General features: G+C 39.9%; 3 protein-coding genes and 1 non-coding gene across 4 annotated transcripts; 1 reads left to right on the top strand and 3 right to left on the bottom strand.

Moving 5' to 3' along the window:
* Nucleotides 1–37,936: 37,936 nt before the first annotated feature.
* LOC122724861 (40S ribosomal protein S29) lies at nt 37,937–39,326 on the bottom strand. The gene is made up of 3 exons (XM_043960770.1): nt 39,169–39,326; nt 38,236–38,335; nt 37,937–38,143 (listed from the first exon to the last, which is right to left on the bottom strand). Exons 1-3 carry the CDS (start codon nt 39,228–39,230, stop codon nt 38,135–38,137), a joined length of 171 nt encoding a protein of 56 aa, XP_043816705.1. The 5' UTR covers nt 39,231–39,326; the 3' UTR covers nt 37,937–38,134.
* A 21,707-nt stretch (nt 39,327–61,033) lies between these two features.
* Nucleotides 61,034–62,392, top strand: LOC110624481 (histone deacetylase 6). The gene is made up of 4 exons (XM_021769658.2): nt 61,034–61,173; nt 61,267–61,415; nt 61,746–61,871; nt 61,972–62,392. Exons 1-4 carry the CDS (start codon nt 61,132–61,134, stop codon nt 62,132–62,134), a joined length of 480 nt encoding a protein of 159 aa, XP_021625350.1. The 5' UTR covers nt 61,034–61,131; the 3' UTR covers nt 62,135–62,392.
* A 3,169-nt stretch (nt 62,393–65,561) lies between these two features.
* On the bottom strand, nt 65,562–134,488 carry LOC110624209 (transcription factor bHLH95). Its single transcript, XM_043960687.1, has 7 exons — nt 134,108–134,488; nt 132,736–133,203; nt 132,330–132,404; nt 66,908–67,040; nt 66,249–66,320; nt 65,784–65,933; nt 65,562–65,734 (listed from the first exon to the last, which is right to left on the bottom strand). The coding sequence occupies exons 1-7, from the start codon at nt 134,486–134,488 to the stop codon at nt 65,562–65,564; spliced, it is 1,452 nt and encodes a 483-aa protein (XP_043816622.1).
* On the bottom strand, nt 66,326–66,432 carry LOC122724966. Its single transcript, XR_006352416.1, has one exon. It is a non-coding gene; the product is annotated as a small nucleolar RNA R71 (small nucleolar RNA).
* Nucleotides 134,489–144,179: the final 9,691 nt, after the last annotated feature.

The following is a 144,179-nucleotide window of genomic DNA, read 5'->3' as shown; positions in this document are numbered from 1 at the left end:
TAATGAAGTCTTATGTATGTAATAGATAGAATGTGGACATGACGAATTGTAGAATGATAAATTGTAAAGTGATGAATAGTTATGTTATGTAATGATGATATTGAGGTTTAGAAGTGTGCTTGACCATAGTATATTGTAATCCCTTTTTAATACATGATCTCAAATGTTTTATGATGTATATGTTTAACCAACTCAACACATGTTATGCCACCCATTGGGGGCATTGATGAGATCCCACAGAGGGGTCAATGTTATGGTTATGTTTATGTTCAGTGCATGCACAGGTTGAGGTTGGTACTTGAGAAATGCATGAAAGAAAAGTTTTAATTTTTATGTATGTTGTTGATCATGTATGGGATTAAACAGGTTCACAGGATGTATGTTAGGCTTGCTACGGGTCCCGGCGGCCTTAAGCCGACCTGGATCCTAGCGCCGGTAGCGGTCCGATTTTCGGGTCGTTACATTGAATGTCTCACGAGCTTCCACTTCTACAAGAATACCTCAAAGAACTCTTAATTGCAATAATGACTGTGATGATTCGGATGTGTTTGTTGATAATGTGTTGCTTGCTGAACATAGTGAGATGCTTGTTGCTAGGCGTGCTCTGAATATGCAGGTTGAGGAAGAAAGCCTAGAACAACAGGAAAACATATTTCACACTAGGTGTTTGGTTAATGGAAAAGTGTGTACTCTCATTATTGATGGAGGTAGTTGCACAAATGTTGCTAGTGTGTATATGGTGGAGAAATTGGGCTTGACTTCTATTAAACACCCTACGCCATACAAATTGCAATGGTTGAACGATTGTGGTGAGGTTAGGGTTACACGCCAGGTGGTTATACCATTTTCTATTGGTAGGTATAAGGATGAAATCTTGTGTGATGTGGTACCTATGCAGGCCAGCCATATGTTGTTGGGTAAGTCGTGACAATATGATAGAAAGTTACAACATGATGGGTTCAATAACAAGTACTCCTTCACTCATGAAGGACAAAAGGTTATACTCGCTCCTTTATCACCTTAAGAGGTATATGCTGATCAAATAAAGATGTTGGAGAGGGAGAGGGAGGCTTCGGCCTTGGCTACAAAGGAGAGTGAGAGCTTGAGTTCTGCGAGAAAAATGAGAGAAAAGAGTGAGTCTGAGGGTAAAGAGGCTGGAAAAGAATCAAGACTAGTTCAAGGAGGGAAGATGGAGAAAGAAAAGGAGAAAGAAGAGGCTAAATTTCCAATCTCAACTTTCATAAAGATTGAAATTGAAGCGGAAGTTGTAATGCATGAATCTAATATAGTTGTTGTTGAAAATTCCATCAATGAGCTTATAGAAGAGGTTGTGAATGATGGTGGACATGGGAAGCACTTGATTGATGAGGTGGAGGAGGCAAATGAGACTGTTTTGGAAGTTGTAGAGGAGAATGGGTCACATCCACAGGATCTTTCCATGACTAACATTTTTATGCCTAATTCATTTGTTCTTGATGTGCAGGTTGTTGATAAAGACATCCATGACGAAAGTTTTATGCTATTTCCACCTATTCAAGATGAGGTTTTTGAAGATGCATGGGTTCCTAAAGCTTCCATTCTTGACATAAATATCAGCAAGATTCGAGGACAAATCTTTTCTAAAGAAGGAGGGAATGATACGAATCCAATAAGGCAAATTTCTAACAATGGTGTGGAGCAAACTTATATCATTCAAATGGATCTAAAAGGAGTTCAAAATCATATTCATATGATCCATATATATTTGGGGCGTGCTTCAACTCATATGGGGCAGATTTGGTGCAACACTTGCAATCATAGGCTTAGGAAGCCTAATCTAACCTATGGGCTAAAACTACACAAAGAGAAGTCTAAAGTGAAGATCAAGAAAAATTTTTGCGAAGATTCAGCTTTGTTATGATGGGCTTGCTATGTTTTATTATTTAAACACTTGTTCTCTTTTAACTTTGTTTGGGCTTGTATTTTGGCCATATTTTATCTTTTAAGTTTTAGAGTGTTGGGCCATGTTTTGGGCTTATGTTTTAAAACTTAAGTGTTTGATGTGTTATTTTAGTGTGTAATTGGGCTTGGATCTTGTGTGTGGCTCGGCCAGCCCGAAAAAGAGTGTCTTAGGGATTTTTTTTCCTATCCTTACTATATAAGGATAAGAACACTTGTAAAAGACAGTTTTGAATCTAAATTTTCAGAATTCTTCTCATGCCTTTGGTGTGTATTGCTTTGAGTGAGAGTGAGGATTTGCTTTCATCAATTGCACTAGGAATCTTGGCTAACTTATCAACTATTTGTTGTGGCGTTTGTCAGATTCTCATCTAAATCCTTCAATCATTGGTATTTCAGTTTCTCTAAGTGTGGGGTGTCATAGGAGGTGGGTTTATCAAATCTTTGGATTCCGTATCTACTTGTGCGTGTGGGTTTGAGGCTTGTGCCATAGGGTTCCGCGTCATTACCGGCCTCGAAAAATGACTCCCGGACCTATAAAACCGAGCTAAGATGATGAAGCGACAGTAAGGCCACAAAGCCTGAATCCCACACAAGGCCAAAAGGCCTAGAAATGACAGGCAGACCCGAGGAGGCTGAGTCTCAAGCCAAGTGGCATCAGACCAAGCTAGAGAGAAAAACAAATTTAGAGAACACTAAGCTAAAAGGAAAGCAGAGGTCGGCTAACAGAAACAATGAAGGCCAAACTTGCCTCAGCGCGAAAATAAAAAAGGCCAGTTCGATCTCACAGGACGAGACGCTTCGAAAAGCAAAAATCACCAACTCCCTGGCCCAATGACTCGCGGTTGTCGAAGCCGGTCAAAAATAACCTTTTCGGTTATCAACAATATTACTACTGCAGATAGTGGTAAAGGATTGAATCCACAGAGAATTGAAAACTTATCTATTTTTCTTAGCAAGACCGAGAAACTTAACCGGATGAGAAACTGAAAGCATGCAACTGAAAGCAGAATAAAATAAATTGCAGTAAAAGTAAAATGGGGGGTTTGAGCTTGATTTGATTAGCAAACTACTGAAAGCAATTAAATGAACAAATAATTAAAATAAAAGAGATATCAATATGAGAAAAGTCTAGTTGAAGAGATGGATCCACTTTGGTTGTTTGGATTGATCATTGAAACTTATGTTCCTTAGATTGATTCAATAGATTAGTTATGGAGATGAAAAACGCTTCTCACCACCATGTCTCTCTTTATGATTAAACCAATTAGGGAACGTCCTCTAATTAATTACTAATTAACAAATTGCCAAGGAATGTCCTTGGGCCTTAGGCATCAGAACAATTGTTAATTGCATGAAAAAAAAGAGAGACCCAATCCTAGCTACTCAAACGCATGAGATGTTGCTAGATCATACAATTTCTTAGTTGTTACACCAAGTGTTCTTATGTTTGAATAATTCAAGCAATTACGGACTTAAAATTATCCAAACTAACGATTAATTACCTTGCAATCAAGAATCAAGTGGCCACTTTGATCAAAACAACAAAGTAATAATAGATTTAAGCACCAAATTGTATGAATATTGAACAAACTAAAGAAAAACAGTTTATGTTCATATCTCACAATCCATTAAATAACCTTAGTTTTAACCAATCTTCAACTAGATAAAAAAGTTTCAGCCATTCATGGCTGAACCAAAACCAAAAATTAAAAGAAAAGAAGAAAGGTAGAAGAAGAAGATGAAGGTGGCGTCGGCCTTGGCTTGATCCGAAGAGGTGAGGCGTTCCAAAGGTGTTTAGAAGATGTATTCGGCTGGTCAAGTGCTTCTTAAATAGAATTAGAGGCTGACCTTGCTGCCCTAAAGGTACTTGCTGCCCAAGTTGTGTCTGAAAAGGAAAGATTCGCGTTGCAAAATTATTCAGAAGGAAAGAGGCGTGCACATGTTCTTCAAAGGGAAAGTGGCGCGCGGATTGGATTGCAGGAGGCAGGTGGGCGCGCGGTCATTGAATACAGAAGGAAAAGTGAATCTGTCTAGTATTTCCTTTTTAGGTGGAGCCTTCGTTTGAATTTTGAATGCTGAACGCAGAAGAGGCAAGTGCGTCTTCATGAAATCTTACTGCCTAAATAGGAAGATATGATTGCTGCAGTGTGTGCACATCATTGAACAAGGAAAGAAAGATCTGCAATTTGAATTTCAAATAATCTTCTGACTGAGCTTTCCTTATTTGCTTTTGCTTCTGCACTTTCCTTATTTGAAAACTTTCCTTTTCTGAAAACTTTTCTTATTTGAAAACTTTCCTTTTTTGGCACTTTCCATATTTGACGCTTTTTAGCAGTTTTAAGAGCATTTTCTCCAGAATGTCTCTTTACACCTAATATCTGCAAAACATGATTAAAACCATAAAATTAAGCAGAAAAGATGCAAATAAACATCAAGAACATTAGGATAAAATGGGCTAAATTATGCTCTATTAAATACCCTCACACCTAGCATTTTGCTTGTCCTCAAGCAAATAAACACAGTCAAACAAGCTTTCTTTGCTACTTAATCCTTATTTCCACTTAAGCTCTTACTCAATACACCTATTTTGAATCATTGCAGTGAAGAATATATGCATGAAGATTACTCACCTTCTTTCCTTGTTTCCCTTTACTTACCATGGCTAGGATTTGTTTTACTCAAGAGAGAGATTATACATGCACATGTTCTGTTCTGTTAAGACTTTTTCTAGCTTTCAGAGTGATTTGCCCTTACCTTGAAGTACTTTATTCAGCTTTTTGCACTTTAATATTGCTTGAAAAAAGTCACCAACCTTTTGACGTGAAGGTACATATTGGTGATACCCACCCCCAGTTACTCAGTTGGTCACCTGTCCAAGTGCCTACTAGCTCTGTTCATAGTCTTTCAACCATTGGAACAGTTTTCAATTGTGCTTATGAAGTCTAAGCCTTTGCTGAATTTCTTTAATCAATGCATTGGACAAATCAACACCAATTGCTAAATCAAGTCATGTTAAGTTCATTCACACAAATTTCAATTCATTCTCTCTAATGAGTGTCATCAATACATTTTTCACCATGGCAACCTCAAAGATTCAATTCAAAGGGTAATTCTCAAACATGAATATAACTCACTGCAATTGATTCAACGTAAGTTTAAAGAGTCATCACATCAATGGGGTCATAGAAAGAAAAGCTCATCAACATAGTCTATCAGTTTGAGTAGAGCAAATCAAAAAGAAGAAGACTGTGGTTGTGTGTGTTATTGAAAGTATAAACTAAAAAACAAACTGAATGAAAAATCACATGAACTGAAAGGAAAAAGAAAAACTTGCGAATCTGAAAGGAAAATCGCAGTTCTGAAAGGAAAAGAAAAAAAAAATTTCGTAGAAACTAAATGGGAGATCTTGCGCAAAAATTGAAAGGGAAAAGAAGAAGAAGAAGAAGAAGGAGAGAAGAGAGATATGCACCCCCACACCTAAATCATGCATTGTCCTCAATGTATAAGAAAATAAAAGGACAAAGAAAACTGAGTACACCCCTGGGGTGTGGTGTGCATGGTGTGATCCTTAGGCTGACTGAGATGGATGGTGCAGTGGTATTTCTTCCACTACTTGCACTGCGAATCCTTCATAGAAGGGTTTCAGGCGATGGCCATTCACCTTGAAGATTTTTCCTGTCTCTATGCTGCGTATGTCTACAGCTCCATGGGGATGAGCATGCTCTACAATGTATGGTCCAATCCACCTAGACCGTAACTTACCTGGAAACAATTTTAAACGAGAGTCAAAGAGTAAAACTTTATCACCAACCTCAAATTGTTTTCTTGAAATTTGATTGTCATGGGAGGCTTTGGTTTTTTGCTTTGTAGTTCCAAGAAGTCTCATATGCATCTCGTCTTATGTAACGACCCGGAAACCGGACCGCTACCGGCGCTAGAATCCAGATCAACTTAAGGTCGCTGGGATCCGTAGCAAGCCTACTATGCCTCCTGTACAGCTGGTATAATCCCATACATGATTAACAATTTCCATAAAACTTTAACTTTTCTCATACCAAGCTTGACCTGTGCATGTACTATCACTGAAAACATAAAAAAAAAATCCCTTACTGGAGCCCTCATCAAATGCTCCAGTTGGGTTAACATGACATATATCAAGCTTGGTTCTCATCAGAAAACATCATTAACATATTACATCATGTACAAAAGGGATTATCCAACTCAAGGGCCAAGCACAAGACTATCTCAATATACATAACATTACATTACTTTTACAATACATGTCCACTACTCACTATTATATAACCTTTACCCATGCTGATACTCTGACTTCTCTCTGGCCCTGCAAACCTGGGGGTTAGGGAGAGGGGTGAGCTATAAAGCCCAATGAGCAGAACAGATAAACAAAATCATATGCTTTCATGGAATGCGTCACAGCACAAACATTTCACATCATGGATGGACATGACCTCCAAAACTCCCTCTATCTGTGCCTGGCCCTCGAAGGAGCTCCTCAGGACTTCTGTAACATATCATGGTGCCCGGCCCTCGATGGGGCTCCTCAGAACTTCTGTAATATAACATAGTGCCCAGCCCTTGAAGGGGCTCCTGAAGACTTCATTAGTGCCCGGCCCTCAGTGGGGCTCCTCAGGACTTCATTAACATATCATATCTAGGGCTATTGGGGTCGCCTTGGTCCATCCACATCAACAGCAAGCTATGCAATGCAACATCTTCGTGAAATCTAATGCAACAGCCTAATACATATACATGGTATTCATGATGCGTGAACATGCTTAAAACATTTCATTTCTTTAAAATAAAATAGTTGTGTTCTACTCACCTCTAGCAGACGCTGGACTAACTCTGAACCAGCTAACTCTGAGGGCCTCCTTGGTTCCTCGGGTCCAATCCTACAATGGATAACTCAAATGAGGTACCAAACAACTCTAACAAGACTCTAAACAACTCATAAACAACTCCCTAAAAACCCCCTAAAACATCTTAAACATGCATGAAAAAACATGCAAAGGAAGGCTGGACAGGTGACTTTCGGCGACAGGTTCGGCGGCCGAAGGTCCCTCCAGAGCCGAAAGTCAAGCACTTTCGGAGGCAGGTTTGGCAGTCGAAAGTCCTTTCAGAGACGAAAGTCACAACTTTCGGCGGCATGTTCGGCGGCCGAAACTCCACTCCAGAGCTGAAAGTTCAAACTTTCTGGGGCGGGTTTAGGCGGCCAAAACAACCTCCTCAAGGGGTTCGGCGGCCGAACCTAAGTTCTCCAAAAAGGCAGAACCCGATTCAACCTCAAGTCTCCAGCCTCCAAAACCTCTCCAAAACATGCACAACTCACAAACAAGCTCTCAAACACATGCATATACTCTTCTTCATACATATAGGGGCTTAGAACTAGCTCAAACCCCCCAAAAACAACACATATACACACATATGGCTTATGATCAACATAAGCCAAAACCATGCAAACCATGCAAAAACCCTTCAAAACTCACTTAAAACAACAAGGTGAGGATCCATGCTTACCTCTTGAAGATCGAGAGGATTGATGGTCAAAACTCGGAGATACAAGAAAAACCGATCGAAGTCTCCAAGCCTCAAAACCTTGCTCCTTTGCTCAAAAACTTCAAACCAACATGAAAACTATTTAAAACTTACTCAACTTGCAAAAGAACCAAGAAATCAACCAAGGAAGATCAAGAACTCACCTATACCAGCAAAGAGAGAGAAAACTCACCTCAAATCCGGATAAGGGTCCCTTTTATAGGTGGCCGGTCAACCCTCTTCGGCGGCCAAAGCTGTCTTCATAGCTTCACCACGTTCAGAAGCCGAACGTGCCCCCTAAACAACCCCATGTTCGGCGGCCGAACCTGGATTCTTCCCTCCTTGGTCTTTTCTTTTCAAAACTCCTATTTTCTTAATCAAAACCATAAAAAGATTTAAAAACATTTGGGAAAACCTTTCTTTTACCCTTCGAGGACACTCCGACATCCTAAAATTCTAAATTCCAGTGGAGATTCCGCCGGAAAGTAAGAATTCTGATGCCGGCGTCTAGCCGGGTATTACATCTTATTTCCTCTAGCTCTTGCAATTGCAACTTGTGATGGTGTTCAGCTTCTTTAAGGTCCATGTTGCAATTCTTTACAGCCCAATATGCCTTGTGTTCAAGCTCAACTAGAAGGTGACAAGCTTTTCCATAGACCAATATGTAAGGAGACATACCTATGGGAGTCTTGTAGGTTGTTCTGTAGACCCATAAAGCATCTTCCAAACGTGCACTCCAGTCCTTTCGGTTGGGGGACACTATCTTTTCTAGGATGGCCTTGATTTCTCTGTTGGACACTTCAGCTTGCCCATTTTTCTAAGGATGATAGGCTGTGGATGTCCTGTGTATGACATTGTGCTTTCTGAGAAGGCTTTCCACCACCTTATTGCAAAAATGGGTCCCCCTGTCACTGATGATTGCCTTTGATACTCTATGTCTGGCAAAGATGTTTGTCTTCACAAAGTCCACTACTGCCTTTGCATCATCAGTCTTGGTTGCTCTAGCTTCCACCCACTTAGATACATAGTCCACTGCAAGGATGATGTAGGTGTATCCAAAGGATGGTGGGAATGGGTCCATGAAGTCTATGCCCCACACATCAAATACCTCACAGACCATGATGGGGTTCTGTGGCATTTGATTTCTGTTGCTCAGATTTTCGATCTGTTGATACCTAGCACATGATCTGCAAAATAGAAAAGCATCTCGAAAAATAGTGGGCCAAAACAAGCCACTTTCAAGTATTTTATGAGCAGTCTTTCTTGGACCAAAGTGTCCACCACAACTATATGAATGACAAAAAGTAAGCACTGAAGCTATTTCTTGGTCTGGAATACATCTCCTTATCATTTGGTCAGCACAATATTTCTACATATATGGCTCATCCCAAACATAGTACTTGGCATCTTTCTTTATCTTGTCTCTGGTGTGCTTGGGCATGTCAGAAGGCAAGTTACCTGTGGGTAGGTAGTTCACCATGTCTGTGTACCATGGTTCATCAGATTCGGCCTGGAAGATCTGTTCAAAGAGGCCATTCTCACATTCTTCAGACTCTGAAAGGTGTTGCAAGGGTGTATGTGATGACTGTTTCGCAGAACTGGATTCAGGAACATCCTTCTGCGCAGGACCTGACTGAAAGGAAGGGCTGTTCTGTGTTGGAAGCTGAAAGGACGCGCCTGAAAGGCTTTTAGGTGCCTCTTCCTACGCAGGAATGGTCTGCGCACCATTTTGAAGTGGTGCAACTGGTTTTTGTACTTCCTGTGGTTGTCTGCAGTTTACCTGTTGGATACTGCAGACTGTTTCCTTCAGTTTTGGCTCTTTCTGACTCTCTGTCTCTACTTGGTCAGTATCCCTGCAAAAATCATTATTCAAAATATCATCTTGATTTTTATCAAAAATCTCCTGGCTCAAGCAGTCAACAATATCAAGACCATAAACAGGGGACATATCATGTGGATATTTCATAGCATCATAGACATTAAGTTTAATGACTTCCCCTTCAAATTCCATAGTCAAGGTGCCATCATGCACATCAATCTTAGTCTTAGCAGTACTCAAGAAAGGACGTCTAAGAAGGATGTCAGAACTAGTGTTGCAATTGTCTTCCTTAGTATCAATGACATAAAAATATGCAGGAAAGACAAGTTCATCTACTTGAACTAAAACATCTTCTAGAACTCCTATGGGATATACCACAGATCTATCAGCTAATTGAATCACAACTCTTGTGTCTTTTAGTGCACTTGCATTCAAAGAATTATATATGGAAAGAGGCATAACATTTATGGATGCACCAAGATCACACATAGATTTTTTGATTTCAACATTCCCAATCTTACAAGAAATAGCAAACATGTCTTTAACTTTACATTTAGTTGGGAGTTCTCTTTTAATAACAGCAGTAACTGTAACGACTCGGAAACCGGACCGCTACCGGCGCTAGGATCCAGATCGGCTTAAGGCCGCCGGGACCCGTAGCAAGCCTAACCTGAACTCTGTGTACTTGATAAATCCCATACATGATCAAACATAAACATAAAAACTGAAAAAACTTTCCTTCCCCTTACCAAGCTTGACCTACATGCACTATGTCTGAAAACATAGAACCCACTCTCATAGGGTCAGCATATCATAAGTCAGCCTTGGTTCAGCACATTTCTCATCAAGAAACGTAAAACAGGATTCATGCATAACAAGGGATCAATCATACACTAGGGCAAAGCACAACTCTATCCAGTACATGACATTACATATCTAAACATTTCATTACACACTTCCTTTACTTTACATCATGTCCACTACTTTATTACATAATAAAACCAAAGCCAACTCATACTCATAACTCTGCTGACTCTGACTTCCCATAGCTAACTCTGGCCCTGCAAAACTATGGTTAGGGGTGAGCTAAAAAGCCCAGTGAGTAGAAACAATGAAAACAGTTCATTAGTAACATGCTTTCATGAAATGCGTCACAGCACAAACATTTCACATCTCGGATTGGACATGACCTCAAAACTCCCTCTGTCAGCGCCCAGCCCCCCCAGGGAGCTCACACAGGTCTTTCCTTACTTAACAGATCGTGGGCTATTGAGATCGCCTTGGTCCATCCACATCAGCAATAAATAATGCAATGCATCATAGTCATGACTACTAATGCAATCAACCTATTGCATACTCATGGTGCATGAAACATGCTAAAAGCATTTACTTTCTCAATTTAAAACATTAAGTTTAGGTCTACTCACCTCGTCAGACGCTTGACTGACTCTGCAACAGCTAACACTGATGGCCTCCTCGGTCCCTCGGGTCCGATCCTACACAGGTGGACTCGAATGAGGTGCCAAACACACTCTAAACAACTCATAAACAACTCTCCAAAAACCCCCTAAAACATCCTTACGCATGCATGGAAAACAAGCAAAGAAAAGCTGGACAGGGCATCTTCGGCGGCACCTTCTGTAACGACCTGGGAATTGGACCGCTACCGGCACTAGGATCCAGATCAGCTTAAGGCCGCCGGGACCCGTAGCAAGCCTAACATACATCCTGTGAACCTGTTTAATCCCATACATGATCAACAACATACATAAAAATTTAAAACTTTTCTTTCATACACCAAACTCAACCTGTGCATGCACTATACATAGTCATAAACATAAGCATTGACCCCTCTGTGGGATCTCATCAGTGCCCCAATGGGTGGCATAACATGCGTTGAGTTGGTTTACATACACATCATAAAACATCTGAGATCATGCATTAAAAGGGATACAACATACTATGGTCAAGCACATCTCTAACATCCATAAACATCATTACATATCTATACTGTACTTATACATGACTGTACTAAACATAACATCTCAACATTTCTCATGTCCATACTATCTATTACATAACCAAGACTTCATTACTCTTGCTGACCTCCTGGTCTACCCTGTACCTGCAAACCTGGGGGGTAAGGGAGAGGGGTGAGCTACAAAGCCCAGTGAGCAGAATAATAAAACATTTAAAACATATGATAACGTGGAATGCATCACATCACAATCATATCACATCAAGGATGAAGTTGTCACCAATAGTCCTCTACATGGTCCAACTGTGCCAGGGGCGTAGAATGGGCCTCACTGGTCTTTCCCTTACATAACATAGCATAACATAACAGTCCAACTGTGTCAGGGGCGTAGAATGGGCCTCACTGGTCTTTCTCTTACATGGTGCCAGGGGGGTAGAATGGGCCACACTGGTCTTCCGTACCGTATCATCATCATCATAACATACGAGGACTAAAGGATCATTCAACATTCATCCGCATCATCAACATATTATGCAATGCAACATATTCGTGAGTTCTAATGCAAACACCCTATTATATCTCATGGCATTCATGATGCGTGAATCATATTAAAAACTGATTTATTTATTTTAAAGCATAAGAGTTATTTCACTCACCTCTGGCTAGCTCTGACAGACATAGAAGCAGCTGAACTAACTGCTGGGATCCTCGGTTCCTCGGGTCCGAACCTACACAGGTGGACTCAAATGAGGGACCAAACATATATGAACATAACTCTAAACTACTCCCCAAAAACCCCCTAGAACATCATGAAACATTCATGGAAAACATGCAAAGGAAGGCTAAACAGGGCACTTTCGGCGGCAGGTTCGGCGGCCGAAAGTCCCTCCAGAGCCGAAAGTCAGGCAGGTTCGGTTGCACCTTCGGCGGCCGAAACTCCCAGACAGAGACGAAACTCATGCATGTTCGGCGGCACTTTCGGCAGCACTTTTGGCGGCCGAAACTGCCCTCCAGAGACGAAAGTGCTCTTTCGAGGGCAGGCTTCGGCAGCCGAAGGCTGCCTCCACAAGCGGATTCGGAGGCCGAAAGTTCCTTCGGCGGCCGAACCTGAGTTTCTCCAAAGTGGCAGAAACTCAACTCCAACATGCACAAACGCCTCCCAAACCTTTCAACATGCATAAACCTATTCTACAACACTCCCAATCATACAACATCAAGCATACAAGCTCCTAGGGGCTTCAAACCATCAAAAACCCCAACTACAACACATCAAACAACTCACATTGTTCATAAACATACATAAACCCATAAACCTAACAATAACCTAAACATGCATTTCTACCCCATAGATCTACTTAAAACTTACTTAAAACATGCAATGAGCTCAAGATTGGCTCTTACCTCTTGAAGATCGAGAGGAAAACGACCCTAGCTCGGAGATGGGAGAGATTTGAGTTTTTTGAACCTCAAAGCTCCAAAACTTGCTTTATACTAGAAAAGCTTCAAAACAAAGTGAAAACTCATGAAAATCTTGAAAGATCTGAAGGAAGAACTCAAAGATTGGTGAGGGACGGCGGAGAACTCACCTTGGCCGAAAATGGGGAGAAAAGCTCGCCCATTTTGGCTAAGGGACCCCTTTATAGGTGGCTGGCCAGGCCACATTTGGGAGCCGAACGTGCCTCCGCATGCATGCCATGTTCGGCGGCCGAACATAAGGTTCGGTGGCCGAACCTGGACTTCCCTCACTTATGCTTTCGGGGGCCTAAAGCACTCCCGAAGTGCATGCATGTTCGGCGGCCCAACTTGAGGTTCCGCGGCCGAACCTGGGTCTTCCTCCAAGATTATTTTCATGCAAAAAAACTCATTTCTTACTTGATTAAAACCATGAAATACATTGAAACATTTTATGAAAACATGTTTCTACCCTACTAGAGGCTTCCGACACCCGAGATTCCACCGGACGGTAGGAATTCCGATACCGGAGTCTAGCCGGGTATTACACCTTCGGCGGCCGAAACCCCTCTCCAAAGACGAAACTCGGGCACTTTCGGCGGCACCTTCGGTGGCCGAAAGTCCCTTCTAGATTCGAAAGTCTAAACTTTCGGGGGCAAGGTTCGGGGGCTGAAAGACCTTCCAAAGCCGAAAGTCACCAACCTTCGGCGGCATGTTCGGCGGCCGAACCTTCCCTCCAAAGATGAAAGTCCCAACGTTTGGGGGCAAGGTTAGGCGGCCAAAACAGCCTTCCTAAGGGGTTCGGCGGCCGAACCTTGCTTCGACGGCCGAACCTGAGTTCATCCAGAACTCAGCTTCATGCACAAACAAGCCTCCCAAACCTTTCAAACACCCAAAACATGCAAACCACACTTCCACAACCTGCATATACTCAAGTATAGGCACAAAGGGGTCCAAAACTAACTTACAACCCCAACAAACAACACATCTAAACACATAAGCATGCTTTGACCACAAATCAACCAAAAACCCACTTTACCCTAAACATGCATCTCTACCCCATAAACCTCCATAAAACTCACTTAAAACTTCATACAAACTAAGGATCTACACTTACCTCTTGAAGAACAAGAGTTGGTGTGACCCTAAACGTGAAGATATGGAGATCCAAGCTCCACAAGTCTCCAAAATTTAAAATCTTGTTCAAAGCTCACAACTCTTCAAAACAAGGAGAAAACTCATGGAAAACCTTAAAAGATTTGAAGAAAAACCATGAAAACAATCCAAGGAGAGCATGAACCTACCCTTGCACGAAAAGAGAGTGAAACACACTCCATTTCCGGTCAACGGGGCTTTTATAGGTGGCCAACCTCCTCTCCTTCGGCGGCCTAAGCTGCATGCAAAACCATGCAACGTTCGGCAGCCGAACTTCACCTTCGGCGGGCGAAACCATGCAATGTTCAACGGCCGAACTTATCCTTCGGCGGCCGAACCTAAAATTTTCCTCCTTGGTCTTTTCCCTTTCAAAACCCAATTCCTTTGCATTCAAAACCATAAAACACTTAAAAACAGTTTGAAAACCTCTTTTAAACCCTTCTAGAAGGCTCCGACATCCTCAAATTCCAGATTCCAACAGAAATCCCGTCGAAAAGTCAGAATTCCGATGTCGGCATCTAGCCGGGTATTACAGTAACTACTTCACCTACACTTACTTTCTCTCTCTCAGCAAGTTTTCTTCTATTGGTACAAAGTTCTTTCAGAAATTTTGCGTACTTGGGAATCTGCTTAACAACATCTAGCAGAGGTATGTTGATTTTTACTTTCCTGAAAATCTCAAAGATCTCCTTTTCTTCTTTTTCTTTTTGTGTTCTTTCAAATCTCTTTGGAAAAGGAGGTGAAATCTGAAAACGTACCTGGTGATCAGTCTTCTGCGCAGGAGGTGTTTCAGATGGAGCTCGGTTGGTCGGCTCATGGAGGTGGTGCGCAGGTGTTTCACTTTGCGCAGGCTCTTGTGCAACTTGCTTTTCTTCCTCAAATCTGGCATCTTGAAGCTCTTTCCCACTTTTCAATGTAATGGCACTCACATTTTGTCTAGGATTGGTTTCAGTTTGAGAAGGGAGCTTACCTTGGGATTCCAGTTTGCTTATGGAGGTGGCCATTTGTCCCACTTATTGTTGGAGGCTTTGCAAAGTCTTCACTACCTCATCAAGAGTATTATTGGAACTTGGAGGTGCTAGTTGCGCTTGATTTCTTTGGTAGCTCTGATAGTTGTTAGCTCTCCCATAGCTGAAATTGGGGTAGTCTCTCCAACCTGAGTTGTAAGTATTAGAAAATGGATCATGTCTGACCTGGTGGTTGTATCCTCCAATGGCATTCACTTGCTGGTTGTCTTCTTGAAGAGTAGGACACTGATAAGTTGGATGTCCTACATATGCACAGATCCCACATGGCCTAGGTGGCTGGGATGCTTGAACCTGTTGAACTAGTCCTATACCAAAATCTTTCATAAAAGATGTCAGTTCAGAAATAGAAGGTGAACTTACCTCATTGACTCCTCTCTGCAGTTGTTTTTCTTCTCCATATTGCCTAGATGAGGCTGCAAGGGTGGAGATCAACTCTCTCATCTCCCTAGGTGTCTTGTCTGCAATTGATCCTCCACAGGCTACATCAATGAATCTCCTTTCTGATGAAAGCAATCCTCCATAGAAGAATTCTATGAGTGCCTTATCAGAAATATCATGTTGAGGACAACCTGTACACAATCTTTTAAACCTTTCCCAATAATCATATAAATCCTCAGATGACTTTTGTCTTATGCTACTGATCTCTCTTCTTATGCCAATGGCTTTAGAAGTTGGGAAGTATTTATTCAAAAAAGCTACTACCATGTCATCCCAAGAAGTAATAGATCTAGGTGGCAAATAAAACAACCAATCCTTAGCATAATCATCAAGTGAAAAGGGAAAAGCTCTTAACTTAACATAGTCTTCAGTTATGCCTTGCGGCCTCATGGTTGAACAAACAATGTTAAATTCCATTAAGTGCTTGTGTGGATTTCATTCTCAAGACCTCTAAATTTAGACAGAAGATGAATCAAACCTGTTTTCAGTTCAAAGGGAACTGTCAAAGGTGGATAGGTGATGCAAAGAGGTGCTTGATCACCTATAGGTGTTACCAACTCTCTCATGGTTCTTTCTCTTGGCATTGGTGGTCTCATGGCTGGATTTTGATGTATAATTTCTTCATGGACAGCATGTTCATTGTGAACAGCAGGTTGTGCCACGTTTTCTGCCATTTCAGGAACTTGGTGGTGCGATTGAGTGGTTTCAGGTGAAGGCTCTGCACAAGGTTGTGTTTCAGGCGTAAGTTCGGCTTCAGATGGGCTCTTCAGGCTGAATTGCTTGCTTTCCTAGTCTCCTGATGGTGCGTTCAATTTTCGGATCGTAAGGCAAAGTGTCCCTACGTTCAGATCTGGTCATGAAAGAAAAAACAGATTAGTTAAATCAACTCCCCGGCAATGGCGCCAATTTTTAACTCGCGGTTGTCGAAGCCGGTCAAAAATAACTTTTCTAGTTATCAACAATATTACTACTGTAGATAGTGGTAAAGGATCGAATCCACAGAGAATTGAAAACTTATCTATTTTTCTCAGCAAGACCGAGAAACTTAACCGGATGAGAAACTGAAAGCATGCAACTGAAAGAAGAATAAAATAAATTGCAGTAAAAGTAAAATGGTGGGTTTGAGATTGATTTGATTAGCAAACTACTGAAAGCAATTAAATGAGCAAATAATTAAAATAAAAGAGATATCAATATGAGAAAAGTCTAGTTGAAGAGATGGATCTACTTTGATTGTTTGGATTGATCATTGAAACTTATGTTCCTTAGATTGATTTAATAGATTAGTTATGGAGATGGAAAACGCTTCTCACCACCATGTCTCTCTTTATGATTAAACCAATTAGGGAATGTCCTCTAATTAATTACTAATTAACAAATTGCCAAGGAACGTCTTTGGGCCTTAGGCATCAGAACAATTGTTAATTGCATGAAGAAAAAGAGAGATCCAATCCTAGCTACTCAAACGCATGAGATGTTGCTAGATCATACAATTTCTTAGTTGTTACACCAAGTGTTCTTATGTTTGAACAATTCAAGCAATTACGGACTTAAAATTATCCAAACTAACGATTAATTACCTTGCAATCAAGAATCAAGTGGCCAATTTGATCAAAACAATAAAGTAATAATATATTCAAGCACCAAATTGTATGAATATTGAACAAACTAAAGACAAACAATTTATGTTCAGATCTCACAGTCCATTAAACAACCTTAGTTTCAACCAATCTTCAACTAGATAAAAAAAGTTTCAGCCACTCATGGCTGAACCAAAACCAAAAATTAAAAGAAAAGAAGAAAGGTAGAAGAAGAAGATGAAGGTGGCGTCGGCCTTGGTTTGATCCGAAGAGATGAGGCGTTCCAAAGGTGTTCAGAAGATGTATTTGGCTGGTCAAGTGCTTATTAAATAGAATTAGAGGCTGACCTTGCTGCCCTAGAGGTACTTGCTGCCCAAGTTCTGTCTGAAAAGGAAAGATTCACGTTGCAAAATTATTTAGAAGGAAAGAGGCGTGCACATGTTCTTCAGAGAGAAAGTGGCGCGCGGATTGGATTGCAGGAGGCAGGTGGGCGCACGGTCATTGAATGCAGAAGGGAAAGTGAATCTGTCTAGTATTTCCTTTTTAGGTGGAGCCTTCGTTTAAATTTTGAATGCTAAACGCAGAAGAGGCAAGTGCGTCTTCATGAAATCTTGCTGCCTAAATAGGAAGATATGACTGCTGCAGTGTGTGCACATCATTGAACAAGGAAAGAAAGATCTGCAATTTGAATTTCAAATAATCTTCTGACTGAGCTTTCCTTATTTGCTTTTGCTTCTGCACTTTCTTTATTTGAAAACTTTCCTTTTCTGAAAACTTTCCTTTTCTGAAAACTTTCCTTTTTTGGCACTTTCCATATTTGACGCTTTTTGGTAGTTTTAAGAGCATTTTCTCCAGAATGTCTCTTTACACCTAATATCTGCAAAACATGATTAAAATCACAAAATTAAGCAGAAAAGATGCAAATAAACATCAAGAACATTAGGATAAAATGGGCTAAATTATGCTCTATCACCCAATTAAGTAGACGAACTCGCCACTCAGCTCGGACTACCCCATGATGAACGAGTGCTCAATCAAAATAAAAAAGGCAACAGCTGAGTACATGACCCAGACATGGACGATTGCCAAAAAAGGGGCAAGGAAAGAAGGTAAGGTAGAGCTCACAGCAAGGACGAAATGAAACCGTCTAAGGAATGGCATTTATTTTAAAGATTACTTCTCTGAATGTTTTATATAACCAAGCTCATCAAAGACCTCGTAAGCCAAAAGATAGGCCGACCTCATCAAATAAGAAACACCCGCGGATTGAAAAACTCAATCACCTGATGCTGAGTCCTCAGCTTAGCCCAGTTCAATTGGCAAAGTCATAAAAGAAGAAGTTTAGTCTGTTACCCAGAGTTAAGTAAATTGAGGATTTGTTAGGAGCACATGTTGTCAAAAGTTTCCTTTATTATGATAGGCTAGAAAGGCTCCATAGATCCATCAAAAGAAAAGAGTTCCAACTTTAGAAAGATATAGGCAGCTCGGCGAGACCACAAAATGATATGAATAAAAAATAATCTAAGTACAGATAAAGTATAAGCCAAAATCACTCAAGCATCAAAACGAAAAAGCAAGAAGTAAAAAAGGTAACACAAATGGGAGAAAAAGAAATCACTATCTTTATTTAGTAATATATAATTACAGGGGTTAAAATCATGCTCAGAGGCTCAACCTTAGTAATTACAGTGTTATCTATGTTATCTACATTATGAGCCTCCTAGAGTCTAGCTCTCTCCACTGCCAATCCAACATCATCTGCCGATGATCCAGCTTCTTCTCCCTAAGGCCTAATACCCTCTACCTAAGGTCCAGTTGGCAAAGAAGGAACACCTTTAGGCAATGGGTTATCGTCCTCTCCTAGCGCACCTCCTAGCCATCAGAATTGGCTTCAAGAGGTCGGAGCTAAGCTAATGGGGTGGAGGGGGCATCCCTGGCTACCTTCAGGCCTTGGTTAAACCTAGAGGCGAACATAGGGAAGGCTTTGTTCCAAATTTCCTCCTTCATAGCATCAAAGGCCTTGAACTCTGCAAGTCGCGCCTCACAGGCCTCCTCGATCTTCGTCTTCAGTTTGTAGGAGTCTTTATAGCAATGCAAATGACCCTCACAGGCTTGCTCTATCTCAGCTTTTAACTCTGAAGAGTCCTTATACTCCTATAACTGCCTCTCGCAAGCCTGATCGACCTCATCCTTCAGCTCAGCAGAGCCCTTGTACTCCGGCAAGCGCTCCTCACATGCCAACCAGACCTTGTCCTCAATAAGCTTGGCATCCTCGAGTAGGGTTGAGCACCTCCCTTCTAGAGCCTTGACCTCTTTACAGAGTTGTTGTTCTTGAAACTTTGATTCCTCTACTGCTAAGGTCAGACCTTTCAGGTCCTCAGTGCATTTGCCCAGCTCCTACTCAAGGATAGCAATCTGAGCTAGGGCTTCCTCCTTCTGGGCTGCCACCGTATCATACTAGGCTTGGATGTCATCACGTTCTGCCTTGGCCATTTCACACTGATGCCAGGCCTCCTCACGATGGGCCACATCTTCGTCCCTCTCACGCCGGACCTCTTCCAGAGAGGACAGCTGTGCCAAGACTTCATTACGGTGAGACTCTACTGTAGCTGCCCTCTCACCAGCCTTCCTGGCATCTTCTTGAGCTTGGGCCAATTCACCCCTAAGGGTCTCCAGATGACCTTGGACGGCAGCGAGCTGACCCCTGGCATCACTTATAGCCGCATGGTTCTCCTCATGGCGGGCCTCCTCAATCCTACGATCCATCGAGCTCTAAAGTGACTGATCACGAGTATCGATCTCCATAAAAACACCTAGCACCTAGTAGAAGGAATGAATAGTAAAAGCAATTAGAAAAATAGCAAAAACAAAAAAAGACAGTAAAGTAACTCACCATGAGGAGCATCTCCCGAAGACTGTCCCCTAACTCCTCCCGAGTCCGGGAGCAAAAAGCCACCTTCTCTCGAGTAGAGCAAGCCAAAGGCTAGTGAGAGCGAGTAAATGAGGGTCTGAGGTATCGATAACCCCACCAAACATCCTCTCTCGCAGCAGCTCGGCAATAATGGTCACAGTGGACTGGAGAGTGATCTCATCAGCATTCAAGACCTCATTGTTTGGGGCAGAAGACAGTAACTCCACAGAGGCCTTCTTCTTCTCGGCAGGAGGGAGAGTTGGGGCAGGCTGCTTGGAAACGCGAGCCTTAATGGAAGCAGGGGTTGCGGGAGGAACCTCCATGGGAGGAGCCCATTTACCAGTGGCCTCCTTAAGAATAATGCCACCACTGGCAGCGGTCTTCTTAGAGCGAGGGGCAACAGAGATGGCCCTGGTCTTGGCCCCATCCTTAGAGGCCCCTTTGTCAGTTGGGACGACCTTAGTTCTAACCTCAGGGGCGCCCTCACCAGTTGGAGCAACATCACCTCCACTTTTAGAGGCGCCTTTATCAACAGGGAGGACCTCGGTGCTTGACTGTGCTGTTGTCGAAACCGATAAAAAATAACCTTTTTGGTTATCAACAGTTTTACAACTGTAGATAGTGGCAAAAGGATCGAATCCATAGGGAATTGATACTTACCTATTTTTCTTATCAAGACCAAGTAAACAAACTGAAAGTAAAATAAAAGGGGGGGGGGGGTTTGAGATTGATTAAATTAAACTAATACTGAAAGCAATAAAGTAAAGCAAACAATTAAAGTAAAGAAATTCAAATATGAGAAAAGCTCTAGTTGAAGAATTGGATCCACTTCAGTTGTTGGGATTGATCATTGATACTTAGGTTTCTTTGTTTGATTCAATAAATTAGTTATGGAGGTGGAAGACGCTTCTCACCACCATATCCCTCCTTAAGCATAAATCAATTAGGGAACGTTCTCTAATTAATTACTAATCAACAAGTTGTCAATGAACGTCCTTGGGCCTTTGGCATCTAATAACTGTCAATTGCATTAAGAAATAGAGAGATCTAATTCTAGCTATCCACCCAAACACATGGTGATATTGCTAGATCATGCAATTTTCTTAGTTTTTACACCAAGAGTTACTTGTGTTTGAATAATTCAAGCAATTACGGACTTAAAACTATCCAAACTAACAAATTATTACCTTGCAATCAAGAATCAATTGGCCCTATTGATCTAAACCACAAAGCAACAATGGAATTAAGCATGAAATTGCATAAATATTGAAAAACAAAAGATAAACAATACATGTTCAGATCTCCCAATCCATAAAACAACCAAAGTTTCACCTAATCTTCAACTAGAAAAAAGGTTTGAGCCACTCATGGCTGAAATAAAACAAAAGAAATAAAAGAAAGAGAAGAGGAAGAGATGGCCGGCGGCCTTGGAGAAGAAGAGAGTTTCGGCTGAATTGTGTGATGAAGGACTTGGGGCGTGCGGCTTAGAAGAGAAGCTTTTATAGGGGAGAGTGTTGCCCTAAGTTTCCTTGTGAGGTGGATCCTTCTTTTGAATTTCAAATTTTGAATGTCCTCTTTTGAATTTTGAATTTTAAATGCTTGGGAGGCAAGTGCATCTTCTTGAGATTTGGCTTCTTGAATAAACTGAATTTTGAATTTTGAATGCTCTTGAACATTTGAAATTTGAATTTCAAATTACTTGATTGAATGTACTTTCCTTATTTATCTCCTCTTCAGTTGCAACTTGGCATACTTGTTCTCCTTTATTCCATTTTAGGCAGTTTTAAGAGCATTTTCACCAAATTACCTCTTTACACCATTTTCTGCAAAATAAGATCAAAATCACAAAATTAGGCAGAAAAAGTATAAATTAACATTAATAACATCATAATAAATTGGTCTAAATTTGGAATGATCAGTGTTGCCAAAGAAAACAACCTCAGAAGTAGGGATGACCTCGGTCCTTTCCTACAAAGCGCCCTCAGCTGATTCCTTGATGACTATGAGCTCTTGAGAGGTCAGAGCTGAGGCCAGCTTGGACCTTGGAGCCGCAGAAGACTTGGAAGAAGAATGGGACCTGCTGCGACTGGAGGTCTTGGAAACCCTCGAGTGAGAATCCTGGGAGCTCGGCACTAGAGTGCGGGAAGAACCCGAGGCAGGAGGAATAACTCAGCCGGCCGATGGGGGGAAATAACCTGGGCGACCTCCCGAGTCGCATCAGCCACGGATAGGCTAGCTCGGAAGGTGTCCACAGCAGCCCTCATACTCTCCTGAGACAAGACGAAATTCTTCGGTGGCTTGATCTTATCCCTGGGGAGGTCAGAAGCTGCAAAAAGTAAAAATAAGAAAAATGAATTAAAAATATATTCAATAAAAAATGAAAATAAAGGAAGACGAGACATCAACAAAGCACATACCCGCTTTCTTGCAGTCTTGAAGATTGGACACAAACATGCACTTCTCGACATCATACTTTCGCTTACCAAAAGTCAGTCTGAGAAGGCCGATCTGCTCAGAGAGGGTTAACTGAGGAAGGTCATTGCAGACCGGGAGCACATCCCTTCAGGGGAGATCTACTTGCCAGGACGACTCAGGACCTCCCTTCAGCTCTACCACGGCAAACCCCTCGGCCCAGCCTTTGATAGAGTCTTTATGCCCCGAGAAGATAGACAACCCTCCTCGGGGAGCAAAATAGTAAAAATCCTGACTGGCCTGGACTAGACGAAAAAAGGTGGAAAACAGACGAGTTGTAGGAGTGAAACCCCAGCTCAGGCTGACAGATTCAAAAGAGCACATGAAGAGAATCGAGTTGGGGGCAAGCATGCGAGGAGTTATACTGAAATACCAGAAGACCTCAACAAAGAACGGGGAGAAAGGAAAGGTTAAGCCAAACTCGCGTTGTTTAACAAAAAAGACTAGACTATGGTCCCTCTGGAGATCAATAAGACCAGAGGGAGGAGGATTGGGAAGAACAATCCTCTCGTTGTGATGGAAAGCCCTAATTCGAAACAGAGGGGTATCCAGATACTCCCGAGAGAAGAAGTTTGCGAGAGAAAAACAGGTGACATTGGACTCTAGATCCCTGACATCAGGTAGCCTGGGACTGTCTATTGCAGAGTGAGAGACGTACCTTGAAGACGATTTGGCTGGGAAACGAGAGAGATGGAGCACACAGAGAGTAGAAGTGTAACAGCCCGGAAACCGGTACCCTCTTTGTAACGGCCCAAACTGCTCGGCACTAGGATCCAGATCGACTTAAGGCCGCCTAGACCCGTAGTAAGCCTATCCTGAACTCTGTGTATCTGTTAAAATCCCATACATGATCCGACTGGACTATAACTGTTACAACTTGTCTGTAACACAACCAGACTTAACCTGTAAAACACTCTCTGGAGGTCCAATCATATGAACCAAAAGCTCAGACATACTAGTCTGAACTACCCCTCAGGGGCTAACCAGCGACGCTCTACCAAGTAACCTCCATGCACTATGCGCACTGCAGCATAGAACCCACTCTGTAAGGGTCAGCATATCATAAGTTAACTTGGTTACCATAGAGTCACAGGAATCAAACCTGGTCTTCTCTAGTGGTCTACTCTGTGGATCACAGGAATCAAACCTGGTCTTTCCTCTGTATCTACTATATGTCACTGGGTTTTCGAAACACAACATATAGTAAGTCTGGTCTGACTCATTTCTCATCAAGAAACTTTAAAAACAGGATACATGTATATACCAAGGATTAAACATACACTATAGGCAAAAGCACATTCTATCTCATATACAACTCAACTGACTATCTATTACATCTCTTTACATACATCATTTGACATACATCATGTGACATACATCATGTGACATACATCATGTCCACACTATGCTATTACATATGCAATCCTTTAGCAACTCTGATGCTTCTACCCTTCCCAGCTACTCTGAACCTGCAAAACTGGGATTAAGGGAAAGGGATGAGCTTCTAAAGCCCAGTGAGTAGAAACACTGAAAATAGTTCATTCATACGCACTATATATGAAAATGCATCACAACACAAGCATCTCAATATATCTTGGATTAGACATGACCCCAAAACTCCCTCGACGGGCTATTGAAGTCGCCTTGGTCCAATCCCCACTAAGGTAGACATGACCCCAAAAATACCCTCTGTCAACACTGGCCCCCCAAAGGAGCTACACAGGGCATTCCAACAAGTAATTGCCCAACTGACCTGACACAATGACAGGAGCCGAAGCTTAGGCTATTGAGGTCGCCTGGGTCCACCTAATCTCTGATCACATAATATGCAATGCAACAACTTCGTGATTCTAATGCAAATCACCCTAATATAAATCATAGCATCCATGATGCATGAACTATGCTCATACAGTCTGTATCTTTTACTAAAATTAAGTTTAGTTCTACTCACCTCTGCTCCTCTGGCAGATACTGAACTGACTCTGCAACCTCTAACTCTGCTGACCTCCTCGATCTCTCGGGTCCAATCCTACACAAATGGACTCGAATGAGGTGTCAACTATACTCTGAACAACGCTTAAACAATCCCCCCTGAACCTCTGAAAACAATCACATAAAGCATGCAAAAGAAGGCTGGACAGGACACTTTCGGCGGCAGGTTCGGCGGCCGAATGTCCTCTCCAGAGACGAAACTCACATACTTTCGGCGGCCGAATCTCCTCTTTCGGCGGCCGAACCCTTTCGGGGGCATGGTTCGGGGGCCAAACCACACTCCAGAGACGAAAGTCTCTAACCTTCGGCGGCACCTTCGGCGGCCGAACCGCCCCTCCAGAGACGAAAGTCCAATCCTTCGGGGGCAGGATTAGGCAGCCGAAACCACCTCCTCAACACGTTCGGCGGCCGAATCCTCTTTCGGCGGCCGAAGCTGGGTTCTCCAGTTAGGCAGAACCTTGCTCACCTCATACTCAACTTCCCCCAAACCTCACTCAACATGCATAAACACTTCTACTAACACATAGGGGCTTAGAACAAGCTCAAAACCCCAAAAACAACTCAAACAACATACAAAGGCACAAAGGGTCCCTAGACCCTCACATGCACAACTCATGCAAAAACTCATGCATAACTCCCTTCTCCCTCCATAAAACTTGCTTAATACATCAGAAAACATAAGGATCAACACATACCTCTTGAAGAACAAAGGCTGGTGTGATCCCAAACTTGAAGATATGGAGATCCGAGCTCCAAAAGTCTCCAAGCTCCACCTCCTTGCTCCAAGCTCACAACTCTTGAATTCAAGGAGAAACCTCATGAAAACCTTGAAAGATTTGAAGAGAAACCATGAAATCAACCCAAGGAAAGCATGAACTCACCTGAGCCCAAAAAGAGAGAGAAACCTCCTCTTTTTCCAGAGCAAGGAGCCCTTTATAGGTGGTCAACCGCCCCTCCTTCGGCAGCCTAACCTGCATGCGAAACCATGCAACGTTCGGCGGCCTAACTTGGAGTTCGGAAGCCAAACCTAAGGCACTTTCGGCGGCCGAACATTACCTTCGGCGGCCGAACCTGCATTTTGCCTCCTTAGTCTTTTCTCTTCAAAACTCATATCCTTTCTAACATAAAACCTTTAAACCACTTAAAACCATCTTAAAACCTTTGTTTTACCCTTAGGGAAGGCTCCGACAACCTCGAATTCCACCGGACGGTAAGAATTCCGATGTCTGAACGAGCCGGGTATTACAATCTACCCCCCTTACAAAAACATTCGTCCCCGAATGTTCTTGCTCTAAAACATGCATACAGAAAAGAGACTCGGTATTACTGGAGTGAAAACTCTCGGTCTTCCTAGCACAGTAAACACAACTGAGCTAAGCAGGTGAGATCTCCGGAGATCTCCCCCTCTCTAGGAGACACCTCCAGTACTACCACAACGTCTCTTACACAGCAACAGCTTTCGCTGCACACTCTGATCCTTGCCCTTCTCTCTTCATCTGTACTAAACTAGCTGCTCCTCTTCTGACTTCTCACGACTAACTCATACTAACTTGAACTCAACTCATACTAACTTGAACTCACTACAGGTAGTACCCGGATCTCAGATCTATCTAGGAAACACGACCAGCTCCTGCTAGCTGATCCAATCGATCATCAATCCTGAATGGGAATACCTGTCCCTGGTAGTGACCTTGTCCAACTGCTTACAGTCGCTACAAGCCTCAAGGCTTCATCCTTCGTTTCCCGCAACTATTCTGGATCATTCCAGAGTGAGGTACTAGGTCGGATAAAACCCTTATCTACCAAGTCTCACAACTGCTCTCTACTACTCGCTCAACTCTGCAGGTGCCATCATGTAGGGAAAGAAAGAAATGGTTCTGGGTCCAGACACCATTCCTATCCCAACTCTATCTCCCTGACAGATGATAAACCTGACAGCTCGTCTGGGCAGACGTCTAAGAACTCTCTCAACCACAGACACAGAGGCTGGTTCCCTAACCCAACTACTAAACTCTCTCACAGGAGCTAGAACCCTCTAACGACCTCTCCTGAGCAAACTCTGAGCCTGTAGGGCTGACATCAAACCTCTAGGCAATCTACTCTGTCCCTCCTAGGGACTACCTCTAGTCTATCCTAAACTGTGAGCCTAACTACCTTGGCTCTACTGACTCGGTAGCACTACGAGTAGCTAGCCACTCCATCACTAGAATGACATCGACCAGTCCAATCTAGACCCAAAAGGTCAGCTGGAAGGCATCCACTCGCTACATGCCCCGCCTCTGATGGATCATACTCGGGTCGGCTAACCCAAAGAGGTAACTCTCACTCTAAGCCTAGAAGTCATCAAACCCATCCTATCTGGCTCTCACAGCAACAGGAGTAGAAAAACAATAGGGTTCACAAAAACATGCCCATCAAAACACTCTAGAGTGAGCATACCTGGCACCACTGTGTTTGATGCGACTGCCTCCTGTTGAGCCTGGGTGAAGATCCTAGCCGAAGCTGACGGACCTTCTCTATGGAAACCTGAGGGATAAGAGGCTGACCCCCTTCCTCTGCCTCGACTACTGGTCTAATCCCAGACCGGACTCTAACCTCTCCTGAACTTACTCTTCTTTTTCTTCTCTTCCTTTCCTGCTCTTACTTTGCTCTTACTCTTACTCTTCTCTTCTCTTAGGGGTTGCACTTAGAGATGAGAGATCACTCTCACTATACCTGGGGTTATAAAACCCGAGACCATAGCATCTCCTAGCACCTCTCTCAGTACCCTCTCTGGCACACTAACCTCTAGCTACTATCTCTTCTCTGAACATCTCTCTCTCTAACCTCGCTCATCAACTGACATCCTCTAGGGTCCAGTCCTCCTCTGACTGCATCAAAGACCTCCTAGGTCCTTTGATGTACCCTCTCGGCTGATGCTACACTATTGCACTCTTGGCAGAACAAGGGGAAAGTATCTATACCTTTCCTCTCAAGAGAAACTCCTGTCAATCTCATGGATCAACGAGTACCTCTCATTCTGCCTGCGGAAAAAGAGCACACACACAGAAACCATAGCAGCATCTGGCCCATGCAGTTACACACGAGTCCACCTCAACCATGGCACCACATAAACATAACATCATATGGGCATATCATCATGATATGATCCATGTGATAACACATGAACCCCATACACATGCAAAGCATCTCATCTCATGGATGAACTGGTCACCAATAGCCCTCTACATATCCATCTCATCGTTATGTCTAACTATGCCAGGGGCACTACAGTCTCGCCTGAACTGCTCTTACTCTGTGCCAGTGGCGACTAAGCCACACCTGGTCTGTTCTATCTCATACATCTCATCTCATGCATACTGAGGGCTAGAGGATCTTCCCAACAGGCATCCATAACATCAGATATCTCATATCCTCAATGCACATGTATCTCACATGGCATTACACATCATCATATAGACAGGACTCAACATCCTATCCTAGTGGACATGATCTTATCTTATTGTGCTTGCCCTCTAAGACAACCTCTTTCCGATGTGAGATCTCTCTAATCCCTGAGCATCTTAGCTCAGCACACCGTACTCTAGAGGCCCTATGCTCTGATACCATCTGTAACAGCCCGGAAACCGGTACCCTCTTTGTAACGGCCCAAACTGCTCGGCACTAGGATCCAGATCGACTTAAGGCCGCCTAGACCCGTAGTAAGCCTATCCTGAACTCTGTGTATCTGTTAAAATCCCATACATGATCCGACTGGACTATAACTGTTACAACTTGTCTGTAACACAACCAGACTTAACCTGTAAAACACTCTCTGGAGGTCCAATCATATGAACCAAAAGCTCAGACATACTAGTCTGAACTACCCCTCAGGGGCTAACCAGCGACGCTCTACCAAGTAACCTCCATGCACTATGCGCACTGCAGCATAGAACCCACTCTGTAAGGGTCAGCATATCATAAGTTAACTTGGTTACCATAGAGTCACAGGAATCAAACCTGGTCTTCTCTAGTGGTCTACTCTGTGGATCACAGGAATCAAACCTGGTCTTTCCTCTGTATCTACTATATGTCACTGGGTTTTCGAAACACAACATATAGTAAGTCTGGTCTGACTCATTTCTCATCAAGAAACTTTAAAAACAGGATACATGTATATACCAAGGATTAAACATACACTATAGGCAAAAGCACATTCTATCTCATATACAACTCAACTGACTATCTATTACATCTCTTTACATACATCATTTGACATACATCATGTGACATACATCATGTGACATACATCATGTCCACACTATGCTATTACATATGCAATCCTTTAGCAACTCTGATGCTTCTACCCTTCCCAGCTACTCTGAACCTGCAAAACTGGGATTAAGGGAAAGGGATGAGCTTCTAAAGCCCAGTGAGTAGAAACACTGAAAATAGTTCATTCATACGCACTATATATGAAAATGCATCACAACACAAGCATCTCAATATATCTTGGATTAGACATGACCCCAAAACTCCCTCGACGGGCTATTGAAGTCGCCTTGGTCCAATCCCCACTAAGGTAGACATGACCCCAAAAATACCCTCTGTCAACACTGGCCCCCCAAAGGAGCTACACAGGGCATTCCAACAAGTAATTGCCCAACTGACCTGACACAATGACAGGAGCCGAAGCTTAGGCTATTGAGGTCGCCTGGGTCCACCTAATCTCTGATCACATAATATGCAATGCAACAACTTCGTGATTCTAATGCAAATCACCCTAATATAAATCATAGCATCCATGATGCATGAACTATGCTCATACAGTCTGTATCTTTTACTAAAATTAAGTTTAGTTCTACTCACCTCTGCTCCTCTGGCAGATACTGAACTGACTCTGCAACCTCTAACTCTGCTGACCTCCTCGATCTCTCGGGTCCAATCCTACACAAATGGACTCGAATGAGGTGTCAACTATACTCTGAACAACGCTTAAACAATCCCCCCTGAACCTCTGAAAACAATCACATAAAGCATGCAAAAGAAGGCTGGACAGGACACTTTCGGCGGCAGGTTCGGCGGCCGAATGTCCTCTCCAGAGACGAAACTCACATACTTTCGGCGGCCGAATCTCCTCTTTCGGCGGCCGAACCCTTTCGGGGGCATGGTTCGGGGGCCAAACCACACTCCAGAGACGAAAGTCTCTAACCTTCGGCGGCACCTTCGGCGGCCGAACCGCCCCTCCAGAGACGAAAGTCCAATCCTTCGGGGGCAGGATTAGGCAGCCGAAACCACCTCCTCAACACGTTCGGCGGCCGAATCCTCTTTCGGCGGCCGAAGCTGGGTTCTCCAGTTAGGCAGAACCTTGCTCACCTCATACTCAACTTCCCCCAAACCTCACTCAACATGCATAAACACTTCTACTAACACATAGGGGCTTAGAACAAGCTCAAAACCCCAAAAACAACTCAAACAACATACAAAGGCACAAAGGGTCCCTAGACCCTCACATGCACAACTCATGCAAAAACTCATGCATAACTCCCTTCTCCCTCCATAAAACTTGCTTAATACATCAGAAAACATAAGGATCAACACATACCTCTTGAAGAACAAAGGCTGGTGTGATCCCAAACTTGAAGATATGGAGATCCGAGCTCCAAAAGTCTCCAAGCTCCACCTCCTTGCTCCAAGCTCACAACTCTTGAATTCAAGGAGAAACCTCATGAAAACCTTGAAAGATTTGAAGAGAAACCATGAAATCAACCCAAGGAAAGCATGAACTCACCTGAGCCCAAAAAGAGAGAGAAACCTCCTCTTTTTCCAGAGCAAGGAGCCCTTTATAGGTGGTCAACCGCCCCTCCTTCGGCAGCCTAACCTGCATGCGAAACCATGCAACGTTCGGCGGCCTAACTTGGAGTTCGGAAGCCAAACCTAAGGCACTTTCGGCGGCCGAACATTACCTTCGGCGGCCGAACCTGCATTTTGCCTCCTTAGTCTTTTCTCTTCAAAACTCATATCCTTTCTAACATAAAACCTTTAAACCACTTAAAACCATCTTAAAACCTTTGTTTTACCCTTAGGGAAGGCTCCGACAACCTCGAATTCCACCGGACGGTAAGAATTCCGATGTCTGAACGAGCCGGGTATTACAAGAAGGATGGGAAGAGTCCTGTGAAAGATTTGGGATTTGAATTTTGAAAACAGTAAAGCAAAGAAGAGACGTTTTGATGGGAGCCGTTCTCAGGCCACGCGGTCATAATGGGTTCTAGGGATTTACCCCCTCATCACTCATGCAATAACTGCTGAGAAGGTAAAGGGACAATTGATGACCGCTAGCTTCATCTACCCTAGGCCGGACCTAGACCAAGAAAACAGAGCTGGCCCAAAACCCGCGCAGTCCTTTAGGCCGAACAGTCCAACTCTTCAGGCCTCGACCTACAAACACGGGGCAGATCGGGTCACCTGTAAGCCTAGGTCCAGTGGGGAAAATCCAGCCTGGTGATGTGACGTGATGAAAAATAGCAGGTCCAGTCACTTCGCAGCCCTGTCCGCATGCGCACCAGGGGAATTAAATAGCCACCTGGCGTAAAGAGAGAGTCTGATGCTTCCGTACGTATGGACTTGTATGATAGAGACAGGTGACACTGTAGCAGAGAGGCCATTAGACGCTACTAGCAGACAAATGGAAAGGAATAAAAAGAGAGAACTACCCTCCTCTTCTTCTAAACTTACACAATTACTGTAAATCCTAGGATTTTGGATCTCAGATCATCTATAATTGGAAAAGACATGACAACATAAAACAAAAAGCTTCAAGGAGAAGAAACAAGTTGATGAAATACTTAGAAATGTTTGTTCATATATATGTAGATGATTGTGTGTAGACCGACACATAGAGGCTTAATATGGTAGTTTAGAAGCATTAATCAGTAGACTAAATTAGAATAAGTAATGCCAAGATCCCAACTCAAACCAAACAGATGAGTTGTCTTGTCTACCTCAAAAGGTTTCCACTTTGAGAAGTTTTATCATGGGATTTAACCACAACTCAAACCATTTAATATTGGTTTTAACAGTAGTTCAATCTTATAATTTCTAAATTGTGTGTATATCTATTTTTGAAAAATAAAATCAGCTGAGATAAAAAAATATGAATGGTCATTAAAGTTGAGATGGATACGGGTTTCTATCTGCACTTACTTGCTTTTTCGCCGTAGATAAAAAATTATAATTTTATTAAATATAAAATATTTTTTTATTAAAATATATAGAGTAAAAATTAATTTTTTTAAATAATTTTATTAAGTAATTTTACCATATTGTTAAAATATTATGGTCCAAACTCTAAAAATGTGTTAATATTTTGAGTTTAATAATGAGCTTTCATAATTAAGCAGAGTACATAATGTATAAATCTGAATTTACAATTAAGAAAAAAAGAAAAGAATATTTGAAGCATCATAATGATGTGTGACCTACTAAATATCGGTGAAAATGATGGCTCAGTTTAATATGCACAAGGAACCTTCAAAACCCTAGCTAGGATTTCACTATAGGCTTTGTTTTTCTCAAGATTTGGAGCTATTATTCAAAGGCGCCTTTGGTTTGGTTGAAAAGTAAAATGAAAATGGCATTTGAGGTCTATTGATCAAAGAATTCTTCTTTTTTTTCTTTAGAATTCCTTTCCTTCTAGATCTCTTCCCCTGAGATATCTTTTAGATAAGACCAGTGATTTTTCCAAACACACAGGAATAATTCATTTGTGGGTTTTGAATTTTTTTTTTCTTCCTTTAATTAAGTTTTTATTAGATGGGCTATTTAAATACAATATTGATTTTTTTTTTTAATTAGAGACTTTAGACCTACAAGAACGATAAACATACATTTTTCATGAATGGAATCAAATAGTACAACCATTTCCCAATTAATGCTTGTTAATGTAAATTTTTGTGTGAGACAGAAACATGACAATTTTTAAAACAACAGTATTATAAAAAGTTTATAATATATATAAACGTGTGAAGGGAGGAAATACCCAAATTTACTTAAATATTTTTATAATTTTATTAATGATTTTAATATAATATTCGAAACAAATTATTTTAATTTTCTTATATAAAACAATTTTAGAGGTCCTTAACTTTAAAATTTTTAGTTTATTTGTATTTAAATTATATTTAAATAAATTCTATAACAGAATAAGAAAATAAAAATCATGCCTTTTATTTTTAACCCGAAAGAAAAAAAAACAGAAAAGTTTGATAATTATTAATGGTTGTTGAGAAATTAACAGATAATGTGGGGCATATAGCTTCACAAAATAAATTCAATTGTTTGTTTTACTTTATTATTGTTTTAAATTGTTTTTTTATCAAATTTTTATTACTTATTATGATATTTTTTCAAGATTTTTACTCTCCAACTTTGGAATTAATAATTTTATAGAAATTTAATTTAATTAATTTTTTTAAAAAATTTTTATTTGAAATATCAAATAGCTAATAAAAAGTTTATAAAAAAGAGGTTAACTTTGCTAAGTTAAAAATCATTTGTGGGTTCCATTCAAATGAAATTATTTTGCCTTTAAAAAAAGAAAATGGCTTCTATAAGCTATAACAAAAAGATAATTATAGTTGCCAAAAAAAATTGTAGCGAAATTACAACAAACTTTAATTATAATACAAATTTATAGAGAATTAAGGTTACAAATTATATTTAAGTTTAATTATTAAAATTTTTTATTCAAATCAAATAGTTATATATTATTTTATTTATTATTATTATTATTAGAGTTTGAACCAATTTTATTAATTTATTTTCTATTAAATATGTCATTATCTATTTTTTTAAATTGTGCTCATACAACTATATTATAAGATTAGGAATACAATGTTAAAATATATTATGATTTTTATAATAAAAATATAAATATTAAAATATTTTTTATGTATAATTTAATATTATAATTAAAAGTATGTAACAAATATAAAAAGGTGCAAATCTTATTTAACTAGTTAAAATAAAAAGATACATTATTAACTGAAAATCATTCTCTTTTGCTAAGATAAGCTTTGAATATAAGCTTTCAATTATTTTTTTTTTTTTTTACTTCTATGCTTTGTATTTATTTTTTAGTGTTAATGACAAAAAAAATTATTTTTTATTTTTATAATTATACTATATTCTTTTATATTTTATCATTAAATCTTATACTTTTATATTTATTTTATTGCATTCTCACATTAAATTTTCAGTTAGAGACTAATGGAATTGTCATAATCGAACAAGTCATTACCATGCCATTTTTCTATATCTTCTAATCAGTAAAATTCAGAGTACAATTGCTAAAATTTAAAAGTTCAGACTTTAATGTTAAATTTTTAAAATTTAGTGTAATTATAAATTTGTTAAAGATTAAAGCTTTTTAAATATTGTTTTCAAATTAAAACATATAATATTAAAAAATAATTTAAATTATTATTATAAATTTTTAAATTTTTTAATTTTATCAATAATTTATCAATTTATTTTAATTTAATTTTGAATTAATTCACCTTCCAAATTATTTTTTTTCTGAAATTTTACATTTAATTATTATTATAGTTTAGAAAGTGCATAATTAACAATATGATTGCAAGTGAAAAAAAAAACTATTTAAAAAACAAATTAAAAGTAGTTATAATTATTTTATTTTTTGTATATTCTCAAAAACAAATTATTTAAAATATAATTTTAAATTAATTTTATGTTTCAAATGTAAAATATAAATAATATATATATATATATATTGTTGATTATACACTTGTAAAATTACAATAATAATTAGAATGAATTTTAAAAATATAGTTTAAGAGGAAGATTAATTCGAAATTAAACTAAAACAATTGATATACTAAATTATTAATAAAATTAAAAAATTAATAATAATAACATAAATTATTTTTTAATATTATAAATTTTAATTTTGGAAAAATAATTAAAAAAACTTTAATTTTTGAAAAAAATTTACTATTACACTTTAAACTTTAAAAATTACTAATTAAACTCTAAATTTTTAAGTTTTAATCAATTGTACTGTAAATTTTTAATAATTTTGTCAGTCTCTAATGAAAAATTTAATGTTAGAGTATAATTGAAATAAATTTAAAAGTGTGGTATAATGGTGAAATATAAAAGGGAAGAGTAAAATTGTAAAACTTAAAAAAATAAATTTTTGTATTAAATTTATTTTTTTATTAATTACTAATTAAATACCTCTATAAAAAAATCAAAAATAAAATGATGAATAGTGTTATAGTGATTATTAAAAAATTAAATATAATTATAAAAGATAAATAAATAAAAATAAAAACTGAGTAATAAAATATAAAACAAATTTGATAGTCTTGTGAAAAAGCAAAGTAAAATGCGTAATCATACAAGAAATAAATTCAAAATTGAGAGTATTATAAGTCAAATGCAGACTCAGAGAGACATAGTACAAACTGGATAGTTGATTGTCTTCTAAGTGTCCAACAAGAGACAAGAGAATCAAATGGCATCTACCATCAGGTTTGCTATCACTGTCTTTTCAAATCAGAGGGTAATCCTATGCAGTTATTTATATCTTTCTACACATATCTTAAAGATTGATTTCTAATAATTTCAACTTTTTTAACAAAATTACTTCTATTGAGAACTGGGAAAATAACTGAAGATCCCTTCTCTCCGTAGTTGTTTCTAGAGAGAGCCTCTCTGTTTCTTGGTTTTCCTTCATGGGAATTTAGTCTTCCTTTACTTACTGCATACACGATTTATTTCTACTTTGTCTGGATAGGAGGGTGCTTTTTTTTTTTTTATAGATTGTGGTAGATTTGTTTTATTTGGTATCTACTTTTTTTAATTCTAGTAGTGCTTGAATGTATTTTTTTATAAACAGCAAAGTCTTCTTTCGATATCAAAAAGTTCATTCATCCACCTCTCCTGCCTCTCGAGCCTTCTTTCTTCCACCTTCTTTCCCCTATTTTCGGCTTCCCTGGCGAACCTACTGGTGGTTAAGGCGTCGTCTTGCCTTACGTACTTCTCTGCTCTTTTCATTAGTTCTGCTAGAGTGGTGAGTGGCTTTCTGCACAGCAACCCAAAGAACTCAGGGGATGTGGTCCCCTTCTGCATGGCTTCCACTGCTCGACCCTCATCCAGCTCAGGGATCTGCAAGGCCTCTGTGTTGAAACGAGCCACATACTCCCTCAGGGATTCATTCTTCCTCCGCCGAACCATTTCTAAATAGTTGGTCTTCCTCTCAGCTGGACCCCGACAATGAACCGACTGATGAATAAGTTAGCCAGGTCCCTAAAGCTCTTAATACTCCCAGCCTCCAGGCTGTTGAACCAGGCCCCCGTTGGTCCTATGAGGGTCGTGGGAAAGACCTTATACATCAGGGCGTCCGAGAGGGTCTGAAGCTCCATGAACGTCTTATAGTTCAGGATGTGCTCTTGGGGATTTCCTGTTCCATTATATAGGTGGCATCATGAACTTTCAGGATGCTTTCCTGCTGGATCCATCGGGAGAAGGATGAAGAGGTAGGTAAGAGGGTTTGGCTATTATCATTTGCCCCCAGTTCAGCCAAGAGCTGCTTCTTCATCTTCCGCAGCTTCCAGTCTATATATGACTCCTTTTTCCTTGGCCTTTTCTCCAGGCGGTATCCCTCCTCTCATTCTTCACTCTCCATCCTCCCTACTGTCTTTATAGAGTAACTCTCTGCCTCATCATTTTCAATGAGCTCCCTCACCCTTTGGCCCTTGGCTCTAGCTGCTTGCTCATCCTCCCTAATGGCTCCCCCGCTTCTCTCTCTGGTTCTCTGACTGCTTTGTTGGGGGATTTGGTGGTTGAAGGTGGGTTGGGGCTTAGTGGAGTTGAACTCTTCAGCTATAGGGGTACGCTTAACGAGGTAATAAGGCCCCTTTATTGCAGCATCTGCCCTAGCCAGTGAGCAGTATTTTGTAGCTGAAGAGCCATGGCCTGGAGTTCTTGGTTGGATAAGGTGGTTCTAGGTACATTTTCTACCAAACTCGGCAAGGAATTAAACAACATGGGTGGTTGATTTGAAGGGATTGTGGGGCTTGAGAATGAGAATTGCTGACCTTCTTGAGCAGAGCTCAGGTCATTTTGGGGTGTTATTGATATGGTTTTTATTGTGGTTTACCATGTGGATCTCAGTGCAGCATCTACCTTAGCTAGTAAGCAGTATTTTGTAATTGAAGAGTCATGGTCTGGAGTTCTTGGCTGGACATGGTGGTTTTGGGTACACTCCCTGCTGAACTCGGTGAGCGATTAAACAACACAGGTGGTTGGTTTGAAGGGGTTGTGAGGCTTGAGAATGGGAACTGCTGACCTTCTTGAGCAGAGCTCAAGTCACTTGGAGTGTTATTGGTATGGTTTTCGTTGTGGTTGGCCATGTGGATCTTAGTGGGTGTTAGGGAAATAGAACTCCTATGACGAGAAGATCTCCTTCATTCCCATAGATGGCGCCAATTGATATTTTGAAATCTAGAAAATAAAGTTTACAGAGTATGAGTGAGCTTAGCCAGGGGAGATCACGTCTCTATCCCTTTATCCATTTTCCTTTTATCCTCTAGTGACGCATAACTAGCCCATGTTACCGTACCACCTGTCTCTGTTACTCAGGACCGTACGTACGGACTGCCAGCGTACTCCACTGGTCAAGTGACCATTTAATCCCCTGCTCGTATGCTGACAAGGCTACGAGGTGACTGGGCCTGCTCTCCTACCTTTTGTTATGTCATCGGGTTAAACTATCTTCTAGTAGACCCGCCCGTATAGTCAATCCAGCCTACTTCATGTCACCGAATTGGAGCACGCAATGTTGAGCTGGTCTATTTAAGAGTGATCTAGTGAACTTTGAGTCTGTGTTTTTCTCCAAAATTCGGCCTCACCCTAAAGTGTAAGAAGTCCAATGGTCATTGATTTATTTTTAATGGCGAAGGCAGGTGAATGCATCTAAAAATCATAATAATAAATTAATATAGAGCGGTCACTGCTCTACGAACGCAGACGAATACACCAAAAAATCATTTTTAATGGCTAGTGCAGACGAATGTATTAAAGAATCATTTTTAATGGCGAACACAGAACGAATGCACCAATAAATTATTTTTAATGATAAACGCAGACGAATGAACCAGAAAATCAAACAGCGTGGTCGGTCACTACCGTGGCCGTGCAAAGTTGCAACTTCAGAACTCTTTAACTGGCAGTTGCAACTCAATGTAAATTTGGCATCCAACTTGATGAGATAATCGATGGTTATCAATGGTAAAAGAGTGAAAAATCATGCAAAAATTTGCAAGTTATTTGCCCTTCAGTCCCGCAGCCGTTTGTCAATGTTTCAGCCATTAATCATGTTTTAATGGAGGGTAGCAAGTCTGGTTTTTTCCATTTCTATAAAATGGAATTCTGTATTTAAAATGAATATTCAAGAAAATGATGCGAGAAAATATTTATTAGACAACAAGAAAACATGTTGGGCTCATGTGCAAATGAGAACATTGGATAGCGATGAATGGACAATTGAAGATCGATGGCTGGGAAGAATGTTCTTGTGCTTTCGTTAGCCTCAACCATAAATAAAAATGGAGCAAGAAAAGTAATCATCCATAAATGAGTATGTCTCAACAAAATTCTCACAGCATTCCAAATTACCGCTCGTCTACCATCAATTCAGGTTTAACAAAATATCAAAAGTTAAATATTATCTTAAAATCCAAACTGAAAGCTGCTACTTGAATCATACTCTTCTGCTCCTGTGGAAATGGAAAAGGTGTCTATCCTTCAGCGATACTGCAGGGAAACAAGTGAACTAAATGAATCTTGTAATATACAAAGGTTGTCCAATCAATGTACCCAAGTGGATAACAAACAATTATACATACCTTGATGAAGCCAATTTCCTTGGCATTGCTACGGAAGCACTGTCTGCAACACATCAGCCCATACTTCCTAATCAACCCATGGGGATTTCCGCACACACGGCTGACACAAGGAAATAAAAATTATATAACATTATTTTACCTCAAATGTTAACATTTCATAACAAGCACATTAAGGGCAAAGATGCACCAATTAAGTTATGGTGAAAATAGTTTTGTCAAACGAATGCGCCACAATCATTAGAAATCAGAAAGTGTCGAAATATTAGTCAGCATACTCCATACCGGACCAAGAGATTCATGAATTCCACCAAACATAATTAAATTTCATGTTTTGCATGAGAATAAAATGTACATTTCAATATTGTGAATTCAATTCTATAGAATTGAACATAACTGAAACTAAATTCTATCAAAATAGAAATCAATTCCACAAAATTAAGACTTCAGATTTCTTGGAACAAAATACCCATCTCTCTCTCTCTCTCTCTATCTCAATTCCACAAAATTAAGACTTCAGATTTCTTGGAACAAAATGCCCATCTCTCTCTCTCTCTCTCTCTCTCTCTCTTACAGAGACAACATTGGAAAATATTTTGGAATTAAACACTAAATATACTTTGTGCATAATTAAATAACTTATCCCTTGCCAAAAAATATCTTAGGGGCATCTTAAAAATAAAACCAATGTAGTTCTAAATTATATGAAAAGAATGAGCTTTATCCAATAAGCAGCCAATCGCTTCCAGTGAACACATATTGGCATCCAAGTAAATCTATGTAAACAAATATCTCAAAGCATGGCATTAAGATCACATAACAGCCCCTTTCATCAACTGAATCATAAGGAACACAGATAAAAGTTCAGCTCAGATTCATTTTTTTTTTACTCTAATTTTATAGGGAAACAAATAGAAAGCTTGGAAACTTCCATACCAGGCACGAGAACCAGGCCCATAATTCTTGGGGTGTGAATTCCAAACGTTGGAGTGACCCATGACTAGACGATTTGCGCGCAGGTTTGAAGATGCACACGGCGCAGAGAGAACTTACAGAAAATCCTAGAATCGTAGAGTACTTAAAAGGGAGGAAAGTGAGTATTTATAGAGATGTAAAAAACCCTAGGGTTTTGAACTGAATTTTAATCCGGGTCGGGTGAATCCGATGATAATTTGTTTTAAGGTAACTTTCACAATATCTTAGCATAATTAATGTATTAGTTTCTCTATTTTTCAAACTAAATATTTAAACTCTTATATTTTTATTTCCTAAAAACTAAATTTCCTTCCATCTTAAAATTTGTTAAAGAAAAGAGAAATAATTTAAATTTTATAAACACACTTATTAATTTTAACTCTTTGAGTCATTAACAAGGGAAATGGACAAGCGATTATTTGAACAAACAGAGGATATAAGAATTAAATTCTCTAGCCAACCGTGGAAGAGGAGAATTAAATTCTCTAGCCAACCGTGGAAGAGGAAAGCACGATGCCCATTCTCACTAGCTCCCAAGTCAGTAAGCTTCACTCATTCAATAACTAAATCGCTCTAATTTCTTCCTTCTCTTCGCTCTCAAGCTTTATAAATCTCGAATCTATGAACAATTCCACTATTGATTGCTTGATTTGAGAGCAAATCGCCATTATCATGCCTTTTTATTGTTTTTGAAAATGAAAAGTTTAAGTAAATTGCAAAAAACGAAGGCCGTCATGGGAAACGAAGGTATTAGGAATCTCGAGGTGGTGTAATTCAGGAGGGTGATATTTCGGGGAGGCATCGGTGGCCATAGCCAGAGAAGAATGAGAGGAAAAACAATTATGACGAGAGGTATAAAAAGGAAAAGTGGATGATTGAGGGGTGGGAATCGCTTTCGGGCAGAGTGATAGGATTAGGTTGTAACTATGCACATCAATTATCTCTTAATGCTGAGAGAGATTTTAGAATATAGATTTGGAATTGAGAAAGAGATAGTCGGCTGAAAAATGAGTAGCCAAAATGAATAGTTAAGTGAGAAAGATAATGGAAAAAGTTTTTTTTACATGTTGTATGGTCTAAAGGGTATTGTGGAAAAAAAATAATTTTAAGAGGTTTGACTAATTATTTATTTTTAAATTAATGGAGAAATGGACCGAGTATTGTGCATTTAGGTGGAATAAAAATATAGGGGTTTAAGTGTTCGGTTTTAAAAATACAAAAATTGATTCGTTAATTATGATATAATTTAGAGATTAAAGTATAATTTATTATTTATTTTATTATTTAATTTTATGTAAGGAAGAATTATTACTTAGTCTCTACATAACGAAGAAACCGACTAATTGGTTCCTAAGTTTTGAAAAATACATTAAAATACTTTTGACATTTTAAAAGTTTACTAGTTAGTGTCTTTGTTATTTTTAACCAAAATATTACTAAAAAGTTTAAAATGTCAGTGATATGAAAAGATTAATTAGTAAAATTTTTTAAAATTTAAAGGACTAATTTATAAATTTTTCAAAATTATAAGGATTAAATAACAAAATACTTAATGAAAAAATTAACAAAAAATTTACTAGTAGACTTTTTAAAATATTAAGAATATTTTAATATATTTTTTAAAATCAAAGGACTAAGTAGTGAATTTTTTTAATACTTTATAGACTAAATAATAATTTTTTTCTTTATATAATAAACTATTAGTAATTACCTCACGCTACTTTGTAATATTCTCCTTCTATTCTATAATATTTTTTCTAAGTTTTCAATTATATCTATTTTTAATATAAAATAAAACATTAAATTTTAAGATAATTTATATTATAATTCTTAAAATTTAATAAAATTTATAATTTTTAATCTTAATTATTTAATAATAAATAATTTATTTACTGAATTTTTATTTTATTAATTATTATAAATATTAAAAATATAAGATTATTAAATTATTATAAATATTAAAATTATAAGATTAAATTATTATAAATTATTAAAATTAAAAGAAAAATGACCTTTTTATCCTTATAATATAACATCATTAATGAATTTATCTCTCTATTTTTATAATCCAATATTTTAGTTTTTAAAATTTAATTCCTTCAAAATTTTTAAAATTTAATTCTATCAAAATCTAAATTTATCTGTATAAACTTTTTGTTAAGTCAATGATCCAAATATAGTTAAAGAATGAGATGAAAATATTATCGAAATAATTCCCTTATCAATGATAAAAGTTACTTCTACTCTTCAAATTTCCAACTATTTTTTTTCACATTCTCTTCACTATTCATGTCCAGTAGAAACCTTATTTCCTTAAAGTTTCAGGTGATGTCTAAATAAGGCCAAAATTAAGTTTTTAACCCAATTAATTTAGATCTTTATGATTAAATATAAATTTACCCTTTTTTAAAAAAAATTAAAATAATAATTTTTTAAAAATTTAATAATAAAATACTAATTTTATATTCTTAGTATTTTTTAATAATTTTAATTAAAATAAAAAAACACAACAACAAATTAAAATACCAATAGATCTTCAAACATGATTTATCTTCGTCAAATACCAATAAAATTTGAACACCATTCATTATCCTTGATGGCTTTGATGGGAAGTTAAAGATCCCATTCATTTTTACCCTCACTGGATACCTAAAAAAATTCACCTTCACCAAAGAAAAAACTTGCGTTGGATTTAGTTTCAGGAGAATTTCATAATCGTCGTTCGATTCGATGTTCAATGAATAAAGATTTCATTTATTTTTATTTGACACTCAGCAATAATTTTGCACAAACTACATATCTTAATTAAAAAAAAAAACTGACGATATCAATTTTATATACTATGAGAGTTAAATTTGGTTTTAAGAATTATTTATGTAATAACGATCTATATATCATCGCTCAATAGAAAATATGTTAGTGAGCTAACATCGTTGATTGTTTACTGGGTTATTGATTTGATTTTTATCTTTTGGGGTTTTGAATTTATTGAAAGGATCATGAATTTTGATTTTTTTTTTCTTAGTATTTTGAATTTAATTATCTGAGGATTCGATCTAGATCTATCCTTCTTTTGCTCTTCATTTATATGGGTTTATATAGAATTTCTCAATCTGAGTTTTTATGATTTGTAATTGTCCATATGAGGTTTCTTGATTTTGTAGAAAAATTTGGAATGTGTTATTTGATTTGGAATTTTAATTTCTTGAATTTATATTGCTTTTGATTTCTGGATTTGTGCTAACAATTGCGTTGTATGTATTATATATTTTTTATTTTAATTAGATTTCATAAATAATTAAATTAGAAATATATAATTAATATTTTAATAATAAAAATTTTGAAAAAATATTATTTTAATTTTTTTTTTAAAAAGCATATTTGAACTTAAATGAAAAAGTTTGGATTAATTGTGTCCAAAACTTGATTTTGGATTTATTTGGACATGGCCCTAAAGTTGAAAGGCAAAAATGAGAATTATTTGTTGATTTTTATTAAATTTATTGAGTTTAAATCTTGAACATATTGAAAATTTTATTTTATTTTTTGTGAAGATTGAATTAGAGATTTCAGGTTTTTTGAATGGGTTTTTGTTGCATTGAATTTTTGAAGAGGAACAATTTTAACAAAATTAAAGTTTAGGAACTAAAACGTTGCATTTTAAGAAGGATAGTTCAACTATTTCTTCTTTCCTCAATGATATTTTTTTACGAAGGGATCTCATATTTTGATATAATTAAATTTCAGGGACCGAAAAATTGAATTTTAAAAATAAAAAGATAAATTCATTAATTATGTTATATCTCGAGAATAAAAAAATAAATTTTCAAAATTAAAATGATTAAATTGTTATAAGAGTGAAATTTGAATGGTTAAATTGTTATATTTTAATAGTGAATTTTAATAAAAAAAAAGACTATTTTATTAACAAAATGAAACTTTAAGAACTAAATTGTTTACATTAAATTATACTTTAGTCTCTGAATAATAGCGTAATTAATAGGTTAATTTTTTTATTTTTAAAATTAAATATTTAAATTCTGAGTTTTAAATTTATCCAACTCAAAGTCATTTCATCCATAATTCTTGGCAATTTTTCATTAATCTAATACAAAATAATATAACTATCCATCTCCATTTTTTTCTTTCCCATTATGACCTACGCCCATCATAAACTCTTATTTTCAACCAACGAATCATTAATACCTCCTATCTTCATCTTTTCAAGGCTAATCTTTGTAGCTTAATGAGAAGGATGTGAGGTAGATGTTGGAAATGACAGAGTGCTTCCAAATCTTGTTCTTGATCACATTTCTCCAACTCCAATCCCAATTGCAACCTTATCTCTCCACCCTTAACAATTCTCGTCTACTCCTAATAACTCTTATTTACCATTGTATATGTTGATACCGATTGAGATATGAGTTTTTATGGAAATCTCATATGGAATGAGTTTCTCTCCAATTGCTGCAAATTAATTCTTTGGTTTAATTCATGGGTCACTTATTTATATTTGTTTATGTGTTTGCAAGTTTGTGTAATAAAAGTTATTGGAAATATGAAGAAATAACTCTAACTAGCTAATGGATTTGTTTTAAAAGGCTGCAAAAATCGTGGGCAAGGCACCACTCAAGTCACCGGTCTATTTGGAGAGGTCATGTAGAGAGTATTTTAGGGTGATATTTTGAAAGTGTTACTTTTCAAAAGTCATAAATCCCCAGGATGGAATTATTAGCATTTTGTAGGTGAAGTGTGAGTTCTTTTAACCTTTAAATCCATTCATTATTGGTTTTGAGGAGAAAATTTGTTGAAATGAATATGTATGACAATATATGTCGAGTATGAAAACTATGGACTACTATTGTTAATTACAACAAATAAATCCGAACCCATGCCATGTTTTGGTATTATAGTTGTTATATTGTTTTTTTTTTTTTGCTGTCTAAAAAGGGAATGGATTTACTTTTTTTTTTTCCTTTGATTTTAAGGATATATAATATGGTAAATTTTGCTTTCTGCCAAATAGTTTATGGGCATGCTAAGTTTACTGAATTGAATTTGTGTTTCCTTTTGAATTGAATTGAATTGGTTTGGTAAAATTTGGGTGTATTATCGATGCATGCTAAGTTTAGTGAATTGAATTTATGTTTCTTTTAAATTGAATTGAATTGGTTTGGTAAAGTTTGAGTATATTATTGATGATTAATAAATTGTTATTGTTTTGCAAAATGTTTCAAAATAAATCTATGAATCTGATTTTTTTTAACCTTGAAACAAGACAAGTTGAATTTGAAATTGAATCTAATGCAATAAGAATATTTGTCGAAGTTCATTAAAAACAAATCGCAAATCAGGGTATTTTTCATCATTTCTGCAAATACAAATCGATGTATTTGAGAATATTTTAAATATTTGAAATGTTTAATTTCTTTTAGCTTATTAACTAATAAAATTATGGATAAAATGACCTCTAATTTGGACGAATTGAAAATTTAAAAATTGAAGTATTCAATTTTAAAAATTGAGAAATTGATCTGTTAATTATACTAAAATTCAGAAATAAAAATGTAATTTACTCAATTATTTATTATTAAAATAATAAAAATTACTTTGTGCATTTTAATAAATCTCAAAGACTATATTATAAATTATCCTAAATTTTATTAAATGCTCCTTGCTTTGAATTCTCATTTAGAAAGAGAATTCAAAACAAAAATTTAAAATTATATTTGAAATAAAATAAATTTAAATAAAATTATAATAATCAATTTAGATGGTAATTACAATATAAAAAATAAATAATATTTTAAAAAATCTAAAAGATAAAAAATAATAAAAATTAAGACAGTTGTGAGTTTTATGATTATTCATTATTAATTTTAGAATTAATTATTATTAAATTTCTAAATTTTTTAAAAAATATTAATTTATATATGTTTTAAAATAAAATCTAACTCTTTAGTTTTATATTTATAATATTTAGTTTATATAATTATAAGTATATATATTATATAATTTTTATAATTTTAAACATTAATATTATTTAGTTCCTCTTAACTAAAAATAAAAGTAAAAATAAAAATATTAGCAATTTATTTGACATAAAATTTAGAAAATTCAATTTTATAAAATAAATTGAATTTCTTGAAACCTTGATGATAATTCTCTCTTAATTTTATATGGTATAAAATTTGTTAAATTATATTTAAAATAGTGTCATATTATATTTTATATCATTAGTATAAAATTAGAAAGAATAATCATATCTAATAAACTTTCATAAATGTAATGTTTTACTTATATGAAAATTTATAATAAATTGAATCGTATAAAAATGAGTGTGATAATTAATAATCATATAAAATTTTATATAAAAAAATAATTAAAATTTATATAATAAATATATGGATATTTAATAATAATTACTATTAAATTTATTTTTCTATGAGTTAAAAAATTTATAGTGGCAAAACTTAATTCACTGTATAACTATATTAATTTATCAACGTAATTCAAATTCATTAATAAATTTATTAAAAAGAATTTTATTAAATTACAAATGGATTATTACTAGTAGAAAAATTATTTGGTGATTAAAAAAAAATTATAGTGAAAAAATGTAGACTTTGTTGATATTTTTATTTCTATAATTGATGTAAGCATAATCAATAATATAAAAAATGATGAGATACTTTAAAGATTCATGAAAGATATGTTGAAATTTTGCAAGTTCATTTTGAAGTTAAATAACAATCTGCTCATTCCAAGTCAATTAGGTCGAATGTATCCTTATTGATGGTTCAAATTTTGTATTTGCATCAATATATTTTTCATCACTAATTCAATACTGAATATTTATCCAGTAGTGGGTAATTGGATAGTTAACCAGTAGTGTATAGTTATCCAGTAGTGAGTAGTTAACCAATAGTGGGTAGTGGTATATATCATGAGTTTATGCATAGTAGTGGGTAGTGACAAAGATCATGGGTCTTATGATTTTATCAACATGTTCTATTTAGTTATTTAGTTAGTATAGGTTTTTGTTTTCTCCTAATTGGGCTAGGCTATCCTAGGATATATAAAACATCTCTTCCTCCATATTATAGACATATTATCAATTATTCAATATAATTATTTTGGGTGATTCTTCTTTGAGAGTTTAAGAGAGATCTTGATTCTTGACATTACATCATAAATAAGGTTTGATGTTAACTTGGATAGTTCTTATTCTTGCTACTCTTAAAATCAATCAGTTATAAGTGTTCTTAATTGCATGTTAATTAAGGGTGCTTTATATTGAAAAATTATTTTCTAAACTAAATTCTTTTTACTAGGATATGTGTCATTTCAGTCTCTAATAGGTTGGGGTTCCAAATCAATTGGTATCAGAGCTAGGCTTAGTGATGATTTCTTAACTATCCTTTGCGTCTTTGTATTTAATTTTGTGTTCATTATTAGCTGAATGTATCATTTTGGTTATTTGATTTATGTTTTTCAATTTTTTTCATGATATTTCCGTTTAGGATACCTATTAGAGTCGAATTCATTATTTAGTTGCTGTATAAATCAAATTTTACCCTAAATTCTTGTTTAGGCCGAATTACTATCTTTAGTTATTTTGATTTGTAATTTCTACCCTAATTCGTATGTTGCTGTTCTAATACTCTTAGAATAATATTTCTAGTATTTTACTTCTATCCATATAAAAAAATACCAAAAAGAAAGAAAAAAATTTTCTACAACTTTGAGTTAGTTGTTGAAATTTCGTTCTAATATTGATACCTACTGATATAAATCATATTTTCTATACCTTGAACATATTTATGGCTTGGGATTCAAAATACATATTTAAGGTAGGTTTCGGGCCAATTTTGATAGTATTTTCACAAAACAATTGTACTTAATACTTGCTGTTTTAAGTGTCTATTTTGTTTACTTGCTTTGAATTGTTTTTGTTTAGTCAATATTAATATCAGTTAACCTATGATTGCATGCTTAGAGAAAACTTCGTGTTAAGTAAATCCATCTCATCAATTTTGATTCTTAGTTTGTCAATTTGATATCCTTTTGTCTGTTGGTTCCTTACACTTAGTCTGAAAAATTGCACATTATTGAACATCTAATTACACTTAGTACATGAAATTTCACTCATGTGTGTTAAATCATTCCGTTTGTTCATTTTGGTCAGTTTGTATCTAGTGTTATTTACTATCTTTTCTTGTTAGGTATTTCTTTGCTTTCCTTGTTATTTGAATCATACAAGCTTGGTTTTATTGAATTTTTATTCTGAAGTGCAATTTTGAGATACCAAGTGAGTGCTTGAAAGTTAAACACGTGAGTTGAGAGAATTGTAAATTTTTGTAGAATGTTTAGGCATAATACTGGTGATACTTCTGACCTTACGTCTGATTTTAAAATTATGTATAAAGCTTTCATGGAATTTGAGAATGGATAACTTTGAAGACAACCTTAGTTCTTCAAAGAGCAAGTCCAATTAGGGGGATGATGATACACACGATCCATACTATGAAGAGGAAATTGAGGCAGAATCAACCCCTTTCCGAGCCAGAAGATTCAATGATCGTGTACTCCATGTAGATAATAATATGAACTCTGTAAAGATGAAGATTTTAAGCTTCAATAGTAAGGCTGATGTTGATGCCTATTTAGAGTGGAAGCGTAAAGTGGAGATGATTTTTAACTATCAAAGCTATTTTGACGATAAAAAAGTAAAACTTGCTGCCCTTGAGTTTTCAGATTATGCACTAATATCGTGGGATGAGCTTGTGAAATCTAGGAGAAGGAATAGAGAGTTACCCATTACTACTTGGGAAGAGATAAAGCGAATCATGAGGAGGAAATATGTGCCTACTTATTACCATAGAGATCTCCATCATCAGTTGTAAAGACTGATCCATGGATCAAAATTGATTGATGAGTATCATAAGATGATGGAGTTGCTCCTGATCAAATCAAACATAGTGGAGAAGAAAGACCAGACTATGGCTCGTTTCTTTGGTGGTCTAAATAAGGAGATTACTAATGTAGTTGATTTACAACCATAAATTGATTTGGAAGATTTGGTGAACATTTTCATTAAGGTGGAAAGACAAAAAGGCCGAAGTAGATGGGGAAGTAATAGGGCTGCTCAAAACTCTAACAACAAATGAGGTTCTAAATGGAACACCAATGATAATCCTAAAAGGTTTAATAAGTTTTCAACTAAAAAAAGCATGTTACCTTCCAAAGAAACATCTAACTCTTATGGTAAAAACGAATCAGCCCCTAAATCTAATAGGACTAGAGATATTCAATGTTTTAAATGTAAAGAGCGTGGGTATTATGCAAATGAGCGTGTTAATAAACGTGCCATGATAGTGAGAGAGATGAGATAATCTTTGAAACTGATTCTTATTTTGATGAAATGCCACCTTTACAAGATTGTTCTAATGTAGAGTTAGAAGAGTATCTTGTTTAGGGAGAGTACTTAGTGATATTGCATACTTTAAATGTTTCTATTAAAGAAGAGGGACTTGAACAACATGAAAATATCTTTTATACTCGTTGTTTAATAGGTGGTAAAGTCAACATCTTTCACACTCGTTGTTTGATAGGTGGTAAAGTCTATTACATGATAATAGATCCGGGTAGTCAAGTTGATTGTGCTCGTACTATTTTAGTTGATAAATTAGGACTAGAAACTATTAAATACCCTAATCCTTATAGACTTCAGTGATTGAATGATAGTGGTGAGGCAAAGGTAACCAAGCAATGTAAAGTGTCATTTTCTATTAGTAAGTATGTAGATAAGTTACTTGTGATATTATACCCATGCAGATTGAACATATTTTGTTAGATAGACCATGTCAATTTGATAGACGTGTCATTCATGATGAGTATAGTAATATGTTTTCTTTTACTTTTTTTAGTGTAAAACATATACTTGTACCATTATGTCCTAAAGATATATATACAAATCAAGTAAAATTATAACAATTTGCTAAATTGGGTAAGGGAGGTGAGACAAGTAAAAACGAATGCGGAAAAAAGAGGCCAATAGTAAAAAGAAGGTTTGGAATGGCCCAAAGGAGAGTGATTGCACGGGTAAGGATAAAAATGAGAGATGTGTAGAAGAGAAAACGTTAGTGAGTGTGGAGGTAAAAGAGAGCTGACTGAGAAGAGTGAAAAATTCAGCAAGTCTTCCTTTTATTATAAAGAGAGAGAGAGTTGAAGAAAGCATACTTAGGGAAGAGAGTTTTGATTATGTTGCATTTTAGTTCCAATTTTGTGATTGAGACTAACCTTATTGATGAATTGCTTAGTTCTTTTTCTAAGTTATTGCAGAATTTTGTGAATGTATTTCCTGAGGAGGTGCCATCTGGATTACCGCCCATTAAGGGAATAGAGCATCGAATCGATTTTATTCTTGAAACTCAGATTCCGAATCGTTCAGCTTACTAGAGTAATCCTGAGGAGACGAAGGAATTGTAGAGGCAAGTTGATGAGTTACTAGCTAAGGGACATATCAGGGAGAGCCTCAGTCCATGCGCAGTACCTGTTCTGATGGTTCTAAAGAAAGATGGAACAATGCGCATGTATGTTAATTATCGTGCAATCAACAAAATCACTATAAAGTATCGCCATTCTATTCCTAGATTAGATGATATATTTGAAGAATTATGTGGTGCTGTTTTTTTTTGCTAAAATTGATTTGAAAAGTGGTTATCATCAAATTAGGATGAAGTTAGGTGATGAGTGAAAAATTGCCTTTAAGACTAATTATGATTTACATGAATGGTTAGTGATGCCTTTGGCTTAACTAATGCACCTAGCATATTTGTAAGATTAATGAACCATATTTTGCGTGATTACCTAGGTAAGTTTGTGGTTGTGTATTTTGATGATATATTGATTTATAATCGAAACTTGGATGATCACATTAGGCATGTTAAACTTGTTCTGCAGAAGTTGTATGAACATAAATTGTAGGTTAATCTTAAGAAATGCACATTTTGTACTGATAGTGTCATATTCTTAGGATTTATTGTTAGTTTACGTGGAGTTGAGGTAGATACTGAAAATATTAAGGCTATCTAAGAATGGCCTACACCTAAGAATGCTAATGAGGTGAGATCTTTTCATGGATTAGCAAGCTTCTATAAGAGGTTTATTAGAGATTTCAGCACTATTGCTGCACCTCTAAATGAGATCATTAAAAAGGCTGTTGGGTTTAAATGGGGTAAAAAACAAGAACTTATATTTAACACATTAAAAGAAAAACTTATTTCTGCTCATGTTTTAAGGTTACCTGATTTTTCTAAAACCTTTGAAATTGAATGTGATGTTTCTGAGATTGGTACTGGTATTGTTCTTATGCAGAAAGGCCGACCCATAGCATATGTAATACCCGGCTAGAGTCCGGCGTCGGAATTCTACTTTCCGGTGGCGTCCGGGATGTCGGAAGTCTCTAGAAGGGTTTGATTTATGTTTTTCTAAACTGTTTTGGGATATTGCATAGTTTTAAAGCATAAGGAAATGAGTTTTTGAGTGAAATGAACCAAGGCAGAAAAGCCAGGTTCGGCCGCCGAAGTTGAGGTTCGGCCGCCGAACATGCATGGCTTTCGGTTTCAAGTGTGGCCGCCGAAGGTGGTCTGGCCAGCCACCTATAAATGGCCCTCAGTCGGTTGAAGCTGTAAGAGCACCGTTTCTTTTGTCTTCTAAGGTGAGACTCTGTCCTTTGTGAGTATTTCTTCATGTTTTCATTAAATCATGCAAAGATTTGATTAGTTTTCATGATTATTTGAAGGTTTTAAGCTAAAAAACTCAAAGTTGTGAAGTTTGGAGAGTGTGAAGTGAAGTTGCTCCAAAACTCCACGTTAGGATCGTTCATCTTCTTGTTTTCAAGAGGTAAGTGAAGATCCTAAGCTTGTTTTTATGTTTTCTGAAGGTTTTATGTGGATTTGGGGGAGAGTTGCATGAATAGGGTAAAAAGAGAGGTTTTGATGATTTTGTGCATAAAGCTTGTTCTGTGTTGTTTGTGTTGTGTGTTTGGGGTGTTTAGGTAGTTTTTGACCCCTTTGAGCATATACATGAGTATATGCAAGTTAAGGAAGTGAGGTGGTTGAGCTTGAGAGGAGTTTGGTGCATTTGGCGAGAGGCAGGGCAAGTTTCTGCCCTGCTGATGAACTCAGGTTCGGCAGCCGAAGGTACATTTGGCCCCCGAACCCCTGAGGAGAAGAGAGGAGGTGGCTTCGGCTGCCCAAACTTGCCTCCGAGCTTTTGGACTTTTGGCTCTGGAGGGAAGTTCGGCCGCCGAAGGTTAGAGACTTTCGTCTCTAGAGTGCCTTTCAGCTTCCGAAACTTGCCCCCAAAAGGGTTCGGCAGCCGAAAGTAGAAGTTCGGCCGCCGAAGGTGCTTGAGTTTCGTCTCTGGAGAGGACTTTCGGCCGCCGAACCTGCCGCCGAAAGTGTCCTGTCCAGCTTTCCTTTGCAAGCTTTGCATAGATGTTAGAGCGAGTTTAAGGGGATTCTTGGGGAGTTTCCTAGTGTTGTTCATAAGCTAGTTTGGTCCCTCATTTGAGTCCATCTGTATAGGTACAGACCAGAGGAACCAGAGAGAGCAGCAGTGAGTACTGCTCCAGAGTGTTCAGAGCCTGCAGAGTCAGTCCAGTTAGCCAGAGGTGAGTGGAACTAACCTTAACTCTTTTAATTACACAATGGAATGTTTTAGCATATCTCATGCATCATGATTATGCCATAGGTTGAATGCATTAGTATCCACGAATATGTTACATTGCATAGTAACTTGTTGATGTGGGTGAATGCTGAATGATCCAATAGTCTCAGACAGGAAGTCCAGGAGCCTTTGACTACGCCCTGGCAGGTATAGTAAAGACTAGGAGCCTTTGACTACGCCCTGGCAATTATAGTAAAGACCAGGAGCCTTTGACTATGCCCTGGCAATGGTAAGTACAGAGGTGTTATATACACATATACATATATGACAGGAAGACCAGGTGCTCGATTCTACGCCCTGGCACAGAGTTACTGGGACTATGTGGCGACAGGTTTACTCTTGATGTGGTTTGTTTGTGTTATGACGCATTCCATGAGATCATATTTTAATGAGATGTTTTACTGTTCTACTCACTGGGCTATAGAGCTCATCCCACTCCCTTAACCCCAGTTTTGCAGGTTCAGTGTACAGTGTACAGGGGAGGTTCAGCAAAGTGCAGAAAGAGAAAATAGATATGTAATAGTTTAGAGTGGACATGTAATATTAAAGAGATGTACTAGTTGTGTTTTCAGTTACAGATGTGCTTGACTTAGGAGTTTGTATTGTAAATCTGTTGTTATGTACATGATCTGTATATGTATATGTTTTACAGAGTATGTGCAATACCAGGCTTAACAGGTATGAGTTAACCCATCTAGAGCAAGCTCTAGTCAGGGGTACAGAGTACAGAGTACAGAGATAGTGCATGCACAGGTTAAGCCATGGTTCAGAAAAGAGTTTTTATTTTCACAGAAAATGTATGATCATGTATGAGATTTACAGGTACACAAAGAGTATAGCAGGCTTGCTACGGGTTCTGGTGGCCTTAAGCCGACCTGAATCCTAGCGCCGGTGATGGTCCATTTTGGGGTCGTTACAGATTGGTATCAGAGCACTAGGTACCCATGATCGGACCTATAGAGACAGTGTCGGGCTCATAGAGGTTAGAAGTGGTCAAGCACAATAGGAAATCATGTCCACTAGGATAGGGTCGTGAGTCCTATCTGTTTCCTGCTATGGTATGCCATGAGTTATGCATGTGCTTTATTGATGTTTATGTGCTAAAGTGCTATGTTATGTGTTGTTTTTCAGAGAGTAAAGATGAGAGGAACTCGTCGATCAGCTCGATTGACTGGAGTCCCACCAGATAGTGAGAGACCAACTGCTCATCCTCCTGCATTGCCAAGGGCAAGGTCTCAGAGATCTAGCAGGGAAGGTACGTCAATAGACCCTAGAAGGTCTGTAGACGAGAGCAGAAGAGGTACAGCAAGAGGAGAAAGATTAGAGGAAAGGAGGGAGGCTATGGAGATTGACCAGTCTAGAGATGACAACATGGGTATAGGCAGATTTGAGGAAGGTATGGGAGAGTCGCAGGGAGGCGCTCAGGCCTCAGGTTTTGATTATCCAGCCTTTCCACAGGACTCAGAATATCCGATGGGAGGTATGTCGGAGTACTCTAGTTTTGTCCCATATCCTCCTTACATACCATATATGCCTTATCCTCCTTACTATCCACCATATCCTATGTATCCACCTTCCCCTACTCATCCAAGTGCAGCACACCCAGAACTAAATGACCCAGTACCACCACCAGAACCAGTAGCCCCTGTTGTTGACAGACATCAACCTAGCTCATTTGGAGGTAAAGTACAAATGACAGAGTACTTGAAATTGGATGCTCCTAAATACAACACGGGAGATGATCCATTTGAATACCTCAGATCAGTTAGGATGATAACCAGTGAGTTGGGAGCTGATGATAGTAGAGCCATTGAGATGGCAGGGTTTACACTGAAATGCAAGAAAGCCATAGAATGGTTTAAGAATTATGTGGAACCCAGAATGAACAGTTTGTCTTGGGGAGAGTTCGCCAATGAGTTTGCAGGGTGGGCTTTTCCTGACAGTTCTAGGGAGATGAAAGTCATAGAGTTCGAACAGTTGCGACAAACAGACGAAATGAGTGTTGATGAATTCACAGATAAGTTCCTGGATTTGCTTCAGTATGTGGGTCAAGCCTATGATACTGATCAGAAGAAGGCAAGGAGATATACTATGAGACTGCATCCCAGGTATTCTTCCTTGATTCTTCCAGCAGAAAAGAAGAGTTTCCACACGATAGTGGACGCAGCCAGGAAAATGAAAGCTAGTGCCAATATTCAGAAACAGTCAAAGGCACAGGCTTCGGGGTCTAAGGCCCCCAGTGCAGGCACTTCAGGCAGCAAGAGATGGGATAGAGCAAAAGGAACAAAGAGTAAGTTCTGGAATAAAGTCAAGTCAGGTCTGGGAATAGGTAGTGGCTCAAGCTCTGGCACAGCTCCAGTATGCAGAAGATGCGGAAAACCACATGGAGGAGTTTGTCGGTTGGGATCTACAGCTTGTTTTCGCTGTGGACAGGAAGGGCATATTGCTCGGGATTGTCCTCAGGTGACTTTTGCACCATCCCAGCAGATGGGTTCAGGCAGTGTAGTACAGCCAGTTGTACAGCCAGCAGCTCCCGTCATGCCTCAGAGTAGTGGCAGAGGTAGAGGGAGAGGGGCAGCCTCTACTTCAGCAGCAGGTTCCCGAGGTGGAAATCCAGTAGCCCCAGCACGGATTTTCACTGTAACACAGGAGGAGGCTAACACGTCGAACACAGTGGTGTCAGGTAATCTCATCATTGGGTGTTCAGATGTGTATGCTTTGATGGACCCCGGTGCTTCTCAGTCCTTTATTGCTTCGAGAGCCATAGAGAGATTGGGTTTGATCAGTTCTGAGTTAGAGTATCCTCTCTGGGTCAGTGGACCTAAATGTGACCCATCAGTGGCAGTGTCAGTCTGTCGTTTCAGTCCAGTGTTCATAGAGGGTAGATGCCTTCCAGCTGACCTTGTGGTTCTAGACTTGACAGATTTTGATGTCATTCTAGGGATGGATTGGCTATCTGCATATAGTGCTACTTTGGACTGTAGAGAGAAGATAGTTAGTCTCAGAGACCAGGATGGGTCAGAGTGTGTCTTCAGAGGAGACAGGAGAGGTACACCCAGAGGTATGATTTCAGCCCATCAGGCTCGCCGTTTGCTTAGGAGGGGTTGTCAGGGGTTTCTAGCTCATGTGAGAGAGCTAGACATTCAGGTTAGGGAACCAGCCACAGTACCAGTAGTCCGAGAGTTTCTCGATGTTTTCCCAGACGAACTTCCAGGACTACCACCTGGTAGGGAGATAGAGTTTGAAATAGAATTGCTGCCTGATACCAGACCTATCTCTATTCCTCCCTACAGGATGGCACCAGCAGAGTTAAAAGAGTGGAAAGAGCAGTTGCAGGATTTGGTAGATAAGGGTTTCATCCGCCCTAGTACCTCACCTTGGGGTGCTCCAGTGCTCTTTGTCAGAAAGAAGGATGGATCCCTCAGACTTTGTATCGACTACAGACAGTTGAACAAGGTCACTACCAAGAATAGGTATCTTCTACCTAGGATTGATGATTTATTTGACCAGCTAGCTGGAGCAGGTTGTTTCTCGAAAATAGATCTGAGATCCGGGTATCAACAGTTGAGAGTCAGAGAGGCAGATGTACCAAAGACAGCTTTCAGGACCAGATATGGGCATTATGAGTTCTTAGTGATGCCGTTCGGGTTGACTAACGCCCCTGCAGCATTCATGGATCTCATGCACAGAGTGTTCAGTGAGTTTCTGGATCACTTTGTCATTGTTTTCATCGATGATATTTTAGTGTATTCCAGAGATGCAGAGGAGCATGCCCAGCATCTGAGGATAGTTCTGCAGACACTGAGAGAGCATGGGTTGTATGCCAAGTTCTCGAAGTGTGAGTTTTGGTTGAAGAGCATTTCCTTCTTGGGACATGTGGTATCAGCAGAGGGTATTGAGGTAGACCCCAAGAAGATAGAGGCTGTAGCTAACTGGCCCAGACCCACTACAGTGACTGAGATTAAAAGCTTTCTGGGACTGGCAGGTTACTACAGGAGGTTCGTTCAGAACTTCTCAAAGATAGCAGCTCCGATGACCAAACTGACTCAGAAGAACCAGAAGTTTGTCTGGTCAGACCAGTGCGAGGAGAGCTTTGAAGAGCTCAAGAGGAGATTGACAACAGCACCAGTGCTAGCTCTGCCTGTCAGTAATGAGGATTTCACAGTGTTCTGTGATGCATCTCGGGTGGGATTGGGCTGTGTTTTGATGCAGAATGAGAGGGTGATAGCTTATGCTTCGAGACAGTTGAAGAAGCACGAATTGAATTACCCTACCCATGACCTAGAGATGGCAGCAGTTATTTTTGCACTCAAGATGTGGCGGCATTACCTCTATGGGGTTAAATGCGAGATCTTCACCGATCACAAGAGTTTACAGTACATCTTGAGTCAGAGAGAGCTGAATTTGAGGCAGAGAAGATGGGTAGAATTGCTTAGTGATTATGATTGTAAGATCCAATATCATCCGGGTAAGGCGAATGTTGTGGCAGACGCCCTAAGCCGGAAGTCACTAGGCAGTTTATCCCATATAGCATCAGAACGAAGACCAGTCGTGATGGAGCTTTATAAGCTCATAGAGGAAGGGTTACAGTTAGAGTTGTCTAGTACAGGTGCATTGATAGCACAGATGAGAGTGACACCTGTGTTTCTGGAGCAGATAGCTCAGAGACAGCACGAGGACCCTGAGTTGATGAAAATTGCCAGGACTGTTCAGTCAGGCAACAGTGCAGAGTTCAGATTTGACAGCAAAGGGATCCTCCGTTATGGGAGTCGACTTTGTGTACCAGATAGCAGTGTGAAGGAAGACATTATGAGGGAAGCTCATAATGCGCGGTATAGTGTCCACCCAGGAGCCACCAAGATGTATCAGGATCTGAAAAAGATCTATTGGTGGCCAGCCATGAAGAAAGAAGTGGCGCAGTTTGTGACAGCCTGTGAGGTTTGCCAAAGGGTGAAACTAGAGCATCAGAAACCAGCCGGAATGCTTAACCCATTATCGATTCCAGAGTGGAAATGGGAGAACATAGCCATGGATTTTGTAGTGGGTTTACCAGCAACGTCCAACAGGATAGACTCTATATGGGTGATTGTGGACAGACTCACGAAATCTGCTCATTTTCTTCCAGTACGGAGTAACTATTCTGTGGATAATTTGGCACAGGTATATCTAGATGAGATAGTGAGATTACATGGAGTGCCAGTGTCTATAGTTTCAGACAGAGGACCTCAGTTTACCTCCAGATTTTGGCGAAGTCTGCAGAGTGCGACGGGTACGAGATTGGATTTTAGCACTGCTTTCCACCCACAGACTGATGGACAATCAGAGAGGACCATCTAGACCATAGAGGATATGCTTTGACTGTGTGTGTTAGACTTTGGCGGTTCTTGGAGGCAGCATCTACCTCTGGTGGAGTTTGCCTACAATAACAGCCATCATGCTAGCATAGGGATGGCTCCTTATGAAGCTTTGTATGGGAGGAAGTGCAGATCCCCTGTTTGCTGGGAAGAGATAGGAGAGAAGGCTCTTGCAGGGCCAGAGTTAGTAGAGATTACCAGTAGAATGGTGCCCATGATCAGAGAGAGAATCAGAACAGCGCAGAGCAGACAGAAGAGTTATGCAGACGTTCGCAGAAAGTAGTTAGAGTTCCAAGAGGGTAATTGGGTATTGCTAAAAGTGTCTCCAATGAAAGGAGTGGTTCGTTTTGGAAAGAAAGGTAAGTTAGCCCCACGATACATTGGACCCTTTGAGATTTTGCAGAGGATCGGAAATGTGTCGTATAAGCTGGATTTACCTGCTTCTATGGAGAGAATTCACCCGGTAAGTTAACCCATCTAGAGCAAGCTCTAGTCAGGGGTACAGAGTACAGAGTACAGAGTACAGAGTACAGAGATAGTGCATGCACAGGTTAAGCCATGGTTCAGAAAAGAGTTTTTATTTTCACAGAAAATGTATGATCATGTATGAGATTTACAGGTACACAGAGAGTATAGCAGGCTTGCTACGGGTTCTGGCGGCCTTAAGCCGACCTGAATCCTAGCGACGGTGACGGTCCATTTTGGGGTCGTTACAGCATATTTCAGTGAAAAGTTAGGTGGCACATATTTGAACTATTCTACCTATGATAAAGAGTTCTATATATTGATTAGTGCTCTTGAAGTTTGGGAACATTACTTGCTGCCTAATGAGTTCGTGATTTATACCGACCATCAGTCTCTCAAATACTTGAAGGGATAAGGTAAGTTGCACAAGCGACATGGTAAGTGGGTTGAGTATCTCGAAATCTTTCTTTATTTGATTAAATACAAGTAAGGTAAGGAGAATGTATTTGCTGATGCATTATCTAGATGTTATGCATTGATTTCCATGCTTAATTCTAAGTTATTAGGGTTTGAGCATTTGAAAGATATGTATGAGAATGATATCATTTTTTCTAATGTATTTAAGACATGTAAACATGGGGCATTTAACAAGTTTTATTTGTATGACAGATTTCTTTTTAGGGAAAACAAATATGTATACCTAATTGTTCAGTACGTGAGTTGCTTGTTAGAGAATCGCATTCAAGAGGGTTAATGGGACATTTTGGTGTGCAAAAGACTTTTAACATATTGAATGAATACTTTTATTGGCCTAATATACGAAAATATACAGAGAAAATATGTGCTTAATGCTTTGCATGTAAACAGGCTAAATCTAAGTCTTTGCCACATGGATTGTATACTCCTTTGTCTGTACCTATTGAACCTTGAACTGATATATCTATGGATTTTGTGATAGGTTTACCTAGAACAAAAAGATGTAGAGATTCTATGTTTATTGTTGTAGATCATCTACACATTTTATTTCATGTCATAAAATTGATGATGCAACGAACATAGCTGATTTGTCTTTCAGAGAAGTGGCCCATATGCGTGGTATACCTAGGACTATTATTTCTGATAGAGATTCTAAGTTTCTTAGTAATTTCTAGTGTGTTTTGTAGGAAAAATTGAGTACTAAACTTTTATTTTCATCCACAAATAGATGACCAAACTGAAGTTGTTAATATGACTTTAGGAACTATGATTCGTGCTATTGTGGGTAAGAACTTGAAAACTTGGGAAGAATGTTTACCATATGTTGAATTTGCTTATAATCCGCTGTCCATTTTTCTACTTGTTATTCACTTTTTGAGATTGTGTATAGTTTTAATCCATTAACTGTATTATATTTAATGTCTTTACCTTTGAATGAGTTTTCTAATTTAGATGGAAAAGTGAAGGCTGAAATGGTTAAATCAATACGCATGAAAGCGCGTGAGTATATCAAGAAGCGTAACAAGATATATAAGAAACAAGCTAATAAGGGTCGCAAGAAAGTTGTATTCGGACTAGGTGATTGGGTTTGGATCCATATGCGAAAGGAGAGGTTTCCTAATCAAAGGAAATCAAAACTCGATGCACGAGGGGATGGACCATATTAAGTGCTGGAACAGATCAATGACAATGCATACATAATTGATCTGCTAGATGAGTTTGGTGTAAGTGCTACCTTTAATGTTTATGATTTGTCTCCTTTTGATTTTAGTATAGATTCGAGGATGAATCCTTTTCAAGAGGGAGAAGATGATGTAAGCATAACCAACAACACAAAAAATGATGAGTTAGCATTACCTCAAGGACCAATTATAAAGTTGAGATCTAAAAAGTTGATCGAAACACTTCAAAGATTCATAAAGGAATATATTGAAACTTTGCAAGTTCGTTTTGAAGTTGAAGAATAATCTGGCCATTCCAAATCAATTAGATCGAATGTATTTTTATTGATGGTTCAATTTTTGTATTTGCATCAATAAATTCCTCATCAATAATTCAGTAGTGGATAGTTATCCAATAATGAAAAAGTTATCCAGTAGTGGGTAGTGGCAAAAATCATGAGTTTTATGCCATCTTCTATTTAGTTATTTAGTTAGTATAAGTTTTTTTTTTTCCTCCTAATTGAGTTAGGCTGCCCAAGGGTATGTAAAACATATATTTTTTCATATTGTAGACTGATTATCAATTATTCAATACAATTGTTTTACGTGATTCTTCTTTGAGAGTTTAAAAGAGATTTTGGTTCTTGACATTGCATTACAAATAAAGTTTGATAGTAATTTATATAGTTCTTATTTTTGCTGCTCTTAAAATCAATCAGTTATAAATATTCTTAATTATATATTAATTAAGGGTATTTTAAATCGAAGAATTATTTTATGAACTAAAATTTTTATATTAGAATATGTGTTATTTCAGTTTCTATTAAGTAGGGTTCCGCATCAATTATTCCATTTCATAAAGATAAATAAATAGTCAGTTTTGCATGTATTAAGAGAAATTTGGTTAATATAGACAAAATAGTAACTTTTTATTTTATGAGAATTCTAAAAATTCTCCAAAATGTTTTTATCAAAGTCTAAATAAATATAATTTAGAATAAAACCCTGAATTTTACACTTTAAGTTCAAATAAATTATGAAATAATAAAAATATTATTTTTCAATAAGAAGATTATTTTTGTAATATCTCAATATTTCAAATGTTGTTTTCAATTAAAAATAAAAATAAAATAACATTTTTTAAAATTTAATATTTAAAATTACATAAATTATTATTTTTTACTAAAACAATAAATTTAGATTTTATTTAAATTTAAAGTTTCTAGCTTTATTTGCTTAGAATTATTAAATTGATTTATTTAAATTTAATAAGAAAATTCAAAAATTCGTGTAAACCTTTTTTTTCCTAATTTTATTCAGTCATATTATATAATATATGATCAGCTCATATAACTTCATCAATAATTTATTATTACAATCAAGAAATTTTACGTTTTTAATATTATATTAAATGAAAGAAAATTATTAATTATTTTTAAAATAACAAATTATGAAATCTATATATCTATATTAAAGCCAAAATAAAAAGAAAATTCAAGACTTTATGTTTAGTATTTTATTTTTCTTTTTTATAAAATTTGGAATTTTTAAAAAATATTAAAAAGTTTTACAATGGTTTTAACTAAATAATATGGAAATAAGAATCAACTATTTAATTTTATAAACAACCAAGGACTTGATAATAAATTAAAAAAAAAAACATAGAGTTTTCACCTCCCCGTACCGCTCCAAAGCGTAGCGTAAAGCGAGGCCAAAGCTATTCGGAGATTCCAATGGCAAACAAAGCTGCAGGCTCTTCATCTTCTACTTCTCTGGTAAGCGAAAAAGAAAATAACTTCCTCTGCACTTTTCAACCTTTCCCTTCTATTTCAATCTGAAGGCTCTGTGAACAAAATCATGTGTAATAGGGGCAAGGATTTGAAGATGAAGATGAGTTGATGATGACGATAAAAGGTTCGGAGTCGGGTTGGGTTGAGGCTCGAACATCTTGTGATCACTTGGGTTCGCTATCCTCCGACCTCTCTCACATCCCAACTCCTAATACTCCCTGCAATAGGTTTGTTTTTCATCTTCCTGTTCACCCAATTCCACTTCTAAACTTGAATTCCATATTTCCAATTCGCAATTTCACCGCTTTCAGTTCTGGATTCTGTGGTGTTTAATTGATAAGATGTTTAGGCTTTGTTTTGTTTGTGGAATACAATGGAATGCAAATGAAATAGCATTTTCGATTTCTTTAATTGAATGACCCATTTATGTTATTCAGCGGAATTGCTATTCTATGATTAAAAATTTGATCATATTTGGTTTTGGTGGAGGTGGAAGCAAACAGAACCTCAAATTTCTTGTATTTTTTAATCCATGGAACAATTCTTTACTTCTTCAGGTGCCACCATCCTAGTGAAAATTGGCTGTGCTTGTCATGTAAGGATGTTCTTTGCAGCCGTTTTGTGAATAAGCACATGCTTCAACATTATCATCATACGAATCATTGTGTGGCTCTCAGCTATAGGTACTCATGGACGAGCCTTTTCAACTCCATTTCTTCAGATTTATCTTCTTCAGGGTACCATATTAAAGTACTATTTTTTTTTGTTTAATTTTGAAAACAGTGACCTATCAGTCTGGTGTTTTACTTGTGATGCATATCTAGATGCTCAAGTGATTATGCAGCTGAGGCCTGTCTATGAGACTGCTTACATCTTGAAATTTGGTGAGGCACCTCCTTTTCGCACAGTTGAGCTTCCACAAGATAGCACATCAACTAAGAATTAGCATTATCTGTACTAATTGGGATTATCTCAGTTGGTATACTCATGGTCAATTGCAGTTGAAAGCCATGGATATGGCCCAAACTCTTTCCTAAACTGTAGAGAGGAAAAGAAAGAAGCTATATTATTGTACTGGAGGTATTTTGGCTGTCCTTTTTTATCTTTGTTTAGGCCTTTTGCTTTATATATATGCAGGTTGAGGAGTTGGACAATATTGAATTAGGATTAATCCATGATATATGATACTAACAACCTTGCTCCAGAATATCAGAGCAGAATCTTTGGTTATATCTTCATACAGTATACATGATTATCTGCTTTAACGAATGATTTGATCTGTCCTAACGGCTGCTTGTCAGCTAAGAGATCAGAATGAAGTTAGGCACAATTTAAGAACATTAAAGGCGAAGTAGACATAATATCAATCAGATGCATGCATAACAAAATCCACCAGGACAGGAAATAAAAAAAACAATTGAAACTGTTGTAAACAATTAAAGTTGTATGCACAGGGCCAATTGAAACAAATTATTCATTGTCCCATAATATGCTCAGACCAGAATTGAGAAATCACCATTGCAACATATAGCACAAAGCCTAGTAAACCTAACACACCACACATACTTTTAAAATTTGAAGCATCAGCTTTGAGATACAATCTTATTCAACCAAAATTGCTTAAACTAAATTATTTCAGTATATTCTTATATTACAAGCACCAACATAAATCAAAAAGAGGCCCAAAATTTTTTATAAAAGGATTAAAAAAAAAAAAGAAGGTAAAATCCAAGCTAATATGATGTACAAAACTTAAAAGATGTAAACGAATAAAGCACTAATGATATATTGAGTAATTGAACATCTATTCCAAGTAAAATGAATTCTTCGAATTTGGTGTGATATGATGTACCCTGGAATAAAGACAAAACTATAAATTCATCACTTTATTTTTCAGGGAGTAAAATGATATTTTATTTATTCATGAATTTAATAATTTTGATGTGAAAATATTGAGAATTGAAGGTGACGTTGATTCATCAACAAGTAAAAAGAAAACTTCAGAAAAAATTACTTGAAGTCATTTGGCAATTTGATAAACACATAAATTAAGTCCGAAAGAGTTGCAAAATCTATATGCATACAAGTCACATATTAAGATATTCGATATTACAAACTCAGAGCCCATGAGAGTGAACAGAACTACATGGAATGAGTAAAATGCATTGCCAAAAGTACACCTTAATTGCAGGATACACCAAAAAAAAAATAAAAAAAAAATTCAAAAGCAATAATAATAAAACCTAAAGCATTGGATAGATAATGAGATAAAGGAACTAAAATCAAAACGAATGTGATAGATTTCAAGCTGTCACAAATAGATGAAACTCGTAAAAAGAATTTATTGAGATATCAAAGGGGAATTGGCAAAAACAAAGGAATATATCGTCCATTAAATGAACTATACTAACCCAAAATCACAAATTCAAAAGAAAGTGGAAAAATAGAATAAGAATAAACAATTAACGTGGAAAAAAAATCAAGAAATAGTCTTCAACTATCATGACAAGTTATATAATCTAAATGCCTTGTACTATAAAGGTCATATTTAGCAATATAAGCGGTTTTAGTAGCTATTGGTCATTTTAGTAGTTGATGACTATTTTGGGATTGTTATTGGTAATGGTTGGCCAAAATTTAAGAAAAAGAAAGCAACTTTTCATACTTCATTCCTTTAACTTTAAATACTTAGATTTCACTAAGTTAAAAAACACTAAATGCTACCTTAAAAGTTATTGGCGAACAGAGTAGGCACTGTTCTCATCCCACAGACACCCAAAAATACCTAAAAGGCAATACAATCGTATAAGGACATTACGTCGTGAAGTAATCAAGCAAAAAAGCCAAATCCGATAGGGTGAGAACTGATGGCAAGAATTGAAAAGACTCACATTAAAGGTTTATATGGACGATAAGAGTAGAACAGAAAAGTTGGCTGGACATAGCCAAATCCTAAAACTGATTAACTATATGCTAAATTACAAGTTTGAACCCAAGTGTGTGTGTTTATATATATATATATATACACTATCCGAACCTACTCCAAACTTATTTAGAAATTATATTTTACTCCATTTATCTGTCACAAAAGAGGCAAATTTCAAATTTCTAAAGCATTGAAGTCCTATCCTACTTCAAACACTTCAAGATCAATCCTAGGACATCTCCAAGAGTTACTCCCAAGAAAGACTTTCTCAAGAAGAAGAATTCATTCATAATTAAATACAAAAGTAAAGAAGGAATAAAAGACTATAAAAGACCAAGTCAAATTAGAATTTCAAATTCTAATTGGACTAGGACTCTTCACCTATAAAAGGAGACAACCCCAAACCAGCAAGGCATCATCAGATTTTCTGCAGAATATCATCGGCAACACTGTAGAATTTCAGCAGCCTCTCTTCTTCTACTTTTCTTCTTTTCTTTTTGTGATTTTGTCCATCATGAGTGGCTAAAACAATTCTTTTTCTAGTTGAAGTTGGAAATTTTCAGTTTTGTGATGAATTGGGAGATTTAAAACTCCATTATTAAACTCTTATTTATTTTCAATATTTATGCAACTTGATCTTTCTATTATTATTGCTTTGCTTTTAGAATCAATTAAGGCCTGTTTCTTTTAATTGCATGAGTGATAAATTGTTTGAATGATTTAGGTCCATAATTGCTTAAATTGTTTAAACACGAGTACAATCAGTTGCATAATCTAAACTTGACCACGCGGTTGGCAAGATTAGAATTAGGTTTCTCTAAGTTTTAATGCAGTTAACAGTTGAAAAGTAAAAAACCCCAAGGACGTCCTTAGCAACTTGTCAACTAGTGTTTGATTAGCGAACGTTTCCTAGTCAAACTAGAACTAAGGAGGAATTTGGATTGTGAAAAGCGTCTTCCACATCCTTAACCAATGTATTGAAATGAATAGGACTATTAAAGAATCAATAATCAATTCTAAACAACTGAAATAGATTCATACTTCAACTAGAGCTTTTCTCCCATTAATTTACTCATCTTTTCAAATTATTGCTTTCTCTTACTACTTAGTTTTAATTTTAGTTCTCTATCATCAAAACAAACCCCCCTCTTTTTATTTAGTTTTGTTATTTACTTGTCCAAGTCATAATTAGGAAGATCTTTAGTGTCAAATCCCTGTGGTTCGACCCTATTGCCACTATCTACAAATTAATTTGTTGATTGATAATAGGTTTATTTTTGACAGCTTCGACAACTGCTATAAAAAATTGGCGTCGTTGCTGGGGATTTGATTTAAACTAACGAATTTTCCTTTTATGACCAGGGCTGACCGTAAAGAAGCTCTTTTTTTACGATCCAGAAATTGAACGTATTGCCAAGAGCTTGAGAAAGCAAGCAAACTTGAGGAATCAAGCCTCCAAACCATCTTCATCAGCAATAACAACAAATCTGGTGACTGCCATACAATCTACTGCACAGATTACTGAGGAACTTGCTGCTACACCTGCTGAATAAGTTGATGAACCAATTGCTGAAACTGCTGTACATGCTGCACTTGTTGAATCTGTTGCTGTACAAGTTGCTGCACTCAAAACCAGCCCTTAAAACTGCACTAGAATTAGCCCAAAAACCATAAATTTTTGCTAACAAAATCCCAGAACCAGCCCCTAAAACAGTAGCTGAACCAGCTGCTATAAAGATAGTCACAACAACACCTGAAGAGGCAGAAAATGCAGCAGCTACTGCTCTTGAACCAGCTGCTGTCTTTGCTGAATTTGAAGCTAAAAATGTTGAGGCAAGAGCTCCAATGGCACAAGAAAGAACTCTTCGTGAACTAGCAACACCCTTGGATGATCAAGCACTATGGTGCATCACTTAGCCACCTTTGGCAGCCCCTTTTGAGCTCAAAATCGGATTAATTCATCTCCTTCCAAAATTCAGAGGTCTGAAAAATGAAGATCCACACAAGTACCTTAAAGAAATTCACATTGTGTGCTCAGCAATGAGGCCTCAAGGTATTTCTGAAGAGCATGTTAAATTAAGAGCTTTTTCCTTTTCTCTTGATGATTTTGCCAAAGAATGGTTATTCTATTTACCACCCGGATCCATCACTTCATGGGCTGGGATGGTGAGAGCATTCTTGAGCAAATACTTCCCAACCTCAAAAGCTATTGGCATCAAAAGAGAGATTAGTTGCATCAAACAAAAGGATTATGAAGAGCTATATGAATATTGGGAAAGATTCAATTGATTGTGCACAAGCTGCCCTCAACATGACATCTTTCATAAGTCCCTAATTGAATACTTTTATGGAGGTTTGTTACCTTTAGAAAGGAGGTTGATTGATGCAGCGTGTGGAGGATCAATTGAAGACAAATCACCTCAAGAAATAAGGAATTTAATTTCCTCCATGGCAGCAGCCTCTCAGCAGTTTGGAGACCAAGAACAGCCACCAAGAACGGTGAATGAGGTGAGTACATCCACTTTAGCATCCCAAATTTCTAATCTCACTAATACTGTCCGTAGCCTTGTTGTGGGTCAAGCCCAACAAGTCCAGCAGATTCAGCAGCCCAAGCCATGTGGAATATGTGCAAATATTAACCACCCAACTGATCTATGTCCTTCCCTTCAAGAAGAGGACCGGCAAGTCAATGCTGTTGGAGGTTGCAATGGGCAAAGGAGGTATGATCCCTATTTTAACACCTACAACCCAGGTTGGAGGGACCATCCAAACTTCAGTTATGCAAGGGCCAACCAATATCTAAGTTATCAGCAAAGAAACCAAGCCCATACAGCACCTCAAAAGTCCAACACACCTCTTGAAGAGATCGTGAAATCCTTAGCAAATTCGGTGCAAAACCTTGAGCAGCAAATGAGTCAAATGGCCACTTCAATGAGTAAGTTTAAATCACAAGGAAAGCTACCCTCCTAAACTGAAATCAATCCAAGGCAGAATGTTAATGCCATTACACTAAGGAGTGGGAAAGAGCTTCAAGACAGCAAGGGTGAGCAGCGATCTGCCCAAATACAGAAACAGGTTGCTGAGGAGAAACTGCTGGAAAGTGATCAGGGGCATTGATTTGCCCAAATCGCAAACCCAATCAATGGACAGATAGGTCAGCCAGGCAAAATCGATTTGTCCAAATCACCAGAAAGGGCAGAAATCGATTTGCCCAAATCAACAGACCATGCAGAATCTAATCAGAGGCAGAAAATAGTACAGCAACCAGCAGAAAAGTTCAAGGTACCACCTCCCTTTCCAAAAAGGTTTGCAAAATCTCAAAAGGAAAAAGAAAAAAAAGAAATACTTGAAACCTTTTGCAAGGTGGAGATCAATATACCTTTCCTTGATGCTGTCAAACAAATACCAAGGGACACAAGCCAGGAGGATGAGGAGAACAAGAAAATTTTGAAAGAAATAGAAATAGAAGAGACAACATGTTGCACAGACTGGTCCAGAGGCGATTTGCCCAAATCACTTGTACAGGCAGAATTCAATTTGCCCAAATTAGCAGCGCAGACAGATTTTGATTTGCCCAAATCATTAGTGCAAGCAGAATTTGATTTGCCCAAATTCAGTACCAGATTGCAGCCACCTTTTATGGAGAAATATGAATTGAAGTTCAAAGTGTTGCCCAATCACCTCAAAAATTCAAAAATAAGGGCTAGAGGCACACCTCACTTGAAAGAGGAGAAGCTAATCATATTATTTCATGAGTATATGAAAGAAATAGGATGGGTTATAACCAAAATGAAAGGCGTACTACACTTCTTACTTAATTCTGTTGGGACCCTTTTCCCTCCCCCCATTACTTAAGCCTTGATCAAGTCAGAAAAGTTCAGCCCATGACTTTAAACTAAGGTGCTACTGGGAGGCAACCCAGCAGAGGCGATTTACGCAAATCGATGGGAAAATCAGCAGAACTTAACTACAGCAGAGGTGATTTGGCCAAGTGATTTGCCCAAATCACTATTCAAATCAGCAGAACCTCCAACAATTGATCAATCTGCAGAATCTTGCCTTGACAGAATGTAGGCCCGAATCATACACATGGAAAGCATGCTGCAGCTACTGGTTCAACACTTCATACCTACAGACCACTACCACACCTGATTTGGCCACTAATTTGGCCAAATCACCACCCCAGGGAGTCCCTTTCTCTCTTATTTTTCTCTTTATATGTTTTGCATTGAGGGCAATGCTTAGACTAGGTGTGGGGGTACTGGGGAAGATTTTTGCACCATCTTTTACCATCTTTTTGCCTCTTTTTGCATTTTTCTTACCCCTTTTACACACACCAAAATTTTTTCACACATATTTTTGCACTCATATTCACTTTTGCACACACACATAGATTTCATGCACACAGATTTTGTTTTAGCCTTTGCTCTACTCAGCATAGATGACAAAGTTAAAAGAGCCTCCTATCTCATGACCCAATTAAAATTTTCAACCCTTTAAGCCTAAATTGAATCAATTACAGTGTGTTACCTTCTCTTAGAAAGTTTTTCTCTCAAATTGAATCTTTACACTTGCTATGGTCAAGGGAAAAATATATACATGCAATAAAAAGTTAGTGTAACTCTCTATGAGCTGATTTGCCGAAACTGTTATGAAAAAAAAAAAAACCTCAGCAAAATCAAAAAGCACAAAACATAACCTGTTTCGATGGTCAAAGACTATGAATAGAGCTAGTAGCCACTTGAACAAGTGACCAACTGAGTAACCGAGGGTGGGTATCACCAATATGCACCTTCGCGTAAAAAGGTTAAGTGACTTTTTCAGGCAAGAATAAAAAGTGCTGCTGAATAAAAATGCTTTAAAGGGGGCAAGTCACTCTTAGGAGTTACATTAAGCCTAAAATGAAAGAATAAAGCATGATCAAATAAAAAAACTTTTGGCCATGGTGGGTAAAAGGAAACAAGGAAAGAGAGGACAACCTTAGTGCATGTACGCTACACTGTAGTGCTTCAATTTGGGAGTCTAGGGGGGGCTGATTAAGTGGTACTTAGGCTCAAAAGAAAAAGATGTTTGATTGACTAAGTTATTTGTTGCTTGAGGACAAGCAAAAGGCTAGGTGTGGGGGTATTTGATCAAACATAATTTAGCCACATTTTTATTATCTTTATTACTGTTTAATTACACATTTTTCAGCTTAATTTATGGTTTTTATCATGTTTTTGCAGAAAAGGAAGAAAATGGAAAGTTGGAGAAAAAGTGCAGAAAAAGCTGGAAAAATGATTGGGTCGAAGTGATTTGGCCAAATCACTCATAGGGAGCTAAAGTAGAAAACTGGGACTGACTTGCGCGAGCGATTGGGGCAAGTGATTTGGGCAAATCAATTGCCCAAATCAAACTGAAGCAGAGGCGGATAGCAGCGCGGGGAAGAGGCAAATTTCAAATTTCTAAAGCATTGAAGTCCTACCCTACTTCAAACACTTCAAGATCAATCCTAGGACATCTCCAAGAGTCACTCCCAAGAAAGACTTTCTCAAGAAGAAGAATTCATTCATAATTAAATATAAAAGCAAAGAAGGAATAAAAGACTATAAAAGACCAAGTCAAATTAGGATTCCAAATTCTAATTGGACTAGGACTATTCACCTATAAAAGAAGACAGCCCCAAACCAGCAAGGCATCATCAGATTTTCTGCAAAATATCATCGGCAACACTGTAGAATTTCAGCAGCCTCTCTTCTTCTACTTTTCTTCTTTTCTTTTTGTGATTTTGTCCACCATGAGTGGCTAAAACAATTCTTTTTCTAGTTGAAGTTGGAAATTTTTAGTTTTGTGATGAATTGGGAGATTTAAAACTCCATTATTAAACTCTTATTTATTTTCAATATTTATGCAACTTGGTCTTTCTATTATTATTGCTTTACTTTTAGAATCAATTAAGGCATGTTGCTTTTAATTGCATGAGTGATAAATTGTTTGAATGATTTAGGTCCATAATTGCTTAGATTATTTAAACACGAGTACAATCAGTTGCATAATCTAAACTTGACCACGCGGTTGGCAAGATTAGAATTAGGTTTCTCTAAGTCTTAATGCAGTTAACAGTTGAAAAGTAAAAGACCCCAAGGACGTTCCTTGGCAACTTATCAACTAGTGTTTGATTAGCGAACGTTTTCTAGTTAAACTAGAACTAAAGAGGAATTTGGATTTCAAGAAGCGTCTTCCACATCCTAAACTAATTTATTGAAATAAATAGGAGTATTAAGCATCTAGTGTTGTTTCCTATCTTTTCTTGTTAGGTCTTTCCTTGTTTTTCTTATTATTTGAATCATACAAGTTTGGCTTATTGAGTCTTTATTTTGAAGTGCACTTTTGAGATACCAAGTGAGTGCTTGAAAGTTAATGCAGTTAACAGTTGAAAAGTAAAAGACCCCAAGGACGTTCCTTGGCAACTTATCAACTAGTGTTTGATTAGCGAACGTTTTCTAGTCAAACTAGAACTAAAGAGGAATTTGGATTTCAAGAAGCGTCTTCCACATCCTAAACTAATTTATTGAAATAAATAGGAGTATTAAGCATCTAGTGTTGTTTCCTATCTTTTCTTGTTAGGTCTTTCCTTGTTTTTCTTATTATTTGAATCATACAAGTTTGGCTTATTGAGTCTTTATTTTGAAGTGCACTTTTGAGATACCAAGTGAGTGCTTGAAAGTTAAACACGTGAGTTGAGAGAATTGTGAATTTTTCTATAATGTCCGGGCATAATACTGGTGATACTTCTGACCCTACATTTGATCTTAAAGATATGCATAAAGCTTTCATGAATAGTTTTCATAAGCTAAATTTGAGAATGGATAACGTTGAGGACAACCTTAGATCTTCAAAGGGCAAGTCCAATCAGGGGGATGATGATACACACGATCCATCCTATGAAGAGGAAAATGCAGCACAATCAGCCCCTTTCCGAGCCAGAAGGTTCAATGATCGTGTACCCTATGTAGATAACAATATGAACTCCATAAAGATGAAGATTACAAGCTTCAATGGTAAGGCTGATGTTGATGCCTATTTAGAGTGGGAGCATAAAGTGGAGATGGTTTTTAACTGTCAAAGCTATTCCGACGATAAAAAGGTAAAACTTGCTGCCCTTGAGTTTTCAGATTATGCACCAATATGGTGGAATGAGCTTGTGAAATCTAGGAGAAGGAATGGAGAGTTACCCATTGTTAGTTGAGAAGAGATGAAGCGAATCATGAGGAAGAAATATGTGGCTACTTATTACCATAGAGATCTCCATCATCAGTTGCAAAGACAAACCCAGGGATCAAACTCTATTGATGAGTATCATAAGGAGATGGAGTTGCTCTTGATCAAAGCAAACATAGTGGAGGGATGGTAAAAATGAATCAGCCCCTAAATCTAATAGGACTAGAGATATTCAGTGCTTTAAATGTAAAGGGCGTGGGCATTATGCCAATGAGTGTGTTAATAAATGTGCCATGATAGTGGGGGGAGATGAGATAGTCTCCGAAACTGATTATGATTCTGATGAAATACCACATTTAGAAGATTATTCTGATATAGAAATAGAAGAGTATCCTGTTCAGGGAGAGTCCTTAGTGATATTGCGTACTTTAAATATTTCTATTAAAGAAGAGGGACTTGAACAACGTGAAAACATCTTTCACACTCGTTGTTTGATAGGTGGTAAAGTCTGTTGCATGATAATAGATTCGGGTAGTCAAGTTAATTGTGCTAGTATTATTTTAATTGATAAGTTAGGACTAAAAACTATTAAACACTCTAATCCTTACAGACTTCAGTGGTTGAATGATAGTGGCGAGGCAAAGGTAACCAAGCAATGTAAAGTGTCATTTTCTATTGGCAAGTATGTAGATGATGTTACTTGTGATATTGTACCCATACAGGCGGGACATATTTTGTTGGGTAGACCATGACAATTTGATAGGCATGTCATTCATGATGGGTACAGTAATAGGTTTTCTTTTACGTTCCTTGGTGTGAAACATATACTTATACCATTATCTTCTAAAGATGTATATGCAGATCAAGTGAAATTACAACAATCTGCTAAATTGGGTAAGGGAGGTGAGACAAGTAAAAAGAATGAGGGAAAAGAGGCCAGTAGTAAAAGGAAGGTTTCAAATGGCCCAAAGGAGAGTGACAGCATAGGAAAGGATAAAAATGAGAGACGTGCAGGAGAGAAAACGTTAGTGAGTATGGAAGTAAAAGGAGAGCTAAGTGAGAAGAGTGAAGAATTCAACAAGTCTTTCGTTTATGGTAAAGAGAGAGAGTTGAAGAAAGCATACTTAGGGAATAGAGTTTTGATTATGTTGCGTTTTAGTTCCAATTTTATGATTGAGACTAACCCTACTGATGAATTGCCTAGTTCTTTTTCTAAGTTATTGCAGGATTTTGCGGATGTATTTCCTGAGGAGGTGCCATCTGGGTTGCCACCCATTAGGGGAATGAAATATCAAATCGATTTTATTCCTAGAGCTTAGATTCCAAACTGTCCAGCTTACCAGAGTAATCTTGAGGAGATGAAGGAATTGCAAAAGCTGCCTAATGAGTTTGTGATTCATACTGACCATCAGTCTCTCAAACACTTGAAGGGACAAGGAAAGTTGAACAAGCGGCATGGTAAGTGGATTGAGTATCTCGAAATCTTGCCTTATGTGATTAAATACAAGCAAGGTAAAGAGAATGTGGTTGCTGATGCATTATCTAGACATTATGCTTTGACTTCTATGCTTAGTTCTAAGTTGTTAGGGTTTGAGCATTTGAAAGATATGTATGAGAAAGATACTGATTTTTCTGATGTATTTAAGGCATGTGAACATAGGGCGTTTAACAAGTTTTATTTGCATGATGAGTTTCTTTTTAGGGGGAAACAAATATGCATACCCAATTGTTCAGTGCGTGAGTTGCTTGTTAGAGAATCACATTCATGAGGGTTAATGAGACATTTTGGTGTGCAAAAGACTTTAGACATATTGAACACTTTTATTGGCCTAATATATAAAAATATGTAGAGAAAATTTGTGCTCAATGTTTTGCATGTAAATAGGCTAAATCTAAGTCCTTACCGTATGAGTTGTATACTCCTTTGCATATACCTACTGAAACTTGGACTGATATATCTATGGATTCTGTGATAGGTTTACCTAGGACAAAAAGAGGTAGAGATTCAGTGTTTGTTGTTGTAGATTGCTTTAGTAAGATGTCACATTTTATTCCATGTCATAAAACTGATGATGCAACGAGCATAGCTAATTTATTTTTCAGGAAAGTAGTCCGTTTACATGGTATACCTAGGACTATTGTTTCTAATAGAGATTCTAAGTTCCTTAGTCATTTCTGGCGTATTTTGTGGGGAAAATTGGATACTAAACTCTTATTTTCTACTACTTGTCATCCACAAAAAGATGGCCAAACTGAAGTTGTTAATAGGACTTTAGGAACTATGCTTCGTGCTATTGTGGGCAGGAACTTGAAAACTTGAGAAGAATGTTTTCCATACGTTGAATTTGCTTATAATCGTGTTGTCCATTCTTCTACTGGTTATTCACCTTTTGAGATTTTGTATGGTTTTAATCCATTAACTGTATTAGATTTAATGCCTTTACCTTTGAACAAGTTGTCTAATTTAGATAGAAAAGCGAAGGCTGAAATGGTTAAATTAATACACATGAAAGCCCGTGAGCATATTGAGAAGCGTAACAGGATGTATGAGAAACATGCCAATAAAGGTTATAAGAAAGTTGTATTCAGATTAGGTGACTGAGTTTGGATCCATATGCGAAAAGAGAGGTTTTCGAATCAAAGGAAATCAAAACTCGATGCACGAGGGGATGGACCCTATCAAGTGTTGTAATGGATCAATGACAACGCATACATAATTGATCTGCCAGGTGAGTTTGGTGTAAGTGCTACCTTTAATGTTTCTGATTTGTCTCCTTTTGATTTTGATACAGATTTGAGGACGAATCCTTTTCAAGAGGGAGGGGATGATGTAAGCACAACCAACAACACAAAAAATAATGAGCTAGCATTACCTTAAGGACCAATTACAAGGTTGAGATCCAAGAGGTTGAAGGAAGCACTTCAAGGATTCATGAAAGGATATGTTGAAACTTTGCAAGTTTATTTTGATGTTGAAGAACAATCTGGCCATTCCAAGTCAAATAGGTCGAATGTCCTTATTGACGATTCAAAATTTTGTATTTGCATTAACAGATTCCCCATCACTAATTCAGTAGTGGGTAGTTATTTAGCAGTTGATAGTTAACCAGTAGTGGGTAGTTATCCAGTAGTGGATAGTGGCATAGGTTATGGATCCATGCATAGTAGTGGGAAATGGCAAAAATCATGGGTCTTTATTTAGGTTATATAAAGCATCTCTTTTTTCATATTGTACACAAATTATCAATTATTCAATACAATTACTTTACGCGATTCTTCTTTAAGAGCTTAAGAGAGATCTTGGTACTTGACATTGCATCACGAATAAGGTTTGATACTGACATGTATGATTCTTATTCTTGCTGCTCTTAAAATCAATCAGTTATATGTGTTCCTAATTGCATGTTAATTAAAGGTGCTTTAGATTGGGGAATTATTTTTCTGAACTATGTTATTTTTACTAGGGTATATGTCGTTTTAGTCTCTAATAGGCTGGGGTTCCGCATCTGTAATACCCGGCTAGACCCCGGCACCGGAATTCCTACCTCCGGCGGAATCTACATTGGAATCAAGAATTTCTCGGATGTCGGAAGCCTTCTAAAAGGGTAAAATAAAGGTTTTCTAAAATGTTTTTACATGTTTTTATGGTTTGATCAAGAAAGAAAATTGAGTTTTGAAAGAAAAGAAAGTTTTGAAGGGAAATGCTAGGTTCGGCCGCCGAAGGTGGCTCCCTTTTGTTACCGCCGAACCCCAAGTTTGGCCGCCAAACATGGTAGGATTGTGGAAGCACCTTTGGCCTCCGAAGGTGGTCTGGCCAGCCACCTATAAAAGGCCCTATGTCCGAAAATGGGCGAGTTTTCTCTCTCCATTTTCGGACAAAGGTGAGTTCTTGACCCTCCATGGTTGATTTTATGTTTTCCTTCAAATCTCCCAGAGTTTTTATGAGTTTTGCCATGTTTTGAAGATTTTAAGCTAAGATCAAGGTTTTAGAAGCTTGGAGACCTCCAGAGTTCGTTTTCTCCACATCTCCAAGTTTTGGATCACATCTCCTCTCGATCTTCAAGAGGTAAGTGTAGATCCTCCTCTTCTTTCATGTTTTAAGTAAGTTTTGAGGGGTTTTAAGGGTATATGATGCATGTTTTAGAGTAGATCTAAAGTGTTAGGGTTTATGTACCCTTTATGATAAATGCATGCTTAATGTGATGTTTGTTAGGGTATAGGCTAATTTTAAGCCCCTAAATGCTTGAATATGTGTTTATGCATGCTTTTGTGTGAGTTGGTATGAGTTGAAAGGCTTTGGGGTGGCTGGATGTGCATGTGAGGCTCGGGTTCTGCCTTTTGGGAGAGCCCAAGTTCAGTCGCCGAACCTGCCTGGAGGCAGCTTTAGGCCGCCTAAACTCGCCCCCGAAATTTTGGACTTTCGGCTCTGGAGGAGAGTTTCGGCCGCCGAACCTGCCCCCGAAAGTGGGTGACTTTCGGCTCTGGAAGGACTTTCGGCCGCCGAACCCTGCCCCCGAAAGTGCCTGACTTTTGGCTTTGGAGGGACTTTCGGTCGCCGAACCTGCCGCCGAAAGTGCCCTGTTCAGCCTTCCTTTGCATGTTTTCTATGATTGTTTTGTGATGTTTTAGGGGGTTTTTTGGGAGATGTTTAGAGTTAGTTAGAGTATGTTTGGTCCCTCATTTGAGTCCACCTGTGTAGGATCGGACCTGAGAGACCGAGAAGCTCAGCAGTGAGCTAGCTGCTACAGAGTCAGTAAAGCGTCAGCCAGAGGTGAGTAGAACACAACTCTTTTATTTTAAAGCAAATAAACTTTTAAGCATGTTCATGCATCATGATTACCATGTTTATAGGTTGTTGCATTAGAATCCACGAATATGACGTATTCAGTAGCTCTAGCCATGACATAGAGCAGTGGCAGAGGGAGAGGGAGAGGGATGGTGTAATACCCGGCTAGACTCCGGTATCGGAATTCCTACCTTCCGGTGGAATCTCGGATGTCGGAACCCTCTAGAAGGGTAAAATCATGTTTTTATAAAATGTTTTCATGTATTTTATGGTTTTTATTAAGAAAGAAATTGAGTAAAAGTTTTATAGAAAAGAAAGAAAGAGAATGAAGGAAGGGCCCAGGTTCGGCCGCCGAACATGGGATGCATGCGGAGGCACGTTAGGCCCCCGAAAGTGGCCTGGCCAGCCACCTATAAAGGGGTGCCCTGTCTGAAATGGGCGAGTTTTCTCTCCCCATTTTTGGCCAAGGTGAGTCTCCGTCCTCCCTTGTCGCCCTTGTGTTCTTCCTTCAAGTCTCTCATGTTTTTACAAGTTATTTAACTTGGTTTTGAAGATTTTTGGAGCTAAGATCAAGATTTGAAGCTTGGAGACCCCGGAGCTTTCTTGCTCCATTTCTCCAAGTTTAGGTCACCTCCCCTCTCGATCTTCAAGAGTTAAGGGTAGATCTTTAGCTTATCCTATGTTTTAAACAAGTTTTATGAAGGGTTATGGGGTAGAAATGCATGTTTAGGTTGGTTGTTTATTGTTAGGGTTAATGTTGAGTTCATGGATAATGTATGTTGTATGTGTATATGCTTTGTGTTGTTGTTGGGGTTTAGGATAGTTTGAGACCCCTATATGCTTATGAATGTGTTTATGCATGTTTGTGAGTATTGTGCTTGAGTTTGGAGGGTTTGGGAGGCAAAATGTGCATAAGGGCTGAGTTTTATGTAATACCCGGCTAGACTCCGGTATCGAAATTCCTACCGTCCGGTGGAATCTCGGGTGTCGGAAACCTCTAGAAGGGTAAAATCATGTTTTTATAAAATGTTTATATGTATTTTATGATTTTAAGTAAGAAAGAAATTGAGTTTTGAATGAAAATTGTAATACCCGGCTAGACTCCGGTATCGGAATTCCTACCGTTAGGTGGAATCTCGGATGTCGGAGACCTCTAGAAGGGTAAAACCATATTTTCATAAAATGTTTTAATGTGTTTTATGTTTTAAACATGAAAGAAAATGAGTTTTTGCATGAAAATAACCTTGGAGGAAAACCCAGGTTCGGCCGCCGAACATGCAGGCATTTCGGGTGTGCCTTAGGCCCCCGAAGGCATAAGTGAGGGAAGTCCAGGTTCGGCCGCCGAACATGGCATGCATGTGGAGGTACGTTCGGCCCCCGAACGTGGCCTGGCCAGCCACTATAAAAGGGTCCCTTAGCCGAAAATGGGCGAGTTTTTCTCCCCATTGTCGGCCAAGGTGAGCTCTCCGCCGTCCCTCACCAATCTTTGAGTTCTTCCTTCAAATCTTTCACGATTTTCACAAGTTCTCATCTTGTTTTGAAGATTTTCAAGTTTTGAGCAAGTTTGGAGCTTGGAGACCCAAGGAAGTCGAAAATCTCCCATCTCCAAGATTAGGTCGTCTCTCTCTCAATCTTCAAGAGGTAAGAGCCGATCTTAAGCTCATTGCATGTTTTAAGTCAGTTTTATGAAGATCTATGGGGTAGAATGCATGTTTAGCTCATAGTTAGGTTTTTGAGTTATGTTGTGTTTTTTATCAATGTGGCTTGCCAATGCATGTTTGATGTGTTGTAGATGGGGTTTTAGATAGTTTGAAGCCCCTAGGAGCTTGTATGCTTGTGTATGTGTGTTGTAGAATAGGTTTATGCATGTTTGGGAAGTTTTGGAGGCGTATATGCATAAAAGAGCTGAGTTTCTGCCATTCTGGGAGAAACCAGGTTCGGCAGCCGAAGGAACTTTCGGCCGCCGAACATGCTTGTGGAAGCAGCCTTCGGCTGCCGAAGCTTGCCCCCGAAAGGAGACTTTCGTCTCTGTCTGGGAGTTTCGACCGCCGAAAGTGCCGCCGAACATGCATGAGTTTCGCCTCTGTCTGGGAGTTTCGGCTGCCGAAGGTGCCGCCGAACCTGCCTGACTTTCGGCTCTGGAGGGACTTTCGGCCGCCGAACCTGCCGCCGAAAGTGCCCTGTCCAGCCCTCTTTTGCATGATTTTCTTTGATTATTTCATGATGTTCTAGGGGTTTTTGGGTGATGTTTTTAGAGTTATGTTATAGTATGTTGGTCCCTCATTTGAGTCCACCTGTGTAGGTTCGGACCCGAGCAACCGAGGACCCCAGCAGTGAGTTCAGCTGCTTCTGAGTCAGTAGAGCTTCAGCCAGAGGTGAGTGGAATAACTCTTATGCTTTTAAATAAATAAACCAGTTTTAGCATGATTCACGCATCATGAATGCCATGAGATATAATAGGGTGCTTGCATTAGAACTCACGAATATGTTGCATTGCATAATATGTTGATGATGCGGATGAATGTTGAATGATCCTTTAGTCCTCTTATGTTATGATATGATGATGATACGGTACGGAAGACCAGTGAGGCCCATTCTACGCCCCTGGCACCATGTAAGAGAAAGACCAGTGATGCCCATTCTACGCCCCTGGCACAGTTGGAATGTTATGCTATGTTATGATTATGTAATAGAAAGACCAGTGAGGCCCATTCTACGCCCCTGGCACAGTTGGACCATGTAGAGGACTATTGGTGACAAATTCATCCTTGATGTGATTAGCTGTGATGTGATGCATTTCATGTTATCATATGTTTCAAATGTTTTATTATTCTACTCACTGGGCTCTTGTAGCTCACCCCTCTCCCTTAACCCCCAGGCTTGCAGGTACAGGGTAGACCAGGAGGTCAGCAAGAGTAATGAAGTCTTGTGTATGTAATAGCTAGAATGTGGACATGACAAATTGTATAATGATGTAGAGTTGTGAATAGTTATGTAATGTAATGACATTGAGGATTAGAGATTGTGCTTGACCCTATGTGTATGGTATCCCTTTTAATGCATGATCTTAGATGTTTTGTAATGCTTATGTAAACCAACTCAACACATGTTATGCCACCCATTGGGGGCATTGATGAGGTCCCACAGAGGGGCCAATGTTTATGATTATGTTTATGTTCAGTGCATGCACAGGTTGAGTTGGTGAATGAGAAAATGAATGAAAGGAAAGTTTTAATTTTTATGTATGTTGTTGATCATGTATGGGATTAATCAGGTTCACAGGATGCATGTTAGGTTTGCTACGGGTCCCGGCGGCCTTAAGCCGACCTGGATCCTAGCGCCGGTAATGGTCCGATTTTCAGGTCATTACAAAAATGACCATCGAGGGAAACCCAGGTTTGGCCGCCGAACATGCATGAGTTTTGGAGGCACCTTAGGCTTCCAAAGATGGCCTGGCCAGCCCCTATAAGAAGTCCCATGGCCGAAAATGGGCGAGTTTCTTCCCCATTTCCAGCCAGAGGTGAGTCCATGCCCTCCCATGGTTGATTTTGATGATTTTCCTCAAATCTTTCAAGTTTTAACAAGTGTTTACTTGGTTTTGAAGAATTGTGAGCTTAGAACAAGTTTTTGGAGCTTCGAGACCCAAGGAGCTAGATCTCTCCCATCTCCGAGTTGGATCGTGTAATACCCGGCTCGAGTCTGGCATCGGAATTCCTGTAGTCCGGTGGAATCTCGGGTGTCGGAACCCTCGAGAAGGGTAATACATATGTTTTCTAAGGTATTTCACTTGTTTTCATGTTTTGAAGTGTGTAAAGCATTGAGTTTTGAAAGAAAAGCAACAAGGGAGAAATGCAAAGGTTCGGCCGCCGAAGGTTACTTTCGGCCGCCGAACATTGCATGGTTGCGGCTTCACGTTCGGCTGCCGAAGGTGGTCTGGCCAGCCACCTATAAAAGGGCCAAGGGTCGGTGGAAGGAGGTTATTTCTCCTCCACTTGCAGCCAGAGGTGAGTTCCAGCCTCTCCTACGTTGACTTTCATGTTTTCCATGATTTTCATCAAATCTTTCAAGAGTTTTAAGAGTTTTGGTGACTTATGAAGGTTTTGAGCAAAAGAAGCAAGTTTTGAAGCTTGGAGCTTTGGAAGAGCTTTTTTTTTCATATCTCCACGTTAGGATCCTTCATCCTCAAGTTTTGTAAGAGGTAAGTGAAGATCCTGAGCTTCTTTGTTGATTTTGAAAGGTTTTATGAAGTTTGTATGGGTAGTTTGCATGTTTAGGTTTAGGTGAGGTTTTTGGTGATTTGTGGTGTTCCAACATGTTTAAGTGTTATGTGCTATGTTTGTTTGGGGTTTTAGGGTAGTTTTAGACCCCTTTGTGCATATATATGTGTATATGCTAGTTGGGAGTAGTTGCTATGCATGTTTGTAGGTTTTTGGGCAAAGTTTGCATGAAACAGAGCAGGGTTCTGTCCTTCGGGCAAAACCAGGTTCGGCCGCCGAAGGAAGGTTCGGCCGCCGAACCCTTTGTGGAGGCAGTTCGGCTGCCAAAGGTTGCCCCCGAAAGCTAGGCTTTCGGTTTAGAAAGGGACTTTCGGCCGCCGAAAGAGGGAGTTCGGCCGCCGAAAGTGTGTGAGTTTCGTCTCTGGACGAGACCTTCGGCCGCCGAAGGTGCTGTAACAGCCCGGAAACCGAACTGCCACCGGCACTAGGATCCAGATCGACTTAAGGTCGCCGGGACCCGTAGTAAGCCTGCTATCCTGTCTGTCTACCTGTAAAATCCCATACATGATCATACATTTGCTGTAAAAACATAAAACTTTTCTTCATTCCACGGCTTAACCTGTGCATGCACTCTCTCTGTGCTCTACCAATCCCTACTAGAGCTCCTCATGGCTCTAGGCGGATCAATCTCATAATGTTAAGCCTGGTTTTGCTCATAAACATACAACAATAAAGAAACATACATAAACTGATCATGTGACTCCAAGGGATTACAAGTCTTATAAATCAAGCACCATTCTATACACTATACATATACATTATCTCTATACATTTACATGTCCATACTAGCTATTACAAGACTCTGAACTCTTCCTGTAACCTGCTGAGTTCTCTCTGACCTCTGAACCTGCACAACTGAAGTTAGGGGAGAGGGATGAGCTACGATAGCCCAGTGAGTAGAATAGGCAAATACAGGTGATAAAACATGCTCTCATGGAATGCAACACAGAATCACATCACCTCGGCCGGACGGATCAAAACTCCCTCTATCTCATCTGGGGTACCTAAGTACCATGTGCCTGGTCCCCGTAGGGCTGTTCCAGGTCTTTCTGTGTGTGCCTGGTCCCCGTAGGGCTGTTCCAGGTCTTTCCTCTGAGGGCTAATGAATCCTCACGAAGTCCGTGCCGTCTCACATAAGCAATGTACAAGGAGCAGTGCCAAGTACAAGGATAAATGCAATGCATCATATTCGTGTTCACTAATGCACTCACCCTATAGCATATGCATGATGCATGAAGCATGATAAAATATCAGTTCTCATATTAAAACATTAAGTTAATTCCACTCACCTGTAGTTCTCTCTGAACTGACTCTGCAGGTTCTGACTCTGGACTCACTGCTGATGTCCCTGATTCCTCTGGTCCGTACCTACACAGGTGGACTCAAATGAGGGACTAAACTCACTCAAGAACATCTCTAAGAAACTCCCCAAAACCCCTCTAAACAAACCTCAACCCATCACATAAAACATGCAAAAGGAAGCTGGACAGGGCACTTTCGGCGGCAGGTTCGGCGGCCGAAACCCCACTCCAGAGACGAAACTCATGCATGTTCGGCGGCACCTTCGGCGGCCGAAGGTCTCGTCCAGAGACGAAACTCACACACTTTCGGCGGCCGAACTCCCTCTTTCGGCGGCCGAAAGTCCCTTTCTAAACTGAAAGCCTAGCTTTCGGGGGCAACCTTTGGCAGCCGAACTGCCTCCACAAAGGGTTCGGCGGCCGAACCTTCCTTCGGCGGCCGAACCTGGTTTTGCCCGAAGGGCAGAACCCTGCTCTGTTTCATGCAAACTTTGCCCAAAAACCTACCAACATGCACATCAACTACTCCCAACTAGCATATACACATATATATGCACAAAGGGGTCTAAAACTACTCTAAAACCCCAAACAAACATAACACACAACACTTAATCATGCTGGAACACCACAAATCACCAAAAACCTCACCTAAACCTAAACATGCATACTACCCATACAAACTTCATAAAACCTTTCAAAATCATCAAAGAAGCTCAGGATCTTCACTTACCTCTTAAAAAACTTGAGGATGAAGGATCCCAACGTGGAGATATGAAGAAAAGCTCTTCCAAAGCTCCAAGCTTCAAAACTTGGTTCTTTTGCTCAAAACCTTCATAAATCACCAAAACTCTTAAAACTCTTGAAAGATTTGATGAAAATCATGGAAAACATGAAAGTCAACGTAGGAGAGGCTGAAACTCACCTCTGGCTGCAAGTGGAGGAGAAATAACCTCCTTCCACCGACCCTTGGCCCTTTTATAGGTGGCTGGCCAGACCACCTTCGGCAGCCGAACGTGAAGCCGCAACCATGCAATGTTCGGCGGCCGAAAGTGACCTTCGGCGGCCGAACCTTTGCATTTCTCCCTTGTTGCTTTTCTTTCAAAATTCAAGTCTTTTAACCCTTCAAAACATGAAAACCAGTGAAAATACCTTAAAAAACATATGTATTACCCTTCTCGAGGGTTCCGACACCCGAGATTCCACCGGACTACAGGAATTCCGATGCCGGACTCGAGCCGGGTATTACAGGTGCCGCCGAACATGCATGAGTTTCGTCTCTGGAGAGGGGTTTCGGCCGCCGAACCTGCCGCCGAAAGTGCCCTGTCCAGCTTTCTTTTGCATGTTTTATGTGTTGGTTTTAGGATCGTTTAGAGGGGTTTTGGGGAGTTTCGTAGAGATGTTCTTGAGTGCGTTGAGTCCCTCATTTGAGTCCACCTGTGTAGGTACGGACCAGAGGAATCAGGGAGGTCAGCAGTGAGTCCAGTGTCAGAACCTGCAGAGTCAGTTCAGAGATAACCAGGTGAGTGGAAATTAACTTAATGTTTTAATATGAGAACTGATATTTTATCATGCTTCATGCATCATGAATATGCTTTAGGGTGAGTGCATTAGTGTACACAAAGATGATGCATTGCATATATCCTTGTACTTGGCATTGCTCCTTGTACATTGCTTATGTGAGACGGCACGGACTTCGTGAGGATTCATTAGCCCTCAGAGGAAAGACCTGGAACAGCCTTACGAGGACCAGGCATAAAGACCTGGAACAGCCCTACGGGGACCAGGCACATGGTACTTAGGTACCCCAGATGAGATAGAGGGAGTTTTGATCCGTCCGGCCGAGGTTATGTGATTATGTGTTGCATTCCATGAGAGCATGTTTTATCACCTGTTATTTGACTATTCTACTCACTGGGCTATCGTAGCTCATCCCTCTCCCCTAACTTCAGTTGTGCAGGTTCAGAGATCAGAGAGAACTCAGCAGGGTACAGGAAGAGTACAGAGTGGTGTAATAGCTAGTGTGGACATGTAAATGTAAAGAGATAGTGTTTATGTATAGTGTATCGAATGGTGCTTGCTTTATAAGACTTGTAATCCCTTTGTGGAGTCACATGATCAGTTTATGTATGTTTCTTTATTGTTGTATGTTTATGAGTAAAACCAGGCTTAACATTATGAGTTTGATCCGCCTAGGGCCATGAGGAGCTCTAGTAGGGATTAGTAGAGCACAGAGAGAGTGCATGCACAGGTTAAGCCTTGGAGAGAAGAAAAGTTTTATGTTTTTACAGCAAATGTATGATCATGTATGGGAGTTCACAGGTCTACAGACAGGATAGCAGGCTTACTACGGGTCCCGGCGACCTTAAGTCGATCTGGATCCTAGTGCCGGTGGCAGTTCGGTTTCCGGGCTGTTACAGATTGGTATCAGAGCCCTAGGTTCATATGGTCGGACCTATAGAGAGAGTTGTGGGCTCATAGAGAGGTTTAACAGGTCAAGCACCATAGGAAAACATGTCCACTAGGATAGGATGTCAGTCCTGTCTATATGCTGATGTGCAATGCCATGAGTTATGCATGTGCATTTGTTTGATGTGTTGCTTATGTTTTATGTGTTTGTTGTTTCCAGCGAGTGAAGATGCGAGGAACTCGTCGATCCGCGAGATTGACTGGAGTCCCACCTGTAAGTGAGGGTACAGCTGCTCGTCCACCTGCCTTGCCAAGGGCAAGATCTCACAGGTCAAGCAGGGAAGGAACGTCACGAGACCCGAGAAGGTCTTCTGACGAGAGCAGGAGAGGAGTAAGCAGAGGGGGAAGGTCAGTAGAAGAAAGAGGTGTGAGGGAAGAGGATCAGAGTAGAGATGCAAGCATGGGTGTAGGAAGGTCAGAAGAAGGTATGGGGGAGTCCCAGGGAGGCATGCAGGCCTCGGGGTTTGGCTATCCACCCTTTCCACAGGGCCCAGAGTATCCGATGGGAGGCACGTCGGATTACTCCAGTTTTGCCCCATATCCACCCTACATGCCCTATATGCCCTATCCTTCCTTTTATCCACCCTCTCACATGTATCCACCCCCACCTGTTCATCCAAGTCCAGTACAACCTGAAGTAAGGGAACCAGTTCCTCCACCACCACCTCCTGAACCAGTAGCCCCTGTTGTGGAAGCACAGCAACCCAGTTCTTCAGGGGGAAGTAAGGTGAAGATGACCGAGTACTTAAAGTTGGATGCTCCGAAATTCAATACAGGAGATGATCCCTTTGAGTATCTCAGTGCAGTCAGAATGATAACAAGTGAGTTGGGAGCAGATGATGGTAGAGCCATTGAGATGGCAGGGTTCACGTTAAAGTGCAAGAAAGCTAGAGAATGGTTTAAGAACTATGTGGACCCGAGACTGGAGAGTATGACATGGGAAGAGTTCGCCAACGAATATGCTGGATGGGCTTTTCCTGACAGTTCCAGGGAACTCAAGGTTGTGGAGTTTGAGCAGTTGAGACAGACGGAGGTGATGAGCGTTGATGAATATACAGATAAGTTCCTGGAATTGTTACCATATGTTGGTCAGGCATATGATACAGATCAGAAGAAGGCAAAGAGATATGCCACAAGGCTTCATCTCAGGTATTTCTCTTTGATTCTTCATGCGGAGAAGGAAAGTTTCCACTCTATTGTGGATGCTGCTAGAAAGATGGAGGCCAGTGCCATAAGTCAAGGTGTAGTCAAGGCACAGTCTTCTGGTGTTAAACCAGGTTCCTCCTCACAGAGTACAGTAAGTGCAAGCAAGAAGAGATGGGAGAAATTCAGAGGAAAGAGAGGCAAGTTCTGGAATAGGCTTAAGTCGGGTCTGGGAATGAGTAGTGGCTCCAGTTCTGGCACAGATTTTCCAGTGTGCAAGAGGTGTGGCAAACAGCATAGAGGAGCTTGTCAGTTGGGATCCACAGCCTGCTATAGATGTGGGCAGGAGGGACATTATGCACGGGAATGTCCTCAGGCGACTTTGGTTGCACCATCCCAGCAGATGAGTACGGGCAGTGTAGTACAGCCAGTAGCTTCAGCCATTCCACCAAGCAGTGGCAGAGGAAGAGGAAGAGGGGTAGCCTCTTCATCAGGGATGGGTTCCCGAGGTGCAGGTCCGTCAGCCCCAGCACGGATTTTCACCCTGACTCAGCAGGAGGCAGACACGTCGAACACGGTGGTGTCAGGTAATCTCATCATTGGGTGTTCAGAGGTGTATGCTTTAATGGACCCCGGTGCTTCTCACTCTTTCATTTCTTCTAGAGCTGCAGAGAGGTTGGGTCTGATAGTGTCAGAGTTAGAGTGTCCTCTATGGGTCAGTGGACCCAAATGTGATCCATCTTTGGCAGAGTCAGTCTGTCGGTTCAGTCCAGTGTGCATAGAGAGTAGATACCTTCCAGCTGACCTGGTGGTTCTAGAGTTGACAGATTTTGATGTCATTCTAGGGATGGACTGGTTATCTACGTATGATGCTACCCTGAACTGTAGAGACAAGGTAGTCAGTGTCAGAGACCAGGATGGGTCAGAGTATGTCTTCAGAGGAGACAGGAGAGGGACACCTAGGGGTTTGATATCAGCCCTCCAGGCTCGTAGAATGTTAAGGAAGGGGTGTCAGGGGTTCCTAGCTTATGTGAGAGAGCTAGACAGTCAGGTTAGGGAACCATCCTTAGTACCAGTTGTTAGCGACTTCCCAGATTTGTTTCCGGAAGAGCTTCCAGGACTACCACCGGATAGGGAAATAGAGTTCGAGATTGAGTTGATGCCCAATGCCAGACCGATCTCTATTCCTCCCTACAGGATGGCACCAGCAGAGTTGCGAGAGTTGAAAGAGCAGTTACAGGATTTGGTAGCTAAGGGTTTCATCTGCCCGAGTACCTCACCCTGGGGTGCTCCAGTATTGTTTGTCAGAAAGAAGGATGGACCTCTTAGACTTTGTGTCGACTACAGACAGTTGAACAAAGTCACTATCAAAAACAAGTATCCGTTACCCAGGATCGATGATCTATTCGACCAGCTGGCAGGAGCAGGTTGTTTTTCTAAAATAGATCTGAGATCCGGATACCACCAGTTGAAGATCAGGGAAGGAGATGTATCCAAGACTGCTTTCCGAACCAGATATGGGCATTATGAGTTCCTTGTGATGCCGTTCGGGTTGACTAACGCCCCTGCAGCATTCATGGATCTCATGAACAGGGTTTTCAGGGAGTACTTGGATCGTTTTGTGATCGTCTTTATTGATGATATCTTGGTGTACTCCAGGAATGCAGAGGACCATGCCCAGCATCTTCGGATAGTGCTGCAAACCTTGAGAGAGCATGGCTTGTATGCCAAGTTCTCCAAGTGCGAGTTCTGGCTAAGGAGCATTTCCTTTTTGGGACATGTTATATCAGAGGACGGTATAGCAGTAGATCCCAAAAAGGTAGAGGCAGTAGCCAACTGGCCTACACCCACTACGGTGACAGAGATCAAGAGTTTTCTGGGTTTGGCAGGCTACTATCGGAGGTTTGTTCAGGACTTCTCGAAGATAGCTGCTCCTATGACCAGACTGACCAGAAAGAATCAGAAGTTTATATGGTCAGAGGATTGTGAGGAGAGTTTTGCAGAGTTGAAGAGACGATTAACTTCAGCACCGGTGTTAGCTCTGCCGATCAGTGATGAAGATTTCACAGTGTTCTGTGATGCATCCCGAGTGGGATTAGGTTGTGTGTTGATGCAGAAGGACAAAGTGATAGCTTATGCTTCTAGACAGCTGAAGAAGCACGAGCTGCATTACCCGACACACGATCTTGAGATGGCAGCTGTTATCTTTGCACTTAAGATGTGGAGGCATTACCTCTATGGGGTAAAATGTGAGATCTATACGGATCATAAGAGCCTGCAGCACATCTTAAGTCAGAGAGAGTTAAACTTGAGGCAGAGACGGTGGGTAGAATTGCTCAGTGATTACGATTGTAAGATCCAGTATCATCCGGGTAAGGCTAATGTTGTAGCTGATGCCTTAAGCCGAAAGTCACTTGGCAGTTTATCCCACATTGCAGTAGAGAGAAGACCGGTGGTGAAGGATTTTTACAAGCTCGTGGAAGACGGGTTACAGTTGCAGTTATCTGGTACAGGTGCTTTGATTGCACAGATGAGAGTGACACCAGTGTTTCTAGAGCAAGTGGCTCTGAAACAGCACGAAGACCCCGAGTTAGTGAAGATTGCCAGGACTGTTCAGTCGGGCAACAGTGCAGAGTTCAAATTTGATAGTGAGGGGATTCTTCGGCACGGTAAGAGGTTATGTGTACCAGATGATAGCAGTTTGAAGGCAGACATTATGAGGGAAGCTCATAATGCGAGGTATAGCATTCACCCGGGAGCCACCAAGATGTATCAAGATCTGAGAAAGGTGTATTGGTGGCCAGCAATGAAGAGAGAAGTGGCACAGTTCGTGTCAGCCTGCGAGACATGTCAAAGGGTGAAGCTAGAGCACCAGAAGCCGGCTGGAATGCTTAACCCACTGCCGATTCCAGAATGGAAATGGGAAAACATAGCTATGGATTTTGTAGTGGGCTTACCGGCGACGTCTAACAGACTAGACTCCATCTGGGTGATTGTGGATAGACTCACGAAATCTGCTCACTTCATTCCAGTCAGGAGTAACTACTCTGTAGACAAGTTGGCGCAGGTGTATGTAGACGAAATAGTAAGGTTGCATGGAGTTCCAGTGTCGATAGTATCAGATCGAGGACCTCAGTTCACCTCCAGGTTTTGGCGGAGTCTGCAAAATGAAATGGGCACAAGGTTGGATTTCAGCACTGCTTTCCATCCACAGACAGACGGTCAGTCTGAGAGAACCATCCAGACCATTGAAGATATGTTGAGAATGTGTGTGTTAGACTTTGGCGGTTCTTGGAGGCAGCATCTACCTCTGGTGGAGTTTGCCTACAATAACAGCCATCATGCTAGCATAGGGATGGCTCCTTATGAAGCTTTGTATGGGAGGAAGTGCCGAACACCTGTTTGCTGGGAAGAGGTAGGAGAGAAAACTCTTGCAGGGCCAGAGTTAGTTGAGATAACCAGCAAATTAGTGCCTATTATCAGAGAGAGGATCAGAACAGCGGTAAGCAGACAGAAAAGCTATGCAGACATCCGTAGGAAGCAGATAGAGTTCCAGGAGGGGGATATGGTATTGCTTAAGGTGTCTCCGATGAAGGGAGTGGTTCGGTTTGGAAAGAAGGGTAAACTGGCCCCACGGTACATTGGTCCCTTTGAGATCTTGCAGAAGATCGGGCCTGTATCGTATAAGCTAGAGTTACCGGCTTCTATGGAACGAATTCCTTTCTATGTTGAGGAAGTTTGTGTCAGATCCAGAAAAGGTTCTGAGTGAACCTGAGGTGGAAATCTTAAGTGATCTCACCTATGTAGAGCAGCCAGTGCGGATCCTTGACACCCAGATCAGAAAACTGAGAAACAAGGAGATACCAATGGTGAAAGTTTTGTGGAACCACCACAACCTAGAAGAGTGCACGTGGGAGACTCGGGAGTCCATGCTCCAGCAATACCCATATCTGTTTTAAGGTTAGTTTTCCCCTTTTCTATGTGTTTATGTTGTGTTAGGGACATTCGGGGACGAATGTTCTTAAGGGGGGGAGAATGTAATACCCGGCTCGAGTCTGGCATCGGAATTCCTGTAGTCCGGTGGAATCTCGGGTGTCGGAACCCTCGAGAAGGGTAATACATATGTTTTCTAAGGTATTTCACTTGTTTTCATGTTTTGAAGTGTGTAAAGCATTGAGTTTTGAAAGAAAAGCAACAAGGGAGAAATGCAAAGGTTCGGCCGCCGAAGGTTACTTTCGGCCGCCGAACATTGCATGGTTGCGGCTTCACGTTCAGCTGCCGAAGGTGGTCTGGCCAGCCACCTATAAAAGGGCCAAGGGTCGGTGGAAGGAGGTTATTTCTCCTCCACTTGCAGCCAGAGGTGAGTTCCAGCCTCTCCTACGTTGACTTTCATGTTTTCCATGATTTTCATCAAATCTTTCAAGAGTTTTAAGAGTTTTGGTGACTTATGAAGGTTTTGAGCAAAAGAAGCAAGTTTTGAAGCTTGGAGCTTTGGAAGAGCTTTTTTTTTCATATCTCCACGTTAGGATCCTTCATCCTCAAGTTTTGTAAGAGGTAAGTGAAGATCCTGAGCTTCTTTGTTGATTTTGAAAGGTTTTATGAAGTTTGTATGGGTAGTTTGCATGTTTAGGTTTAGGTGAGGTTTTTGGTGATTTGTGGTGTTCCAACATGTTTAAGTGTTATGTGCTATGTTTGTTTGGGGTTTTAGGGTAGTTTTAGACCCCTTTGTGCATATATATGTGTATATGCTAGTTGGGAGTAGTTGCTATGCATGTTTGTAGGTTTTTGGGCAAAGTTTGCATGAAACAGAGCAGGGTTCTGTCCTTCGGGCAAAACCAGGTTCGGCCGCCGAAGGAAGGTTCGGCCGCCGAACCCTTTGTGGAGGCAGTTCGGCTGCCAAAGGTTGCCCCCGAAAGCTAGGCTTTCGGTTTAGAAAGGGACTTTCAGCCGCCGAAAGAGGGAGTTCGGCCGCCGAAAGTGTGTGAGTTTCGTCTCTGGACGAGACCTTCGGCCGCCAAAGGTGCCGCCGAACATGCATGAGTTTCGTCTCTGGAGAGGGGTTTCGGCCGTCGAACCTGCCGCCGAAAGTGCCCTGTCCAGCTTTCTTTTGCATGTTTTATGTGTTGGTTTTAGGATCGTTTAGAGGGGTTTTGGGGAGTTTCGTAGAGATGTTCTTGAGTGCGTTGAGTCCCTCATTTGAGTCCACCTGTGTAGGTACGGACCAGAGGAATCAGGGAGGTCAGCAGTGAGTCCAGTGTCAGAACCTGCAGAGTCAGTTCAGAGATAACCAGGTGAGTGGAAATTAACTTAATGTTTTAATATGAGAACTGATATTTTATCATGCTTCATGCATCATGAATATGCTTTAGGGTGAGTGCATTAGTGTACACAAAGATGATGCATTGCATATATCCTTGTACTTGGCATTGCTCCTTGTACATTGCTTATGTGAGACGGCACGGACTTCGTGAGGATTCATTAGCCCTCAGAGGAAAGACCTGGAACAGCCTTACGAGGACCAGGCATAAAGACCTGGAACAGCCCTACGGGGACCAGGCACATGGTACTTAGGTACCCCAGATGAGATAGAGGGAGTTTTGATCCGTCCGGCCGAGGTTATGTGATTATGTGTTGCATTCCATGAGAGCATGTTTTATCACCTGTTATTTGACTATTCTACTCACTGGGCTATCGTAGCTCATCCCTCTCCCCTAACTTCAGTTGTGCAGGTTCAGAGATCAGAGAGAACTCAGCAGGGTACAGGAAGAGTACAGAGTGGTGTAATAGCTAGTGTGGACATGTAAATGTAAAGAGATAGTGTTTATGTATAGTGTATCGAATGGTGCTTGCTTTATAAGACTTGTAATCCCTTTGTGGAGTCACATGATCAGTTTATGTATGTTTCTTTATTGTTGTATGTTTATGAGTAAAACCAGGCTTAACATTATGAGTTTGATCCGCCTAGGGCCATGAGGAGCTCTAGTAGGGATTAGTAGAGCACAGAGAGAGTGCATGCACAGGTTAAGCCTTGGAGAGAAGAAAAGTTTTATGTTTTTACAGCAAATGTATGATCATGTATGGGAGTTCACAGGTCTACAGACAGGATAGCAGGCTTACTACGGGTCCCGGCGACCTTAAGTCGATCTGGATCCTAGTGCCGGTGGCAGTTCGGTTTCCGGGCTGTTACAGATCGCCTCTCCTCTCGATCTTCAAGAGGTAAGAGTAGATCCTCACCTCTTTTCATGTTTTGGTTAAGTTTCATGATGGGGTAGAAATGCATAATTAGGTTAGTTGTTTAGTGTTAAGGCTTATGTGCTTTTATGGTTAATGTATGTGGTATATGTATGTTTGATGTGTTTTGATTGGGGTTTAGGCTAGCTTTGAGACCCCTATAATCTTATGTATGTGTGTATGCATGTTTTGGAAGTGTTGGATTTGAGTTGGAAGGTGTTGGGAGGCAAATGTGCATGAGGGCTGAGTTCTGCCACTATTGGAAGAACTCAGGTTCGGCAGCCAAAGGCACTTTCGGCCGTCGAACCTGCCTGTGGAGGCAAACTTTTGGCTGTCGAACCCTGCCCCTGAAAGTGGACTTTCGGCTCTGGAAGGGAGTTTCGGCCACCGAAGGTGCCGCCGAACATGCACGAGGAACCGAGGACCCCAGCAGTGAGCTAGCTGCTTCAGAGTCAGCCTGAGGTGAGTAGAATGGATCTCTATGTTTCAAAGCAAATTAAATATTGAACATGTTCATGCATCACGAATGCCATGAGATATATTAGGGTGTTTGCATTAGAATTCACGAATATATTACATTGTATACTTTGATGTTGATGTGGATGGACGTTGGGTGACCCATTAGCCCTTGGTATGATATGATGAATATGATATGGTATGAGAAAAGTCCGGTTGACCCATTCTACGTCCCGACATGATGTAAGAGAAAGTCCGGTTGACCCATTCTATGTTCCAGCACCTTAGAATGTTATGATATGTTATGTTTAAAGAAAAAGTCTGGTTGACCCATTCTACATCCCGGCATCTTGGAATGTAAAGGGCTATTGGTGACTAGTCCGTCCTTGATGTGAATTGTTTGTGAAGTGATTCATTCCATGAAAGCATGTAATTAAATGTAAGGTTTTACTATTCTGCTCACTGGGCTCTAGTAGCTCACCCCATTCCCTTATCCCCAGGTTTGCAGGTACGGGATAGGCCAGGAGGTCATCAAGAGTAAAGTTATGCTTTATGTAATAGATAGATGTGGACATGAAAATGTTGTATTGAACAGTATTGAACAGTCATGTAATGTAATGATGTTGTTGAGGTTTAGAGTTGTGCTTGACCCTAGTATGTATGGTTAATCCCCTTTTTTATATACATGATCTATGTAATGTGTTAATGATGTTTTTGTAAACCAAGCTTAATGTATGATATGTTACCCAATTGGAGCATTTGATGAGGGATCTAGTGTGAGGTTTATGTTTATGATTATGAGTATGCACAGGTTAAGCTTGGTAAATGAAAGAAAAAGTTTAAGATTTTTATGTATATGTATGATCGTGTATGGGATTTAACAGGTATACAGAAGGTATGTTAGGCTTGCTACGAGTCCCGGCGGCCTTAAGCCGATTTGGATCCTAGCGCCGGTAGCGGTCCGGTTTTCGGGTCGTTACGGATTGGTATCAGAGCCCTAGGTTCATATGGTCGGACCTATAGTGTGTCGGGCTCATAGGTGTTATAGAAGGGCAAGCACAATAGGAAAGATCATGTCCACTAGGATAGGATGTGGAGTCCTGTCTTGTATGATGATGTGAAATGCCATGATTTTATGCATGTGCATTAATGATATGCTATGTATGTGATGCGGGTTCATGTGTTTCCACATGAACCATTTGATGCTAATGCTTTATGTGTTATGTGTTGTTTTTCAGAAACAGAATGCGAGGAACTCGTCGATCTACACGATTAACTAAAGTACCACCTCAGGACGAGGGGACACATGCCCGTCCTCCCGCATTGCCTAGGGCAATGTCATGCAGGTCTAGTAGAGAAAGCGTTTCAAGGGACCCTAGGAGGTCTTTTGACATGAGCAGAAGAGGAACAGTTCAGGGAGGAATGTCAGAAGATGTGGGTGATGATATGGATGTGGATCAGAGGAGGGTGACAGTCTTGGTGTGGGCATGTCTGAAGAGGGCATGGGAGAGTCTCAGGGAGGCACTCAGGCCTCGGGATTTGTCCAACCACCCCAATACCCACCCTTTTCACAGAATCCCAGGTATTCGATGGGAGGTACATCGGATTACTCCAGCTTTAACCCTTATCCTTCTTACATGCCATACCCACCTTTCTACCTACCATACCCACAGTACCCTATGTACCCACCCCCATCCTTCTACCCAGGTACAGCAAACCGTAACCCAGGGGATGTTGCACCTCCTCCACCACCAGCAGAGCCATTCAGATGGCTGGGTTCACATTAAAATGTAAGGAGCCCAAAGATTGGTTCAAGAATTATGTGAACCCGAGGTTAGATAGTTTTTCATGGGAGGAGTTTGCGAATGAGTTTGCTGGATGGGCTTTCCCTGATAACTCAAGGGAGTTGAAGATGATAGAGTTTGAACAGTTGAGGTAGACCTATAAGTATGAAATTAAGTGAGTTTTTGCATGAAAATAGCATTGGAGGAAAATCCAGGTTCGGCCGCCGAAAGTCAAGTTCGGCCGCCGAACATGCATGCGTTTTGGAGGCACGTTAGGCCCCCGAAAGCATGAGTTAGGGAAGTTCAGGTTCGGCCGCCGAAAGTCAAGTTCGGCCGCCGAACATTGCATGGATGCGGAGGCACATTCGGCCCCCGAACGTGGCCTGGCCAGCCACTATAAAAGGGGCACTTAGCCGAAATGGGCGAGCTTTCTCCCATTTCCGGCCACAGCAAGCTTCCGACTTTCCCTTTTGCAACTCTTGTGTTCTTCTTCCAAATCCCCACCATTTTTCTTGAGTTTTAAGCTTGCATTGAAGGTTTTGAACTTTTGAAACAAGTTTTGGAGCTTTGGGAACTCAGGAGCTCATTTTCTTGGATCTCCAAGTTTAGGTCGTCTCCCTCTCGATCTTCAAGAGGTAAGAGCCGATCTTAAGCTCCTTATGTGTTTTCAATAAGTTTTATGCTAGATCTATGGGTAGAAATGCATGTTAGGTTATATGTGGAGTTATGGGTTAATCTTGATGTTTTGGACAATGTATGTTGATTTTGTGTGTTTGAAGTATTGTAGTTGGGGTATTTGATGTTTTGAGGCCCCTAGGAACTTGTATGCATGTCTTAACTGAGGTATATGCATGATTGGTGAGTTTGGAGGCGAAAATGCATTTGGGAGCCAAGTTTCTGCCCTTCGGCAGAAACCAGGTTCGGCAGCCGAAGGCACTTTCGGCCGCCGAACATGGCTGGTGAGGCAGGCCTTTCGGCTGCCGAAGTTGCCCCCGAAAGGAGACTTTCGTCTCTGTCTGGGACTTTCGGCCGCCGAAGGTGCCGCCGAACATGCATGAGTTTCGTCTCTGTCTGGGAGTTTCGGCCGCCGAAGGTGCCGCCGAACCTGCCTGACGTTCGGCTCTGGAGGGACTTTCGGCCGCCGAACCTGCCGCCGAAAGTGCCCTGTTCAGCCATTTCTTGCATGTTTCTATGTGATTGTTTCATGATGTTTTAGGGGGTTTTTGGGGAGTATATTAGAGTTATGTTTATGTATGTTTGGTCCCTCATTGGAGTCCACCTGTGTAGGTTCGGACCCGAGGAACCGAGGACCCCAGCAGTGAGCCAGCTGCTACAGAGTTTGTCAGAGCTAGCCAGAGGTGAGTGGAATAAACCTTAAGTTTTAAAATAAATGAAATATGAATTTTGAGCATGACCCATGCATCATGAATGCCATGAGATATAATAGGTTGTTTGCATTAGTATTCACGAATATGTTGCATTGCATTTATGATGTTGATGTTGATGTGGATTGGTTATTGGATGATCCTTTAGTCCTCATATGATATGATTGATGTTATGGCATGATATGGTATGGAAGTCCAGGTTGTACCCATTCTACGTCCCTGGCACGATGTAAGAGAAAGTCCAGGTTGTACCCATTCTACGTCCCTGGCACAGTTGGTCCATATGATATGTTATGATAAGGGAAAGACCGGTTGACCCATTCTACGTCCCGGCACAGTTGGACCTATGTAGAGGACTATAGGTGACAATACCATCCGAGATGTGATTTGTTGTGATGTGTTGCATTCCACGAAAGCATGAAATTTTAATATATTGTTTCCACTATTCTGCTCACTGGGCATCTAGCTCACCCCTCTCCCCTAACCCCCAGGTTTGCAGGTACGGGATAGATAGAGAAGGCAAGACGAGAAAAAGTCATATGTATGTAATAGTTAGTTTGTGGACATGACAATTGTATTATGATGAAATGTAAGAATATTCAGGACGTTATGTAATGAGGTTATTGAGGATAGAGTTGTGCTTGACCATAATATATTGTTAATCCCTTTGTATATACATGATCTTATGTTATGATGTTTATGTAAACTAACTCAACACAGGTTGTTTTGCCTTTGAGGCTTGATGAGATCCCACAGAGGGACTATGTTATGTATATGATCAGAGTATGCACAGGTTGAGTTAGTTGATGACAGTTTGTATGAAGAAAAGTTTTAATTTTTATGCATGTTGTTGATCATGTATGGGATTATACAGGTTTACAGGTTATATGTCAGGCTTGCTACGGGTCCCGGCGGCCTTAAGTCGACCTGGATCCTAGCGCCGGTAGCGGTCCGGATTTCTGAGGCGTTACAGAATGGTATCAGAGCCCTAGGTTCATATGGTCGGACCTAGAGTGTCGGGCTCATAGATGTTATAGAAGGTCAAGCACAATAGGAAGGTCATGTCCACTAGGATAGGATGTGGAGTCCTGTCTTGTATGATGATGTGAAATGCCATGATTATATACATGTGCATTGATGCTATGATATGATATGTTATGTATGCTATGCTATGTGATGTATGCGATGAGGGTTCATGTGTGCCCACATGAACCATATGATGCTAATGTTTGCTTGTTATGAGCTGTTTTTCAGAAAACAGGATGAGAGGAACTCGTCGATCTGCACGATTGACTGGAGTGCCACCTGAGGATGAGGGCACGAGCGCCCGTCCTCCTACATTGCCTAGGGCAATGTCTTGTAGAGCCAACAGAGAAAGAGTGTCAAGGGACCCTAGAAGGTCTTTTGATGCCAGCAGAAGGGGGACTGATAGAGGAGGAAGTTCTTCAGATGTGAGGGAGGTTATGGAAGAGGATCAGAGGAGGGATGGGAACCTGGATGTGAGCATGCAGGAAGAAGGGACAGGGGAGTCATAGGGAGGCGTTCAGGCCTCGGGGTATAGTTTTCCACCCCATTATCCACCCTTCCCACAGGGTTCAGGGTATCCGATGGGAGGTACATCGGATTACTCCAGCTTTAACCCCTACCCTACCTACATGCCTTATCCACCTTTCTATCCACCCTATACACAGTACCCAGCTTATCCACCCTCACCCTTCTATCCAAACCCGGCAAACCCCACCTCGGGGAATGCTGCACCTCCACCTCCACCACCTACAGAACCAGCAGCCCCAGTTACTCAACCTCCTAGGCCTAGCTCAGTCGATGGGAGCAAGGTAAAGATGAAAGATTACCTCAAGCTAGATGCTCCCAAATACAAGTCAGGGGATGACCCCTTCGAGTATCTGAGAGTAGTGAAAACAATAACTGATGAGCTAGGGGCAAGTGACAGCAGGGCCATTCAGATGGCAGGGTTCACTCTAAAGTGCAAGAAGGCACGGGAATGGTTCAAGTGTTATGTGGACCCGAGACTAGACGGTATGACATGGGAGGAATTTGCGAATGAGTTCGCTGGATGGGCTTTTCCAGACAGTTCTAGAGAACTGAAAATGATTGAGTTTGAGCAACTGAGGCAGTCAGAGCACATGAGTGTAGAGGAGTTCACGGATAAATTCTTGGAGCTATTGCCTTTTTCAGGGCAAGCTCTAGATTCAGATACTAAGAAAGCCAAGAAATATGTTATGAAGCTGCATTACAGGTACTCCTCGTTGGTTCAGTCAGCTGAGAGAGAAAGTTTCCACACTGTGGTGGATATGGCTCGAAGAATGGAGGCAAGTGCTATAGTTGAGGGGTCAGTGAAGCAGTCAGTGACCCAGTCTTCAGGGGTTAAGACCCCAGGCAGAGGAGGACCAGGGTTCTCTTCTCAGAGCTCAGGTAAGAAGAGGTGGGATAACACCACCAGGAAGTCGAAGAAGAATAAGTTTTGGAACAAGTTGAAATCCGGTTTGGGATTCGGCGGTGGCTCGAGCTCAGGCTCAGATGGTACAGAATGCCAGAGATGTGGAAGACCGCACAGGGGAGTGTGTCGAGCTGGGACTAACACATGTTTCAGATGTGGACAGGAGGGACACATGGCTCGGGATTGTCCTAGAGCACCTTTTATGGGCCAGCCCCAGCAGACAGCTTCTGGTAGTGTGGCACAGCCAGCAGTTCCAGCCACAACTCAGGGCGGTGGCAGAGGTAGAGGGAGAGGGGCAGCCTCTTCTTCTGGTTCCCGAGGTGAAGGTCCATCAGCTCCAGCCAGGATCTTCACCATGACTCAGCAGGAGGCTAACACATCCAACACCGTGGTGTCAGGTAATCTCGTCATTGGGTGTTCTGATGTGTATGCGTTAATGGACCCGGGTGCATCTCATTCATTTATTACTCCGAGAGCCGTTGAGAGGTTGGGTCTGATAGTCTCTGGGTTAGAGTGTCCCCTATGGGTCAGTGGACCCAAGTGTGACCCGTCAGTGGCAGTGTCAGTCTGCCAGTACAGTCCAGTTTTTATTGAGGGAAGATGCCTCTCCGCCGACCTTGTGGTTCTAGATTTGACTGACTTTGACGTCATTCTAGGGATGGATTGGCTATCTACCCATGGTGCTACCTTGGACTGCAGGGACAAGGTAGTCAGATTCAGAGATCAGGACGGGTCAGAGGTCGTCTTTAGAGGAGACAAGAGGGGCACACCTAGAGGTCTGATATCAGCTCTTCAGGCTCGTAGGTTGCTTAGGAAGGGATGTCAGGGGTACTTAGCTCATGTGAGAGAGCTAGACAGTCAGGTCAGGGAGCCGGCCTCGGTGCCAGTTGTCAGAGTGTTTCAGGATGTCTTTCCTGATGAGCTTCCTGGTTTACCACCTGCTAGGGAGATAGAGTTCGAGATAGAGTTGATGCCTGGAACTAGACCGATCTCTATCCCTCCCTACAGGATGGCTCCAGCCGAGTTAAAAGAGTTGAAAGAGCAATTGCAAGAGCTGGTAGAAAAGGGTTTCATCCGACAGAGTACCTCACCTTGGGGTGCTCCGGTCTTGTTTGTGAGGAAGAAGGATGGATCCCTTAGACTTTGTATCGACTACAGGCAGTTGAACAAAGTCACTACCAAGAATAGGTACCCATTGCCTAGGATCGATGCTCTATTCGACCAGCTAGCCGGAGCGGGTTGTTTCTCCAAAATAGATCTAAGATCGGGGTACCATCAGCTAAGGATAAGGGATGAGGATGTGCCAAAGACGGCTTTCAGGACCAGATATGGGCATTTTGAGTTCCTTGTGATGCCGTTCGGGTTAACTAACGCCCCTGCAGCATTCATGGATCTCATGAACAGAGTGTTTAGCCAGTACCTGGATCACTTCGTTATTGTCTTCATAGATGATATCCTAGTGTATTCCAGGAATGCAGAGGAGCATGCCCATCATCTGCGGTTGGTCTTGCAGACTTTGAGGGAACATGGCTTGTATGCCAAGTTCTCTAAATGTGAGTTCTGGCTGAGGAGCATTTCGTTCTTGGGACATGTAGTGTCAGAGAATGGTATAGAGGTAGATCCCAAGAAGACAGAAACTGTGGCTAACTGGCCTAGACCCACTTCAGTGACAGAGATTAGAAGTTTCTTGGGTTTGGCAGGTTACTACAGGAGGTTCGTTCAGGACTTCTCAAAGATAGCAGCTCCTCTGACCAGACTAACCAGGAAGAATCAGAAGTTTTTGTGGACCGACCAGTGCGAGGAGAGTTTCGAAGAGCTTAAGAAGAGGTTGACTTCAGCACCAGTGTTAGCTCTGCCATCTAGTGATGAGGACTTTGCAGTCTTTTGTGATGCGTCCCGTGTGGGACTGGGTTGTGTACTGATGCAGAATGAGAGGGTGATCGCTTATGCTTCTAGGCAGCTGAAGAAGCATGAGTTGAATTACCCCACACATGACCTTGAGATGGCAGCAGTAATCTTTGCACTCAAGATGTGGAGGCATTACCTCTATGGGGTGAAATGTGAGATCTTTACAGATCATAAGAGCCTGCAGTACATCTTGAGTCAGAGGGATCTGAATCTGAGGCAGAGGAGATGGGTGGAGCTGCTGAGTGACTATGATTGCAAGATTCAGTATCATCCAGGTAAGGCGAATGTCGTGGCAGACGCCCTAAGCCGGAAGTCACTAGGCAGTCTATCCCACATCACGACAGAGAGAAGACCAGTGGTGAAGGAGTTCTACATGCTTATTGAGGAAGGTCTACAGTTGGAGTTGTCTGGTACAGGTGCCTTGGTGGCCCAGATGAGAGTGGCACCCGTGTTTCTGGAGCAGGTGGCTCAGAAACAGCATGAGGACCCGGAGTTAGTGAAGATTGCCAGGACTGTTCAGTCAGGCAATGATAGTGAGTTCAGATTCGACAGCAAGGGGATCCTCCGCTATGGGAGCAGACTATGTGTACCAGATGACATTGGGCTAAAAGGAGACATTATGAGAGAGGCTCATAATGCAAGATATAGCATTCACCCCGGAGCCACCAAGATGTATCAAGATCTAAAGAAGGTTTATTGGTGGCCAGCTATGAAGAAAGAAGTGGCACAGTTCGTGTCAGCCTGCGAAGTGTGTCAGAGGGTGAAGCTGGAACATCAGAAGCCGGCTGGAATGCTTAACCCTCTACCTATTCCAGAATGGAAATGGGAGAATATAGCTATGGACTTCGTAGTGGGGTTACCGGCGGCGTCCAACAGAGTGGACTCCATATGGGTGATTGTGGACAGACTCACCAAATCTGCTCACTTCATTCCTGTCAGGAGTGGCTACTCTGTGGACAAGTTGGCGCAGGTGTATGTGGATGAGATAGTCAGACTGCATGGGGTTCCGGTTTCGATAGTGTCGGATAGAGGGCCCCAGTTCACCTCCAGGTTTTGGCGGAGTCTGCAGAATGCCATGGGTACTAGGTTGGATTTCAGTACTGCCTTCCACCCCCAGACTGATGGACAGTCAGAAAGGACCATCCAGACTATCGAGGATATGCTCAGAATGTGTGTGCTGGACTTTGGCGGTTCTTGGAGGCAGCATCTACCTTTGGTGGAGTTTGCCTACAATAACAGCCATCATGCTAGCATCGGGATGGCTCCATATGAAGCTTTGTATGGAAGGAAGTGCAGATCACCTGTTTGCTGGGAGGAAGTTGGAGAAAAGGCCTTGGCAGGGCCTGAGTTAGTAGAGATCACCAGCAGGGTGGTACCCATAATCAGAGAAAGAATCAAGACTGCTGCAAGCAGACAGAAGAGCTATGCAGACGTCCGCAGAAGACAGTTAGAGTTTCAGGAGGGGGATCTGGTATTGCTCAAGGTGTCTCCAATGAAGGGAGTGGTTCGCTTCGGGAAGAAAGGTAAACTAGCCCCACGATACATCGGACCCTTTGAAATCTTGCAAAAGATTGGGAATGTGTCGTACAAGCTGGATTTACCTGCTTCGATGGAGAGAATCCATCCGGTTTTCCATGTTTCAATGTTGAGGAAATTTGTGTCAGATCCGAGCAAGGTTCTTAGTGAGCCTGATGTGGAGGTCCAAGAGGATCTCACCTATGTTGAACAGCCAGTACGGATCATAGACACCCAGATCAGAAAGTTAAGAAACAAGGAAATCCCGATGGTGAAAGTCCTGTGGAACCACCACAACTTGGAGGAATGCACTTGGGAGACACGGGAGTCTATGCTCCAGCAGTACCCTCATCTCTTTTAAGGTTAGTTCTATGTGTTTTGTATGTATGTTATGTTTTATGCCATGCTATGTGTGCTAGTTGAGGTACATACGGGGACGAATGTTCTTAAGGGGGGGAGAATGTAATACCCGGCTAGACTCCGGTATCGGAATTCCTACCGTCCGGTGGAACCTCGGATGTCGGAGACCTCTAGAAGGGTAGAATCATGTTTTATAAAATGTTTTCATGTTTTAATGGTTTTAAGTATGAAATTAAGTGAGTTTTTGCATGAAAATAGCATTGGAGGAAAATCCAGGTTCGGCCGCCGAAAGTCAAGTTCGGCCGCCGAACATGCATGCGTTTTGGAGGCACGTTAGGCCCCCGAAAGCATGAGTTAGGGAAGTTCAGGTTCGGCCGCCGAACATTGCATGGATGCGGAGGCACATTCGGCCCCCGAACGTGGCCTGGCCAGCCACTATAAAAGGGGCACTTAGCCGAAATGGGCGAGCTTTCTCCCATTTCCGGCCACAGCAAGCTTCCGACTTTCCCTTTTGCAACTCTTGTGTTCTTCTTCCAAATCCCCACCATTTTTCTTGAGTTTTAAGCTTGCATTGAAGGTTTTGAACTTTTGAAACAAGTTTTGGAGCTTTGGAAACTCAGGAGCTCATTTTCTTGGATCTCCAAGTTTAGGTCGTCTCCCTCTCGATCTTCAAGAGGTAAGAGCCGATCTTAAGCTCCTTATGTGTTTTCAATAAGTTTTATGCTAGATCTATGGGTAGAAATGCATGTTAGGTTATATGTGGAGTTATGGGTTAATCTTGATGTTTTGGACAATGTATGTTGATTTTGTGTGTTTGAAGTATTGTAGTTGGGGTATTTGATGTTTTGAGGCCCCTAGGAACTTGTATGCATGTCTTAACTGAGGTATATGCATGATTGGTGAGTTTGGAGGCGAAAATGCATTTGGGAGCCAAGTTTCTGCCCTTCGGCAGAAACCAGGTTCGGCAGCCGAAGGCACTTTCGGCCGCCGAACATGGCTGGTGAGGCAGGCCTTTCGGCTGCCGAAGTTGCCCCCGAAAGGAGACTTTCGTCTCTGTCTGGGACTTTCGGCCGCCGAACATGCATGAGTTTCGTCTCTGTCTGGGAGTTTCGGCCGCCGAAGGTGCCGCCGAACCTGCCTGACGTTCGGCTCTGGAGGGACTTTCGGCCGCCGAACCTGACGCCGAAAGTGCCCTGTTCAGCCATTTCTTGCATGTTTCTATGTGATTGTTTCATGATGTTTTAGGGGGTTTTTGGGGAGTATATTAGAGTTATGTTTATGTATGTTTGGTCCCTCATTGGAGTCCACCTGTGTAGGTTCGGACCCGAGGAACCGAGGACCCCAGCAGTGAGCCAGCTGCTACAGAGTTTGTCAGAGCTAGCCAGAGGTGAGTGGAATAAACCTTAAGTTTTAAAATAAATGAAATATGAATTTTGAGCATGACCCATGCATCATGAATGCCATGAGATATAATAGGTTGTTTGCATTAGTATTCACGAATATGTTGCATTGCATTTATGATGTTGATGTTGATGTGGATTGGTTATTGGATGATCCTTTAGTCCTCATATGATATGATTGATGTTATGGCATGATATGGTATGGAAGTCCAGGTTGTACCCATTCTACGTCCCTGGCACGATGTAAGAGAAAGTCCAGGTTGTACCCATTCTACGTCCCTGGCACAGTTGGTCCATATGATATGTTATGATAAGGGAAAGACCGGTTGACCCATTCTACGTCCCGGCACAGTTGGACCTATGTAGAGGACTATAGGTGACAATACCATCCGAGATGTGATTTGTTGTGATGTGTTGCATTCCACGAAAGCATGAAATTTTAATATATTGTTTCCACTATTCTGCTCACTGGGCATCTAGCTCACCCCTCTCCCCTAACCCCCAGGTTTGCAGGTACGGGATAGATAGAGAAGGCAAGACGAGAAAAAGTCATATGTATGTAATAGTTAGTTTGTGGACATGACAATTGTATTATGATGAAATGTAAGAATATTCAGGACGTTATGTAATGAGGTTATTGAGGATAGAGTTGTGCTTGACCATAATATATTGTTAATCCCTTTGTATATACATGATCTTATGTTATGATGTTTATGTAAACTAACTCAACACAGGTTGTTTTGCCTTTGAGGCTTGATGAGATCCCACAGAGGGACTATGTTATGTATATGATCAGAGTATGCACAGGTTGAGTTAGTTGATGACAATTTGTATGAAGAAAAGTTTTAATTTTTATGCATGTTGTTGATCATGTATGGGATTATACAGGTTTACAGGTTATATGTCAGGCTTGCTACGGGTCCCGGCGGCCTTAAGTCGACCCGGATCCTAGCGCCGGTAGCGGTCCGGATTTCCGGGGCGTTACAGAAGCAGTCTGGGGCACAATCTTCGGGTTCCAAGACCCCAGGTGGGGGAAGGTTAGATCCCTCATCTTTGAGTGCAGCAGCTTCAGGCAGCAAGAGGTGGGGTAACACCACCAGGAAGTCAAAGAAGAATAAGTTCTGGAGCAAGATCAAGTCAGGTCTAGGATTAGGAGGTGGCTCGAGCTCAGGTGCAGACAGTGTAGTATGTATGAGGTGTGGTAAGCTACACAAAGGAATCTGTCGGGCTGGGACGACTGCATGTTTCAGATGTGGACAAGAGGGGCACATGGCTCGGGAATGTCTTAGATCAGCTTTTGTGGCACAGTCTCAGCAGACGGGTTCTGATAGTGTAGCTCAACCAGTAGCTCCAGCTACGACTCAGGGTAGTGGTAGAGGCAGAGGGAGAGGGACAGCCTCTTCCTCCGTAGGTTCCCTGGGTGAAGGTCCATCAGCACCAGCACGGATTTTCACCATGACTCAACAGGAGGCGAACACATCCAACACCGTGGTGTCAGGTAATCTCATCATTGGTTGTTCAGATGTGTATGCATTAATAGACCCTGGTGCATCTCATTCTTTTGTTGCTCCGAGAGTCGTTGAGAGGTTGGGTTTGATGGTCTCTGGGTTAGAGTGTCCCCTATGGGTCAGTGGACCTAAGTGTGACCCGTCAATGGCAGAGTCAGTCTGCCAATGTAGTCCAGTTTTTATTGAGGGGAGATGCCTTTCAGTCAACCTTGTGGTTCTAGATTTGACAGATTTTGACGTCATTCTAGGGATAGATTGGCTATCTACCCATGGCGCTACCTTGGACTGCAGGGACAAAGTAGTCAGATTCAGAGGTCAGGATGGGTCAGAGGTCGTCTTCACAGGAGACAGGAGGGGTACACCTAGAGGTCTGATATCAGCCCTACAGGCTCGTAGGTTGCTTAGGAGGGGATGTCAGGGGTATTTGGCTCATGTGAGAGAGTTAGATAGTCAAGTCAGGGAACCAGCCTCAGTGCCAGTAGTCAGAGAATTTCCAGATGTCTTCCCAGACGAGCTTCCAGGACTACCACCTGCTAGGGAGATAGAGTTTGAAATAGAACTGATGCCTGAAATCAGACCAATCTCTATCCCTCCCTACAGGATGGCACCAGCAGAATTGAAAGAATTGAGGGATCAGTTGCAAGAGCTGGTAAATAAGGGTTTCATCCGACCGAGTACCTCACCTCAGGGTGCTCCAGTGCTGTTTGTGAGAAAGAAGGATGGATCCCTCAGACTTTGTATCGACTACAGGCAGTTGAACAAAGTCACTACCAAGAACAAGTATCTGTTGCCTAGATCTATTTGACTAGCTAGCAGGAGCAGGTTGTTTCTCCAAGGTAGATCTAAGATCCGGGTACCACCAGTTGAGAATAAGAGAAGAGGATGTGCCGAAGACAGCATTCAGGACTAGATATGGGCACTATGAGTTCCTTGTGATGCCGTTCGGGTTAACCAATGCCCCTGCAGCATTCATTGATCTCATGAACAGAGTTTTCAGACAGTATCTGGATCACTTTGTTATTGTCTTCATTAATGATATCTTAGTGTATTCCAAAAACACAGAGGAGCATGACCATCATCTGAGGACAGTTTTGCAGACCTTGAGGGAACACGGCTTGTATGCCAAGTTCTCCAAGTGTGAGTTCTGGTTGAGGAGCATCTCATTCTTGGGGCATGTTGTGTCAGAGAATGGAATTAAAGTGGACTCCAAGAAGGTAGAAGCTGTGGCTAACTGACCCAGACCCACTACAGTGACAGAGATCAAGAGCTTTTTGGGTTTGGCAGGTTACTACAGGAGGTTCGTCCAGGACTTCTCTAAGATTGCAGCTCCTATGACCAGATTGACTAGGAAGAATCAGAAATTTATGTGGACCGACCAGTGTGAAGAGAGTTTTGAAGAGCTAAAGAGGAGGTTAACTTCAGCACCAGTGTTAGCTCTGCCTACCAATAATGAAGACTTTACAGTTTTCTGTGATGCATCCATGTGGGACTAAGTTGTGTGTTAATGCAGAATGATAGGGTAATTGCTTATGCTTCTAGACAGTTGAAGAAGCACGAGTTGAATTACCCTACACATGACCTAGAGATGGCAGCTGTAATCTTTGCACTCAAGATGTGGAGGCATTATCTTTATGGGGTTAAATGTGAGATCTTCACAGATCATAAAAGCCTGCAGTACATCCTGAGTCAGAGAGAGTTGAATTTGAGACAGAGAAGATGGGTAGAACTGCTTAGTGATTATGATTGCAAAATCCAGTACCATCCGGGTAAGGCGAATGTTGTGGCAGACGCCTTAAGCCGGAAATCACTTGGTAGTCTATCCCATGTCACGGCAGAGAGGAGACCGATGGTAAAAGAGTTTCATAAGCTCATTAATGAAGGTCTATAGTTAGAGTTGTCTGGTACAGGTGCTTTGATAGCCCAGATGAGAGTGACACCTGTGTTTCTGGAGCAGGTGGCTCAGAAACAGTACGAGGACCCAGAGTTAGTGAAGATTGCCAGGACTGTTCAGTCAGGCAAAAACGAAGAGTTCAGATTTGACAGCAAGGGGATCCTCCGCTATGGGAATAGATTGTGTGTACCAGATGACGTGGGTCTGAAGGGAGACATTATGAGGGAAGTTCATAATGCCAGATACAGTGTTCACCCTGGAGCCACCAAAATATACCAGGATCTGAAAAGAGTCTATTGGTGGCCAGCTATGAAGAGAGAAGTGGCACAGTTCGTGTCAGCCTGCGAAGTATGTCAAAGGGTGAAGCTGGAACATCAGAAGCCGGCTGGAATGCTTAACCCACTGCCGATTCCAGAGTGAAAATGGGAGAATATCGGTATAGACTTCGTGGTGGGGTTACCGGCAACATCCAACAGATTAGACTCCATATGGGTGATTGTGGATAGACTGACCAAATCTGCTCACTTCATCTCTGTCAGGAGTGGCTATTATGTGGATAAATTGGCGCAGATATATGTTGATGAAGTTGTCAGGTTGCATGGGGCTCCTGTTTCAATAGTGTCTGATAGAGGACCCCAATTCACCTCCAGGTTTTGGCGGAGTCTGCAGAACGTTATGGATACCAGGTTGGATTTTAGCACTGCTTTCCATCCTCAGACTGATGGACAGTCAGAGAGGACCATCCAGACTATAGAAGATATGCTCAGAATGTGTGTGCTAGATTTTGGCGGTTCTTGGAGGCAGCATCTACCCTTGGTGGAGTTTGCCTACAATAACAGCTATCATGCTAGCATAGGGATGGCTCCATATGAAGCTTTGTATGGGAGGAAGTGCAGGTCACCTGTTTGTTGGGAAGAAGTTGGGGAAAGGTCCTTAGCAGGGCCTGAGTTAGTAGAGATCACCAGCAGAGTGGTGCCCATTATCAGAGAGAGGATCAGAACTGCTACTAGTCGACAGAAAAGTTATGCAGATGTCCGCAGGAGGCAAGTGGAGTTTCAGAAGGGGGATTTGGTATTGCTCATGGTGTCTCCTATGAAAGGGGTGATTCGGTTTGGGAAGAAAGGTAAGCTAGCTCCGTGGTACATCGGACCCTTTGAGATCTTGCAAAAGATCGGGAATGTATTGGTATTGCTCATGGTGTCTCCTATGAAAGGGGTGATTCGGTGAGTGTTATGTGTTTTGTATGTATGTTCATATTTTATGCTATGCCATGCTTGTTTGGTGAACATTCGAAGACGAATGTTCTTAAGGGGGGAAGAATATAATACCTAGCTAGACTCCGGTATCGGAATTCCTACCGTCCAGTGAAATCTCGGATGTCAGAAACTTCTAGAAGGGTAAAATCATGTTTTTATAAAATGTTTTCATGTATTTTATGATTTTAAGTAAGAAAGAAATTGAGTTTTGAATGAAAATGACCATAAAGGGAAACCCAGGTTCCACCGCTGAACCTCATGTTCGGTTGCTGAACATGCATGAGTTTTGGAGGCACCTTAGGCTTCCGAAGGTGGCCTGGCTAGCCCCTATAAGAAGCCCCATGGCCGAAAATGGGCGAGTTTCTTCCCCATTTCTGGCCAGAGGTGAGTCCATGCCTTCCCATGGTTGATTTTGATGATTTTCCTCAAATCTTTCAAGTTTTAACAAGTGTTTACTTGGTTTTGAAGAATTGTGAGCTTAGAACAAGTTTTTGGAGCTTGGAGACCCAAGGAGCTAGATCTCTCCTATCTCCGAGTTGGATCGCCTCTCCTCTCGATCTTCAAGAGGAAAGAGTAGATCCTCACCTCTTTTCATGTTTTGGTTAAGTTTCATGAAGGTTCATGGGGTAGAAATGCATGATTAGGTTAGTTGTTTAGTGTTAAGGCTTATGTGCTTTTATGGTTAATGTATGTGGTATATTACGTTTGATGTGTTTTGGTTGGGGTTTAGGCTAGTTTTGAGACCCCTATAAGCTTATGTATGTGTGTATGCATGTTTTGGAAGTGTTGGATTTGAGTTGGAAGGTGTTGGGAGGCAAATGTACGTGAGGGCTGAGTTCTGCCACTGCTGGAAGAACTCAGGTTCGGCAGCCGAAGGTAGTTTCGGCCGTTGAACCTGCCTGTGGACGCAAACTTTTGGCTGCCGAACCCTGCCCCCGAAAGTGGACTTTCGGCTCTGGAAGGGAGTCTCTGCCGCCGAAGGTGCCGCCGAACATGCACGAGTTTCGGATCTGGAAGGAACCTTCGGCCGCCTAAAGTGCCGCCGAAGGTGCATGACTTTCGGCTCTGGAGGGACTTTCGGCTGCCGAACCTGCCGCCGAAAGTGCCCTGTTCAGCCTTCCTTTGCATGATTTTCTATGCATGTTTGTGATGTTTTAGGGGGTTTTTGGGGAACAGTTTAGAGTCATGTTAGCATATGTTTGGTCCCTCATTTGAGTCCACCTGTGTAGGTTCGGACCCGAGGAACCGAGGACCCCAGCAGTGAGCTAGCTGCTTCAGAGTCAGCCTAAGGTGAGTAGAATGGATCTCTATGTTTCAAAGCAAATTAAATATTGAACATGTTCATGCATCACGAATGCCATGAGATATATTAGGGTGTTTGCATTAGAATTCACGAATATGTTGCATTGTATACTTTGATGTTGATGTGGATGGACGTTGGGTGACCCATTAGCCCTTGGTATGATATGATGAATATGATATGGTATGAGAAAAGTCTGGTTGACCCATTCTACGTCCCGGCATGATGTAAGAGAAAGTCCGGTTGACCCATTCTACGTCCCGGCACCTTAGAATGTTATGATATGTTATGTTTAAGGGAAAAGTCCGATTGACCCATTCTACATCCCGGCATCTTGGAATGTAAAGGGCTATTGGTGACAAGTCCGTCCTTGATGTGAATTGTTTGTGAAGTGATGCATTCCATGAAAGCATGTAATTAAATGTAAGGTTTTACTATTCTGCTCACTGGGCTCTAGTAGCTCACCCCATTCCCTTATCCCCAGGTTTGCAGGTATGGGATAGGCCAGGAGGTCATCAAGAGTAAAGTTATGCTTTATGTAATAGCTAGATGTGGACATGAAAATGTTGTATTGAACAGTATTGAACAATCATATAATGTAATGATGTTTATTGAGGTTTAGAGTTGTGTTTGACCCTAGTATGTATGGTTAATCCCCTTTTTTATATACATGATCTATGTAATATGTTAATGATGTTTTTGTAAACCAAGCTTAATGTATGATATGTTACCCCATTGGAGCATTTGATGAGGGCTCCAGTGTGTGGTTTATGTTTATGATTATGAGTATGCACAGGTTAAGCTTGGTAAATGAAAGAAAAAGTTTAAGATTTTTATGTATATGTATGATCATGTATGGGATTTAATAGGTATACAGAAGGTATGTTAGGCTTGCTACGGGTCCCGGCGACCTTAAGCCGATCTGGATCCTAGTGCCGGTAGCGGTCCAGTTTTCGGGTCGTTACATGCCACTTCTGGAAGAACTCAGGTTCGGCAGCCGAAGGCACTTTCGGCCGCCGAAACTGCCTGTGGAGGCAAGCTTTTGGCTGCCGAACCCTGCCCCCGAAAGTGGACTTTCGGCTCTAGAGGGGAGTTTCGGCCGCCGAACCTGCCGCCGAAGGTGCATGAGTTTTGTCTTTGGAAGAAACTTTCGGCCGCCGAAGGTGCTGCCGAAAGTGGCTGAGTTTCGGCTCTGGAGGGACTTTCGGCCGCCGAACCTGCCGCCGAAAGTGCCCTGTTCAGCCTTCCTTTGCATGTTTTCTATGATTGTTTTAGGGTGTTTTAGGGGGTTTTTGGGGAGTAGTTTAGAGTTATGTTAGTATATGTTTGGTCCCTCATTTTGAGTCCACCTGTGTAGGTTCAGACCCGAGAAACCGAGGACCCCAGCAGTGAGATAGCTGCTTCTGAGTCAGCCTGAGGTGAGTAGAATGGATCTTTATATATCAAAGAAATTAAATTTTGAGCATGTTCATGCATCACGAATGTCATGATATGTACTAGGTTGTTTGCATTAGAATTCACTAATATGTTGCATTGCATAATATGATGTTGATGTGGATGGACCTTGAATGATCCATTAGCCCTCGTATGAAATGATGTTATATGATGATGATGCCATATGGAAGTCCAGGAAGACCCATTCTACGTCCCTGGCACATTGAAATGTTATGATTTGCTATGTAAGGGAAAGACCAGAGACCCATTCTACGTCCTGGCACTATTGGATATGTAGAGGGCTATTGGTTACAAGTCTATTCTTGATGTGATTTGTTGTGATATGATGCATTTCATGTATACGCACGTTTTAAATATAATGTATTACTATTATGCTCACTGGGCTCTAGTAGCTCACCCCATTCCCTTAACCCCAGATTTGCAGGTACGGGATAGACCAGGAAGTCAGCAAGAGTAAAGAAGTCATGTTTTATGTAATAGATAGATGTGGACATGAAAAATAATGATGTAATGTAATGATGTATTTTGAGGTTTAGTATTGTGCTTGACTCTAGTATGTATAGTTAATCCCTTTTATACATGATCGATGTAATGTTTTTATGATGTTCATGTAAACCAAGCTTAGTGTATGATATGTCACCCCATTGGAGCATTTGTTGAGGGCTCCAGTGTGGGGTTTTATGTTTATGAGTTTATGTATGCACAGGTTAAGTTTGGTAAAAGGAAAGAAAAAGTTTACAGGTTTTATGTGTATGTATGATCATGTATGGATTTAACAGGTATACAAGATGTATGTTAGACTTGCTACGGGTCCCGGCGACCTTAAGTCGATCTGGATCCTAGCGTCGGTAGCGGTCCAGTTTCCGGGTCGTTACAGATAGCTCCTTCTTCAGTAGGTTCCCGCGGAGAAGGTCAATCAGCTCCAGCTTGGATTTTCTCCATGACCACTACAAAAATCTGTCGAAATAGTAACGAATATTAATAACAGATTTAAATCCGTTACAAATTTGTAATGGATTAGCAACGGATTTTGTATTCCATTACTAATTTTTATTATTTATGTAATACCCGGCTAGACTCCGGTATCGGAATTCCTACCGTCCGGTGGAATCTCGGATGTCGGAAGCCTCTAGTAGGGTAGAAACATGTTTTCATAAAATGTTTTAAGGTATTTCATGGTTTTAAGTATGAAAATTAAATGAGTTTTTGCATGAAAAGTCCTTGGAGGAAAACCCAGGTTCGGCCGCCGAAAGTCAAGTTCGGCCGCCGAACATGCATGCGTTTTGGAGGCACGTTAGGCCCCCGAAAGCATGAGTGAGGGAAGTCCAGGTTCGGCCGCCGAAAGTCAAGTTCGGCCGCCGAACATTGCATGGATGCGGAGGCACATTCGGCCCCCGAACGTGGCCTGGCCAGCCACTATAAATGGGGCACTTAGCCGAAATGGGCGAGCTTTCTCCCATTTTCGGCCACAGCGAGCTTCCGACCTTCCTCTTGCAAATCTTGTGATCTTCCTCCAAATCCCCACCATTTTTCTTGAGTTTTAACTTCTCATTTCAAGTTTTGAAGTTTTGAAACGAGTTTTGGAGCTTTGGGAACTCAGGAACTCATTTTCTTGGATCTCCAAGTTTAGGTCGTCTCTCTCTCGATCTTCAAGAGGTAAGAGCCGATCTTAAGCTCCTTGAATGTTTTAAGCAAGTTTTTATGAGTTCTTTGAGTAGAAATGCATGTTAGGTTATATGTTGAGTTTTATGGGTTATATTGATGATTTGAGCAATGTATGTTGATTTTTTTGTGTGTTTGAAGTGTTGTAGTTGGGGTATATGCTAGTTTGAGACCCCTAGGAACTTGTATGCATGTTTTAGTTGAGCTATATGCATGATTGGTGAGTTTGGAGGCGAAAATGCACAAAGGAGCCAAGTTTCTGCCCTTTGGCAGAAACCAGGTTCGGCAGCCGAAGGCACTTTCGGCCGCCGAACATGGCTGGTGAGGCAGGCCTTTCGGCTGCCGAAGTTGCCCCCGAAAAGAGACTTTCGTCTCTGTCTGGACTTTCGGCCGCCGAAGGTGCCGCCGAACATGCATGAGTTTCGTCTCTGTCTGGGAGTTTCGGCCGCCGAAGGTGCCGCCGAACCTGCCTGACTTTCGGCTCTGGAGGGACTTTCGGCCGCCGAACCTGCCGCCGAAAATGCCCTGTTCAGCCATTTCTTGCATGTTATTATGTGATTGTTTCACGATGTTTTAGGGAGTTTTTGGGGAGTATATTAGAGTTATGTTTATGTATGTTTGGTCCCTCATTGGAGTCCATCCGTGTAGGTTCGGACCCGAGGAACCGAGGACCCCAGCAGTGAGCCAGCTGCTACAGAGTTTGTCAGAGCTAGCCAGAGGTGAGTGGAATACACCCTAAGTCTTAAATTAAATGAAATATAAATTTTGAGCATGATCCATGCATCATGAATGCCGTGAGATATAGTAGGTTGCTTGCATTAGTATTCACGAATATGTTGCACTGCATTATGATGTTGATGTGGATTGGTTATTGGATGATCCTTTAGTCCTCATATGATACGATGATGTTATGGCATGATATGGTATGGAAGTCCAGGTTGTACCCATTCTACGTCCCTGGCACGATGTAAGAGAAAGTCCAGGTTGTACCCATTCTACGTCCCTGGCACAGTTGGTCCATATGATATGTTATGATAAGGGAAAGACCGGTTGACCCATTCTACGTCCCGGCACAGTTGGACCTATGTAGAGGACTATAGGTGACAATACCATCCGAGATGTGATTTGCTGTGATGTGTTGCATTCCATGAAAGCATGAAATTTTAATATATTGTTTTCTACCATTCTGCTCACTGGGCTTTGTAGCTCACCCCTCTCCCCTAACCCCAGATGTGCAGGTACAGGGTAGACCAGGAGGTTAGCCAGAGTTTGAAGTATGTCTTATGTTGTAATAGTTAGATAGTGGACATGACAAATGTATTATGATGTAATGTAAGAGATTTCAGTATGTTATGTAATGAGGTATATTGAGGATATAGATGTGCTTGACCCTATGAGTATTGTAATCCCTCGTTGATGCATGATCTTAGATATTTAATGATACAGAATGTTAGCCAACTCATCTCATGTTGTATCGCCCGTTGGGGCATTTTTGAGATCCCACAGAGGGATCATGATTATAACCATGACTATGTACATGTATGTTCAGGTTGAGTTGGTGTATGAGAAATGAAAGAAAAGTTTTAAATTTTTATGCATGTTGTTGATCATGTATGGGATTATACAGGTTTACAGGATGTATGTTTGGCTTGCTACGGGTCCCGGCGGCCTTAAGTCGACCCGGATCCTAGCGCCGGTAGCGGTCCGATTTTCGGGTCGTTACAGAATGGTATCAGAGCCCTAGGTTCATAGGATCGGACCTAGAGTGTCGGGCTCATAGATGTTATAGAAGGTCAAGCACAATAGGAAAGGTCATGTCCACTAGGATAGGATGTTGAGTCCTGTCTTGCATGATGATGTGAAATGCCATGATTTTATACATGTGCATTAATGATATGCTATGATATGAATGATGTATATGTGATGAGGGTTCATGTGTGCCCACATGAATCATATGATGCTAATGTTTGTATGATGTGTACTGTTTTCAGAAAACAGGATGAGAGGAACTCGTCGATCTGCACGATTGACTGGAGTGCCACCTGAGGATGAGGGCACGAGCGCCCGTCCTCCCACATTGCCTAGGGCAATGTCTTGTAGAGCCAACAGAGAAAGAGTGTCAAGGGACCCTAGAAGGTCTTTTGATGCTAGCAGAAGGGGGACAGATAGAGGAGGAAGTTCTTCCGATGTGAGGGAGGTTACAGGAGAGGATCAGAGGAGGGATGGGAACCTGGATGTGAGCATAGAGGAAGAAGGGACAGGGGAGTCTCAGGGAGGCGTTCAGGCCTCGGGGTTTTGTTTTCCACCCCATTATCCACCCTTCCCACAGGGTTCAGGGTATCCGATGGGAGGTACATCGGATTACTCCAGCTTTAACCCCTACCCTACCTACATGCCTTATCCACCTTTCTATCCACCTTACACACAGTACCCAGCATATCCACCCTCACCTTTCTATCCAAACCCGGCAAACCCCACCTCGGGGAACGCTGCACCTCCACCTCCACCACCTACAGAACCAGCAGCCCCAGTTACTCAACCTCCTAGACCTAGCTCAGCTGATGGGAGCAAGGTAAAGATGACAGATTACCTCAAGCTAGATGCTCCCAAATACAAGTCAGGGGACGACCCCTTTGAGTATCTGAGAGTGGTGAAGACAATAACTGATGAGCTAGGGGCAAGTGACAGCAGGGCCATTCAGATGGCAGGGTTCACTTTAAAGTGCAAGAAGGCACGGGAATGGTTCAAGTGTTATGTGGACCCGAGACTAGACGGTATGACATGGGAAGAATTTGCGAATGAGTTCGCTGGATGGGCTTTTCCAGACAGTTCCAGAGAACTGAAGATGATTGAGTTTGAGCAACTGAGGCAGTCAGAGCACATGGGTGTAGAGGAGTTCACAGATAAATTCTTGGAGCTATTGCCTTTTTCAGGGCAAGCTCTAGATACAGATATGAAGAAAGCCAAGAGGAATGTTATGAAGCTGCATTCCAGGTACTCCTCACTGATTCAGTCAGCTGAGAGAGAAAGTTTCCACACTGTGGTGGATATGGCTCGAAGAATGGAGGCAAGTGCTATAGTTGAAGGGTCAGTGAAGCAGTCAGTGACCCAGTCTTCAGGGGTTAAGACCCCAGGCAGAGGAGGACCAGGGTTCTCTTCTCAGAGCTCAGGTAAGAAGAGGTGGGATAACACCACCAGGAAGCCGAAGAAGAATAAGTTTTGGAACAAGTTGAAATCCGGTCTGGGATTTGGCGGTGGCTCGAGCTCAGGCTCAGATGGTACAGAATGTCAGAGATGTGGAAGACCGCACAGGGGAGTGTGTCGAGCTGGGACTAATGCATGTTTCAGATGTGGACAGGAGGGACACATAGCTCGGGATTGTCCTAGAGCGCCTTTTATGGGCCAGCCCCAGCAGACAGCTTCTGGTAGTGTGGCACAGCCAGCAGTTCCAGCCACAACTCAGGGCGGTGGCAGAGGTAGAGGGAGAGGGGCAGCCTCTTCTTCTGGTTCCCGAGGTGAAGGTCCATCAGCTCCAGCCAGGATCTTCACCATGACTCAGCAGGAGGCTAACACATCCAACACCCTGGTGTCAGGTAATCTCGTCATTGGGTGTTCTGATGTGTATGCATTAATGGACCCGGGTGCATCTCATTCATTTATTGCTCCGAGAGCCGCTGAGAGGTTGGGTCTGATAGTCTCTGGGTTAGAGTGTCCCCTATGGGTCAGTGGACCCAAGTGTGACCCGTCAGTGGCAGTGTCAGTCTGCCAGTACAGTCCAGTTTTTGTTGAGGGAAGATGCCTCTCCGCCGACCTTGTGGTTCTAGATTTGACAGACTTTGACGTCATTCTAGGGATGGATTGGCTATCTACCCATGGTGCTACCTTGGACTGCAGAGACAAGGTAGTCAGGTTCAGAGATCAGGATGGGTCAGAGGTCGTCTTCAGAGGAGACAAGAGGGGCACACCTAGAGGTCTGATATCAGCTCTTCAGGCTCGTAGGTTGCTTAGGAAGGGATGTCAGGGGTACTTAGCTCATGTGAGAGAGCTAGACAGTCAGGTTAGGGAGCCAGCCTCGGTGCCAGTTGTCAGAGAGTTTCAGGATGTCTTTCCTGATGAGCTTCCAGGTTTACCACCTGCTAGGGAGATAGAGTTTGAGATAGAGTTGGTGCCTGGAACTAGACCAATCTCTATCCCTCCCTACAGGATGGCCCCAGCAGAGTTAAAGGAGTTGAAAGAGCAATTGCAGGAGCTGGTAGAAAAGGGCTTCATCCGACAGAGTACCTCACCTTGGGGTGCTCCGGTCTTGTTTGTGAGGAAGAAGGATGGATCCCTTAGACTTTGTATCGACTACAGGCAGTTGAACAAAGTCACTACCAAGAATAGGTACCCTCTGCCAAGGATCGATGATCTATTCGACCAGCTAGCAGGAGCGGGTTGCTTCTCCAAAATAGATCTGAGATCGAGGTACCATCAGCTAAGGATAAGGGATGAAGACGTGCCAAAGACAGCTTTCAGGACCAGATATGGGCATTTTGAGTTCCTTGTAATGCCGTTCGGGTTAACCAATGCCCCTGCAGCATTCATGGATCTCATGAACAGAGTGTTTAGCCAGTACCTGGATCACTTCGTTATTGTCTTTATAGATGATATATTAGTGTATTCCAGGAATGCAGAGGAGCATGCCCATCATCTGCGGTTGGTCTTGCAGACTTTGAGGGAACATGGCTTGTATGCCAAGTTCTCTAAATGTGAGTTCTGGCTGAGGAGCATTTCGTTCTTGGGGCACGTAGTGTCAGAGAATGGGATTGAGGTAGACCCCAAGAAGACAGAAACTGTGGTTAACTAGCCTAGACCCACTTCAGTGACGGAGATCAAGAGTTTCTTGGGTTTGGCAGGTTACTACAGGAGGTTCGTTCAGGACTTCTCGAAAATAGCAGCTCCTCTAACCAGACTAACCAGGAAGAATCAGAAATTTCTGTGGACCGACCAGTGCGAAGAGAGTTTTGAAGAGCTTAAGAAGAGGTTGACTTCAGCACCAGTTTTAGCTCTGCCATCTAGTGATGAGGACTTTACAGTCTTTTGTGATGCATCCCGTGTGGGACTGGGTTGTGTACTAATGCAGAATGAGAGGGTGATTGCTTATGCTTCTAGACAGCTAAAGAAGCATGAGTTGAATTACCCCACGCATGACCTAGAGATGGCAGCAGTAATCTTTGCACTCAAGATGTGGAGGCACTACCTCTATGGGGTAAAATGTGAGATCTTTACAGATCATAAGAGCCTGCAGTACATCTTGAGTCAGAGAGATTTGAACTTGAGACAGAGGAGATGGGTGGAGCTGCTGAGTGACTATGATTGTAAGATTCAGTACCATCCGGGTAAGGCGAATGTCGTGGCAGACGCCCTAAGCCGGAAGTCACTAGGCAGTTTATCCCACATATCGGCAGAGAGGAGGCCAGTGGTGAAGGAGTTTTACAAGCTCATTGAGGAAGGTCTACAGATGGAGTTGTCTGGTACAGGTGCCTTGGTGGCCCAGATGAGAGTGGCACCCGTGTTTCTGGAGCAGGTGGCTCGGAAACAGCATGAGGACCCGGAGTTAGTGAAGATTGCCAGGACTGTTCAGTCAGGCAATGATAGTGAGTTCAGATTCGACAGCAAGGGGATCCTCCGCTATGGGAGCAGACTATGTGTGCCAGATGACATAGGGATAAAAGGAGACATTATGAGAGAGGCTCATAATGCAAGATACAGCATTCACCCCGGAGCCACCAAGATGTATCGAGATCTAAGGAAAGTGTATTGGTGGCCAGCCATGAAGAAAGAAGTGGCACAGTTCGTGTCAGCCTGCGAAGTGTGTCAGAGGGTGAAGCTGGAACATCAGAAGCCGGCTGGAATGCTTAACCCGCTACCTATTCCAGAATGGAAATGGGAAAATATAGCTATGGACTTCGTAGTGGGGTTACCGGCGGCGTCCAACAGAGTGGACTCCATATGGGTGATTGTGGACAGACTCACCAAATCTGCTCACTTCATCCCTGTCAGGAGTGGCTACTCTGTGGACAAGTTGGCGCAGGTGTATGTAGATGAGATCGTCAGGCTGCATGGGGTTCCTGTTTCGATAGTGTCAGATAGAGGGCCCCAGTTCACTTCCAGATTTTGGCGGAGTCTGCAGAATGCCATGGGTACTAGGTTGGATTTCAGTACTGCCTTCCACCCCCAGACTGATGGACAGTCGGAAAGGACCATCCAGACTATCGAGGATATGCTCAGAATATGTGTGCTGGACTTTGGCGGTTCTTGGAGGCAGCATCTACCTTTGGTGGAGTTTGCCTACAATAACAGCCATCATGCTAGCATCGGGATGGCTCCATATGAAGCTTTGTACGGAAGGAAGTGCAGATCACCTGTTTGCTGGGAGGAAGTTGGGGAAAAGGCCTTGGCAGGGCCTGAGCTAGTAGAGATCACCAGCAGGGTAGTACCCATAATCAGAGAAAGAATCAAGACTGCTGCAAGCAGACAGAAGAGCTATGCAGACGTCCGCAGGAGACAGTTAGAGTTTCAGGAGGGGGATCTGGTATTGCTCAAGGTGTCTCCAATGAAGGGAGTGGTTCGCTTCGGGAAGAAAGGTAAACTAGCCCCACGATACATCGGACCCTTTGAAATCTTGCAAAAGATTGGGAATGTGTCGTACAAGCTGGATTTACTTGCTTCAATGGCGAGAATCCATCTGGTTTTCCATGTTTCAATGTTGAGGAAGTTTGTGTCAGATCCGAGCAAGGTTCTTAGTGAGCCTGATGTGGAGGTCCAAGAGGATCTCACCTATGTTGAACAGCCAATACGGATCATAGACACCCAGATCAGAAAGCTAAGGAACAAGGAAATCCCGATGGTGAAAGTCCTGTGGAACCACCACAATTTGGAAGAATGCACTTGGGAGACACGGGAGTCTATGCTCCAGCAGTACCCTCATCTCTTTTAAGGTTAGATCCCTATGCGTTTATGTGCTATATATGTATGTTATGCTTTATGCCATGCTATGTGTGCTAGTTGAGATACATTCGGGGACGAATGTTCTTAAGGGGGGGAGAATGTAATACCCGGCTAGACTCCGGTATCGGAATTCCTACCGTCCGGTGGAATCTCGGATGTCGGAAGCCTCTAGTAGGGTAGAAACATGTTTTCATAAAATGTTTTAAGGTATTTCATGGTTTTAAGTATGAAAATTAAATGAGTTTTTGCATGAAAAGTCCTTGGAGGAAAACCCAGGTTCGGCCACCGAAAGTCAAGTTCGGCCGCCGAACATGCATGCGTTTTGGAGGCACGTTAGGCCCCCGAAAGCATGAGTGAGGGAAGTCCAGGTTCGGCCGCCGAAAGTCAAGTTCGGCCGCCGAACATTGCATGGATGCGGAGGCACATTCGGCCCCCGAACGTGGCCTGGCCAGCCACTATAAATGGGGCACTTAGCCGAAATGGGCGAGCTTTCTCCCATTTTCGGCCACAGCGAGCTTCCGACCTTCCTCTTGCAAATCTTGTGATCTTCCTCCAAATCCCCACCATTTTTCTTGAGTTTTAACTTCTCATTTCAAGTTTTGAAGTGTTGAAACGAGTTTTGGAGCTTTGGGAACTCAGGAACTCATTTTCTTGGATCTCCAAGTTTAGGTCGTCTCTCTCTCGATCTTCAAGAGGTAAGAGCCGATCTTAAGCTCCTTGAATGTTTTAAGCAAGTTTTTATGAGTTCTTTGAGTAGAAATGCATGTTAGGTTATATGTTGAGTTTATGGGTTATATTGATGATTTGAGCAATGTATGTTGATTTTTTGTGTGTTTGAAGTGTTGTAGTTGGGGTATATGCTAGTTTGAGACCCCTAGGAACTTGTATGCATGTTTTAGTTGAGCTATATGCATGATTGGTGAGTTTGGAGGCGAAAATGCACAAAGGAGCCAAGTTTCTGCCCTTTGGCAGAAACCAGGTTCGGCAGCCGAAGGCACTTTCGGCCGCCGAACATGGCTGGTGAGGCAGGCCTTTCAGTTGCCGAAGTTGCCCCCGAAAAGAGACTTTCGTCTCTGTCTGGGACTTTCGGCCGCCGAAGGTGCCGCCGAACATGCATGAGTTTCGTCTCTGCCTGGGAGTTTCGGCCGCCGAAGGTGCCGCCGAACCTGCCTGACTTTCGGCTCTGGAGGGACTTTCGGCCGCCGAACCTGCCGCCGAAAATGCCCTGTTCAGCCATTTCTTGCATGTTATTATGTGATTGTTTCACGATGTTTTAGGGGGTTTTTGGGGAGTATATTAGAGTTATGTTTATGTATGTTTGGTCCCTCATTGGAGTCCATCCGTGTAGGTTCGGACCCGAGGAACCGAGGACCCCAGCAGTGAGCCAGCTGCTACAGAGTTTGTCAGAGCTAGCCAGAGGTGAGTGGAATAAACCCTAAGTCTTAAATTAAATGAAATATAAATTTTGAGCATGATCCATGCATCATGAATGCCATGAGATATAGTAGGTTGCTTGCATTAGTATTCACGAATATGTTGCACTGCATTATGATGTTGATGTGGATTGGTTATTGGATGATCCTTTAGTCCTCATATGATACGATGATGTTATGGCATGATATGGTATGGAAGTCCAGGTTGTACCCATTCTACGTCCCTGGCACAGTTGGTCCATATGATATGTTATGATAAGGGAAAGACCGGTTGACCCATTCTACGTCCCGGCACAGTTGGACCTATGTAGAGGACTATAGGTGACAATACCATCCGAGATGTGATTTGCTGTGATGTGTTGCATTCCATGAAAGCATGAAATTTTAATATATTGTTTTCTACCATTCTGCTCACTGGGCTTTGTAGCTCACCCCTCTCCCCTAACCCAGATGTGCAGGTACAGGGTAGACCAGGAGGTTAGCCAGAGTTTGAAGTATGTCTTATGTTGTAATAGTTAGATAGTGGACATGACAAATGTATTATGACGTAATGTAAGAGATTTCAGTATGTTATGTAAGGAGGTATATTGAGGATATAGATGTGCTTGACCCTATGAGTATTGTAATCCCTCGTTGATGCATGATCTTAGATATTTAATGATACAGAATGTTAGCCAACTCATCTCATGTTGTATCGCCCGTTGGGGCATTTTTGAGATCCCACAGAGGGATCATGATTATAACCATGACTATGTACATGTATGTTCAGGTTGAGTTGGTGTGTGAGAAATGAAAGAAAAGTTTTAAATTTTTATGCATGTTGTTGATCATGTATGGGATTATACAGGTTTACAGGATGTATGTTTGGCTTGCTACGGGTCCCGGCGGCCTTAAGTCGACCCGGATCCTAGCGCCGGTAGCGGTCCGATTTTCGGGTCGTTACAATTTAGTAACGGATTAACAAATCCGTTACTAAATCTGTTACTTAATAAAATCTTTTACAAATTTAATAACTGATTTTGAAATCCGTTATAAATCCGTTACTAAATTAGCTAAAAATTAGTAACGGATCTTAATCCGTTGCTAAATTTATTACTAAATCGGTTACTAAATAAATAAATTAAATGAATAAAATAGTAACAGATTTAATAACGGAATGCAATCTATTATATAATTAATAACGGATTTAGTAACGGATTTAATCCGTTACTATTTTTTTTAACAAAAAATCAACTTTTTATTTTTTAAAATTTCATATTTTCTTTTTAAGTTAGTAACGGATATAATCTGTTACTAAATCCGTTACTGATTCGAAAATAGTAACGGATTCTATAATTCGTTACTAAATTTTAGAGAATAACATACCGCGCTTTTATTTTAAAATTCCGCCTTTTTATTTCTAGTTTAGTAATGGAAAAAATCTGTTACTAAATCCGTTATTAATATAAAAATTAGTAACAGATTTAGAAATTCGTTACTAAAATTTAGAGAATAATACCGCCTTTTTATTTTAATTTGTCCGCGTTTTTTTTAAATTTAGTAACGGATTCAATCCGTTACTAATTTGCGTATTTATACACTCACCCATTTTACCTCCCTTCATTTCATTCACTTTCTTTTTCCTCTTCTCTCCTCTTTCCATCATTTTTCCCTTATCTTATTTTCTTCTCTCATCTCCCTTCATTTCTTTCATTTCTTCTCTCCTCATTCCTTCATTTTTTCCTTATCTTATTTTCTTCTCTCAATTATTTTCTTCCATTTTCTCTTCAATTTTCTTTCATTTTTAATCTTCTTTTATCTCTTAATTTTTGTTTCATTTTCTTTATTTTCTCTCATATTTTTTTCTTTCATTTTCTTCTATTTTCTTTCATTTTCTTTCATTTTTTTTTTATTTTCTCTGCCACTTTCTATCATTTTTTCCCTTTACTTTCTTTTCTCTCATATATATACTCTAACTTTTTTCTTTCATTCTTTTCTATATCTTCATTTCTATTTATTTTTCTTCATTTTTTCTTCATCTTTCTCTCATTTTCTTTTCTTTTTTTCTCTTTTTTCTCATTTTATTTAATTCCCCTTTTCCTTATTCTCTCTTCATTTTTATCATTATTTTCTTCTATCTTCTTTTTTTTTTCTTATTTTTCTTTTGTATCTCATTTTTTTCCATTCTCTCACACTTTTTCATTTTTAAATTTTTCTCATGTAATTTTGTAAGAATTTTCTTATAAAATTAATAAAATTTAAAATATTAAAGTTAATATTTAATGTAAAATACAATGAAAAAATTAATAGTTTACCATAATTAAATTATTATTTAATGTAAAATATAATGAAATAAATTTAATAATTTAATACAATTTTTTAAATATTTTTTAAAAATTAACCACAAATTTAATAATGGAATATAAATTTAATATATTTTTTTATTTTTTATTTTATCAAATTAGTAACGGATTAGTAACAGATTTCTATTTGTTACTAAATTTAGTAACGGATTTAATTTATATATATTTATATATTTTTTAAAATTTTTATTAAATTAGTATTGGATTTTTAATCCATTACTAAATTTCATTACAAATCTGTTACTAAATCTGTTACAAAATTAGTAACGGATTGCTAATCGGTTACTATTGCATTAGCAACGAGGTTCATAGTAACGGATATAAATCCATTACTAATCCGTTACTAAACAAATTAGTAACGGGTTTTTCATTGATTAGTAATGGAAAAATCCGTTACTAATCCAAAAAAATCTTGTAGTGGACCCAGCAGGAGGCTGACACATTGGACATGGCGATGACAGGTAATCTCACTCTCGTATGTTCTGATGTGTATGCTTTAATGAACCCTGATTCTTTTCTCTTCTTTTTGTTGCTTTGTGAGCCGTAGATAGGTTGGGTTTGATAGCTTCTGGGTTAGAGTGTCCTCTTTGGGTCAGTGGGCTCAAGTGTGATCCATCTGTGGCAGAGTCAGTCTGCCGGTATAGTTCAGAGTATGTTGAGGGTAGATGCCTTCCAGCCGACCTAGTGGTTCTAGATTTGACTGATTTTGACGTCATTCTAGGGATTGATTGGCTTTCTACTCATGGTGCTACCTTGGATAACAGAGACAAGGTAGTCAGGTTCAGAGTTTAGGATGGATCAGAGGTAGTCTTTAGAGGGGACAGAGTAGGGATACCTAGAGGTTGATATCAGCCCTACAGGCTCGTAGGTTGTTCAGGAGAGGTTGTCAGGAGTTTCTTGCTCATGTTAGAGAGCATAGCGGTCAGGTTAGGGAACCAGCTTCAGTGCCAGCAGTCGGAGAGTACTTAGATATTTTTCCAGATGAGCGGTCAGGTCTACCACTTGCTAGGGAGATAGAGTTTGAAATTGAAGTGATGATGAGAACCAGACCCATCTCTACCCCTCCCTACAGGGTGGCACCTGCAGAGTTAAAGGAGTTGTAAGAGCAGTTGCAAGAGTTGGTAGATAAGGGTTTCATCCGACCTAGTACCTCACCTTGGGGTGCTCTAGTGTTGTTTATGAGAATAAAGGATGGATCCTTAAGACCTTGTATCGGCTACAGGCAATTGAACAAAGTCACTATCAAGAGCAAGTATCTGTTACCTAGGATCGACGATCTATTTTAGACCAGCTAGCAGGAGCCGGTTGTTTCTCCAAGATAGATCTGAAATCCGGATATCACCAGTTAAGAATCAGAGAAGAAGATGTGCCAAAGACGACATTCAGGACAGATATGGCCATTATGAGTTCCTAGTGATGCCATTCGGGCTAATCAATGCCTTGCGGCATTCAGGGACCTCATGAGCAGAGTTTTTAGTCAGTTTCTGGATCACTTTGTTATTGTCTTTATTGACGATATCTTGGTGTATTCCAGAACGCAGAGGAGCATGCCCATTATCTGAGGACAGTGTTGCAGACCCTGAGAGAACATGGCTTAGATGCCCAGTTCTCCAAATGTGAGTTCCGGTTAAGGAGCATATCTTTCTTGGGTCATGATATGTCAGAAAAGGGTTTTGAGGTAGACCCTAAGAAAGTTAAAACTGTAGCTAACTAGCCCAGACCCACTACAGTAATGTGGATTAAGAGCTTTTGGGTTTGGCAGGTTACTACAGGAGGTTCATCCAAAACTTTTCCAGAGTTACTGCTCCTATGACTGGGTTGACCAAAAGGAATCAGAGGTTGGTTTAGTTAGGATAGTGTGAAGAAAGCTTTGAAAAGTCAAAGAGAAGGTTGACGTCAGCACCGGTGTCAGCTCTGCCCACCAGTAATGAAGACTTCACAGTGCTATGTGATGCATCTCGAGTGGGACTAGATTGTGTGTTAATGCAGTATGAGAAGGTAATTGCTTATGCTCCTAGGTAGTTGAAGGAGCATGAGTTGAATTACCCTACACCTGATCTAGAAATGGCAGTTGTGACCTTTACACTCAAGATGTAAAAGCATTACCTATATGGGATAAGATGTGAGATCTTTACAGGTCATAAAAATCCACAGTACATCTTGAGTCAAAAAGAGTTGAACCTGAGGCAGAGAAAATGGGTAGAATTGCTTAGTGATTATGGTTACAAGTTTCAGTACCATTCGGGTAAGACAAATGCTGTGACAGATGCCCTCAGCCGAAAATCACTTAGCAGTTTACCCATATTATAGCAAAGAGAAGGCCGGTGGTCAGAGAAAGAATCAGAACGGCTGTGAGCCAGCAGAAGTGTAAGCAGATGTCTGTAGAAGCTTGTAGTGTTTTAGGAGGGAGATATGGTGTTGCTCAAGGTGTCTCCTATGAAAGAGGTGGTTCGTTTTGGGAAGAAAGGTAAACTAGCTTCACGATATATCGGACCCTTTGAGGCCTTGCAAAAGGTCGGGGATGTATCGTACAAGTTGGGTTTACCTACTCCCATGGAGAGAATCAATCTGGTTTTTCATGTTTCCATGTTATGGAAGTTCGTGTCAAATCCGGGCAAGGTTCTTAATGAGCCAGATGTAGAGATCCTAGGAGATCTCACCTATGTTGAGCAGCCAGTGCGGATCCTAGACACGCAGATCAGAAAGCTGAGGAACAAGGAAAATCCCGATGGTGAAAGTCCTTTGGAATCACCACAATATGGAAGAGCGTACCTGGGAGACCCGGGAGTTCATGCTCCAGCAACATCTTCATCTCTTCTAAAGTGAGCGTTATAGGTTTTATGTGTTTCTCTTGATGCCATGCTTGTTTGTTGAACATTCGGGGACGAATGTTCTTAAAGGGGGGAAGAATGTAATACCCAGCTAGACCCTGGCACCGGAGTTCCTACCTCCGGAGGAATCTCCATTGGAATCCAAATTTCTCGGATGTCGGAAGCCTTCTAGAAGGGTAAAATAAAGGTTTTCTAAAATGTTTTTACATGTTTTTATGGTTTGATCAAGAAAGAAAATTGAGTTTTGAAAGAAAAGAAAGTTTTGAAGGGAAATGCCAGGTTCGGCCGCCGAAGGTGGCTCCCTTTTGCTGCCGCCGAACCCCAAGTTTGGCCGCCGAACATGGTAGGGTTGTGGAAGCACCTTTGGCCTCCAAAGGTGGTCTGGCCAGCCACCTATAAAAGGCCCCATGTCCGAAAATGGGCGAGTTTTCTCTCTCCATTTTCGGGCAAAGGTGAGTTCTTGACCCTCCATGGTTGATTTTATGTTTTCCTTCAAATCTCCCAGAGTTTTTATGAGTTTTGCCATGTTTTGAAGATTTTAAGCTAAGATCAAGGTTTTAGAAGCTTGGAGACCTCCGTAGTTCGTTTTCTCCACATCTCCAAGTTTTGGATCACATCTCCTCTCGATCTTCAAGAGGTAAGTGTAGATCCTCCTCTTCTTTCATGTTTTAAGTAAGTTTTGAGGGGTTTTAAGGGTATATGATGTATGTTTTAGAGTAGATCTAAAGTGTTAGGGTTTATGTATCCTTTATGATAAATGCATGCTTAATGTGATGTTTGTTGGGGTATAGGCTAGTTTTAAGCCCCTAAATGCTTGAATATGTGTTTATACATGCTTTTGTGTGAGTTGGTATGAGTTGAGAGGCTTTGGGGTGGCTGGATGTGCATGTGAGGCTCGGGTTCTACCCTTCGGGAGAGCCTAGGTTCGGCCGCCAAAGCCAGTTTCGGCTGCCGAACCTGCCTAGAGGCAGCTTTAGGCTGTCTAAACTCGGCCCCAAAAGTTTGGACTTTCGGCTCTGGAGGGGAGTTTCGGCCATGCCCCCGAAAGTGGGTGACTTTCGGATCTGGAAGGACTTTCGGTCGCCGAACCCTGCCCCCGAAAGTGTCTGACTTTCGGCTCTGGAGGGACTTTCGGCCGCCGAACCTGCCGCCGAAAGTGCCCTGTCCAGCCTTCCTTTGCATGTTTTCTATGATTGTTTTGTGATGTTTTAGGGGGTTTTTTGGGGAGATGTTTAGAGTTATGTTAGAGTATGTTTGGTCCCTCATTTGAGTCCACCTGTGTAGGATCGGACCTGAGAGACCGAGGAGGTCAGCAGTGAGCTAGCTGCTACAGAGTCAGTAAAGCGTCAGCCAGAGGTGAGTAGAACACAACTCTTTTATTTTAAAGAAAATAAACTTTTAAGCATGTTCATGCATCATGATTGCCATGTTTATAGGTTGTTGCATTAGAATCCACGAATATGACGCATTGCATTATTCATTGTTGATGTGGATGGATATTGGATGATCCATTAGCCCTCAATGTGATATGATATGATATGAGATGGAAAGACCAGGTGTGGCCGTATCGCCCCTGGCAATATGTATATGTAAGAGAAGACCAGGTGTGGCCGTATCGCCTCTGGCAATATGTAAGAGAAGACCAGGTGTGGCCATATCGCCCTTGGCACAGTTGGACATATTATGTTATGTTAAGAGGAAGTCCTGAGGAGTTCCGTCGAGGGCCGGGCATTTATTGGATATGTAGAGGGCTATTGGTGACAATACCATCTTAAGGTGATTTACTTGTGTTGTGATGCATTTCATGATGGCATATCTTTATAAACTGTTTTACTGTTCTGCTCACTGGGCTTTAGTAGCTCACCCCCTTCCCCTAACCCCCAGGTTTGCAGGACCAGAGGTAGCATAGGGAGTTAGCAAGGCTAATGGCCATGGTTATGTTATGTAATAGAGTGTTAGTGGACATGTAATGTAATGAAATGTAAAATGATGTAATGTAAAGTAATGTAATGAGGATTAGTATTGTGCTTAGCCCTAGTGTTTATTGTAAATCCCTGTTGTACATGATATTAATGTAAATGTTTTAATGATGAGACATATTGAACTAGGCTTGACATATGAGATGTTGACCCAACTGGAGCATTTGATGAGGGCTCCATTAAGGGGTTTTATGTATTCAGTTATGGTGCATGCATAGGTCAAGCTTGGTATATGTGAAAAATTTTAAAGTTTTATGAATATGTATGACCATGTATGGGATTTATCAGGCATGTCAGAATGTATAGTAGGCTTGCTACGGGTCCCGGCGACCTTATGTCGATCTGGATCCTAGCGCCGATAGCGGTCCGGTTTCCGGGTCGTTACAGCATCACAATTAGATTTTTACTTAGATTTTGGACAAATTTGGAGCTGAAAGTGTGAAAAGGAACCAACATAAGCTGTTTTAGAGCTGTTTTAAACTGGAAGGTACAGCCTTGCCAAGACTGTATGTAACAATCCGATTTTTCTTTACTTATTTTATTATTGATAAATGTTTTTAAATTTTTAAATTATTTTAATATTCTAAAAATTTTTTCAGACTTTCACGAATTTTTACGGTACCTAGTATTGAGCTAAAAGACCAAAAATAAAATTTTGAATTGAAAAAAAATCAGACTAATTGAATCGAACTGGTTTAATCAAACTAGTCGAATCGGATTGATCGAATCGGACTGACCCCACCCTTTTTTTCTCTTTGTGCAACGTCCTTCTCTTCTCCTCCATTTTCTTTTTTTCTTCTTTTCTTTTTTTCTTCTCTTTATCCTCTCTCTCTCTTCAATTTCTCCCTCTCCCGACCACCATTTCAAGCAAGATTAGTTTCTTTAGATTCCTCTCCTAACGAGTTTCACATAGATATTAAGATTGTCCGCTATCGTCACTTGGTTTGCACGAATCAAGTATCCAAAGTTTATAACTCTTTTTACCTTATCTCTAAGATTTCTCCCACACTAGACATCCCATTGAAAATCTAAAGCTACTAGCATGTTATACTCCTTTTTTCTCTTTCCGCAACGTCCTTCTCTTCTCCTCCATTTTCTTTTTTCTTCTTTTCTTTTTTTCTTCTCTTTATCGTCTCTCTCTCTCTTCAATTTCTCCCTCTCCCAACCACCATTTTAAGCAAGATTAGTTTCTTTAGATTCCTCTCCTCACAAGATTGCAAGATACTAAGATTGTCTGCCATCGTCACTTGGTTTGCACGAATCAAGAATCCAAAGTTTATAAATTTTTTTACCTTCTCTCTAAGATTTCTCCCACACTAGATATCCTATCAAAAATCTAAAGCCACCAGCATATTATACTTGTCGAGAGCTTATGTAGACACCAACCTTAAAATTTTTTGACACCAAAAAATTTAGAAACCCATAAGCTTGGCGGTGAGTTTTCAGGCTCTTAGAATTGTGTTTTTCATAAAATAAAATTATATTCTTACTTGTTGTGCTATGGGTTTCGTGAAAGTATCTTCATTTTGGAGAAATTCTATTGGCACTCGGGACTGCAATTTCAATTTGAATTGTGGGCTCCGAGACTGACCTCCAAAAAAGGTCAATATTATAGTTATTTTCACTATTTTCAGACGTTCCAAGCGCATTTCAAGTTTAGAATTAGCTTTGGTAAGTCTGAACTCAAAATTGTCATCTTACCATAGTTTCAATATTTATGTTGATATACTATTAAATATATTAGGTAGGATATAATAGAGTAAACACAATTATTATAATAAGGTATCATTATTGAGAACTCTAGAGAATATTGGTAGAATTTTAAAGGGCTTTCAGTATTTTACTGAACCGTAGAGATGTTAAGGCATATGAGTAAAAGTTTATAAGACGTAGTAATTAGGTAGTTTTAGTAAGCGCCAGATGAATAATATATTTTTGTGTTGCAAGCCTGAGGCCATTGTACTTGTGGAGATAGACGAATTGTGTTTATTTTGCAGGGAGGTTAGGTCCTAGGTATAGGGAAAACTCTGCAAAATTTTCGTTATAAGCTTAGAATGTCTTTGTCACTTTATTTATTTGCTTGTAGTCCATTTTTCATAATCTTGTGATGGCTTTATATAGATAGTATGAATCAATTATTTTCTTTCTAGCAAGACCGTTAGATGATGAGTCACCCCATTTTGTGAGCTAGATATTAATTATCTTTATAAATTCAATAATATTTATATTTATTTAACATGCCCATGCATCACTTATATTATATACCTAGTTGATATATTAGAAGCATCCTCTACTCTTTACATTATTTATTTTTGTGTTGTGCTGCCTTGGGGATAAGTTGGAGCTTTTATATACGTGTACAAGATGGATATGGATTCCGGGGGTAGGTACAACATATTATCTCATTGACTCTCAAGGATATGGATAGGCAAGTAGATACGACGCTATATTTCAATGACTATCGCCACTGCAGGATAGGTACAACACTATATTTCACTGATTCCTGCATAATGATTTAAATGAATGTATTGGATTGACAGAGCCAAGATATGAGATCGGCTCCCGTTATTTATTTTTGGATGAATGCATGAGTAGCTCCAATTTATCCTCTTATGCGAAGACTGTGTGACTACTTGATTGATGTATTTTTATCAGTAGGATTGCATTAGTATTAGATAGGTATAGAATTTATGATTATAATTAATGTCCACACTCATTGAGTAGATCGCTCACTCCTGTTCAAATATTTTTTTCATATGACAATTGTATTTTTTTGAGAGTCGACCTACAAATTCTTTCTCACAGTGTATCTATATTTTTATTATATTTTAGTATTTAATATTTTAATTTTAAAACTCCGCAGTAACTATTTACAGTATTTTCTAGGTTGTGAAAATTTTATTTCAACTAATATTTTTTTGTGATATTGGATTTCTGTTGGAGAGTTTAGCTTCTTATGATGTTACTATTATTATTTAATTAACTGAGAATGTTGTAAATTGTGAGGATGAGTTGAGCTCCTCAAAGTATTGAGTTTTATTCCCATGCAGGTTGGATGAGTTTTCTCCATGTTAATATATCCACTTTATGACGGAATTCTATCCTTGTAATTTCTTAATTTTTGAACTTTTCTTTTGGGCCAAATTTTATATTGATGTGATTTGAGACTTATTACGGGCTTTGGGGACCTTATGCCGGCCAAGTCCTAGTGCCGGTCCGACCCATGAAGTTGGATTGTGACATTGTGATACAAGCTCGACGAAAAGATTGTAGAATTTTTGTTTTGATAGCTGTGCAGAATTCAAATTGTTTCAGATAGTTGCAAATACGATCAGATTAAGGATTAAGATAACAACCATTGTAGGATTAGTTGATTTATTTTATTTCTTTTAAATTTTAAATATTATTTTTATATTTTTGTTGAAAAAAGCCTATATAAGGCTATTTTAGAAGTAGGATCTCATCCCCACACATCTCCTCATCTCTCATTTCGCCTTTTCCTCTCAGTTCCTCTAGTTGAATCCTTCTTTTCTTTTTCTTTTTATTTTTCTGCAATTTTTGTTATGCCTTTTAATATTTTTTTTTTTTCAGTTAAAAGTTAATTAAGTTGAGGTTTTATTTAAGTTATGAGATTTGTTCTTAATTTCTCTTTTTCTTAATTTTTATTTTTATTTTTTTCTGTTTTCGAAAAACACCAACTCCATTATTTTCTTTTTAAAAATTTAAGAAATCTATTGAATATCCTAAATTAACAACATATTGTTAATTAACTTAATTAAATATCTAATTATTTAATTAGGTTACTACAGGTAGTAATTAGCATATCTATTTATATTAATATACCGATTGACTTTGTTTAAATAATTGGCTTGCAATTGTTAATCAATTTTGGGTTCTTATTTTTTTAAAATAAATAATTAATTAAATCTAAGTACTTGATACGATTGTTAATTAATTAGAAATTAATATAGCGCTTCACAAATTAATTTAATTTTAAGAAAGAATTAGTAAAATTTTCTTGTTTGAATATTATAACGAAACAATAAAAAATTAAATGAATTATTTTTTGAATTAATGATCAACTGAATCATTTTATTTCTTTAATAATCTCTTTTAAAATTAACTTTTTCAATAGAAATTTCTTTATTTTAAATAAATCTACTTCTTCACTTGACATTTAATTTAAATGAAATTGAAATTTTTTAGAATTCCCACTCATTTACTCTATATACAAAAATTATTTAATTAGAAAAGAAGAAGTAATTTTAATTAACGAAAATTCCATGTCACATAAAACAGGCCATAGCGTGGGTGTCTCTTTTACTTCTTCTTCTACCTAAGCCAAAGTCAAAGTCAAAGGAGAAACATTAGATGCAAAAGGGTGACAACTGTTAAAAGGTGAAGGGAGGCACTACTTGTGAGGTAATCTGATTAAGGTATGGAGATTCCAAAAGCTTAAGTGAATGGCAAGCGTCATCATTTTTTCATCCAATCTTGTTGTATCAGTAGGCAGAGGAGTATTTGCCATGTCAGCAGGAAACTGAGAGTGAGAAGCCAGATGATCACCTTCATCTTGCATCTATGGTACTAAAGAAGTGCTACCAGCACTAGGGAACTTAGAATGAAGTTGCAGTCCTTGCATGTTTAAGACTGAATGATAGTAAGAATTGTATCACAACCTTCTATATAATGATCAAGATGCAATTATATTATATTCAAGTCCATAGACCAACTGGCCTTTAAGGTAACAAATTAAACTCTAGCATCAGCCTACTTCAGGCTTACATATCCCCCATTTGCTATACTGTTGGTATGAAGAATTCTAGCTTTTCTTATGAAAAAACAAAATCCTTATGAAACAGTTTTAGGGTTTGCTTTCCAAGTAATGCTTATGAAGATACCCAGCACATTATCTCACCTACAGCTTGTTTGTATGTTTCTTCCACTGGGATTGCTTCTGCAGAAGCTCTGTTTACCTGCATTAATTTTTTTTTTTTTTTTTGTAAGAATAAGTAAAATAAAATAGCATATATTGGGCTATTATTTTTAATTAAGACTCAACAAAATTAAAAATTATCTTTTATGGGACTGTTAGAATTTTTTTTTTAATACAATTAATTCCGAATTAAACTCAAATTCAAAACTTTTCAACTTTAAAAATAACTCCAGTACCACTGTTAGTGAATTATATTATGTTCATCGAGCTGGGGAAAAAAAAGTTTAATTAAATTGTTTCCTAGTTATACACAATTTATAAGAAAAGTACTGAAATTAATTTACTAAAAACATATATAAAAAGAAACTTACATGGGCATGAATCATGTACATGCTTTGATTGCAATCTGAGGAAACATGAGCAGAAATCATCTCAATGCTGTGCTTCTCCAACGCATAGCAGATAGTAGTGAAGAGGCCAGGTCTTTTGGAAGAGCAAATACTAATTTGTGCTTCATCACCACAAATATTCAAGACAACATTAGAAGAAGTCCATGTCTGAAAGAGCACAGGATACCTTTCAATTGGAAGCACATTATTTGAATTAGGTTTGGTTGAAACAATTGCCAATTTATTAAAACATCCATGATCTGCTAAGAATGACTCCCTTGATTGATCAGTTAGCTTTTGTGGGCAAACCGAAGAGATATTAGTTGGCTCATAAGAGAAAGTTGTGACACCTTGAAGCCTTTCAAGCTTTTGCTTTTGTAGCTTCTGTAGAGTTTGTTGCAGGGTTTTGATGTAGCTTATTGCCTCATCAACAATGGTGGACTTGTCTGCCTATAAATTAATTTAGCTAAAATTAAAAATTATTTTAACAAAAAGGAAGAAAATGATTATTAAATACATTTTGTACATTTTCATTTAAAAGAAATATAATATATAAATTTATGAGAATTATAGAGTGTTCGGTATATTTTAAATTTATTATTTTATTATTTTTTATGTATATCAAGTACGTTATCATTACATTCAGAATATTCAAAAATCTAGTAGAATGAGATAATTTTTCATTCAAATTAAATATTTAATTTATGACTTAAGATATGTTAATGTTGTTGGATTAAAAAATATAGTAAATTTGGAAAGAAATCCATTAGTGCATTATGGATAACATATAGCTTTCTATTCTTCCCTTTCAAGTCATATATATAAGAGAACATCCCTAATCTATGGAACTTTTGATGAACTTCTAATGATCACCAAGCATTTCTTTATGCTTAGGTACCAAAAGAATAATTAAGCAAATAGAATAAAGAATTTTTAAAACTCCCCATTAGCTTCTTATGATAAGAAGATATAAGTGTTATAAGATTTTTTTTAGTTCTTAAATTTAATGGAAAAATCAACCTAGAAAGAGAAAAAGTGAAAGGAAAAGTTGAGCAATAGCAACCCTTCTCTCTAACTGCCCATGAAGGAAGGGAACAAAAAAAAAATTCACCTTTAACGAATAAAAAAAAAAAAATCAAGAATGTCGAAAGCTAAGATAAGGCTTCCCTTCATTCTTAAATATAAAAAGTTAATAGCTTTGCTAACAAAACTCACCCATAATTAAATAGATTGCACCAAAATCATGAAAGAAGAAGAGAAAAATGGTAATTAATTGAACAGGCTATAGTAAGCTGCTTAGCTTTAATGTATGTATATATATATATATATATATTGAAGCTTGTAGGTGCTTTACCTTAGGAGGAAGTTGAGGAAGCAAAGCATGAAGATTAGCAAACATATTCCTCATCTTCTTTCTCCTTTCTCTTTCTGTCCATATATGTATCTCATGATCTGATTCACCGCCGCCGCCGCCGCCGCTGCCACCACCAGTTCCTTTTTGGTGTTTGCCGTCACTGTCATCACTTCCTTTGTCATTTTTATTCGTGTCACCTCGACTTGGCTTACTCTTAGCTAATTCTTTCCCTAGTTGTGTTTGATCATTATTAAGAGGGTTGGAACTGTGAATCAACTTCTTTTCTGATTTCTCAGCTGAAGTATTGTCGGAATTGGATAGAAGCCATGTCTGGTTTTCCCATAAGAAAGCTTCATGATGATGAGGTCCTTCTTTAGACATGGATAGATAGAAGAAAGAAGGAGTTGGTGATGTGAGGAAGAAGAATAAGAGAAAGGAGGCGTTTAAAAAGGAGGTCAAGTGAAGGGAGAGAGAAATGATTAAGGTGGCAATAGAAGGAAGATGGCCAAAATATAATCATAAGGCAATGCCGTTACTTAGGTCTAAAACAAAAACGGAAAATATATATATGCTAACCGCGTTGCCAAAATAAATAATTAAAAAGATAGATTTCTTTCCTTTTACTTGGACCCACTTGTCTAAACCAAACATATTCCTTTCCACATCATAAGTTACGATTAATATTCAAAGATTATTACCAAAAGTGTCCTAAGCTAGGTTGGATTTTCAGACAAATTTTAAACTAAAAGTATTTCATACTCAGACTTTTGGATGTCATTCCATTTTACCCTTAATGGTTATTAATTAATATAAATTATTATAATTTTTTTAGAGTATAAAATAAATACTAGAAGGATCCTAATAAATTTAAATTTTGAAATTTCAACATTAAAAAATTTTTTATTTAAATACCATTTTCGAACTAATTTTCGATTAATCTCATATTCCATGGAATGCGGAAAAGAAAATTGAGAGATAATTTAAAACTCTGAAATATATGTTCTTTCTCTTGCAAAAATATGAATCTTAAATTATTTTTTTAATGCTCCCATTATTTTATTTATATATATATATATATCTTATTTATTTAATTATGGTTATCCATAAATCTGGAATGATATGTATTTTTAATTTTTAGAAAGCCTATTTAATTTATATATTAGTATATAATTGTTTTAAAAATTCTATCAGAAGAAAATTGATAAATAATCAATTTTAATGTGTTTTTACATTTCTAAAAATAATTTTCAAAACGTGACAATTTATCTCAATTCATATCTCACAATTAAATAATTAATTTTTTTTTATCCTTAATAAGTAGGTTATTCTTCTAATAAATAAGTAAGGAAAAACATACTTACTTGCCTTTTATAATATCATAGATAGATTTTCATTATCAACTTTTCATCGTTTAGTCATTGATTGTCGATCGTTAACAATTACAAATGACGCAAAATTAATTTATCATATATTGCAAAGGCTCCACAAAAAGAAGTAAAAAATAAAATAAAAAATGTTTAAAATATTTGTTTACACACACATATTTAAATTATTATTATTATTATTATTATTTTTATTATCCAATTAATTTCTTTCACCAAACTATTCATTACTAGAAGCTTATTGTCTATGAAGAAAAATGTTTACAATTTCAAAGAAAAGAAGTAATTAAACAAAACATAATTAAGTCTTAAAGTGTATTGTATTTTTATGTTATAAATTTAGATTTATTTTAAAAAAAAACGTTACTATTAAAAGAATAGCATAAACTCTAAAAATTTGAATTTCTATATAATATAGTCCATAGTTGTTTTCCTGGAAAATTCTTGGACAAGAAAGACAATTGATTGTAAATAGTGATAAATGAGTGAACATTGTCAGAGAGAGTAATATTTTAGATAAATTAAATTAAATTAAAAAAGCGTTACATGCAAATGTAATCATTAAATGTCAGCTTCTTTAGGTTACGTAAGCTACTTTTCTCAAGCTTCTTTATTATTATTATTATTATTTACTTTTACTATATCCACTTAATTAAAAATAACAAAATTAAATTAAATTTAAAATTTCAAGATTTAGATATATTTTAATCCAGTGAATTAAATATTTTAAGTGTTTCTCAAGCTTTTTAGTTTATCATCTTTCTTCACATATCACTATTATATAAATAAATTTAAAATATCCACTAAAAAATATTATTTTGTATATTTAAATTATAATTATAAAATTCAAATGAGATTTTTAAGATAATGAATTAAATTTTATAAGATAATAGATTTCAAGGATTTTAATGTTAAAAATCCTTTCTTTCCTATTATAAAATTGTTTTTACAAAAGTTATGCATATTGACATTAAGATTTCAAATGTTTTTCCTTGGCAATAGTTTTGACTCCACTACTTCTGTTTATTATTAAACCGACTATTAATTAAAATGATAAATTGTAAATTAAAATTTAATTATAGATGATATTAAAATATCATACAATTTTAATAAATATTCAAATAGATTATTACCTAAAATAGTGAATATATATACATACACACAACAATATTAAAACTTTTTTATATAATAATTAAGGATTACTAAATTAATCTATACAAATTAATATTAGATAATTCTAAAAAGGATTTTTAAAACAATTATTATAATATTTTTAATGTGGATGATAATTCAATTTTTAATTAAATATATTAAAATTAAGATAATTATTATAATATTAAATTGTTATATTGATATTTTTAAAAAAAATTATTATAAGATAATGAATTGATGATATATTTTTTATTTATTTAGTTTATTAATTTTAATAAAGTTAATATACATATATATTTTAAACTATTATAATAATAGAGTTAATGGCAAAAAAAAATTTATACTTTTGATTTTGCTCCAATTATATTTGATATTTTTTTTATCGATCGAAATCTTCAATCATATCCTGTCATTTTAAAAAATTAATAAAATTGTCACGTATTTGTCACGTCAATACTATATTATTATTTTACAAAGTTTAAAATTAATCGCTAAAAGAACTTCTACTTTACTTTTGTTGTAATTCCACTTCATATTTTTATTTTTTTAATTAAATTTTACCTTTTTAATGTATAACTAAATATACTCCATCGTTATTTGTATAGTTAAAAACTTACAAAATTATCAATTTACTTTTTTATTATTAAATATATTTAAAAGTTACTATTTATACTATTATTTAATTTTTTAAATTTTTATCAATAATTTTATAATAATAATTTATCTTGATTTTATTTTGACTAAAATCATTATCAACCAATTTTTTTTAAATTTATCTAATATGCTTACTATTTAAAAAATATATAATGAACAAATGGCCGAGGATGGATGAGAATATGGATTCGGTGGGGACAGGAAGAGCAAATGGGCTACTAGTACTACCGAACGTAAATATCTTGCACCCTCCTACTCGTGGAACGGATATTGAAAAGAATGACTTGGATCCTGAACAAAAAAGCAAGGATGATGCTATCATTTTGGTAGCAAAAACTCTAGTTGAAACGTGTGGAAAATATGATGAACAAGCGACAAACCTGGAGGATGCTCCTATGGAGCATTAAGTGTTTTTCTAGCTCGGTGTTGTTTCTTTTTCAGAAGCTTGAGTGATGTTTTTGGCGACTTTTGGATCATTATTAATTTATTTTTTGATGATTGTTATCATATGGAATTGCCAAAGGGCATCTTCGTCTCTTTTTAGAAGAGCTTTTTCAGAATATAGAAGAAACGGGATATTTTTTGTATCATGGAACTTAAAATTAGTGGTTTCAGGCGGATAAGGTTTGTAAGAAATTGGGGTATGCTCAGTGGATACGGATTGAAGCTATTGGGTTTAGTGGGGGAATATGGGTTTTTTGGACAGAAACTTTCTTTTCTTCACATCTTCGCAAAACTAACCTGCAATTTGTTAGCTGCATGATTGAGGAGAAATCTGGTCGGCGTTGGCTATTAAATATGGTGTATGCGAGTCCTTCCACACCTAGCTAAGGAGGTTGCTTTGGGAGGAATTAACTGATAATTCGGATGATAATGTTAATGGATGGGTGGCGATAGGTGATTTTAATAGTATTATTTGTACCCAAGAGCAATCTAGCTATTCCAATTTTAATAATGTTGGCTCTAAGGACTTTAATGATTGGATTCATAATAATGGCTTAATTGATCTGCAATATAAATGAGGGCCATTTTTTTGGTGGAGAAAGAATGAAACTTGTGGTATCAAGACGGCTAGACTAGATAGATGCTTAGTTAGTGAAAATTGGCATCTCAATTTTGAGGATGGGGAGGTACTATATCCGGCTAAAATTTATTCTGATCATATTTCGATTGTGTTAAAATTTAATCAGGGCAACGTAGTTTTAACTCGCCTTTCAAATGTCAACTGGCATGGTGTACTCATCCCAATTTCAAGAATGTTGTTACTAGGAATTGGAAGGCCAATGATTCTTTTTTGGTCAACTTGCGCAATACTACAGAAGGTTTGAAACAATGGAATATCTCTGTATTTGGTAATATATTCCATAAGAAATGAAGACTGTTGAAGAGGCTTGAAGGTGTTCAAAAGTTACTGGCTGCTAGTTGTTCAGCTAACTCGGTCAAGTTGGAATATATTTTGCGGAATCAATTGCAAGAAGTGTTGCATCAGAAAGAGATTTTTTGACTTTAGAAGTCTAGAGAAGAATGGATTGTTTCCGGGGATCGTAATACCAAATTTTATCACCTTTTTGTGAAGGTTAAAAATAAAAGGCAAGGTATGACTTGTTTGAATGATGGGAACAATTTATGGATTAGGGATGTTGTTTCTCTCAAAAATATGGTTAGAGAGTTTTTTAAGAATTTATACTCTGTTGAGATGTCTTGTAATCGGGATGTCCTTGATGCTTCATCTAGACCACATCTTAACGAAGAACAAATTGCGGAGATGGATAAACTTTTTTTGCTAGAGGAGATATTTAAAGCTCTTTCCGATATGGCACCTTCAAAGGCACCAAGAAAAGATGGGTTTCAAGCTGGCTTCTACCAAAAGGCTTGGTCTATTATAGGTGGGGATGTTGCAAAATTTGTGATTGGTGTGTTAAATGGGAAATGAGACCTTGCTGTTTTTGATACCTAAGGTGTCGAATCCTAAGTTATGTACTCAATTCAGACCAATAAGTCTTTGTAATGTTAGTTACAAGCTTATTAAAAAGACATTAGTTAATAGATTAAAAGAAGTTTTACCTTCTCTTATTGGCCCTGAGTAGTATAGTTTTGTACCAGGAAGGCAGATTGTGGACAATATAGTAATGTACCAAGAAGTCTTCCTTTGCCCATTTTGAATACATGTTTTATGATGTTTTAGGGGGTTTTTGAGGAGATGTTTAGAGTCTTGTTAGAGATGTGTTTAGTCCCTCATTTGAGTCCACCTGTGTAGGATCGGACTAGGGAGACCGTAGAGGCCTTCAGTGAGCCAGCTGCGTCTTTGTCAGTCGAGCGTCAGCCAGAGGTGAGTAGAACTAAACTAATCTATTGTTTTAAAGTAATCAACTTTTAAGCATGTTCATGCATCATGAATGTCATGTTACGTAATAGGTTGTTTGCATTAGAATTCACGAATATGATGCATTGCATAATTTACTGTTGATGTGGATGGATGTTGGATGACCCACTAGCCCTCGATATGATATGATATGATACGGAAGTCCAGGTCGAGGCCCATTCTATGCCCCTAGCACGATGTAAGAGAAAGTCCAGGTCGAGACCCATTCTACGCCCCTGGCACAGTTGGACATGTTATGCTATGTTTAAGAGGAAGTCCTGAGGAGCTCCGTCGAGGGCCGGGCATTTTTTGGATATGTAGAGGGTTACTGGTGACAAGTCCATCCTTGATGTGTATTGTTTGTGTTGTGATGCATTCCATGAGAGCACATGTTTATTAAACTGTTTTTATGTTCTGCTCACTAGGCTCTTGTAGTTTATCCCTTTCCCCTAACACCAGGTTTGCAGGGTCAAGAATAGCTCGGAAAGTCGGCTAGAGGCTGGTATAAGCTCATGTAATAGAATAGGGGTGGACATGTACTATGTAATGGATTAGATTTGTGCTTTGCCCTAGTTTATGTTTTGTAAATCCCTGTAAACATGATTTTTATATAAAAGTTTTTTAGATAAGTTATGTTGGACCAAGCTTGATGTATGTGATGTTGATCATACTAGAGCATTTGATGAGGGCTCTAGTGTGGGTTTTACATTAACAGTTTGTGATACATGCACATGTCGAGGTTGGTATATGAAAAGTTTAAATTTTTATGAAAATGTATAGGATTTTATCAGGTACACAGGAGGTATAGTAGGCTTGTTACGGGTTCCAGCGATCTTAAGTCAATCTGAATCCTAGTGCCGGTAGCGATCCGGTTTCTGGGTCGTTACACCAAACACCAAATAGGAACAAATGAAGCACTTATGTCGCCCTCAGGTCTCTGGTGAGGGGCTCTTAGACAGGAGTTTACTTTGTCTGGTGGTTAGACTATACTAAGCAAGTAGTTTTTTATTATAAAAAGAAAAATTAAATGAGAGATTTACTATTTAGTTCTTAACTATTGTCATTATTAATTAGTTAGTCTCTGTATTTTTAAAAATTTATTAAAATATTCTTATTTTTTTCATTCATCAATGAAATAGTTTTTCATTTTTTTTCCGTTAAAAATAAATGAAAAATGAGAGAGAATTTTTAGAATTCAATTTTACTCTTAATAACCCATTCTTTTTCTTCTTCATTTTTATGAACAGATAGAATAGAGCAGTAAATCTCTGTTTGGTTGCTCAGAAAAATGCAACAAATAAGAGAAAATGAATCTAGATCAAAATCCTTGAAAATGACAAGGACCGGAGAAAATATGAGCAGGAATTGTAACGATCAGAAATCGAACCACTACCGGTGCTAGGATCCAAATCGACTTAAGGTCGCCGGGACCTGTAGCAAGCCTAACATACAACATGTCATACCTGATAAAATCCCATTCATGAACATACAAATACATAGAAACTTTAAACTTTTTCATTCACCAAGTTTAACCTGTGCATGCACTAAAACTGAATACATAAAAGTTCCCATACTAGAGCCCTCATCACATGCTCTAGTTGGGTTAACATTACATTAATCAAGCTTGGTTTACATCTCATCTCATTAATAAAACATTTCACAATGAACGTAAACAAAGGGATTTACCATAAACTCTAGGGTCAAGCACAATACTAATCCTCAATACAACTGTACAATAACTTACATTACATTACATTATTCCTCATGTCCACAACTAACTATTACATACAAATAACTTTTACTCTGACTGACTTCCTGGTCTATCCCGAACCTGCAAACCTGGGGATTAAGGGAAAGGGGTGAGCTACTAGAGCTCAGTGAGCAGAATAGTAAGACATTATATTAAAATCCATGCTTTCATGAAATGCATCACATCACAAACAAATCACATCAAGGATGGACATGTCACCAATAGACCTCTACATAATCCAATCATGCCAGGGGCGTAATGCAGGCCACACCTGGTCTTTCTCTTACACATAACATATCATAACATATCCAATCATGCCGGGGGTGTAGTGCAGGCCACACCTGGACTTTCTCTTACATAATGCCAGGGGCGTAGTATAGGCCACACCTGGACTTCCATATCATATCATAGCATATCATATCGAGGACTAATGGGTCATCCAACATCCATCCACATCAACACCATAGTATGCAATGCAACATATTCGTGGATTCTAATGCAACAATCTAGTATATAACATGGCATTCATGATGCATGAACATGCTCCAATTTTATTTACTTTGAAACATAAAGATCTATTCTACTCACCTCAGGCTGACTCTGAACAGACTCTGAAGCAGCTATCTCACTGCTGGGGTCTTCGGTTCCTCGGGTCCGAACCTACACAGGTGGACTCAAATGAGGGACCAAAACATACATTAACATAACTCTAAACATCTCCCCAAAAACCCCCTAAAACACCATAAAACATTCATAGAAAACATGCAAAGGAAGGCTGAACAGGGCACTTTCGGCGGCAGGTTCAGCGGTCAAAAGTCCCTCCAGAGCCGACACTCAGCCACTTTCGACGGCAGGTTCTGCGGCCGAAAGTCCCCTCCAGAGCCGAAAGTCCAAACTTTTGAGGGTAGGGTTCGGCAGCCAGAACTGCCTTCCTAGGCAGGTTCGGCGGCCGAACATGGCTTCGGCTGCTGAACCTGAGTTCTATCAGAATGGCAGAACTCAGCCTCCCATGCACATTTTGCCTCCCAAACTCATGCACAACACTCCCAACCATGCATAAACATGTACACAAGCATTTAGGGGCTTAAAACTAACCTATACCCCAACAATATCACATTTAGCATGCAATAAACATACATTTCATCATTCAACTCACATAAACCCTAACATTTAACAACTAGTCTAAACATGCATCAATACCCCTTAAAACCCCTCAAAACTTGCTCAAAACATCAAAGACGTGAGGATCGACGCTTACCTCTTGAAGATCGAGAGAAGGCGGGACCCAACTTGGAGATTTGGGAAAAATGAGTTCCGGAGGTCTCCAAGCTTCACAACTTCGATTTGAGCTAAAAATCTTCAAAACTAAGTTAAAACTTGTTAAAACTTGAAGGATTTGAGGAGAAGACACAAGATTGACAAAAGGGGCGGCGGAGACTCACCTTGCCCGAAATTAGAGAGAGAAAACTTACCCATTTTCGGACAGGGGGCCTTTTATAGGTGGCTGGCCAGACCACCTTCGGAAGCCAAAAGTGCCTCTGCAACTCTACCATGTTCGGCAGCCGAACTTGAGGTTCGGCGGTCGAACCTAGGTTTCTCCTCCAAAACCTTTTCTTTCAAAACTCAATTTTCCTTTACCAATAAAACCATAAAACAAGTAAAAACATTATAGAAAACCCTTATTTTACCCTTCTAGAGAGTTCCGACATCCGAGATTCCGTCGGACGGTAGGAATTCCGATGCCGGAGTCTAGCCGGATATTACATTCTCCCTCCCTTAAGAACATTCGTCCCCGAATGTTCACCAAAATAGCATAGCAAGGCATAACACACACAAAAGCACCTAAAAACACATAGATACTAACCTTAAAAGAGATGAGGGTATTGCTGGAGCATAGACTCCTGTGTCTCCCAGGTACATTCTTCCATGTTGTGGTGATTCCAAAGGACTTTCACCATCGGGATTTCCTTGTTCCTTAATTTTCTAATCTGTATGTCTAGGATCCACACTAGCTGCTCAACGTAGGTGAGATCTCCTAGGATCTCCATATCAGATTCGCTAAGAACTTTGCCCGGATCTGACACGAACTTCCGTAACATGGAAACATGGAAAATCGGATGGATTCTTTCCATTGAAGTAGGTAAGTTCAACTTGTACGATACATTCCCAATCTTTTGCAAGATTTCGAAAGGTGCGATGTACCGTGGAGCTAGCTTACCTTTCTTCCCAAAACGAATCACCCCTTTCATAGGAGACACCTTGAGCAACACCAAATCTCCCTCCTGAAACTCTACATGCTTCCTGTGGACATTTGCATAACTCTTTTGCCTGCTCACAGCAGCCTTGATCCTTTCTCTGATAATTGGTACTACTCTGCTGGTGATCTCTACTAGCTCAGGCCCTGCCAAGGCCCTTTCTCCAACTTCTTCCCAGCAGACAGGTGACCTGCACTTCCTTCCATACAAAGCTTCATATGGAGCCATCCCTATTCTAGCATGATAGCTGTTATTGTAGGCAAACTCCACCAAGGGTAGATGCTGCCTTCAAGAACCGCCAAAATCTAGCACACACATTCTGAGCATATCTTCAATTGTCTGGATGGTCCTCTCTGACTATCCGTCAGTCTGTGGATGGAAAGCAGTGCTAAAATCCAACCTGGTATCCATAGCACTCTGCAGACTCCGCCAAAACCTAGAGGTGAAATGGGGTCCTCTATCAGACACTATTGAAACAGGAACCCTATGCAACTTGACCACTTCATCAACAAATACC

This window comes from Manihot esculenta, chromosome 10 (assembly GCF_001659605.2).
Source record: "Manihot esculenta cultivar AM560-2 chromosome 10, M.esculenta_v8, whole genome shotgun sequence".
NCBI lineage: Eukaryota > Viridiplantae > Streptophyta > Magnoliopsida > Malpighiales > Euphorbiaceae > Manihot > Manihot esculenta.
This window is presented reverse-complemented; position numbering and strand designations above follow the sequence as displayed.

What these genes read in the sequence shown, in the direction of transcription:
- LOC122724861 (XM_043960770.1), bottom strand. Translation starts at nt 39,230, where the DNA reads ATGGGTCACTCCAACGTTTGGAATTCACACCCCAAGAATTATGGGCCT. An exon ending in GGGCCTGGTTCTCGTGCCTG is followed by an intron (nt 38,336 to 39,168) that starts GTATGGAAGTTT and finishes TCCTTGTGTCAG; the next exon opens with CCGTGTGTGCGGAAATCCCC.
- LOC110624481 (XM_021769658.2), top strand. Translation starts at nt 61,132, where the DNA reads ATGGCAAACAAAGCTGCAGGCTCTTCATCTTCTACTTCTCTG. An exon ending in CTTCATCTTCTACTTCTCTG is followed by an intron (nt 61,174 to 61,266) that starts GTAAGCGAAAAA and finishes CATGTGTAATAG; the next exon opens with GGGCAAGGATTTGAAGATGA. An exon ending in TGTGTGGCTCTCAGCTATAG is followed by an intron (nt 61,872 to 61,971) that starts GTACTCATGGAC and finishes TTTTGAAAACAG; the next exon opens with TGACCTATCAGTCTGGTGTT.
- LOC110624209 (XM_043960687.1), bottom strand. Translation starts at nt 134,488, where the DNA reads ATGTCTAAAGAAGGACCTCATCATCATGAAGCTTTCTTATGGGAAAAC. An exon ending in TTCCTCAACTTCCTCCTAAG is followed by an intron (nt 133,204 to 134,107) that starts GTAAAGCACCTA and finishes ATTAATTTATAG; the next exon opens with GCAGACAAGTCCACCATTGT. An exon ending in TGCTGATAACTTAGATATTG is followed by an intron (nt 66,321 to 66,907) that starts GTTGGCCCTTGC and finishes TGATGCCAATAG; the next exon opens with CTTTTGAGGTTGGGAAGTAT.